The 144,179-nt window shown below is 47.6% G+C and overlaps 3 protein-coding genes, 1 long non-coding RNA gene and 2 pseudogenes across 11 annotated transcripts; 2 read left to right on the top strand and 4 right to left on the bottom strand.

Annotated features, from left to right (window-relative positions):
• Positions 1-34,874: 34,874 nt before the first annotated feature.
• Positions 34,875-38,511, top strand: LOC136505531 (mitogen-activated protein kinase kinase kinase NPK1-like). 8 transcript variants are annotated; one of them, XM_066500708.1, is made up of 10 exons: positions 34,875-35,307; positions 35,382-35,538; positions 35,709-35,792; positions 35,880-35,916; positions 36,098-36,505; positions 36,688-36,768; positions 37,198-37,323; positions 37,500-37,544; positions 37,732-37,917; positions 38,255-38,511. In XM_066500708.1, exons 5-10 carry the CDS (start codon positions 36,272-36,274, stop codon positions 38,264-38,266), a joined length of 684 nt encoding a protein of 227 aa, XP_066356805.1. In that variant the 5' UTR covers positions 34,875-35,307; positions 35,382-35,538; positions 35,709-35,792; positions 35,880-35,916; positions 36,098-36,271; the 3' UTR covers positions 38,267-38,511. The 8 variants fall into 8 exon arrangements, with proteins under 8 accessions (XP_066356805.1, XP_066356801.1, XP_066356804.1 ...); XM_066500704.1 differs by having other exon boundaries at positions 35,709-35,804; positions 35,880-36,505; XM_066500707.1 differs by having other exon boundaries at positions 35,382-35,540; positions 35,880-36,505.
• A 53,653-nt stretch (positions 38,512-92,164) lies between these two features.
• Positions 92,165-93,922, bottom strand: LOC136506026 (DNA-binding protein EMBP-1-like). Its single transcript, XM_066501154.1, has 4 exons — positions 93,521-93,922; positions 93,310-93,387; positions 93,063-93,128; positions 92,165-92,626 (listed from the first exon to the last, which is right to left on the bottom strand). The coding sequence occupies exons 1-4, from the start codon at positions 93,839-93,841 to the stop codon at positions 92,531-92,533; spliced, it is 561 nt and encodes a 186-aa protein (XP_066357251.1). The 5' UTR covers positions 93,842-93,922; the 3' UTR covers positions 92,165-92,530.
• A 7,074-nt stretch (positions 93,923-100,996) lies between these two features.
• On the bottom strand, positions 100,997-101,860 carry LOC136505980 (protein S40-7-like; annotated as a pseudogene).
• A 10,512-nt stretch (positions 101,861-112,372) lies between these two features.
• Positions 112,373-113,103, bottom strand: LOC136504144 (uncharacterized). Its single transcript, XR_010770786.1, has 3 exons — positions 113,021-113,103; positions 112,809-112,929; positions 112,373-112,677 (listed from the first exon to the last, which is right to left on the bottom strand). It is a non-coding gene; the product is annotated as an uncharacterized lncRNA (long non-coding RNA).
• A 2,132-nt stretch (positions 113,104-115,235) lies between these two features.
• On the top strand, positions 115,236-117,374 carry LOC136503117 (LRR receptor-like serine/threonine-protein kinase EFR). Its single transcript, XM_066498297.1, has 3 exons — positions 115,236-115,342; positions 116,590-117,121; positions 117,222-117,374. Exons 1-3 carry the CDS (start codon positions 115,236-115,238, stop codon positions 117,372-117,374), a joined length of 792 nt encoding a protein of 263 aa, XP_066354394.1.
• Positions 117,375-129,997: 12,623 nt separating this feature from the next.
• LOC136503116 (pre-mRNA-splicing factor cwc22-like) lies at positions 129,998-131,651 on the bottom strand (annotated as a pseudogene).
• Between the last annotated feature and the right edge of the window lie 12,528 nt (positions 131,652-144,179).

Below are 144,179 nucleotides of genomic sequence, written 5' to 3'. Positions count from 1 at the left end.
AGGGATTTTTGGAGTGCCGCCTCGGTGTCCGCCAGGGATTTCCAAAGCCTTGCCTCGGTCTCTGCTTAGCGGGCCTTCACCGCCTCAAGCCCCCGCTCGGCGGCGGTCGCCCGCTCCGCCGCACGCTGCTCCTCCGCCCGCACCGTGGTCACTTCGGCCACTTGGTCCTGGGACTCGCGGCAGGCGGACTCCAGCGGATGCTCAAGCTCGGCCATCCGGGCATGCTCCATCCGTAGGAAACAGGACTTGCAGGACGACATCTCCTTAAGACCCTATGAAAATGAAAAACAAGCATGCTGAGGCAACCAACAAGAGACTAAGAGATCAAGGACAAACACAGAAAACTCACCTCCATGGCGAGCTGCAGGTCAACCTTAACCAACTGCTGGGTGGACTTAACCCGCTCCTGGGCGTCCTCAAGCTTCACCGACAGCTTGGCGAGATCAGACTCCATGGCGAGTCTTTTCCCCCTAAGGATGTCCCAGAGCTGACACTCTTGGGAATCCCGAAGGACGAACCGCGCCTTTGACGGGTCCTCAAGGCCAGGTGAAAGGTCCTAATGGCTAGAGGGGGGTGAATAGCCTAATAAAAATTTCTATAACAACACTTAACAAACCAATTAGACAATTATGAGGCGAAGCAAGTGTTGCGCTAGCCTACTAAAATTACAAGCCACCTACCATAATTCTAGTTTATATAGTTTCTATCCACACAATAGCTATGACACTACACTAAGTTAGTGTGCTCTCAAAGACTAACTAAAGAGCTACACTAACCAAACTAGCAAGCTCTCACAACTAGCTACACTAAAGAGCTTGGTAACTAGTTTGCGATAATGTAAAGGGAGAGAGTAAGATAGTTATACCGCCGTGTCGAGGAGTGAACCAATCAATCACAAGAATCAATATCAATGAAGACCAATCACCTTGGAATCAAATGATGAACACAATGATTTTTTACCGAGGTTCACTTGCTTGCCGGCAAGCTAGTCCTCGTTGTGGTGATTCACTCACTTGGAGGTTCACGCGCTAATTGGCATCACACGCCAAACCTTCAATAGGGTGCCGCACAACCAACACAAGATGAGGATCACACAAGCCACGAGCAATTCACTAGAGTACCTTTTGATTCTCCGCCAGGGAAAGGTCAAGAACCCCTCACAATCACCACGATCGGAGCCGAAGACAATCACCAACCTCAGCTCGACGATCCTCGCTGCTCCAAGCCGTCTAGGTGGCAGCAACCACCAAGAGTTACAAATGAACCCTGCAGTGAAACATGAACACCAAGTGCCTCTAGAAGCAAACACTCAAGCAATGCACTTGTATTCTCTCCCAATCTCATAAAGATGATGAATCAATGATGGAGATGAGTGGGAGGGCTTTAGCTAAGCTCACAAGGTTGCTATGTCAATGCAAATGGCCAAGAGTGTGAGCTTGAGCCGGCCATGGGGCTTAAATAGAAGCCTCCATGAAATAGAGCCATTGTACCCCTTCACTAGGGCACAACACTGGGGTGACCAGACGCTCCTGGTCATATCGATCGGACGCTGGACCTCAGCAGTCCGGTCACGCGATGCATGCCACGTGTCCCCTCTCTACAAATACTGAAGCGCTCGATCTCAATGGTCATGTGATGACCGGACGCAGTAGCTCAAAGTGACCGAACGCTGAACCCCAGCATCCGATCATTTCCAGTAAGCATCCAGAAATGATTTTTTCATGACTAGACACGTCTGGTCATGCTCGACCGAACTCACCCAGCTGTCCGATCACTTGGCGTTTCCCCTATGCATGACCATGTCAGTGTGATTGGACGCAGCCTAGCCAGCATCCGGTCATTTCAGCGCCAGCAGTCCGGTCGATGACCGACGCTACGCTTCTTCTACTGCTATTGACTGGACACGTCCGGTCCTTCAGAGATCCAGCGTCCGGTCACTTACAGTGACCATGTTCACCTAAGTTTAGGGCGTCGGTGGCACCGTTGGACTGTTCGCACTCTACGGCGCGGACATTCCACTGGTGAAGTTCCTAACCCTTGCTCAACTGTGCCAACCACCAAGTGTATCACCTTGTGCACATATGTTAGCATATTTTTCACAAACATTTTCAAGGGTGTTAGCACTCCACTAGATCCTAAGTGCATATGCAATGAGTTAGGGCATCTAGTGGCACTTTGATAACCACATCTCAATACAAGTTTCATCCCTCTTAATAGTATGGCTATCGATTCTAAATGTGATCACACTCTCTAAGTGTCTTGATCACCAAAATAAAATAGCTCCTACCATTTATACCTTTGCCTTGAGCCTTGTTTTTCTCTTTCTTCTTTTCAAGTCCAAGCACTTGATCATCTCCATGGCATCACCATCATCATGTCATGATCTTTATTTGCTTCACCACTTGGAATGTGCTACCTATCTCATGATCACTTGATAAACTAGGCTAGCACTTAGGGTTTCATCAATTCACCAAAACCAAACTAGAGCTTTCACCGGGCCACTCCAGATCACCCTTTGACAGCCCACAGGAGGGCCCAGCCTCTGACTGAACCACCACCAGCTCCCGCGATGGCACCGACAGCTCCACCACATCATCCGCTTCATCGTCGAATGGGATCTCCACAACCTCAGTTGCGCGGGCCGCTGAAGGGTGTTCCGACTCTGTCCCGGCCGCGTCTCCCCCCGGCGCCTTTAGCTCTAACCGCGAGGGTGAGCCGTGCAGCCCTCCACCCGGTGAGGCAGGGGGCTCGGTCTCCTTCTCCTCTTCCACCACAGCTGGTGGAGGAGGGGCCATGAGGGACACCACTAGCGAAGCCTTTGCCATCACCACCAGGATTGCCACCAGCACCATCATCGCTGCTGCCGCCGTACTAGCAATCGACCCAGGGAGCACCACCCCTAGAAGGGAAGGACTCGCTGCCCCACCCTATTCCCCCGCCGCTCGCCGTGGCGTGCTGTAGGGTGGGCCTCCAAACCTCTAGCATGGGAGTTAGGGCGATGCTCAACCCCATCATCGTCTGGCCGTTAACAAAAAGTACAGGTCAGTCATACTCCAAAAAGACTCAACCGCAAAAGATCGAAAAGAAACAAAGAAGAACATACCAGGAGGTAAGTGGCATGACTCTGAAACCAAGACCCGGCATCGATGGGTCCGCAGGGCGAGGACCGCTCCTAAGCTACGACCTATGCCCCCCCTCAATTCAGCCAAGGGCGGAGTCATCCCAACCGGCTCCTGCTCGGCCTACGGGTCACCACGACCTTCAGCTCGGGACGTGCCGACCGTAGCAGCAGGCGGGACATCCTCCCACTATGGGTCACATGTTGGCATTGGTCCCGACGATGCATGGGTGCAAGCCCACTGCTCTAATTGCCTGGCCTGCTTGGCCACGCCTGCAGCAGGTGGGGATGAGACTAGCGATGCCACCGAGGGGCGCAGTGACCGCTTTCGCTTTGCCTCCTGTTCACCGACGGCGTCCATGCTCGCAGTACGCTTCCTCGGCACGGTGTTGACACCGTTTTTTGCACGTGTCAAAATGATCGGAGTGGACTAATCGGCAAGGGGAAAGTTACTATATATTCTGATAGCCGATGAAAGCCAGCTTGTAAAGATGGTTGCCGATAGCTGGTGGTGGTCGATGGAAAGGTTGATTTAGACTCGGGTGTTGCCGATGAGGTTGGAGGTGTTATTGTCGATGCCGATGAAGGGAGGCTTGAAGACTACTGCCGATGAAACAGAGAGTATGCCGATGAAGGAAGACTTGAAGACTACTGCCGATGAAACAGGGAGTATGCCGATGAAGGAAGACTTGAAGACTACTGCCGATGAAACAGGGAGTATGCCGATGAAGGAAGACTTGAAGACTATTGCCGATGAAATAGGGAGTATGCCGATGGGAAGGAGGACGGTGAGATTTCCATCGTAATTGAGGCGGACAGGGAAATAGATAGGAGTTGATTTCCTTTTCTATATTTGTTAGAGTATGATTCATGTAAGAGTCACGTGTTTCCTTAGATATGGGCTTGGTGTCCTAGTTGTGTTTGGTTGTGTCTCTTTAGATTAGGGTATAAATATGGAGTGAGGGGCAATGTAATGAAGATACCAATCAATATCAAAACCAAGTTTTACTCCTATTTACATCTACTTACTTTTCGGCGACTTCGTCAATTTGCATATTTTTTCTTTTTACGAGTTCTCATTGATTCGGCGAGTTGCATTGTCTCAGTGCGACCTTCGGTGACTCTCGAGTTCCGCGTGAGTACCTCTTGGCCGTGACTTCCGGGCGTATCGTTGTTGTCAGGACCAAAGTGCTCGTATCTTCATCCTTGTCGATTAACAGGTCAAATCGACTAGCATGCTTTGGATATCGATTCGGGTATTAGCCCTTTGTGTTTGCAGATCCACTTTTGCATCAACACATCTTTTGGCACGCTCGGTGGGACCAATCAATCCGATCAGTATGTTCAATTCCGAGATCGATGCGGGGAACATTATCGCGGTATCAGAAGAAGATCTTAAGGAAGAGCAGAGGCAGACTATGGAAAAGGTTGTAGAAGAATACAGGCAGCTTTGTCTGAAATCGTTTAGCCTGAACAAGAGTGGACAAGTCATCCAGAAGCAAGATTTGCCATTGCCTCGGCAGGTTACCTTTAACTCCAATCCTGGTAAACTTCAAGAGATGGTTAATTCTGCAGTAAATCATGCTTTGATTAATCATTCCAATGTGCTGTCCAATACTGTTCATAATGCTGTGGTTCGAACTCTCAAAGAAGGACAAGCGTCACCGCATTATGTTGGGCCTGCCTATCACCAACCAGAGCCGGCATCTGTCAATACTCCATCGGCTCCCTCGGCCGTTATGGGTACAGAAGTTACTTCTTCTCCAGTATCGGCAGGCTTACCTAATATTCAATCTACACCGATACGATCAGATCCGGTACTACCAGGAGGATGAATTCAGCTTAATATAGATCTATCGGCATCAGCTATGTTAGGTCCTGTGTCTCAAAATAGCCAGATTCCTGCTAATTGGTGGGGATATGGTATGCCTCCGGAGTCATCTGCTTTCAATCCTGGATTACCTCAAGTGTTTGATGCAGTAGGAAAAGCTCCTATACCATCGGCTGTTTCGCCGATGGCTCAAGTGCCTCAATATGCCACAGCAACTACTGTGCAACCAACTCCAGGGGGTTTCCAGATGCCTTTGGTTCAAACGCCCAGTTCAAATCCATCGGCAAGCTTACTGCCGATGCAGCAGAAAGCCCCTGTTATGAGTCAAACTAGGGTTCAGTTCATGCCTCAAGCTGGTTATAATTATCCAACAATGTCAGCAAATTACCAGCCATCGGTAAGTTTTGTACCGATGAGTTCTAATAATGGTTGGTCAGGACAGTTACCTGTTCAACATACAGTTCAGCAAAATCAGCAGGTTGCAAGGATTCAACAAGGTCATATGCAAACTGGTTTTCAGAATCAAGCATCGGTAGCACAGCCGATGAATCCTTTCCAATAGGTTAATGGACCACAAGTAACGGCGAATATGCCGATTGCTGGAGATCGTGGGCCACAAAGATATGTGGAGGGATATCAGCAGGCACTTCCTGTAGAAATTCAGCCAGTTCGTCATCAGGAGGCTGATGCTTTTTGGGCCGATAGGATAGCAGAAATTATGAAGGATCAGTTTGGGATAAAGCCCAAGGTCAATACTTATTCTTATAGGACTCCATATCCTCCTGCATATGATTTAATTCCTCTCCCAAATCGGTACAAGGTACCAGATTTCACTAAATTCTCCGGGCAAGATGACACATCAACAATGGAACACGTCAATCGCTTCATTATTCAATGTGGAGAGGCAGCTAGCAGAGATGAATTAAGAGTTCAATTATTTTCATCATCTTTGTCTGGATCGGCATTTACGTGGTTCATTTCATTACCACCAAATTCTATTATTACCTGGGCTGATCTAGAAAAATAATTTCATAAGTATTTCTTTGCTAGAATCCATGAAAAGAAGCTTACCGATTTAGTAAAATTGAGACAGCGCAATGATGAATCGGTAGAGAGCTTTGTGCAAAGGCTACGAGATGTAAAAAATAAGTGCTACAGTCTGGTGCTGGATGATCGGCAGCTTGCCGATCTAGCTTTCCAAGGGTTATTGCCACATCTTAAAGACAGATATGCTTCTCAGGAGTTTGAAAGTCTCAGTCATCTTGTGCAAAGGATCTCTGATCAAGATACTAGGGTTTTTGAACCTAAAAAGAATTGGAGTAAAAAGGTATCATTTGTTGAAGAAGTAGGAGATTCTGATTCTGATGAAGAACCAGTTATCGGCTTAGCTGAGTGGGTTAAGAATAAAAAGCCGATATCTTGTCCCTTTGGTCAAAAAGAGCCAGAAAAGTTTACCTTTGATATCACCAAGGCCGACAAAATATTTGATCTTCTGCTTCAAGAGGGCCAAATTAAGCTATCACCTAATCATGTGATCCCATCGGCAGAAGAGTTGAAGAAGATCTTGTACTGCAAATGGCACAATGCAACTTCACACAGTACAAATGAGTGCAAGGTGTTCAGGCAACAGTTACAATCGGCTATTGAATCTGGGAGAATTAAGTTTGGTACTTCCAAGGCCCAGAAGCCGATGAAAATTGATCAACACCCTTTTCCAGCAAATATGTTGGAGGCCAAAGGGAAGACTAAAGTATTGACATCAGAGGCTGCTGAGAAAAACACATCAGTAGATCCCCAACATCGGATAACTACCGATGATGCAAAAAGTAAGGGCTTGCTGGGAGAAAGCAGTAGTTCCAAAAATCCTCCTCGACCTGGCATTGTGATTACTCATCGAAGGCAGCAGGAGAGTTGGCGTCAGCGAAATGACCAATATCGACAACAGCAAGAAGAGAGACGTCGGGAAGAATGGCATCGGCATAAAGATCATTGGAGGTGCCCGTTTTTTATCCATTGCTGGGAAGAAGGTATTAAATTACCAACTATTGAAAATTGCCCTGAGTGCAATGGTTATTATGGGGTCAATCGGTCAGAAAGGAGGTTTCAACCTGGCAATCAGGGTTTATTTATCAATGAGCTGATTAGAGGCAGAGCATCAGTGCATGATCGGCTGGGGGGCAGACTTAGTGTACATGAAAGGCTTGGTAAACGCGCTGGATATTTTCCAAGGAATCAAGAGGAGCTTGAGGAAATGGCAAATGCAAGAGTTCCCGATGAGGAAATATTCTACAGGGACCCTAATATACGCCGTGTAGAGTCAACTAGGACCTGTTATCAGCCGGTTTGGAAAACCAAGTTTCCTCGATGGTGCCCGGAGGGTCTGACAAAGACGCAGAGAAGGAGGATGCAACGTGAGCGTCAGGAGGATTTATACCAAGAGGAAAATTCCTCCAATGAGAGGTCCGGTCATCAGCAGTGGCAGGTAAAACACAAAAATAAGGGTCCATTGGCAGATGTTAATATAGTATTCATGTTGCCGATGGAGTTTTTGGCACTATCTGATAATGAGGAAGAAGTTGTTCTCTCTGATCAAGTAGCTCAGTTGACACTAGATCCAATGATGGCTGTTTTTGAGAAACCTACCGATGACGAGAGACAAGCATCTTAAGGCTTTGTTTGTGAAGGGCAGAGTTGATGGGCAGCCTGTGTCTAAGGTACTTATTGATGGAGGGGCTGCGATTAATATTATGCCTTATGTGATGTATCGGAAACTTGGTAAGGGAGATCAAGACTTGACCAAAACCTGATATGATGCTGAAAGATTTTGAAGGCAATGTGTCACCGGCTAAAGGGGCAGTATGCGTTGAATTGACCATCGGCAGCAAAACCTTGCCGACGACGTTCTTTGTTATTAACGGCAAGGGTAGCATATAATCTGCTTCTAGGGAGGGATTGGATTCATGCTAATTGTTGTGTTCCTTCTACAATGCATCAATGCCTCATACAGTGGATTGGGGATAAGATTGAGGTTGTCCCTGGTGATTCTTCTTATATCATCGCATCGGCAGAATCAGATACTTATGAGCGAACTAAATGCATATCAGGAGAAGCTTGGGAAAAAGAGTTCCTTAGAGTTGCTGATTATGAAATTCCACCGATCCAAGCAGTCGGTTCTGAAGAAGAATTTTAATGGATAGGTTTGCCGATGATGGAAAATTAGGTCAAGGGTTCACATCGGCAGATGATTTAGTAGAAGTAGATATCGGTGATGGCGATAGGCCAAGACCTACTTTTATTAGTGCTAAGTTAGATTCCAAGTGTAAGCAGCAAATAATTGATGTGTTAAAAGAGTATAAAGATTGTTTTGCTTGGGATTATACTGAGATGCCTGGATTAGACCGATCGGTAGTTGAACATCGGTTACCTATCAAATCTGGATTTCGGCCACATCAGCAGCCAGCGCGCCGATGCAACCCTAATATACTTCCTGATATTAAGGCCAAAATAACTAAATTAATTGAGGCAAAGTTTATTCGGCAGTGTCGATATGCAGAGTGGATCTCTAATGTGGTTCCTGTTTATAAGAAAAATGGAAAACTTCGTGTTTGTATTGATTTCAGGAATCTCAACAAAGCCACACCGATGGATGGCTATCCAATGCCGATTGCTGATTTGTTGATTGATGCTGCAGCCGGACATCAAATTATCAGCTTCATGGATGGTAATGCAGGCTACAATCAAATATTCATGGCTGAAGAAGATATTCCCAAGACTGCTTTCAGATGTCCTAGGTCATGTGGGGTTGTTTGAGTGGATAGTTATGACGTTTAGGTTTGAAAAATGCCGGCGCTACTTATCAGAGAGCTATGAACTTTATTTTTCATGAATACATCGGCACATCAGTGGAGATTTACATTGATGATGTGGTGATTAAGTCTGGAGATATCACGAAAACATTTAGCCGATCTACGAAAGATACTGGAGTGCACAAGGAAGCATGGATTGAAGATGAATCCTAATAAATGTGCATTTGGTGTATCGGCAGGACAATTCTTGGGTTTTATGGTGCATCAGCGGGGCATCGAAATCAGTAGGAAGTCTATTGATGCGATTAACAAGGTGGTTGCTCCTGTCAATAAGACTGAATTGTAGTCTTTGATCGGTAAGATTAATTTCATTAGAAGATTCATATCTAATCTGTCGGGTAAGATCAAGGCTTTCAGTCCACTACTTAAATTGAAAGCCGATCAGGAATTTGTATGGGGAGCTGAGCAGCAGTTAGCCCTCGATGAAATTAAGAAATATTTAACAAATCCTCCAGTGCTAGTTCCACCTCAACACGGGAAGCCTTTCAGGTTATATTTGTCAACTGATGATACAGTTAGTCGGTTCAGCTCTTATTCAAGAATTTGAAGGGAAAGAACGTGTCATTTATTATTTGAGCAGAAGATTAGTGGATGCTGAGACGAGGTATTCGGCCATCGAAAAATTATGTCTGTGTTTATACTTTTCTTGTGTCAAATTAAGGCATTATTTGTTATCTGCCGAATGTACGGTCATATGCAAAGACGACGTAGTCAAGTACATGCTGTCAATGCCGATATTAAGTGGTAGAATCGGCAAGTGGATTTTAGCATTATCAGAATTTGAACTACGTTACGAATCGACCAAGGCAGTTAAGGGGCAAGTTATGGCTGATTTCGTCACTCAGCATTGTAATACAGTGGACTCTCTGGAGATTGCCCCTTGGACACTTTTCTTCGATGGGTCCACATGCGGTGAAGGAGCAGGTATCGGCATTGTGTTGATTTCACCTCAAGGAAGGAAGTATGAGTTTTCATTGCCGATTGTTGCTACATCGACAAACAATCAGGCTGAATACCAAGCCTTGATAAAAGGGTTAGAATTACTGAAGGAGATACGTGCCGATGCTGTTGAAATCTTTGGTGATTCTATGCTAGTTATAAATCAATTGGCTGGAATTTATGAATGCCGAAGTGAAGCTTTGATTTCGTATTATGAAAGATGTTTGCAATTGTTGAAAGGATTTAGAGATTTTCGTCTTGAACATATCTCTCGATTGCATAATGAGGAAGCTAATCGACTAGCTCAGCATGCTTCAGGGTATCAGCCTATTCAGGAAGTGCTAACATCGGCAGTTGATACCGATGACTGGAGGAAGGAGATTGTCGATTATTTAAAGGATCCATATAGAAAGGTTGAGAGACGTATAAGGTTCCAAGCTACCAAGTATGTGCTCCTCGATGATGAATTATATTATCGAACTATAGATGGAGTTTTACTTAGATGTGTTAGCAGTGATGAATCGAAAAGCTTGATGGGTGAAATTCATGAAGGAGTGTGTGGGGCGCATCAATCGGCTTTCAAGATGAAGTGGATGATCAGAAGGAATGGGTACTATTGGCCGACTATTCTTGAAGATTGTTTTAAATATTTTAAAGGATGTCAGGGGTGTCAAAAGTTTGGTAATATTCAAAGAGCGCCTGCATCGGCTATGAACCCTATAATCAAACCGTGGCCGTTCCGGGGATGGGCTATTGATCTCATTGGTCAGATTTATCCGCCATCGAGTAAAGGACATAAATTTATTCTGGTTGCTACCGATTATTTCACAAAATGGGTTGAGGCAATTCCTTTAAAAAAGGTGACATCGGTTAATATGATTGATTTTGTGAAAGAGCATATTGTTTACCGATTTGGTATTCCTCAGACTATCACTACCGATCAGGGCACTATGTTTACATCTAGGAGAATTTGATGAGTTTGCTGTAGGTATGGGAATTAAAGTTTTAAATTCTTCTCCATATTATGCTCAAGCTAATGGTCAAGCTGAGGCTTCTAACAAAGGGATCATCAAACTCATTAAGCGCAAAATTGAAGAAAATCCTAGGAGGTGGCATACAGTATTAAATGAAGCCTTGTGGTCATATCGGATGTCATGTCATGGTGCAACCAAAGTAACGCCTTATCAGTTAGTATATGGACACGATGCAGTATTGCCTTGGGAAATTAAAGTTGGCTCTAGGCGAATACGTTCTCAAAATCAGCTGACAGCCGATGATTATAATACTCTTATGAAGGATGAGTTGGAAGATGTGGCGGGTCATCGGTTAAGGGCTTTAGTTAGCATCGAAGAAAATAAGAAAAGAGTAGCCAGATGGTATGACAAGAAGGTGAAGGTAAAGGAGTTTGCCGATGGAGATCTGGTCTGGAAATTGATTTTACCGATTGGGACTAAAAGTTCAAAGTTTGGAAAGTGGTCTCCTAATTGGGAAGGTCCATATCGGATAAATCAGTCTGTTCCTGGTAACGCATATATTCTAGAAACCCTCGAAGGGGTTGTGTTTCCCAGAGCATTAAATGGAAAATATTTAAAGAAATATTACCCTAGCATCTGGATGGATGCATAAAAGTATAAGTGCCGATAACAGTCCTATCGGCTAGAATTATGCAAGGATGTCAATGTCTCATAAAGTGCCGATACAATAAACAAGATTACAAGTTCAAAAGGGATTGGATAGCTAATATCGCACGCAGGCGAATCTGGTCGGCTTCCTCCATTTCTTTGATATCGTCATCGGCAGCACCCTCCACAGGCTTGAGTTTTTTCTTCATGGCCAAAGCTTTGCGAGCCTGGATATCTCTTTCTTGCTGAAGGGCTTTGATGGCATTGGGTAGCTGGCTTTCTTCTTGTTGAGCATGAGTTAAGGCTGCATCGACTTCTTTCAATTCAGCCAATAGAGCCATCTTCCTTGCCGATAAATCCAAGATTTTCTGCTTAAGTTCAGCACCCGAAGTCTGCAAGTTGCCGATGCCCTTGTGCTTCTCATCGGCAATTTGTTTCAGTTGTAGCATCTCTTCTTTGAGTTGAGCCTGAGCTGCTCTATCGGCAATACGTTGAGCAGCCCGTTGATATTGTAGTTGGCGGCTTTCTAAATGGGCTGCTGGGAAGAGTACTTCTTCAACATCGGCAGGGACCTGGCCACGGATTGTTTTGAAAATTGCCTTTGCGGGGTCCGAGTCATCTACCAGTTGGGCGGTATCCTGCTGTAGCAAGTTCAGGAGAGCTTCCAACTTGGACTTAGTTTCTGCCGATATTGTTCCCAGTGCAAGGGAAGAACTTGTTTCCTCTCCATCATCGTCAGAGACGTCAATAGCAAAGGAGAATAGGCTGTTTGGGGAGTCTTGTTCCTGAGAAAAAAAAGGAGGTCAGTTAAGGATAAGTATGAGTATTGTAAATCAGCTAGGTTAATCGGTTTACCTGTTTCAAGGCAATTTCCTGTGCTTGACTGGAGGAAGCAACCTGGAGTATGCCGTGTGGGGGATCGGCTGAGCTTGCCGATGTGATATCCTCTGTGACTTCATCGGTGGTTGGCTCTTGAGGTATGATGATCGATGACATTGGGGCAGATGTAGGGATCGGCGTGGACCTTTGTCGTTTTGGCTGTGCCTCAGCATCTGTTAAAGCTTTGCGCTTTGCTTGGGCATCGGCAACGATTGGCTGGGGGGCATCGGCACTTGTTGGTTGTGAAGCTTGGATATCTGGTACGCTTGCCGATGTACCCAATTGTTGCTGCAAAACAAGTGTAAGGTATGATATTTAACAGATAAAATGAGAAGTCAAGAGGATACCTCTGAAGGTTTGTCAAAAGAAGTGGTGCTTGATATCGGAGGAATTGCCGATGACGATCCAGCAGCAGCTCTTACCCCCTGATGATTAATGTTAATACAGTTTGTGATCGGCATAAGTAGAAATAAACAAGGTTGTTACCTTGAATGCCTTGACCAAGGTTGTAGCAGCAGCCGATGGAGTGGCCCTAGCTGTAGCCAATTTGGACTTGGAGGTGATGGTCTTGGTACGGATCTTCTGGTGAGTCAAAGCAGTTAAGGTGGGGGCGTTGTAGCCGATCGGTGATATCGGGGAAACAGGCTGAAGATCGAAGGGTTTCCCACTTTTGCTCACAGATGGTGCTGGGTTGTTAACCTATCATAAGAGAGTCAGTTACTGATATATGAAGGGAAAAGCAGAAGGGAGTTAAAAGAAACTTACTGCGTCGTCAGGGATGGCATATTCAGGGTCGATCATGTGCCGATATGTGTGAGCAGAAGTTGCAAACAGTTGTTCCTTCCACTCTCGCCACCATTGCTTATATGACTCGGTGATGAAGGATACTGGCGTCTAGGTGGATATATCAACATCTGTAGTATCGGCATCGGGGGAGAGTTGTACTACCTTGTTCCAATCTGTTCCACAGGTGATTGTTTCCCTGGGTTTGATCACATCGGCAAAGCAAAGTTTGATTGGCAGTTGCCCAAAAGCCAATTGACGGGATACTGCCGATGGGTTGTAAAATTCATACGTAATGTTGGTGTTTTTCCCGCTACCAAATGTATTTACTGGAATTGCCCTGGGAGTAATGATGGCCATCATGAGTTCCTTATCCTGATTCAGGGTGTCATCGGCAAAGTTGAAAAGAAGGGGGAATCTGTTTTCCTCGTCAATATAAGGTACCCAGGCCCTATGATCACGAGAAAGACCATTGTAGAAGCTTTGGAAGAATCTGCCGATCTGGTCTTCATTGGCCTCTGTTCCAGGAAGGACAATTATGGCTTCACCAAAATTGAGGGGTGAGCGTGTTGCCGATTCATCGTCCCTGAGCACATGGTCTTCAGCAATTTCTCGTGGGAATTGTTGGGCAAAAAAGTCCCATTGCAAACGTTTGTGCATATGGGCATTCAGCCACATGTTGATAAACCACCACGGGCCTCCTAGGTTGCCGATGGGTTCGCCAAGCAAAAGTTTCTGAGACACTTGATGAAGAAGATGATAAGTGGAGCTCAGAAGGTATCGGCCAAGAGGAAACCTTACACCATTAGCCAAAAGTTCAGCTGCGGGGAGGAAGGCGTTGGTTGGTCCTACTGATCGACCACAGAAGATAAATTTTTCTAACCACATATTCAAGAATGTGGCATGTTCCCTCTGGTTAAGTGTCCCAGGTCTTCTGGTATTCTTGAATGTATCCCGTCCAACCGCCGATGTTGCGGGTATTCACCCTATATTCAGATTTTCTACCATAGATGGAGCCTTCATCGGCAGTTGAAATATCCAAGCCAGTGAGCATGTGGACATCGGCAAGTGTGGGAGTAGCTGGGCCATGTCCAAACATAAAAGTGTTTGTTGTGTCTGACCAGAAGTAAGCAGCTGCAATCATCATTGATTCATTCTTCTGCATATCGGCAATAGATAGCCTAATGCATTGGTCTAACTTCCGTTCTGCCCAGTATACTTGCATCGATCTATTAACCCTCAAGTACCAATCTTTCCACCCTTTGGTGGTTTTGGGCCAAGATCGGAATGTGTCTTTCCATAAATTCAGAGAGAAATTTTGGGCTCTAAAGGGGATTCTGTTAACCTCTGCATTAATCAGATCAGTTGGATCTGGGTTGCCCATTGGTCCTAGGCATTGGACATGCGGCTGATCGGTTGGAATAACTAATTTGTTGCGCAGTTCCTAAGTTTAAAGGATCCGGAGAACAAAAGAAAGGAAAAATCACCAACTGTATGGATTTGCAAAAACTAGAGGAATCAAAGTAAAAGGTAATGGAAGTGGAGCGAACCGCAGGGACGTCGAAGTTGATTGCCATTATCTTGAGGAAGATGGGGGCACGAGCCGGAGACTTGAGGTTAACGCTGGAGAAGAGTTCTTGTTGGTTGAGGTCGCTGCAGTTGTTCGTCGGAGTCGCCGCCGGAAAGAGAAAATGTCAAAGATTGGAGTCTGAGGGTAGAAGACGAGTGTTCCGGAGGAATCTATTTATAAGCCGCTTGGAGTAGGGGTATTTTGGACTTATCTCTATACCGCGCGCATGTAGGTCGAGGTGGTTCAGATGGATATGGTAACTGTTCGCACGATAATCAGGGGATTGTACAGATGAGTTGATGGCAAGTAATCATGACTTGGAAGAGATATCGGTACAGGATATTTTAATTCTGAAAATGACAGCATTATCATGTTAAGATCTTGCCGATGGGTTATTGTTTCGGTATCTTAACCATAATCAAGGCAAGAGTGGTTGGCGATTGTGCGATATTTACTGAAGTGCGTGAATCAGGATTAGATTTGATTGGATTTGATAACAGATCAAGTTTTGGCTTGGAGAATGAGTTACGGTAATCGGGCGAAGGCAAACGTTATCTGGAGTAAATTTCGGAGCATTAATGGTTTTATACTCCGAAATTGGGGGGCATGTGTTGACACCATTTTTTGCACGTGTCAAAATGATTGGAGTGGACTAATCGGTAAGGGGAAAGTTACTGTATATTCTGATAGCCGATGAAAGCCAGCTTGTAAAGATGGTTGCCGATAGCTGGTGGTGGTCGATGGAAAGGTTGATTTAGACTCGGGCGTTGCCGATGAGGTTGGAGGTGTTATTGTCGATGCCGATGAAGGGAGGCTTGAAGACTACTGCCGATGAAACAGGGAGTATGCCGATGAAGGAAGACTTGAAGACTATTGCCGATGAAACAGGGAGTATGCCGATGAAGGAAGACTTGAAGACTACTGCCGATGAAATAGGGAGTATGCCGATGAAGGAAGACTTGAAGACTATTGCCGATGAAACAGGGAGTATGCCGATGGGAAGGAGGACGGTGAGATTTCCATCGTAATTGAGGCGGACAGGGAAATAGATAGAAGTTGATTTCCTTTTCTATATTTGTTAGAGTATGATTCATGTAAGAGTCACGTGTTTCCTTAGATATGGGCTTGGTGTCCTAGTTGTGTTTGGTTGTGTCTCTTTAGATCAGGGTATAAATATGGAGTGAGGGGCAATGTAATGAAGATATCAATCAATATCAAAACCAAGTTTTACTCCTATTTACATCTACTTACTTTTCGGCGACTTCGTCAATTTGCATATTTTTTCTTTTTACGAGTTCTCATTGATTCGGCGAGTTGCATTGTCTCAGTGCGACCTTCGGCGACTCTCGAGTTCCGCGTGAGTACCTCTTGGCCGTGACTTTCGGGCGTATCGCTGTTGTCAGGACCAAAGTGCTCGTATCTTCATCCTTGTCGATTAACAGGTCAAATCGACTGGCACGCTTTGGATATCGATTCGGGTATTAGCCCTTTGTGTTTGCAGATCCACTTTTGCATCAACACACGGGAACCTTGGAATGCCTCTCTGCCTCCTGCTCATCGCCAGCAGACATCGCCGCAGGGTCGCGATGCTCCACCGAGGTCACAACGACCTTCTAACTTTCCTCCTCCTCAGAGAAAATCATGTCATCCACCTCTGTGGGATCCTCCGACTCGAGCTCTAACTCGACATCGCTCCTTCTTTCCCCGACCTTCACACGTCGGAACACCTCCTTCTCCTTCTCATACTTTCACCGACACTCCTCGGCTTTCTTCTTCTTCTTGGCATTCACCGCCTCCTTCTGGGTGGCCCACCGAGCCACGCCCTTCGGCCCCTTCGGAAGGTGTGGTCGGGACTTGTAAGCTTCAAGTCCCTACAAAATAGGCAACTCAAAATCAAAAAAGCAGTAAAACAAAGGGGAAAAGAACATAGAGTAAGGAGAGGGGAGCATACCTATTTGGACACCACCGAGGCGTTGAGAGGTCCAGGCTTTCCATCGACCCTCTCTTTGGGGTTTAGCTGTAGCACCGGGTCGAGGTGACTCTAGACCTCGTCATTCGGTAGGTCCTCGGGTGACACACGATTAGGGTCCGATAGGCCACCATACCTTCACATCGGCCACGCCCTCTCCACCAACGGAGCGACCTAGTGGCGATAGAGGGTGTGGAACACCCGTGCCCCATCAAGATCGCACTGCATGAGCTTCTGGAGCTCTGCCTCGATGATCTCCACCTTTATCTTCTCCCGACGGGAAGGGCCCCACGACCAACTATCCTGCCTCTAAGGCCTCCTGCTGGTGAACACCGAGAACGGCGCCTCCACTGGGTTCCTGATATAAAACCACTCCCTGTGCCACCCCCAGTTGGAATCGTAGGGGATGTACACGTGATACGAGCCCCCCACATTCGGTTTTCTCTGCAGGGCAAAGCTCCCCACCGGCGTGACCTCATGCGGATTCCCCACCAGCAAAGGTCGCCCAGAGAACAGCCGTCGGAAGAAGTCCTCGTAGACGGTGACAAAGCCAGCGATATGCAGTACCCCTGTCGGATTAAGGTGTTGTAGCTCCAGACCCCACTCATTGAGGAGCCCATGCAGGAACTAGTGCGTGGGGTATCCTAACCCATGCTCATGGAAGACAAGAAAGGAAACCACCTCACCGGGATGAGGTTGCGGGAACTCCTCTCCCCCGGGAGCCCTCCAGAGTGCCACCTCCTTCGGCGGCAGAAAACCCCTTCACGGCGAAGACCTTCAGCACCGACTCCCTCATAGTGGATGACCTCTAGTCCGACATTTCGCTCTGGGTTCGTGAAAGGATTTGTGAGTTTTTTCTTCTCCCTCGCTCTCTCCCTTTTCTTTCCTAGGAACCGCCATGACTCTCACAAACGCTCTCGGCAAGAAGGAAAATGAGAGGAGGTGGTAGATGAGGAATAGGCGAAGGAACAGGGCAAAAACCTTCTCTCTTCTCCTACTTAAGGAAAAGGGTGCAGCAGTTGGGGAAGGCGCGCCGATCAGGAAAATCAAAACAATGGAGGGAAAACCCCTCTCCCTTCCCCATTTAATGTAGGTGGGATACGACGGGACGCGTCCTGACCGATGAGACGTGCCCTGCCCGATGGAACAGCGCCTGGTCAGACAGGACGTGCCCTAGGTATGGCCCACCACTACCATACACTAGGCGCAAGAACAAAAGCACCACCGCACATAGGTGGCCCTCCGCTTCCCCAGGCGGGACTTGAAAAAACCCAAAACACAGGATCTTCGCCAGGAGAAACCATTGGGCGTCCTAAAGTCGATCGAACATCTCAGGAAAAATACCAAGAGACAGGTAAGGAGCAAAGGGACGCCCCATGTAGGCCATGCCGACTCCATCACGAATGACGAGCACGGGTCTCGGTCAGACATTTCTGACTGGAGCTCTTCAAACCCCGTCACTCGAGTCATCAAGGTAACACTACCGACCCCCCTATTTCTTTATAATCATTTCATACATCCATACAAGCATTCATTCCATACGCCCGTGCCCCCTTGACGATTCAAGCCCTGAACCGCCTAGGGGCTCGGAAACTAAGCCATCGCACATGCAGCGAAATGCATCACAACGCTCTGTGTTGCGTCACAAATCGGCAGTTGCCTCATTCAACATGAGCAACGACCGATAGGGGTTCGAAGGCCGACCCACGAAGGGCTCGAGTCCACCCCATGTCAAACAAAGTCAGGGGAGAAAACGCAGATGAGCCACGTGCGGCCCTCACCCAGTCTGCCCCGAAGCAGACAGGGTCATCTCAACCTTCTCATTCGATCCTAAACCTCTGCCAAGCCCATAGAATCTCCATCAAGGGGAGGCCAACAGGCCACCCAGGTCGGTCTTCGAAACAACCTAGGCATCTGCTGGGTTGCAGGTAAAGGAGCAGTGGAATGTCACAAGAGGGCTATGCTGACCCTGTCATGAATGACAGACCCGGATTCCACTTGATCATACCCGTTAGCGAGCTCACCGAGCGCGTCACTCAAGCTCGAGCGATCGAGGCAAGTGACAAAACTCAGCCCCTCTGGTTGTGAGAAACCGAGGACAGGGTAACGCACACAACTCAAAACTGACCCCTACCAAAGCCCAATGGGGCTCGAGGGCTTAAGACATCCAAACACCTAGGTCTGCGACCCCGAACTCACCCTATCCCTTGGCTATGCTTCAACTGCACACCAAACGCCTGGGTCTGTGACCCCGAACTCGCCCCACCATCTGCTATGCTTCGACTCCACACCAAACGCCTGGGTCTGTGACCCCAAACTCACCCCATCCCTCGGCTATGCTTCAACTGCACACCAAACGCCTAGGTCTGCGACCCTGAACTCGCCCCATCCATCGGCTACGCCTCGACTGCACACCAAAAACACCTGGGTCTGTGACCCCAAACTCGCCCCATTAGGATCCGCGAGCTCTGGCTTGCTCGATCCCTAAACTAACTAACTAACTACCTCGGCTACGCGGGCTGCACCGAGGCTAGGATCCATGACTTCGACTCGCCCGATCCCACAGCGCACACCGACGCTAGGACCCATGAGCTCCATCTCGTCCGATCCCTAAACTAACTACCTCGCCCGATCCCACGGCGCGCATCGACGCCAGGATCCATGAGCTCTACCTCGCCTGATCCCAAAACTGAATGCCTTGGCTACGCAACGATGCCTTGGTTGATGACTCCATCTCGACTAAAAAACATGCATGCACGCTCGCTAACAAAAACCCCCAGACGATTCTGCCCGAATCGCCCAGGGGCTCAGGGACTACACCCACGGGTGCGCTCGCACCTACCCGTTGACGAAACAAAACTTCCCCTGCTGGCAACATGAAAACCCCCCCAGACAATTCTACCCGAATCGCCCGGGGGCTCGAGGGCTACACCCGCGGGTGCGCTCGCGTGCACCCACCATGAAGACAAAAATACCCCAGTCGATTCTACCCGAATCGCCCGGGGGCTCGAGGGCTCCTGTCAGGTTCATAAACCCGAGTCTCTCATGGACCGACTTCCCAACAAAGGCTCAGCCTAGTAGGCAATGTTGCAAACAATGCACAACTCACAGGCCGGCCCAATTACCTATACGACAGGCTAGAAGGGCGATTCGATCACCGACCGGAAGGTCTGGCCGAGGAGGAACGGTGCCCGTATCTGACTCTGACCCACCTCTCCGATCAGAGCACTTGCTTGGGTCTCCAGCCTGCCTTCGGACGGCCTCTTTGACTGGAAGGCTTGGCCAAAAACACTACTTCTGACTCCGACCCGCGTCTCCGACTGGGGATGCACCAAACCCCTGCTCACTGCTCTTCTCTGACTGGCGCGATCAGAGTCGACTGGGACCAACCGACCGGGGACGCCCACTCGATAAGGACCAGGAAACAGATAGAGAAAGTAAGGTAGGATGCACAAGTCAAACCACAATACCGGGGACCGTACTCTATACACCTGCAGAAACAGTACTCTGCAACCTCCCTAGCACAATAGAGCCGAAGCGGTGTTGTAGGCGCCGACATTTTTCCTACAGTATTGTGGGCGCCATTGACTCCCATACAGTAAGGCCCCCTAAAAGCATCTAGGCCCCTAGTTGGATTTCGGTGATTAATGACAATACGTGATTACTATGACTAACGTGTGTTTTACAGAGGCAATTAAGTTAGACCATGGTAATGGAGATCGATTGGGCTATTATGGTGGTCATGCCCCTACGATGGAAATTGTTTCGGTTTTCAAAGGATAGATGACAAGGTCAAGGATGGACTAGTTCTAAGTGTCATTTGGTGTTGAAGAGACACTTAGAGTAGTTTAGGACTTTGTTTTTCCTTTGGCCGTACTATTAAGGGGGGTATGGACGGGTAGCTTGACCCGGGTGAGTCTAGTGGGTTAGGTGTGGTGCACACTTTGCTAAACCTAGCACTAGGTAGCTCCTAAAAAGCCCTTAGATCCTTTGGAGCAAACTTCATTCACGTACGTTAGAAAGTTGGAAGTGAATGGAGGGTCAAATACTGACTGGACGCTGGCTTTGGTGTGACCGGACGCTAGCGCAGAGTCCAGTCAGTTCATTTGATCAAGGTGAAGTCGTCTGGAAGTGACCAGACGCTGAGAGGTGAAGTGACCGAACGCTGAGGGTCAGCGTCCGGTCGATTCTAGTAAGGTTCTAGAGAGGGAAAATCACGACCGGACGCTGTCCAGTGTCCAGTCACTATTTGATCATTGGAATTCGGGGTGAACTGACCGGCGCGTCCGATCAACATGACCGGAGCGTCTGGTTACCCCGTAGAGGCAGATAACGGTTCGTTTTTCAGCCCATGTTATAAATACTTCCTCCATTCATGTGGGGATACTTTTGCTCATTTCAACAGCTGAGAAACACCTTTGAGTGTGCCAAGAAGAGCAAGATCCTAGTGTGGTGATTGAGATTTGAGAATCCCAAAGAGAGCCCTCATTAGTGAGATCAAGAGTAAGTGTGCATCCACCCTTCTCATTAGGCTTGTTGTGGTCAAGTGAGAGTTCGTGCTTGTTACTCTTGGTGATCGCCATCACCTAGACAGCTTGGTGGTGATTGGGAGCTTGGTGATCATCCGATGGAGCTTGTGGATGACCCAACTCAAGTTGTGAGCGGTTGTGGGTGATTCACTGCGACGGAGTATCAAAGAATCAACCCGTAGAGAGCACTTGATCCTTGCGCGGATCAAGGGGGAGCTACACCCTTGCGTGGGTGCTCCAACGAGGACTAGTGGGGAGTGGCGACTCTCCAATACCTCAGCAAAACATCACCGCGTTCCTCCTTCTCTCTTTGCTTTGAGCATTTACTTTGAGCAATTCAATACTTGTCTTTACATTCATAGAATTGCCATGCTAGAGTAGGATTGAAACTTAGGTTGCAAGACTTTTTGTGCGGTAGAACATTATAAACCCTTTCTAGGCACAAGGGGTTAATTGGGCTAACCGTTGGATTTAATTATTGCAAAGAAATTTAGAATTAGCCCAATTCACCCCCCCCCCTCTTGGGCATCTTGATCCTTTCAATTGGTATCAAAGCCTCATGCTCACGTATTTAAGCTTAATTGCCTAGAGAAAGATGTCTCACGAGGATAGACCTCCTCCTATCTTTGAGGGGGGCGATTTTCCATATTGGAAAATTCGCATGGAGGCGTACTTAGAAGCTCTAGATGTTGGAATACTTAGAGCCGCCTCACAAGGCTTCCCAAAACCTTGGGATGCTACTAATCTACAAGGCGATGAGGTGAATTACGAGAAATGGAATGCAAAGGCACGAAACACCATCTTTAGAGGCATTTGCAAAGATGTGTTTAACCGAGTGAGGAAGCACAAATACGCCCTGCACTATAGTCGGACGTTTGTGCGCTCCATGAGGGTACAAAGAGTGAGCATGAGGAACGCTATCATATTATCATGAAAAAGCTTAACTCCTTTGAGAAGCTTCCTAAAGAATGTGCTAATGAAATGTATTCACGCTTGAATGTTCTTGTAGAGGAAGTCAATGGGCTTAGACTCACTCAAATGCAACCATCCGATGTTGTAAGAAAGATCTTGAGTGTCCTCCCCATTAATAAATATGGGCATATGGTGACCGTGCTTCATCAAGGTGATCTTTCCACTGCTACACCGACACAAATCTTGGGAAAGATCAATGCTCATGAGATGTACATGCACATCACACCTCAAGATGGCTCATCCTCTACAAAGAAGAAAGAAAAGGACTTAGCATTCAAAGCTAGCCAAGAGAAGGGCAAAGCAAGACTTGAGTATGAGAGCTCAAGTGATGAAGAAGTTGATGAGGCAAGTCTTGCTCTCATGGTGAGAAAAACCGCCAAGATGCTAAAGAAGCTCAACAAGAATGGCATCAAGTTCGATAGCAAGAAGAAGAAGTTCTTCACTAGCTCTAGAAGGAAGCCAATCTACGAGATGGATTGCTACAATTGTGGAGAACTTGGTCATCTAGCACACCAATGCACCAAGCCCAAGAAAGACAAGTTCATGAACAAGTACAAGGGCAAGAAAGATGACTCAAGTAATGAAGAAGAAGATGAGAAGAAGAAAAACAAGCCATACAAGAAGAGAGATGGCAAGAAGAAAGACTTCCACAAGAAGAAGAAGAGTGGAAAGGCATACATCATCGGTGATTGGCTCACGGACATTGATTCATCTAGTGTCTCATCCGATGATGATAGTGACAATGAGAAGGTGGCCGCAATTGCCAAGGGTGAACGCAAGGTATCAAATGATGATGATAGTAGTGCTGATGAACATGCTAGTAATGATGATAGCGATAGTGATGATGATGAATATGAATCACCTTCTTATGATGATCTTGCTAGATTGATAAAACAATACACTAAGATCATTATAAAGACTAGAGCTAAGAATGAAAAGCTAGAAGCTAAGAATGATTCACTTTTAGCAAAATGTGATATGGTGGAAAAGGCTAGTATTGAGCTTAGAGAAGCAAATGATGCTATATTATCCAAACTCAAGGAGCTCAAATCTTCTAAGAAAGAGCTTAGAGATAAACATGATAAACTTGAGAGGATACACAATGACCTCATCACTAGCCATAACAAGCTAAAAGAAGAATATACAACTCTAAAGATCAATCATGATAATCTTGTTATTGCTCAAGAATTTTTATCCAATAAGCCACATGATGCTACTAACGATGTTGTTAAGATTGATATAGCTACATCATGTGATGATTTGATCATTGAGAGCATTGAGCAAAGTTCTAGTAGCAAGGGCAAGCAAGTGGTTGAGGCCGATGATTATGATGAGTTTGTCAAGCTCAAGAATGACAATCAAAAGCTCAAGAAAGTTGAAGAGATCAAAAGCCACAACACTATTGTGCAAGAAACTCTTGATCATGATGGTGACTTGATCCTTGAGAATGAGTAGCTCAAAGAAGAGAACAAGAAGCTCAAGGAAGAGAAAAATAATGATGCTCTCAAGGAAGAAAACAAGAAGCTCAAATTGGAGAAAGAGCATCTCAAGATTAGATTGACCAAGTTCACAAGAGGCAAGTATCTACAAAGTGAGCTACTTATGAACACCATCATGAAGATGGATAGAAGTGACATTGGGTATTTAGCAAACCAAGAGAAGAAGGCTCAAGCTCAACAACAATACAAGTCAAAGCCAAAGCCAAAGAGATGTTTTGAGTGTGGACAAGAAGGTCACTTTGCCCATGAGTGTCAAACTCCACCACCACAACCCTTGCCCAAGCATGCTAGACCTTTTGCCTTCAATGCTCACTACATGCTTAGAAAGGGTTCTAGTGGGAAAATGAAAGTCATATTCTTAGGACCTCCCAACAAGAATAGGCCTAAGAAAATTTGGGTTGCAAAGTCACTTGTTGAGAAGGTGAAGGGCCCTCAATAAGTTTAGGTTCCTAAAGCTTGATCTCTTGTGTGTAGGTGAACTACAAGACCGGTAGAAGTCATTGGGTTATTGATAGTGGTTGCACACAACATATGACCGGTGATCCTCGTATGTTCACCTCACTAGATGAAGAAGTAGATGAACAAGAAAGAATCACATTTGGAGATAATTCAAAGGGCAAGGTTAAAGGATTGGGCAAAGTGGCAATATCAAATGATCATTCTATCTCAAATGTGCTATATGTTGCTTCATTGAGCTTTAACTTGCTATCCGTTGGACAATTGTGTGATCTTGGCTTCCAATGCTTGTTCACCAAGAAGGAAGTTGTTGTATCTAAGAAGGATGATGATCAAGTGATATTCAAAGGATTTAGATACAACAACCTATATCTAGTGGATTTCACCTCCAAAGGTGCAAATTTGAAGACTTGCCTATTCACCAAAACAACACTTGGGTGGCTATGGCATAGAAGACTTGCTCATGTTGGGATGAGCTCACTCAAGAAGCTAATGAAGAATGATTTGGTGAGAGGGTTGAAGGATGTGAAGTTTGAGAAGGACAAGCTTTGTAGTGCATGTCAAGCCAGCAAGCAAGTTGCAAATACTCATCCAACCAAAGCTTTCATGTCAACCACAAGAGTGCTAGAACTCCTTCACATGGATTTATTTGGACCAACAACATACAAGAGTTTGAGAGGAAATCTTTATTGTCTTGTGATTGTTGATGACTATTCAAGATATACATGGGTATTCTTCCTTCATGACAAATCCGAAGTTGCATCTTGCTTCAAGAAGTTTGCCAAGAGAGCACAAAATAAATTTGAAGTGAAGCTCAAGAAGAGTAGAAGTGACAATGGAAAGAAATTTGACAACACAAACATAGAAGCCTATTGTGATGAAGTTGGGATCAAGCATGAGGTCTCCGCAACGTATACTCCTCAATAAAATAGTGTAGTTTAGAGAAAGAACCGGACATTGATCACTCTTGCAAGAACAATGCTAGATGAGTACAACACCCCCGAAGCTCTATGGGCGGAAGCTATCAACACCACATGCTATGCATCCAACCGTCTATTCCTTTAAAAGTTCCTTGGCAAGACACCTTATGAGTTGCTCAATGGAAAGAAGCCGGACGTCTCTTTCTTTAGGGTGTTTGGTTGCAAATGCTACATCTACAAGAAGCGGCAACACCTAGGGAAGTTTTAGAGATGTTGTGATATTGATTTTCTTATTGGTTACTCATCAAAGTCCAAAGTATATAGAGTATTTAATCATGCCATTGGCTTGGTTAAAGAAACATATGATGTGGAATTTAATGAATCTAACGGCTCCCAAGGAGCACATAAGAATCTTGATGATGTAGGTGATGAACCATTGAGGGAGGCTATGAAAAACATTCTGGTTGGAGACATCAAGCCTAAATATGATGAAGATGATGTACAAGTGATTGATCCACCTTCTTCATCATGTGTGCCACAAGATTGTGATAAAGATGGGAGAGTAGAAAATGAAGATACTCATGTCTCCCATGATCAAATGGTGGTACAAGCATAAGATGTTGATGCTCCACAACCTCCTCCTCAAGTGGTCAATAGAAGAAATACACCTCTACTACAAGATCATCCATAAGATCTTATCATAGGGAGTCCATCAAAGGGTGTAATGACTCTCTCATAAAAGCTTACTTCATTTATTGCTCATCACTCTTTTGTCGCTTGCTATGAGCCTACCAAGGTAGAAGAAGCTCCGGATTGGATTAATGCCATGCATGAAGAGTTGAACAATTTCACCCACAATGAAGTTTGGACTCTTGAAGAGCGGCCAAAAGGTGCAAGAGTCATTGGAACAAAGTGGTGTTCCGCAACAAGCAAGATGATCAAGGCGTAGTTGTGAGGAACAAGACAAGACTAGTTGCAAAGGGGTTCTCTCAAGTTGAAGGATTGGATTTTGGAGAGACCTTTGCACCGGTTGAAAGACTAGAAGCCATTCGTATCCTCCTTGCATATGCATCACATCATGAAATGAGATTATATCAAATGGATGTGAAAAGTGCATTTTAAATGGCTTTATTAATGAACTAGTCTATGTTGATCAACCTCCCGAGTTTGAAGACCCTAGATATCCTAATCATGTTTATAGGTTGTCCAAGACATTATATGGGCTTAAGCAAGCCCCAAGAGCTTGGTATGAGCACCTTCGGGACTTCCTCATTGAGAATGGCTTCACCATCGGGAAGGTCAACACCACACTATTCACCAAGAAGCTTGATGGGCACAACTTCATTTGTCAAGTGTATGTTGATGATATCATCTTTGGATCATCAAATGAAGATTCTTGCAAAGAGTTTGGTGAATTGATGTCAAAGGAGTTCGAGATATCAATGATTGGAGAGCTTACATTCTTTCTTGGTTTTCAAGTCAAGCAAATGAGAGAAGGGATTTTCATCTCTCAAGAGAAATATACAAAAGATCTTCTCAAGAGATTCAAGATGGATGAATGTAAGCCAATCAAGACACCAATACCAACTAATGGACATCTCGACCTAGATGAGGGAGGTAACACGGTTGATCAAACTATCTACCACTCTATGATAGGTAGCTTGTTATATTTAACCGCATCTAGGCCCGACATCATGTTTAGTGTGTATATGTGTGCAAGATTTTAAGCTAATCCTAAGGAAACTCACTTAATTACCATAAAAAGAATCCTTAGGTATCTTAAGCACACACCAAGCATTGGCCTTTGGTTTCCCAAAGGAGCTATATTTGAATTAGTTGGCTATTCCGATTCGGATTATGCCAGTTGTAAAGTTGATAGAAAAAGCACATCCGGAGGGTGCCATTTGCTTGGTAGATCACTTGTGTCTTGGTCCTCCAAGAAACAAAATAGTGTGGCCTTGTCCACCGCCGAAGCGGAATACATTGTCGTAGGTGCTTGTTGTGCACAAATACTTTACATGAAGCAAACTTTGCTAGACTATGGTGTAGTTCTAGAAAAAGTACCTCTTTTGTGCGACAATGAAAGTACGGTAAAACTTGCAAATAATCTGGTTCAACACTCTCGCACCAAGCACATAGATATCCGCCATCACTTTCTTAAAGATCATGTTGCTAAAAATGATATATCATTAGAAGGTGTAAGGACTGAGGATCAATTGGCGGATATCTTCACTAAACCGCTAGATGAGGGGACCTTTTGTCAATTGCGGAATGAGCTCAATGTTCTTGATTTTAGTAACTTCACTAAAAAAATGAGATTGTGTTGTCCCTTGCATTGCATTGTAATATACAACATGTTTAATTTTTTGTAATGCATATAGGGCTTGTCTAACATGGTTAAGATAACCGCCGTAAAGCGTGTGAAGAAGCTTAACCTTGGATCAAACTTGACAAACAACTAGATTTATTTTCAAGTATTGTATTGCATATGCATGAATGTTGCTTTGTCGTTTATCTTCAATTGCCCTCTTATTGCCTATTTTCTTAAAAAGAATTATAGCCTAAGGCAAAATATTTTTTGAAAAACTTGAGGGTTTGAGAGAGGTCACTCACATCAGTCTCAATTGGTGTTTATTTGGATCTTATTGGAGTTGGGACTTGATTCGGAACAGGCAGCACGAAGGACTTTGAAGATTTGCTGGAAAAAGGGTGATCGGACGCTGCACCGGACTCTGATGTCCAGCGTCCGGTCAGTTCACAGGAGGTGAACTGCTGCTGAGAAGGAGTGACTGGACACTGAAGCAATGTTCTTCGAGCGTCCGGTCAGATGGCGATCCAGCGTCCGGTCGATAGAAGATGATGAAGGTAGCTTGCACCGAACTCTGGCCGCGTCCGGTCGGTGTTCACCGGACACGTCTGGTCATGATTCTAGGGGATTTGGACCTCTCTGGAATCGACCGGACGTTGGGTGGCAGCGTCCGGTCGCTGCCACCGGAGCGTCCGATCAGTAGAAATCGTGCGGGAATCGAACTCTCTTCTTCGTTTCCTATTCTACTCCGTGGGGGCCACTATAAATCTTCACGTGCGGTTTTTGACCTATCTCTATTCCGTATCCTCGCCACCGTCGCTCCCGTCCTCTGCCCCGCCGCTAGCTCCGTGTTGTGCGCCACCACCGCTGCTGCCCATGCTCTGCCATGCACGCGCCTCCGCGCCGTGCGCCACCGCCGGCACTCCCCACGCCAGCGCCATGCGCCACCGCCGCCACCCCTGCCCATAGCCACGCCATCGTGCCCTGCCACCAAAGCCCCCACAGCAGCAGTGCCGCCTCACCAGCGCCGCCCACTTGCTCTAGTGCCCTGACACCGCCGTCGTGCCCTGCCAGAGCGCCAGCGCCGCTGAGCCCTTGTTCCAGCACCGTCGAGCTCTTGCCCTAGCCTGCGCTTGTGCCTCTACTTCATGTGCCCAAGCCACATTGCAGTGCCCTGCATCCTCTATCGCCGATCCATGCCACTACAAACCCTAATCACCAGTTGCCGACCCGGTGGTCCCCCGATCCGTTCCTCTTCTCATCGTTTTGCCGGATCATCTGGTAGCAAGCCCTCGGTTCTAATTTTGCATCTAATTGCTTGCTTTCCTAGGGTTTTGTATCTCTAGATGAATAATTAAAATTATTTGTATACCCTCTATTCTATCGTGCAGTGAGTCGGTGCCGTTGTGGTCCTATTTGCAGTTGTCAATCAACTCGGGGCCAAGCTCGCGAGTACGGATCGAGGCCAAGCCTCAGAAGTGACAGTTGGTAGGTGATCTTCGTCAGTGGTAGTTGTTCTTTTCAGATCCATCAGATGGTTCATGTCAAGAATGTTGGAGGAGGTCCCGGTGATGAGGATCTGAGGCCCCCGCCTCGCTTGCCTATAGATCCAAAAGGCAAGGCGATGAAGAAGCTTGCAACAAAGAAGCGGAAGTATCCAGATTCAGATACAGCTAGAGCAGCTGCAGTTGCAGTAGCAGCAGAGCATGTAGAGGTAGGAGGTGCTAGGAGTGGAGTCTAGATCATAGATCAGCTCTCTCCATCTACAAGAGCTACACTAGAGCAGGTTGATCGCCGTCATGGTGGTCCAGCTAGAACGGTCATGGTTACGGGACGGCGAGTTGCCTTGGATGAGAGTCAGCCTCAGGGGGAGTCACAGCAGGAGCCACAGCCAGCAGAGTAGACTCAGGAGGGAGAGCAGGCCATGGAGATAGAGCAGGCACCTCAGCCACAACTTCACCGCTTTGGTCGTACCCATGTGCCTGTAACTTCGAGGTTAGAGACCCAGCGGAGGGGTTCACGTCCACCGCCTAGACCACAGGGTCTGCCTCCAGTGACCCACTTGGATTTGAGGGCCGCCATGGCCAAGCAGGTTCAGCAGCTCAGATTTGTGGACTTTGAGCAGTGGTTTCCACCGAGGCAGGATGAGCGTGCTTCAGAGGGTTTCTACACACCTCTGCATGAAGATTTTTATAATGCATATCTTAACAGTGGTGTTGTATTCATATCACAGAGGGTGTGTAACATTGAGACCATTGTTGCAGCAGCTAGAGAGCACATTCGCCCCTACCTATCTTACCTGCCAGGGCTGACAGATTTACTTGGAGGACATGCTTATATGTTTTATCTTGGGTCCGTCAGTTCTATGCTTCTCTCTGGATTGACCCACAACATAGATTTATACACTTTGCATTCAGTGGCAAAGATTATAGGCTAACGAGCACTAGGGTCAGAGAGATACTCAGGCTTCAGGAGCAGCCTGTTCGGCTATATGAGGTTCGGCTATATGAGATACCCTAGATGCCCTCATGGCGGTATGGTGCCCCCTACAGATCTAGTCCGCCACTACTTCACAGAGCCATTCAGCAAGGGGTCTAGCAGGATACCCAGTGATCTCACTCCCACTGCTAGAGTGCTAGATGTCATTATGAGGAGGACACTGCTTTCAAGGATGGGGTATCGCAAGGGCTTGACTCGCATACGGTTGTGGTTACTGAACTCTCTGATGCAGCAGACAATGTTTGATATTTGGGATCTCCTTCTATCAGAGATGGAGGATACTATTGCAGAGGGGTTCAGGGGTCACAGGCAGCTACCATATGCTCACTGGATTACATTCTTGATCCACATGGCAGTTACTGTGAGGCCACCAGAGATGCTGGCAGAGTACAGTGGTGCTACTACAGAGTTCCCTGCATACAACATGACTTAGATGATCCGACATAGTGTAGTGAGGACATCCAGCCAGCCGAGCCGATGTCTAGAGGTGCCAGAGACTACAGCTCAGCAGGATGAGACTATTAGGGGCATAGCAGCTATAGAGGAGGAGGAGCTTGACGCTCAGTAGGAGGGGATGGTTGAGAGCGACCCTAGTGACAGCTCAGATGAGGACTACCAGGACATTCCTCAGATGCCTCCACATCGACATGACCATGAGGCCGGTAGCTCTAGTTCAGCTCCACCTACACCGCAAATAGACCCCGCTCTACTAGGCCCCTAGTTGGGTTTTGGTGATTAATGACAATATGTGATTACTGTGACTAACGTGTGTTTTGCAGAGACAATTAAGTTAGGCCATGGTAATGGAGATCGATTGGGCTATTATGGTGGTCATGCCCCTATGATGGAAATCATTTCAGTTTTCAAAGGATGGACAACAAGGCTAAGGATGGACTAGTTCTAAGTGTCATTTGGTGTTGAAGAGACACTTAGAGTAGTTTAGGACTTTGTTTTTCCTTTGGCCGTATGATTAAGGGGGGTATGGACGGGTAGCTTGACCCAGATTAGTCTAGTGGGTTAGGTGTGGTGCACACTTGCTAAACCTAGCACTAGGTAGCTCCTAAAAAGCCCTTAGATCCTTTGAAGCAAACTTCATTCACGCACGTTCGAAAGTTGAAAGTGAATGGAGGGTCAAATACTGACCGGACACTGGCTTCGGTGTGACCAGATGCTGGCGTAGAGTCCGGTCAGTTCATTTGAATAAGGTGAAGTCGTCTGGAAGTGACCGGATGCTGAGAGGTGAAGTGACCGAACGCTGAGGGCCAGCACCCGGTTGACTCCAGTAAGGTTCCAGAGAGGGAAAATCATGACTGGACGCGTTCGGTCAGTGCTGACCGGACGCTATCCAGCGTTCGGTCACTATTTGATCACTGGAATTTGGGGTGAACTGACCGGCGCGTCCGATCAACATGACCGGAGCATCTGGTCACCCCGTAGAGGCACATAACGGTTCGTTTTTCAGCCCATGTTATAAATACTTCCTCCCACTACAAGATTTTCGGTCTACTGCAACGCCGAAGAATTGCAACGTAGAAAATTTGGTTGCCAGAGATTGTTGTATTACAACCATTCTAAAAAATGGTAGCGATACATGCCTTTAATACAACGGTTTTCAAGATGTTGCAAAGCTCTGTTGCATTTGGTGGACGATATTGCAATGGTGAAAAATGGTTGCAGTAGACTTGATTTTGGTTGCAATTGTGTGGTAGTACTGCAACTACATTTACGTTAGTTGCATTTGGTTTTGACTATTGCTATGGTTTTTTTGTGTTGCATAAAATTTGACAAGCGTTGCAAATGCTAGATACTTAATGCAACGAGAACTCTTGGAGGCGAAGCAAAAGTGGGGGTCAATTGCAACCTTTTTTGGCAGTTGCAATATACTTTGATATTGTTGCAAGTGCTAAATTTTATTGCAACGAAATCTATGGGGTCGAAGTGAAAATTGTGTTCAAGTGCAACGCTTATTTTTGGTTGCAATATACTTTGATAATTGCAACGAATTTAAAACTTAAAAAAAAGTATGGAAAGAAAAGAATTGGGGACGCATATATTAAAATTAAAAAGTGCTCCCCACAGGATTCGAACCATGGAGCTCTAGTTCAGATAAAACCTTCTCCACCACTGCGCTATGTAGGTGTGTTCGTTGTAACTCAGGTTTTAATTTATTTGATATGATTGAAGACCTTATGAGTTATAAAACGCCCCAACCCTGGCCCCATCTCGGCATCTCCGTCCTTATGCCTGGTGTCTGAAACTTTCTGTTAAGTAGTAGTTGTTGTTAAGTACTTGATGTTAAGTATGCGTGGATGTTAATTAGTACTTGAAGTTGTACCGGGGTGGTTGGTCACTTTGTTAGCGATAGTAAATGCCTGATCGTGCACCATCGGTCACATGCACTACGCCAGATTCGTACAGTAGGAATGGGGGCGTTTTTACTGTAGGGGCGGCTGGGGTTGGGGGCGCCCTTACAGTGGGCGTCCTCGGGCCCCAGCAGCCCAGCCGCCCCTACAGATGGCACTGTAGGGGCGGCTGGTAACCTGAGCCGCCCCTACAGTTGGGGCTGATCTGTAGGGGCGGCTCAATCACCAGCCGCCCCTGCAGTGCCCAACTGTAGGGGCGGCTGAATCACCAGCCGCCCCTTCTGATGGCGTACGAATAAATAGCAGCCAAAATTTGAAAGGTTCAAATTTAGTCAAATAATAAGATGACCAAAATAAAAGTTGTAGATCTTGATGAGTTGAACAACTTTTGTATTCATCACTTTTACATCTGAAATCATTTAGGGTTTGAAATTTTGGTTTGAACTTATCAAATTTCAAATTTCAAATTTTAAAATGTGTAAAACATTGTCACATCCAAGTTTGATCAAACGTAAATGCTGAAGCATGATTTTAGAAATTTTTAGAAAAAAAAAACATCACATTTGGAGTTAGTATGAGGGAGAAAAACTAGTTACAAGTTTTACCCACAGATTAAAAAGAGAAATCACATTGTTCTATATGATCCTTACATGATCATAGTGAACAGTGTGATTTCTTTTTTTTAATCTATGGGTTAACTTTGTAACTAGTTTTTCTTCCTCATACTAACTCCAAATCTGATGATTTTTTTTCCTAAAATTTTCTAAAATCATTCTCTATCAATTTATTTTTTTGGTTTTGTCAATATATACATATGAAAAGTTTGAGCAATTTAAATTTTGAATTTCAAAAAAATGCAACTTCAGACAAGATTTTGGTACCCCAAATGATTTCAGCTGAAAAAGTGATAAATACCAAAGTTGAATAACTTATCAAGATATACAACTTTTGTATTGGTCATTTCTTCATATGACAAAGTGGTACTGACATTGTTCATAAATGTGACACATGTCTCGTAAGGTTTTATAAACTATATGAGACATGTGTAAGATTAGTAAATAATGTGTGCTAAAAAATTGTCAAATGAAGAAATGACCAAAATAAAAGTTGCAGATATTCATGAGTTGAACAACTTTGGTATTTATCACTTTTTATGTTGAAATCAATTTGGGTCTCAAATTTTGGTTCGAACTTGTCGTTTTTCAAAATTTTAAATTTAAAAGGTTCAAATTTTGTCAAATGACAAGATGACTAAAATAAAAGTTGTAGATATTAATGAGTTGAACAACTTTGGTATTCATCACTTTTTATGTTGAAATTATTTTGGGTCTCAAATTTTGGTTCGAATTTGTCATTTTTTAAAATTTCAAATTTGAAAGGTTCAAATTTAGTCAAATGACAAGATGACAAAAATAAAAGTTGTAGATCTTGATGAGTTGAACAACTTTTGTATTCATCAGTTTTACATCTGAAATCATTTAGGGTTTGAAAATTTGGTTTGAACTTGTTAAATTTCAAATTTCAAATTTTAAAATGTGTAAAACATTGTCACATCCAAGTTTGATCAAACGTAAATGCTGAAGCATGATTTTAGAAAATTTTAGGAAAAAAAACCATCACATTTGGAGTTAGTATGAGGGAGAAAAACTAGTTATAAAGTTTACCCACATATTAAAAAGAGAAATCACACTGTTCTAGATGATCCTTACATGATCATAGTGAACAGTGTGATTTCTTTTTTTAATCTGTGGGTCAACTTTGTAACTAGTTTTTCTTCCTCATACTAACTCCAAATCTGATGATTTTTGTTCCTAAAATTTTCTAAAATCATTCTCTATCAATTTATTTTGTTGGTTTTGTCAATATATACATATGAAAAGTTTGAGCAATTTAAATTTTGAATTTCAAAAAAATACAACTTCAGACAAGATTTGGTACCCCAAATGATTTCAGCTGAAAAAGTGATAAATACCAAAGTTGAATAACTTATCAAGATCTACAACTTTTGTATTGGTCATTTCTTCATATGACAAAGTGGTACTGACATTGTTCACAAATGTGACACATCTCTCATAAGGTTTTATAAACTATATGAGACATCTGTAAGATTAGTGAATAATGTGTGCTAAGAATTTGTTAAATGAAGAAATGACAAAAATAAAAGTTGCAGATATTCATGATTTGAACAACTTTGGTATTCATCACTTTTTATGTTGAAATCAATTTGGGTCTCAAATTTTGGTTCGAACTTGTAGTTTTTCAAAATTTTAAATTTAAAAGGTTCAAATTTTGTCAAATGACAAGATGACTAAAATAAAGTTGTAGATATTAATAAGTTGAACAACTTTGGTATTCATCACTTTTTATGTTGAAATCATTTTGGGTCTCAAATTTTGGTTCGAACTTGTCATTTTTTAAAATTTCAAATTTGAAAGGTTCAAATTTAGTCAAATGACAAGATGACCGAAATAAAAGTTGTAGATCTTAATGAATTAAACAACTTTGATGTTTATCAAATTTTCATTTGAGATCATTTGGTGTCTCAAAATTATTTTAATAGTTTTGATTTTAATTTTTTAAAATTTAAAATTTTTTCCCCATTTTTAAAAATTCAATTTTACAATTTTAAACTGTTATATCTCTACTATAATTAAAAACTTGAGACTCATCACGGAGGCTTCAACGCCCCGTCCATATTAAAAGGAAACAAACACCGTCCAAATCCGATGACCACGTGCTTCTCACCCCCGCGTCCTCCTCGCACGCCGCGCGCCGCGACCCCCTCGGCTGCCAGGGATCGAATCCCACACTCAATGCCTTTTTTCAGAAAAAATGAAATATCAATGCTCCTCTCGTGGGAGACCGCGCGCGTGCGCCCGGGATGCGCCCCAACCGCCGCTCGCGAGTCCAGGCGTGAGGCAGGCAGGCTGATCCGCGCGCGGTTGCCGGGATCTCAAGCGCCGCCACCTTCGCGTGCGGCTGCCGGGATCGCATGGGGCGCCACCTCCGTGCCGCTAACTCTGTGCTGATGGATGGGATGAGGCGGAGCGCCGCGGCGAAGTGCCCGGCGGCGGGGGACGAGGAGGAGAAGGGTGCGCTGGCGCCCGCGGAGGACGCGGAGGCGTGTCCGGGACCGGGAGCGGGTGACGATCTCGCATCCTATCAGCCTCCGAAGCGCGCCAAGGTGCTGATCTCCCTCTATCCCCCATGCATGTGGCTCATTGAAGTCTCTGGTTTTGATTTGATTTTTGATGTTAGCGCGGTCTCGCTCGAGATAGATTGGGTGCACGGAGGCGGATACCGCGAAGCCGTCGGTGGCGGCGGCGGCAGCCGGCGCCGTTGCGGGTCCACTGCCCAACACGGCTGCCCTGCAGGCGCTGACGGGCGCCATGGACAAGCTAGAGGCCCTCTTCAGGTGCAAGTAGGCTCAGTCCAATTGGGTTGATTTTTCACCAGTGCCTTCAATTTGGCTAGGAAGAAGAATCGATGGAGCTTGTTGCTGGGAATGAAATTTTATTTTATAGTATAATTGATTTGGTTGGCTGGACTCTGCAGTAAGGCCGGATCACTACTTTGTTTGTGCAGGTGGAAAGAGTAAGATCGATTTGTTATCAGCCAGGAGTGCTTGCTGTTTTCTTGGTTCCTAAAAGGGTGCTTCCTGTGTATCAGGTACCAACACATGTAGGTGAGCCTTCAGACATTCAAGATTTCAAGTTACAAATTTTGTCGATAACATTTTCTTGGTGGAAATTGCAGCAAGCTGGAGTGATACGTAAGAGGAGTGTCAAAACATGTAATTCTTTTTGTGGACGTACTTTTACTACCAAATTATTTTCAGATACAATGTCCCATGGCCAAGTTCTGAGCCAACCTGTGCTTAGGCCACTCGATTTAGGAAACTATAGTATTTTAAGTTTTCAGTTAACTGGTTGGTTACTGATATACTTGCATTACGTCTCATTATTTATTTGCAGATTATTTTTCTAAAGAAAATATCATGCTCTTGATGTAATTTGCTTCCTGCTATGTCATTGTCAAATATTAACAGTATGTTTCTTTAGAACAATTCCTTTATATGTTTGAGTAGATTAGTGCACTTGTTAGCTCATGTCGATGCTGGAAATGAGACGAAATGCAAAGTCAAGGGCATGAAGCAATCCGCAGAGGAGAACCCGCCGATCCGGTGGTGGAAGGGCAATCTTATAGGGAGTGGCGCGTTCGGCAAGCTCCTTGCCGTCAACCAGGTCGGTATGCATGTTTCCATCTCGAAGGTAGGACCTTTGAACGGAGAGAACTTTTTGAGCGATTTGATGGATCTGGGATTGTTTTCTTGGTGGCTGTTTATGATTGGAAGCAGCAATGCGACAAGACAGAAGGCCCAGGTGAGAAGTTTTGGTCTCAAACAATGCTTTGACTTTTATATTTTATCCAATTGTTCAAATTAAATCTATCTATCTATCTATCTATCTATCTATCTATTTATTCCACTCTAAAATGCTTGTACTGTTAATTTGACGAGTTAACCAGGGAGAGTATTTTTTTATTCACTTTATTTCTTTATCAGGTCATCTGGAAATATACTAAACAGCTTTTGCCTGGACTGAAATATTTGCAACACAATGGAATCATACACAGGGATATAAAGGCAAGAAAATTTCTCCTGTTATATGAATCCTGTCCGCAAATGCTTATAATGATGTGGCTTCTTGTTATTTTGTTATATTCCATGGCACAAATATACTTGTTGATAACAAAGGTTGCTTTGGATAGTTTGTTATCTATTGTGAGGTTGATGGCTTGCTTTGACCTCAGTAGTAAATGGCTGTCGAATTTTTCTTTAAAAGTGTTCGATCCTTTTCATTGCATCTTAGCTTAGACTAAAGTGAGCATGTGAACGTATAGAATCTGTTTTTTTACTGATCACTTATATGGACTTTCTGTTATGTGTAGGTAACTGTTCTCACCTGTTCTTTGTATTTCTTTTTGTTTAGCTGAGTGAGCACTAGTTCTCAAGTCAAAAATAAAACTACACACATAATTTGAGTTATGTGTCCTACCTTTTCTTTGCTTGCAGGTTTCAACAGTTCAGAGCAGCATGGGAGGTCCTTCCGTTACCAATTTCCAGCGGCAGCTTTCAGCTTCAGTTGTTGAACAAAAGCAGGTGGGCAGCAACACATCAGCAGCTTGGTTGTTATCTCAGGTAACCAGTAACAGTAGGTAAGCATTAGTTCACTTTTAACAGGGAGTCATGATCATGTTTGTGATGGTGTACTAATTTGGATTCAAACATTCAAGCCAATAGCTTGCACATTAATATACAATTGTTTCATTATACTCAGAGTGTAGACATTGATACGGAGATTATGGTTATTGCAGGGCTCCAAAATACAATTGTTTAACAGGTCCACCACAACAGCATTAGTAAGTGCCTCTCCAGGCTCCAGCTCAGTTCTTATTTATGTCATCTTTTATTTTGCGAGCCATATGTTTATTTCTCCTGCATATTTCCGGTGTGTGTAGATCAGAGAGTTTATGATTAAGTGGTGTAACATGCATGTCATATTCTTGTCAAGGGGTGTAATTTTTACCACCAACCATTTATTTTCAGGTTACCCAAGAAACCAGCCAGCCAGAACAACAACCCCCTTCTTCCGCAGCTGAAGAACGTCTCACTAGAGGGCGCATGACTAGAAGTAATTTGGCAGCGAATTCGGGTGCTGTTTATACTACAGCAAAGCAACTGAAGGAAACTGCGGCTAGGAAAAGATCTGCATTGTCCAAAAAGAATACACAGGTACTATGTGAAACCTTTTATCTCTCTTTGCATTAAAAAGGAACATATAGTCCTTTTGGAGAAGTACATAGCTATTCTTTTGTTCTGCTCCTAAATATGGTCCAGGCTTAGTTTCCTCTTGCTGATTAGAAATATATATGGATGTGTTTGTGCTCATAAAATGTCTTGGGAGGCAGCTGCATGTATGTTTATATTTGCTTTACGCTTCAAAGTTCATGGTTGATAGTACTGCAGCTCACAGAACTCTAGTACTGCAGCTCGTGTTTTGCTTCAGTGTTCAATTAGCTTTGCCACCACTAGTCTCAGTTTAACTAATGCATGTCAATGATTTTTTCAGGAGGAATCTTGAGTTTGAGAAGGAGCATGCGAATGGTGGGACGATGGCCAACATACATATCAAGGGAACCTTCGCTGCTACAGTAGACATTAGTCTTTTGATTCGAATGAGTTCAAACAGTTGTCTGTGCTTAACACATTATTATGTGTTAAGCTATCTACTTGTGTTCTCATTTAGTTTGACACTCGGTGTGTTTTGTTAAAGATTTTGTATGAACAAATTATATTTCGTTTTAATGGATGTCGATGCTTCCTTCATTATGTATTTGTCGTTTTGCGATTATTAATTTAAGCTACCAAACAAAGTGTCGCAACATGAATTATTAATATATTAATCTGGCGTTGCAATATATGATGGCACATATAACAACCACATTTAGTCGTGGCAATAGGTACGATAATCGTGGCAATAGAGAAACTATCTCTTGCAACTACAAAAAGATGACGGTGGCAATAGAGGAATCTACCTATAGCAACCAGATAGTTAGTAACGTGGCAATAGATGACCTGTCTGTAGCAACCAACCTAAGTAACGTGGCAATAGCCTATGCCATCTATAGCAACCATTCAGAAACGTGGCAATATACGACCTCTTTGTAGCAACCAACCTGAAGAGATGTTGCAATAACCTAAGCCACCTATAGCAACCATTTAGGCGACGTGGCAATAGAGAACCTCTATTGCAATGCTTTCTCTGCGTAGCAACAACCACGATTGCAACACCTGTGTTGCGTTGCGCTTGCATTGTGTTGCTACACGACCAGCGTGTCGCAATACGTATCGCTAGCAACGCCTAGTTCGTTGCAATTGATACTATTACCACACCCATAGTGGTTGCAATTGCTTTTGTTACAACACTCACCAGGTGTTGCAAAAGCGTCAAAAGTGTTGCAATAGAGGGGCTGTGTGTCGCAACTAAAATGTAACCCATTGCATTATGCTATTGCTACCCTTACAAGTGCAACGACATTTAACCAAAAAAAATTGGTAGCAAAATTACTATGGCTACCATTTTTGGGTCTTTTGCTACACTTTTTTGGCGTTGCAGTAGACCGAAAATCTTGTAGTGTCCATTCGTGTGTGGGGGTACTTTTGCTCATTTCAACAGCTGAGAAACACCTTTGAGAGTGCCAAGAAGAGCAAGATCCAAATGAGGTGATTGAGATTTGAGAATCCCAAAGAGAGCCCTCATTAGTGAGATCAAGAGTAGCAAAGTGTGCATCCACCCTTCTCATTAGGCTTGTTGTGGTCAAGTGAGAGTTCGTGATTATTACTCTTGGTGATCGCCATCACTTAGACGGCTTGGTGGTGATTGGGAGCTTGGTGATCATTCGGCGGAGCTTGTGGATGACCTAACTCAAGTTGTGAGCGGTTGTGGGTGATTCACCGCGACGGAGTATCAAAGAATCAACCCGTAGAGAGCACTTGATCCTTGTGCGGATCAAGGGGGAGCTACACCCTTACGCGGGTGCTTCAACGAGGACTAGTGGGGAGTGGCGACTCTCCGATACCTCGGCAAAACATCGCCGCGTTCCTCCTTCTCTCTTTACTTTGAGCATTTACTTTGAGCAATTCAATACTTGTCTTTACATTCATAGAATTGTCATGCTAGAGTAGGATTGGAACTTAGGTTGCAAGACTTTTTGTGCGGTAGAACATTAGAAACACTTTCTAGGTACAAGGGGTTAATTGGGCTAACCGTTGGATTTAATTATTGCAAAGAAATTTAGAATTAACCCAATTCACCCCCTCTCTTGGGCATGTTGATCCTTTCACCCCCCACGTGTCTCTGGGCATCGACAGTGTTGTGGGCGCCGGCTTTCACCGTACCGGATGAACATGGTAAAACCCCTTGCATGCCTCCAGGTATCAACGGTGTGGCAGGCGCCGACGTCTGTCATACCCAAAGAAGACAACATAACCTCCCACGTGCATCTGACATTCAACAGTATTGTTGGCGTCTACCATCATCCTGTATCCACCGGCGTGGGCAACAAGGCTTAGTAGCATACATACTCTCCCACTCTCACTTGTAAGGCCACCTCCTTCATCTATAAAAGGGGATGCGCTCTCTCCCAACAGATAGGTTGATTCAGATTCATTCAGATCGATCAAGTTCACTTGTTCACAACCACATAACCGCCAGGTTCGAACCACAAGCACACGCTTGAACACTTAGCTCATAGCGGGGCTCCCATCACTCTCGACCCTTCCGACCGGAGTCCGACCGGACCTCTTGTACCCCTTATCTTTCTCCTTCTCGTTTGTAACCCCACTACAAACTTAGAGCACCTAGACTCAGAAATAAAGTCACCGACCGACTCGAACTGGACATAGGGCATGTTGCCTGAACCAGTATAAACCCTATGTCATTGAGTGCTAGGCCACCTCCAATCACAACGTACGACAAAACTATAAATATTTACTTGTTGGTCACTTTCTGCACCGACAGATCTAGTTTAATAAAATCTAGATTTATAAAAAAATATCAACATTTATATCTGTATGCTATAAAAGTATTTATTCTATAATTAATCTACTAATACTTATTAGCATCATAAATATTGTTTTTAAATAAGCTTAGTCTAACTTAAAATTGGTTGCAAGCTATGGCTAATCTACTAATACTTATTTAGTATCACAAACACTATTTTTAAAAAGACATAATCAACAAACTTGAAATTGTTCATTTGAAATTGGCTACAAGCTAAAAAGATTAATACTTCCTAAGAATGCAACTATGGGATTCGTGTCCGTCAAACTAGTTTAAGTTTGACCAAGTTTATAGTAAATAGTATGAACGCTTATGTCTCCAAATAAATTTATTATGAAAATATATCATATAACGAATACAATAATACTTATTTTGTACCATGAATGTTAGTACTTTTTTATATAAATTGAGTCAAATTTTAGACTGTTTAACTTCTCGAAAAACGAGAATTGTATTCTTTTATGGATGAAAGGAGTATACTAATACTTATTTAGTACCATAAATATTATTTTTAAATAAACCTAATCAAATTGGTTAACTTGTAAAGAGTGAGTCGTGCACTCCTTTTAAGAAGATGAAGGAGCTGAGGAAATACGTCTTTGCCAATGCCCACACAACACAATCGCTCGTGTCGCGATATAGGTCATCATTACCGTTTGTTTGATGTATATGTATTTATTGAAAGTAAAACTTGATTTAATTTTCATCTTAATCCACACCGACGTATATGAATTGAGATGTATACACGTGCAATACCTTTTAGCCACGTACAAAACGCGGTGCTCACGGTGGACAAAAGGTAAGAGGATATATATACGGTACTCTCTATATATTTATAGAAACAGCCATGGTCATCCATACAGGTGTCAGAGGAAGGCACAGCCGAAACAGTTACCAACTTGGCTAGGTGTACGGCACTGACCCTACGATGTTACGACCCAGTGAAGGGCGGTCATGTGGCTAGCTTGCAAGTGAACAACTGGAGGATAGATAGATAACAACGGGAGGATAGATAGATAGACAGACAGATAGATAGATAGATAGAGGGTAAGTGCATGCTTTTTCTTTTGGAACATGCTAGGCCCCTGTTTTGTTTGTTTGGCCTAACAACGATACTATATTAAGCCGTGGGTGGGTTTACAATGAGGAAATCTGTCCATTATTCTATGCTTAGAATAGCGAAAGCGAGAGGTTGTGCCTGCGCTTTCAGCTGCTCGTTCGTCTCTTTCAGTGAACGATGCTCCTTCATCACCACGTCGTTCTCCTGCGTATATATTTATAAACACAAAATTTTACACATACGCCCATATATAACATGCCAATCCGTTGGTGCACGAAAGGTACTTAGTAGAGGTGGGGGTGTTTGATCCTGTAACTAAAATTTAGAAGATATCACATGAAGATGTCGCACACTACGTGTCGGGTACTATAAAAAGGGGTCCCCTAAGCAAAAGCCGAAAAAATCGCTTAGACCCTGTCAAAATCAAAGCCAAGAGACAACCACTAGTTAGCCCCCACCTTGTCCGAGGCTACCGATTCTCCGTCTCGCCCGAGGCCTCGCACGTAAGGCCTCGGACGAGTAACCGATTCTCCGCCTCGCTCGAGGCCTCGCACGAAAGGTCTCGGACGGGGGACCGATTCTCCGCCTCGCTCGAGGCCTCGCATGAAAGGCCTCGGACGGGGAACCGATTCTCCGTCTCGCTCGAGGCCGGCTCGGTGACAGCCCTGCCGCCTCCGCCTCGACCGATCTCCCTGACAGAACGTCGCGTCCAACCAAACGTGACCAACCACTCCCGCGACGTCGGCTGGACGACGGCTTGACACAACGGAGTGGCCGACGAGATGGGAAGTCGCATCAACACTAGGCCGTCTGGGACGGGACGGGGCAGGGGTTACCGGCCGCTGTACTCGGTACTGTGCCCACAACTGACGCCCGCACTGCACTGTGCTACCTAACCCCTGCTCCAGGAACAACGCGGCGTGGGGAGTTAAGTCCGGGTCACTGTAGCCTCGGAATCAGTGTGTAGGATCAACTGCTCCCTCTGGGCCACGACAATCCATTTCAGGGTCTCGGCAGCCTTGGGATTCGCGCCCGCCGAGCCCCCCACGATGGCTCGGCCTCGGCACCAACTGAGCCTCGGCTTTTTACACTATCAGCACACAGCGACCGGCACGTCGTCCGCCATGCCCTGCGTCAGGCTATCATTGGAGCTCCCACGTCGCACAGGATCGGGCGTGGCCGGCGCGTTGCTCCAGTGCATCAAGGACAGGACCGCTCCGTCGACCATGCCGCCATAGTGATAAGTTACAGGGCTCGGAAACGCCACCTCCGCTCACAGGACGCCACGTAGCAAACACATGTATCACCCCTGTCCCCTTCAACTATAAAAGGGAGAGACCGGGGCCGTTTCTAGAGGCAGGCGAACACAGACAGACTCACTCACTCATGCGCAAGCGACACTCTGTAGCACGCACGCTTCCCCGCTGCCTGAGATCAACATCTCAAGCAATCCACACCGCTCCACGTAGAGACCCGGGACTAGCTCCCTCTCTCGCCCTGCTTGTAAAGCCCTACTGCAAGCACTTCGGTGTAAGGAATACAAGATCGATCTCTCAGACTGGACGTAGGGCACCTATCGCCCGAACCAGTATAAACCTTGTGTCTCTTTGCATCACCATCCGGGATTAGGGGCACGCAGTACATTTTCACTAGTTGGTTGAGGGCCCGTCGGTCCAAAACACTGACAGTTGGCGCGCCAGGTAGGGGAGCTACTGCATGTCATCTTCGTCATCTCGACAAGTTCCGGATGGCAGACCCCGTGCGATCACTGCGTCTCGGCACGATAATCTGGTTCGGGAGCCTAGAGTTCATGTCTCTAGGACATGAGTACGATATGGTACTCCTCTCACCCCGAGCCCCACCAACCGTCGACGATGTCACGCCCCAGCAGCCTAGGCGTAGGTGGCGCCCAGGCCGCCGCTCTCATCACGCTCGCCAGGCACGGCACAGGCGGGACCACCTCGACCCCGTGCAAGCTCGGGGGTACGTGCCGCGCTCCGCCGGTATCCCATGCCTAGCTGTTAGCACAAGGTTCCTGGTTGGGGACCTGTCTAGCCTGAGCCTGGACAGGGGAAAGGCGCCGGTGGCGCACAGCGACGCCCCGTCATCAAGCTCTGCCCCGCCACCTCCTGAGGAGTCGACCTAGGCGGAGCAAAGCCCGGCGATGGCACCATCCCCGTACCCCTTCGGGTTAAGGAATGACGCCGCCACCTATGCTTCCGCCTACGCTTCCGCTCACACGGAGCCCTTAGGACGCCACCAACGCTTTGCCCTCGACCTCGACTCCACAACCTCGACCCACATCCGCACAGACTCCTCGGAGGAGGACGAGGCGTGAGCCAGAGCAGACTTTTCCAAGCTTCGTGACCCTGAAGCTATGCGCCGCTTCTTGGCCGCGAGCGGCTACTGCTTCGGTTACTCCGACTCCGACAACGAAGACACTTACGACCCCACTCGCGAGTGTTTCCACATCAGGCTCGGGATGCCGAGAGCGAGCGATGAGGACAAGGGGGCAGGCAACCATTCCCCGCTTCGCCAGCGGGCAGGTGATGCCACACCTCCATGCATCGTGCCACCGGTAGCGCGGAACGAGAACCCCAAGGAGCTTCGACGCCTTAACTTGGAGCAGCTCCGCGAGCTTCAGGCCAAGGTCGACCAAGACCGACTCCTGCTGCAGCAGCTCCGAGACACTCTCGAGCGAGAGCAGCAGGGTCGCGATGAGGGTGGAGCAGCCCGGCGAAGGGCCCGCGACGTCAATCGCCGCATCAACAATGACGAAGGGGGCGAGCAACCCCCTATCTTCAATCGCGTTAGCCAGAACGTCGCGGCGGCGGCAATGCTGCTCTGGATGATGCTCGAGCCCTCTACCATGGAGGGGCGACGGGCTCACGATGAGCTCCAGGACCTCCTTGAGACTGCCGCGGTGCAGCAGGCTGAAAGTTCCGCCTCTCGACGGCGCGGAGGCGCCTCGAAACTTCCCATGGCACCGCCTCGGTAGGACAGGGAGGCCTCAGTTTGTCCTGAGCCCGCTCGGGCACCGACGACCAATAGGGTCCCCTCGGTGCACGACCGCCTCGGCGACCGACGAGAAGCGCAAGGCAACCACGATGTGGTCAGCAGGCGACGGCGCCACGACAACGAGGGGCCTGCCTAAGGCTACCATCCGCACCGAGGTGGCTGCTACAATAGTGGGGAGGACCGCAGTCCTTCTCCTGAGCCGCCTGGCCCTCGAGTCTTTAGCAGAGCCATCCGCAACGCTCACTTCCCGGCCCAATTTCGGCAACCGGCCAACCTCACAAAGTACAGCGGCGAGACCAACCCCGAGCTCTAGCTGGCCGATTACCGCCTGGCTTGTCAGCTAGGCGATGCGGATGATGACCTGCTCATCATCCGCAACCTCCCGTTGTTCCTGTTAGACTCGGCGTGAGCCTGGCTCAAACACCTCCCTCCCTCGCAGGTCCACAATTGGCGCGACTTGGTAAGGGTCTTCGTCGGGAATTTTCAGGGCACATACGTGCGCCCTAGGAACTCCTGGGACCTCAAGAGTTGTCGCCAGGGGCCGAACGAGTCTCTCCGAGACTTCATCCGATGCTTCTCCAAGCAGTGCACCGAGTTGCCAAGTGTCAGCGACTCGGAAATTGTCTAGGCTTTCCTCTCCGGCACCACCTGCCGAGACCTAGTCCGAGAGTTAGGCCAGAACATGCCAACCTCGGCGACCGCGCTCCTCGACATCGCCACCAACTTCGCCTCGAGCGAAGAGGCCATCGGGGGGCATCTTCCCCGACGACGACGCCAAGGGGAAGCGGAAGGACGAGGCCCCCGGGGCCTCGGCTCCCCACCTCCCCAAGAAAAAGAAAAAGGGTCGCCAAGGGAAGCAAGAGGTCCTCGAGGCCGGCCTAGTCACGGCCGCAGAGCGCAAGAATCCCCAAGGCCCTAGAGGCCCCTAGCTCTTCGACGATATGATTAAGAAACCCTGCCCTTACCACCAGGGCCCGGTAAAGCACACCCTTGAAGAGTGCACCATGCTCCGGTGTTACTACGCCAAGCTCGGGCTCCCCAGCGACGAGGCCAAGAGGAGGGACGTCGGCGATCGGGACGATGACAAGGAAGACGGGTTCCCCAAGGTGCACAACGCCTTCATGATCTTTGGCGGGCCTTTAGCATGCCTCGCGACATGCCAACGAAAGAGAGAGCGTCGGGAGGTCTTCTCGGTGAAGGTGGCCGCTCCTCGGTACCTCGACTGGTCTCGGGAGGCGATCACCTTTGATCAGGACGACCACCCCGATTATGTTCTGAACCCATGGCAGTACCCACTCGTCGTCGACCCGATCATCGGCAACACTCGGCTCACCAAGGTGTTGATGGACGGAGGCAGCGGCCTCAACATCCTCTGCACCAACACCCTGGAACTCCTAGAGCTCGACCAGTCGCAGCTCTAGGGTGACGCCGTGCCTTTCCATGGCATCGTTCTAGGGAAATGCACGTGACCCCTCGGGCGCATCGACCTGCCCGTCTACTTCGGTACTCCCTCCAACTACCACAAGGAGGTCCTCACCTTCGAGGTGGTTGGGTTCAAGGGAACGTACCACGCCATCCTGGGGCGGCCGTGCTACGCCAAGTTCATGGCGGTCCCCAACTACACCTACCTAAAGCTCAAGATGCCGGGCCCCAACGGTGTCATCACTGTCGAGTCCACGTACGAGCATGCATACGACTGCGACGTCGAATGCATCGAGTACGCCGAGGCTCTCGTGGAGGCCAAGACCCTCATCGTCAACCTCGACCGACTTGGCAGCGAGGCGCCTGACTCCAAGCGTCGTGCTGGGACTTTCGAGCCCGCGGAGGCCGTCAAGCTCGTCCTGGTCGACACCAACGGCTCCGACGACTGGGCACTGAGGATCAGCGCCACTGAAAGGTCCTTGTTTGGTTTTGGTAATTGAGTGACAACTTTGGTGGACTAATTGTGTTTATGTGAGATACACAGGTGATTAGTCCACAGGTACATGTGTGTGAGCAACATATGCCATGGAGGTGAAAATGGCTTGGAGATGTTGCAAAGCTCATACATGTGATGATGAAGGAGCTTAAATGCACATGAGACATGACATTGAGTCATGTGATCAAGGTGGAGAAGATCAAGACAAGACTTGGCTTGATGGACCGGTTGCAAGCGTGAAGGGCAAGTCAAAGGCTTTGGAGTGATGGACCGCGTGGCGGTGAAGCTTGAGCAAGACTTGGTGCCGATGGACGATGGCAACGGTGAAGAGCAAGTAGAGTCAAGATCGATGAACCAATATGATCATGTGATGATATGAAGTGGATCATATCATTGTTGATCGTGTTGATGCATGTGTTGCATCGACATTGAAGGAGATGGAATGGAATGCGCAAGGCAAAGGTATAACCTAGGGCATTTCATTTCACCGGTCATAGGTGTGTAGAGAAGTTTATGACCGGGTTTAGGATAGATGGCCGTACTATCAAGAGGGGCAAACTTGTTTGCATATCGGTCATCTAGTGCCACTCGAGTGATCTAACTTTGCATTGTCACTAGGATCGAGTGGCGTGGCAAGTTGAGTGGCTAACATCCTTTGGGAAATGATTGTGAAAATGCTAACACACATACACATGGTGGTGTACACTTGGTGGTGTTGGCACATTTACAAAGGATTCGACGCTTTTGGGAAAATGGAATGCCTATTTTCTATTGCGCCGGATGCAAATTCTTGTGGTTAGCACACTTGAGCAAGGGTGAAGAGAATGGAGAAGATGCTGGCGTCGGTCAACTGACCGGACGCTGGATCTGAATGCACCGGACGCTGGCAGGCTACGTCCGGTCGCGCTAACGTGGAGTGTAGCAGTAGCTAGAGAGTGACCGGACGCTGGCTGCGTCCGATCGCGTTCGACCGGACGCGTCCGGTCATGCTCGGGAGCTTACTGGAAACGACCGGACGCTGAGGGTCCTGCGTCCGGTCAGTTGAGTGCTGCTGCGTCTGGTTAGGTCAAGTGACCGTTGGAACCGGGACACGTGGTCGTCTGTGGGCGACCGGACGCTGAGGTCCAGCGTCCGGTCAGCACGACCGGAGCGTCCGGTCGGCCCGACCGTTGCCCAGTGAAGGGGTAACGGCTAGTTTAGCCCTTGGGGCTATAAATAGAAGTGGCCCTCGGCCATGGCTAGTGCTGAGCACCTCAAGGGACTTAGTGTCCATGCTTGTGAGTGCTTGGGAGCCCTCCATCACACATATACTTGATAGTGATCATTCGATTGTGTGAGTGAGTGATTCTAGTGCGATTGCATCGTGAGGTTGCATCGAGTGGCACTAGGTGATCGAGTTGCAAGCCGGTGGTGCTTGTTACTCTTCGAGGTTGCCACCTCCTAGACGGCTTGGTGGTGGTCTCCGTCGAAGCGCGCAAGAAGCTTGTGTGGCGCTCCGGAGAAGTGCTTGTGAGGGGCATTGTGCTCGCCCCGCGGGAGTCGCGAAGAGCAACTTTAGTAAAGCGTGTCATTGAGCTACCCTCACTCAAGGGGTAGGTTCTTGCGGCGCCCGACGTGCGGGCTTAGCGGGTGATGCTAATTAGCCGCCGAACCACCAAGTGAGCGGTCGACACAACGGGGACTAGCGTGTTGGCAAACACGTGAACCTCAGGAGAAAAATCATTGTGTCAACCTTATTCTTCCCGTTGGTTTGCATCCCCATTACACAAGCTTGCAATTACTTTTATACATATTAAGCTTGTGTAGTTGCTTTTGTAATTAGATAGCTTGTGTAGCTTGCTAATTACCTTCTTACTTGTGTAGCATAGAAGTAGCTCCCTTGCGTGGCTAATTTGGTTTTAGTAACCTTGTTAGTCACATTGCTTAGTTTGTGTAGCTAAGTATTTGCGCTCTCTAATTAGGCATTGGTTGCCTTGTTATTGAGCATTGCTAGTGAGCTTAGTTAGCTTTGTGCTTTTGCTTACTAGCATGTGTAGGAGCTCCCTTGTCGCTTAAAGTACTAGTGGCATAGGTTTGTGTAACCTTGCTCCTAGAATTGTTTAGGAGAGCTCTAACTAGCCCGGCACCTTTGTTGCATAATTGTTATCTTTGCAAGGTGCTAGTGAACATATATAGTGGGGTATAGTCTTGGCTAGACCGATAGTTTTAATTCCGCATTTATATCGGTTAGCCGACGCGATTAAATTTTAGAAAAGACTATTCACCCCCCCTCTAGTCGCCATCTCGACCCTTCAGCCACCCTCGACATCAAATAGGAAGTCATGCTCATCGACTTTCTTCGCGTGAACACCGATGTATTCGCGTGGAGTCCCTCGGACATGCCGGGCATACCGAGGGAAGTCACCGAGCATGCCTTGGACATCCGGGCCGGCTCTAGATTGGTGAAGCAGTGTCTGCGCCGATTCAACAAAGAAAAGCGCAGGGCCATCGGTGAGGAGGTACAGAAGCTTTTGGCGGCCGGATTCATCAAGGAAGTGTCCCATCCAGAGTGGTTAGCTAATCCTGTATTGGTTAAGAAGAAAAATGGGAAGTGGAGAATGTGTGTAGACTACACCAGTCTGAATAAAGCATGTCCAAAGGTCCCTTTCCTATTACCTTGAATTGACCAAATCATCGACTCCACTACGGGATGTGAAACCCTATCCTTCCTTGATGTGTATTCCGGTTACCATCAAATCAAGATGAAAGAATCCGACCAGCTCGCGACTTCTTTCATCACACCATTCGACATGTACTGCTATGTGACTATGCCGTTCGGCCTTAGAAACACAGCTGCCACATACCAGCGGTGCATGACCCAGGTCTTTGGTGAGCACATCGGGCGAACCGTCGAGGCCTACGTGGATGACATCGTGGTCAAGTCTAGGAAGGCCAGTGATCTCATCAATGACTTGGAGATAGCCTTCAAATGCCTCAGAGAGAAGGGCATCAAGCTCAACCCTAAAAAGTGTGTCTTCGGGGTCCCTCGGGACATGCTCTTGGGATTCATAGTCTCGAAACGCGACATCGAGGCCAACCCAGAGAAGGTCTCGGCCGTGACCAACATGGGACCAATCCGAGACCTCAAGGGAGTATAGAGGGTTATGGGATGCCTTGCGGCCCTGAGCCACTTCATCTCGCGCCTTGGCAAAAAAGGCTTGCCTCTGTACCACCTCTTGAGGAAATCGGAATGCTTTTCTTGGACCCCCGAGGCCAAAGAAGCCCTCACCAAGCTCAAGGCATTGCTCACCAATCCTCCTGTCCTGGTACCGCCTGCTAAGGGCGAGGCCCTCTTACTCTACATCGCCGCAACGACCCAAGTGGCCAGCGTGGCTGTGGTGGTCGAGAGGCAGGAAGAGGGGCATGCCCTACCCATCCAACAGCATGTTTACTTCATCAGCGAAGTACTCTCCGAGATCAAGACACACTACCCCCACATCCAGAAGCTGATCTATGCCATAGTCTTGGCTTGACGCAAGCTGCGTCACTACTTCGAGTCCCACCCGGTGACCGTGGTGTCATCTTTCCCCCTGGGAGAGATAATCCATAACCGGGAGGCCTCGGGTAGCATAGCCAAGTGGGCCATCGAACTCATGGGGGAAACCCTGTCTTTTGCGCCTCAGAAAGCAATCAAATCTTAGGTCTTGGCCGATTTCGTGGCTAAGTGGACCGACACCCAACTGCCACCTGCTCAAGTCCAGGCAGAATGCTGGACCATATACTTCGACGGGTCCCTGATGAAGACTGGGGTAGGCGTGGGTCTACTCTTCATCTCACCCCTCGGAGTTCACATACGCTACATGATTCGGCTCCACTTCGCTGCCTCCAACAACGTAGCCGAATACGAGGCCCTCGTCAATGGCTTGATGATCGCCATCGAACTTGGAGTGCGACGCCTCGACATACGAGGCGATTCATAGCTTGTCGTCGATCAAGTAATGAAGGAGTCGAACTGCCATGACCCTAAAATGGAGGCGTACTGCAAGCTGGTACGTCGCCTTGAAGACAAGTTCGACGGTCTCGAACTTAACCACATCACGTGAAAATTTAACGAGGGCGCGAACGAACTAGCAAAGATGGCGTCAGCACAGGCCCCGGTCCCCCCGAACGTCTTCACCAGAGACCTCCACAAGCCATCCATCGACTATGCCTCGACGACGGAAGAGGGCCCACCAGCCGAGCCCACCGTAGGACTTGAGGCCCCCTCTATCGCCGAGACCCCTTCGGCCGAGCCCGAGGTCATGAAAGTCAATGCGGAGCCTCCTAAGGCCAACCAAGGCACGGACTGGCGAGAACTGTTCCTTGATTGCCTCGTTCGAGGAGAGCTTCCTGCGGATAGGACCAAAGCCCGATGGCTTGCGCGACGAGCCAAAACCTATGTCCTCAGCAATGGTGAGCTGTACAGGCAAAGCCCATCTGGCGTCCTCCAACGATGCATCACCACCGAGGCGGGCCAAGCCCTGCTTTGGGACTTGCACGTAGGAGCCTGTGGACACCATGCAGCGCCCTAGATGCTCGTCAGAAATGCCTTCCGCCAAGGGTTCTACTAGCCAACGGCAGTTGCTGACGCCACCAAGCTCGTATGCTCCTGCGAGGGATGCCGGTACTATGCGTGGCAAACGCGCCTCCCGGCCCAAGCCCTCCAGACCATCCCCATTACATGGCCATTCGCCGTGTGGGGGCTCGACATGGTTGGGCCTCTGCAGAAGGCCCCCGGGGGCTACACCCATCTGCTGGTAGCAATCGATAAGTTCTCCAAGTGGATCGAGGCTCGTCCGATCAGTCGAATCAAGTCCGAGCAAGCGGTGCTGTTCTTCACTGATATCATCCACAGGTTCAGGGTTCTGAACACCATCATCACCGATAATGGGACGCAGTTCACCGGCCACAAATTCCTGATGTTCTATGATGACCACCACATCCGTGTGGCCTGGTCGGCCGTGGAACATCCAAGGACAAATGACCAAGTAGAGCGTGCCAACGACATGATCCTACAGGGCCTCAAGCCAAGAATATACAACCGGTTAAAGAAATTTGGCACGAAATGGCTTGCCGAACTCCCGTCGGTTATCTGGAGCCTAAGGAACACCCCGAGCCAAGCCACAGGGTTCACACCATTCTTCTTGGTCTATGGAGCCGAGGCTGTCCTCCCCACTGACTTGGAGTACGGTTCCCCGAGGCTTCAGGCCTACAACGAGCAGAGCGACCGCACTACCCGCGAGGACGCCCTCGACCAACCGGAGGAAGCCCGAGACGTTGCGCTACTACATTCGGCGAAGTACCAGCAAGCCCTACGATGCTACCAAGCTCGGCGCATTCGAAGCCAAGACCTAAAGGTGGGCGACCTGGTGCTGAGACTAAGATAGAGCAATAAGGACCGCCACAAGCTGACCCCGCCATGGGAAGGATCGTACATCGTCGCCCAAGTGCTGAAGCCCGAGACCTACAAGCTAGCCAACGAGAAGGGCGAAATCCTCACCAACGCTTGGAACATAGAACAGCTACGTCGCTTTTACCCTTAAATTTCCAAGCATTGTATACATTGTTTCTCGAAATATAATAAAGAAGCGTTCTTTAATTGTTCTAATTTTTGAGAAACCCCCTGAGCCCATCGTGGGCCTCAGCGTTATGATAATACCATAAGGGAGACTCGGCTCTGCCTCTGCAGAACCGAGCCTCCCTCGGGGGCTAGAAGGGGGGACTTCCCCCCTAAGTCCCATGCACCATTTTTAGTCATTTTTCAAAAAAAATTCTACACCAAACTCTCTAGCGTGCTCTGACAAATCGATCATAAAAAACCTAAGGTCCGAAAGAATGTCTCAAGGTCAAAAGGTTGGCCGAGTCGCGAGACGGCCTACGCCTCCGAGCTATGGCACTCCCTCACCACCTTTTGCCCGAGGGGCAGCTTAGGCTCCGAGGAAGTTTTTTGCAAGAGATATGTTTAGAGACGAGACAGAGGGCAGAGGCTCAGAAATACAATAAAAATGATTAAGGAGCGTAGATGCAAGTACTTTAGAAAAGGCCTCGATAGCCACAAGCATTACGGTACAATAATAATCCTAATTTATTTACACGGCCCCTTTGGCCTAGGTCAAGGCTCAGGGTCTCCGGCGTCGGTAGACGGAGTGGGAGGAACCACCTCCTCTTCGAACAGCTTCGCCAGCGCCGTGCCGGGGCCCTCAGCTGCCTCCATCAGCTTCGTGACCTCCTCATCGGCCTCCTCATCATCCTCAGCCAAGACATAGCCATCACTGATGGCCTCAAGGTCGACGCTGGCGTAGTGAGAGGCGACGACGGCCAGGGCGCGCTTGATGCCCGTGTGCAACGCCCCCCGGAGTCGCTCGCGCGCTTGGCCGCTCAACGCGGTCAAGCGGCTCCTAAGGGAGCTGCCCGACTCGACCCCCTCAACCTCCAGGGCCTCGCAGACGGTACGGGCGGCACTCTGCAGCGCGTTGTGCTCCCCGATCTCGGCCTTGAGCACCGCCTGCACTACGACAGTGGCCTCAGCTGCTCGGGAGACCTCCTTCTCCAACCCTGCGCCAAAACAAGCAGGATAGGGTTAAGCACAAAAGAAAATATGCCAAACAGGGGTGATTGGATGACGCGAGCTGGGCCAGGATGTAAAGCTCCTGCCGGTCTTGGCGCACTTGGAGAGTGCAGCCGCCGACCCTCATCACCTTCCTCGTGCCCGTCGTGCCTATCGGCTTGGTGGTATGCCCCGCCCGAAAGAGGTGGAGCATAGCTCCCAATGGGGGGCAATGCCTAGGTACCCCTCGCAGATGGTGACGAAGATGGCCGCCTGCACGATGGAGTTGGGGTTGAAGTTGTGAAGCTCCACGCCATAGTAGTACGGGAGCGCCCGCATGAACCGGTCCGCTGGCAGGCCGAGACCGCGCTCGTGGAAGGACACGAAGCTCACGATGTAGCCATCGCGTGGCCTCGGCTCTGGCTCACCCCCTGGAGCAATCCACTCCGGTCTGTTGGGGTTAGTAACTGGGCGGAGGAGGCCGTCATCGACAAGCGACTGCAGCGTCTCCACAGTCATGTCGGACGGACCCCAAGGATCCGCCTTGAGGATAACAGGGCCACCGGCCATTGCACGGTGGAGAATGCGGCTACGGCGGTAAACCTCGCTCTGCCTCTCCCACTCCCTTCTCCCTTCTTCTCCCCAGCGCTCTCTGTTCCTAGCAATGGCTCGAGGGCAGCAAAGGCGAATGCAGGCAAGGTAAGGAGGAGAGGGGCGAGGCTCGTTGCGTATTTATGCAGGAAGGGGGCGAAATGGACGGGCAACGAAATCGGGGAAGTTTCCCTCAAATCTGGCATAGTTAATACAGATCCGATTTAACCGCCCACGCACCCACCTTTTCCTTATTAATCGCATGCACAGTTATGTCCCATCCGCTGACACTGCGTCGCATCCAACTGTAGCAGCGGCAGGCGCCGTTTCGCCTCCCCAAGAAAACCACCTCAAAAGGTGCACCTGCCGTTGTCAGCCGATGGGATGAGAATATCCCCCACCCGATTCCTTTCAGACGAAGGAACTGGGCACCGAGCCCATTACGATCTAGGGGTTCGAAGGCTAGGCCCCGAGAGTCTCGATAGCCGCCCCAGGACAACGGAGTCAGGGACAACTATGGGCGAGCCCGTACATGGCCAAGGCCTGAGCAAGCGATCGCTCAGGATGCCCTAAGTTGCGTCTGAGACCGGCAGGGAGGTCTCCGAATGGGATCCCACCGTAGGGAGGCATCAAGCCCCCGGGGCCAATCGAATGGCCCTAGGACCCACTAGAGAAGCCCTCTGGTACTTTTGGAGTGCGTCTCTAGACCGCTAGCCGACCCCTATCGAATGGGGCACGGGCCTCCACTCGAACTTACCCGATAACAGCTCACCGGAAGTGTCATCGCTCGCGCCCACCGAGGGTAGCCTGGCATATTCCATCCCTCCTTCCGAACGAAAAGGATGTGCGAGGGTCGCACAAAAAGCCAGGGGAACTCCTGATCGCCCTCTCGCTCCGTGCAGAGGCTCGGGGGCTCTTCCTGCAACCATGCCGAGACCCAGCGACCCAGGCTTGCACTCGAGGGCTCGGCAAACAACCCCTCCTTCTGAACAAAAAGGATGCACGAGGGTCACACAAAAAGCCAGGGGAACTCCTGATCGCCCTCTTGCTCCGTGCAGAGGCTCGGGGGCTCTACCTACAACCATGCCGAGACCCAGTGACCCAGGCTCGCACTCGAGGGCTCGGCAAACAACCCCTCCTTCCAAATGAAAAGGATGCGCGAGGGTCGCACAAAAAGCTAGGGAAACTCCTGATCGCCCTCTCGCTCCATGCAGAGGCTCGGGAGCTCTTCCTGCAACCAGGTCAAAAACAAGCAACCCGGACTCACACACGGGGGCTCGACAAAACATGACAAATGGCACCGAGCCCGTTATGGTCCAGGAGTTTGAAGGCTGGGCCCCCAAAGGTTTCGACAGCTGCCCTAGGACAAACAGGGTCAGGGATGACTATGGGCGAGCCCGAACATGGCCGAGGCCCAAGCAAGCAATTGCCTAGGATGCCCTAAGTCATGTCCGAGACCGACAGGGAGGTCTTTGAATGGGATCCCACCGCAGGGAGGCACGTAGCCCCCGGGGCCAATCGAACGGCCCCGGGACCCACTAGAGAAGCCCTCTGGTACTTTTTGGAGTGCGTCTCTGGACCGCTAGCCGACCCCTATCGAATGGGGCACGGGCCTCCACTCGGACTTACCCGATAACAGCTCACCGGAGGTGTCACTACTCGCGCCCATCGAGGGTAGCCTGGCATACTCCACCCCTCCTTCCGAATGAAAAGGATGCGTGAGGGCCGCAAAAAAAAGACAGGGAAACTCCTAATCGCCCTCTTGCTCCACGCAGAGGCTCAGGGGCTCTTCCTGCAACCAAGTTGAGACCCAGCGACCCGAACTCGCCCTCATGGGCTCGGCAAACGCAATAAAACCCCTCGCACGACATGAGAAAAGTCCCTGGAGGAATAAATCCACTCCTCTAGGGCCTCGGGGGCTACACCCAGCAGGTGCGCTCGCGCGCACCCACCGAGGCCTCGAGTATGAAACACCATCCCGCCAGGAGCTGTCGCGAGCCAAGTCTCATCAAAACCTCAGGGAGAGCGCTCACACTCTCCCCGAGGCTCGGGGGCTACTGTCGTGTACCATAAAAAGGGGTCCCTAAGCAAAAGCCGAAAAAATCGCTTAGACCCTATCAAAATCAAAGCCAAGAGGCAACCACTAGCTAGCCCCCACCTTGTCCGAGGTTACCGATTCTCTATCTCGCCCGAGGCCTCGCACGTAAGGCCTCGAACGAGTAACCGATTCTCTGCCTCGCTCAAGGCCTCGCACGAAAGGTCTCGGACGGGGGACCAATTCTTCGCCTCGCACGAAAGGCCTCGGATGAGGAACCGATTCTCCGTCTCGCTCGAGGCCGGCTCAGCGACAGCCCTGCCGCCTCCGCCTCGACCGATCTCCCTAATAGAACGTCACGTCCAACCAAACGTGACCAACCACTCCCGCGATGTCGGCCGGACGACGGCATGACACAACAGAGTGGCCGACAAGATAGGAAGTCGCATCAACACCAGGTCATCTAGGACGGGACGGGGCAGGGGTTACCGGCCACTATACTTGGTACAGTGCCCACGACTGACGCCCGCACTGCACTATGCTACCTAACCCCTGCTCCAAGAACAACGCGGCGTGGGGAGTTAAGTCTGGGTCACTGTAGCCTCAGAATCAGTGTGTAGGACCAATTGCTCCCTCTGGGCCACGGCAATCCACTTCAGGGTCTCGGCAGCCTCAGGATTCGCGCCCGCCGAGCCCCCCCACGATGGTTCGGCCTCGGCACCAACTGAGCCTTGGCTTTTTACACTATCAGCACATAGCGACCGGCATGTCGTCCGCCATGCCCTGCGTCAGGCTATCACTGGAGCTCCCACGTCGCACAAGATCGGGTGTGGCCGGCGCGTTGCTCCAGTGCATCAAGGACAGGACCGCTCCGTCGACCATGCCACCATAGTGATAAGCTACAGGGCTCGGAAACGCCACCTCCGCTCATAGGACGCCGCGTAGCAAACACATGTATCACCCCTGTCCCCCCTTCAACTATAAAAGGGAGAGATCGGGGCCGTTTCTAGAGGCAGGCAAACACAGACAGACTCACTCACTCACTCACGCGCAAGCGACACTCTGTAGCACGCATGCTTCCTCGCTGCCTGAGATCAACATCTCAAGCAATCCACACCGCTCCACGCAGAGACCTGGGACTAGCTCCCTCTCTCGCCCTGCTTGTAAACCCCTACTGCAAGCACTTCGGTGCAAGGAATACAAGATCGATCTCTCAGACTGGACGTAGGGCACCTATCGCCTGAACCAGTATAAACCTTGTGTCTCTTTGCATCACCATCCGGGATTAGGGGCACACAGTATATTTTCACTAGTTGGTTGAGGCCCCGCCGGTCCAAAACACCAACACTACATAAAAAATGTTTTTAGCAACGGAATGAATGTTTTGTAGGGGCGGCTGATGATAGAGCCGCCCCTACAAATGGTTGCCAAATGAGCCGCCCTTACAAATGAATTTGTAGGGACGGTCGGGGTTATCAGCCGCCCCTACAAATTACCCGATTTGTAGGGGCGGCTCAATATCCAGCCGCCCCTATAAATTGATTTATAGGGGCGGCTCAACAATGAAGTGCCTCTACAAATGAACGCCGAATATTAAAAAGTAAGCACTAAAATTCAAATTTTGTAAACGACCTCGGATGAAGAAACAATCAAAATGAAAGTTGTAGATCTCAAAAAGTTATGAAACTTTGTGGTTGACAACTTTTTCAGTTGAGATCATTTACTATTTGAAAATGCTGTTTGAAATTATTATTCCCGTTTTATCCTCTAATTCGGAGCCAATTCTTAAAACTGGTCTAGTTTTCGCATACGAACTCTGATTTCAACGTTCCATATATCAAAATTGATCAGAAAAAAATTTCGGATCCATCCATCCCCGGCAACGCCGGGGTTCGAAAAATTTAGATTGGTCAAAAAGTGGTCACAAGATGCTCTTTTCGTGGTCACAAGGTTTTTGTCGATTTTGAGCAAGTTTTCTGAAAATTCCACAGGCCACGTCTTTCACTTGTTTCAGCTCATATTTTCTGTGGTTACTTCTTTTGTACTCCTAAGTAAAAGAAAAATATCAAAAAAATAAAATAAAAAAGTTGAAATTTCCCAAAAAAACAATTACGGCCAAAAAAAATAGAAAAAAAGAGAGGGGTAAAAGAGGAACAATATTTAGAGGAGCACATAGAGAAGGTCAAACGTTATTTTGGAACACTAATTGATTTCAAGATCTATAAGTTTTATTTTGATCATTTCTTCATCCGATAAAGTGGCAATAATATTGTTCACAAAATTTACATCTCTCTTATAGTTTCATAAACAATAAGAGGGATATGTAACATTTGTGAACAATGTTACTACTACTATGTCGGATGAATAAATGATCAAAATAGAAGTTGTAGATCTCGGAAAGTTATGAAACTCTATAGTTGACAACTTTATAATTTGAAATCATCTTGTGAAGGAAAATTACGTTTGAAATTCTAAATTTGAAATTTAAATTTTGTAAACGACCTCGGATGGAGAAACAACCAAAATAAAAGTTATAGATCTCGATAAGTTATGAAACTTTGTAGTTGACAACTTTTTGAATTGAAATCATCTTGTCAAGAAAAACTACGTTTGAATTTCCAAAAATTTGAAATTTAAAATTTTTAAACGACCTCGGATGGACAAATAGTAAAAATAAAAGTTGTAGATCTTGAAAAGTTATGAAACTTTGTACTTGATAACTTTCTCATTTGAAACCATCTTGTCATGGAAAACTACGTTCGAATTTCTATTATTTAAAATTCAAATTTTATAAGTGACCTCGGATGGAGAAACTACCAAAATAAAAGTTGTAGATCTTGAAAAGTTATAAAACTTTGTAGTTGACAACTTTTTCATTTGAATTAGTTTAGGGCCTCAAACAATCAATTTATGCTCAGTTTTTTTATAATACATGGGGAATCAAAATGGATTGTGGACACAAGTGAATATGAGGTATAGTGGTAGAGGAGATGGCGCGTGAGAGAGAGGTCGCCGGTTCGAATCCCAGCCGACGCAGAGTGTGCAAAAATCATGAAAAAATGCTGCAACCATAGAGTGAGGGTGTGTGTGGCTGCCGGTGGGGACGTCCTGGGTTAAAAAAATTTGCTATTTTTTTACACCTTTTTTCGTGGTTTCTGGAAATTGATTTGTAGGGGCGGCTCAATATCCAGCCGCCCCTACAAAATCGGATTTGTAGGGGCGCTGATAACACTAGCCGCTCCTACAAATCGATTTGTAGGGGCGGCCTGAGAACCGCCCCTATAAATCAGTGATTTTTAGCCACCCTTTCATAGGGGCGGCTAGCAAAACCGCCCCTACAGAGGGTTACCAGCCGCCCCTAAAAACCTTTTTCTACGTAGTGGCATGGGGTGTTTAAATACTAATAAAAAACAAATTACAAAATCCGTTAGTACTCCACGAGATGAATTTATTAAGCCTAATTAACACGTTATTAGCACATATTTACTATAGCACCATATTGTCAAATCATGGACCAATTAGGTTTAAAAGATTCATCTCGTAAATTAGTCGCAAACTATACAATTAGTTTCGTAATTAGTCTATATTTAATACTGCATGTGCTGATGGGACCACAAAGCATGAATCAAACCAGTGGCGGAGCCAGGATTTATACTCACGGGGGCCGGCCGTCAGAAATTATACTTAGGGGGGCCGGCTCGGTCTTTTTCATTGCGATAATTTTATTATCTAGTTGTGTTTTGTATGATTATATTATCTAGAAGATATTAATAGGTATATATGACAAGAATTTTATATAATCTCCCTCTTAATGAGAGAAGGGATTTTCATCTCTCAAGAGAAATATACAAATGATCTTCTCAAGAGATTCAAGATGGATGAATATAAGCCAATCAAGACACCAATACCAACTAATGGACATCTCGACCTAGATGAGGGAGATAACACGGTTGATCAAACTATCTACCGCTCTATGATAGGTAGCTTGTTATATTTAACCGCATCTAGGCCCGACATCATGTTTAGTGTGTGTATATGTGCAAGATTTTAAGCTAATCCTAAGGAAACTCAATTAATTGCCGTAAAAAGAATCCTTAGGTATCTTAAGCACACACCAAGCATTGGCCTTTAGTTTCCCAAAGGAGCTATATTTGAATTAGTTGGCTATTCCGATTCGGATTATGCCGGTTGCAAAGTTGATAGAAAAAACACATCCGGAGGGTGCCATTTGCTTGGTAGATCACTTGTGTCTTGGTCCTCCAAGAAATAAAATAGTGTGGCCTTGTCCACCACCGAAGCGGAATACATTGCTGCGGGTGCTTGTTGTGCACAAATACTTTACATGAAGCAAACTTTGCTAGACTATGGTATAGTTCTAGAAAAAGTACCTCTTTTGTGCGACAATGAAAGTGCGGTAAAACTTGTAAATAATCTGGTTCAACACTCTCGCACCAAGCACATAGATATCCGCCATCCCTTTCTTAAAGATCATGTTACTAAAAATGATATATCATTAGAAGGTGTAAGGACCGAGTATCAATTGACGGATATCTTCACTAAACCGCTAGATGAGGCGACCTTTTATCAATTGCGGAATGAGCTCAATGTTCTTGATTTTAGTAACTTCACTAAAAAAATGAGATTGTGTTGTCCCTTGCATTGCATTGTAATATACAACATGTTTAATTTTTTGTAATGCATATAGGGCTTGTCTAACATGGTTAAGATAACCACCGTAAAGCGTGCGAAGAAGCTTAACCTTAGATCAAACTTGACAAGCAACTAGATTTATTTTCAAGTATTGTATTGCATATGCATGAATGTTGCTTTGTCGTTTATCTTCAATTGCCCTCTTATTACCTATTTTCTTAAAAAGAATTATAGCCTAAGGCAAAATATTTTTAAAAAACTTGAGGGTTTGAGAGAGGTCACTCACATAAGTCACAATTGGTGTTTATTTTGATCTTATTGGAGTTTGGACTTGATTAATAACAGGCAGCACGAAGGACTTTGAAGATTTGCTGGAAAAAGGGTGACCGGACGCTGCACCGGACTCTGATGTCCAGCGTCCGGTTAGTTCACAGGAGGTGAACTGCTGCTGAGAAGGAGTGACTGGACGCTGAAACAGTGTTCTCCGAGCGTCTGGTCAGATGGCGGTCCAGCGTCCGGTCGATCGAAGACGATGAAGGCCACTTGCACCGGACTCTGGCTGTGTCCAGTCGGTGTTCACCGGACGCGTTCGGTCGCGATTCTAGGGGATTTGGACCTCTCTGGAGTCGACCGGACGCTGGGTGGCAGCGTCCGGTCGCTGCCACCGGAGCGTCCGATCAGTAGAAATCGTGCGGGAATCGAACTCTCTTCTTCGTTTCCTATTCTACTCCGTGGGGGCCACTATAAATCTCCGCGTGTGGTTTTTGACCTATCTCTATTCCGTATCCTCGCCACCACCGCGCCCGTCCTCTGCGCCGCCGCTAGCTCCGTGCCGTGTGCCACCGCCGCCGCTGCCCGTGCTACGCCGTGCATGCGCCTCCACACCATGCGCCACCGCCAGCACTGCCCGCGCTGCGCCATGCCCGCGCCGCTGCTCGCGCCTCCACGCCATGCGCCACCACCGCTACCTCTGCCCGCAGCCACACCGCCGTGGCCTGCCACCGAAGCCCCCACAACAGCAGCGCCGCCCACTTGCTCTAGTGCCCTGACACCGCCGCCGTGCCCTGCCCGAGCGCCAGCGCTGCCGAGCCCTTGTTCCAACGCCGTTGAGGTCTTGCCCTAGCCTGCGCTCGTGCCTCTACTTCACGTGCCCAAGCCACATTATAGTGCCCTGCATCCTCTATCGCGGATCCACGCCACTGCAAACCCTAATCACCAGTTGTCGACCCGGTGGTCCCTCGATCCGTTCATCTTCTTGTCGTTTCACCGGTTCGTCTGGTAGCAAGCCATCGGTTCTAATTTCGCATCTAATTGCTTGCTTTCCTAGGGTTTCGTATCTCCAGATGAATAATTAAAATTATTTGTATACCCTCTATTCTATCGTGTAGTGAGTTAGTGCCGTTGTGGTCCTATTTGCAGTTGTCAATCAACTCGGGGTCAAGCTCACGAGTACGGATCGAGGCCAAGCCTCGGAAGTGACAGTTGGCAGGTGATCTTCATCAGTGGCAGTTGTTCTTTTCAGATCCATCAGATGGTTCATGTCAAGAATGTTGGAGGAGGTCCCGGTGATGAGGATCCGAGGCCCCCGCCTCGCTTGCCTGTAGATCCAAAAGGCAAGGCGACAAAGAAGCTTGCAACAAAGAAATGGAAGTATCCAGATTCAGATATAGCTAGAGCAGCCGTAGTTGTAGCAGCAGCAGAGCATGCAGAGGTAGGAGGTGCTAGGAGTGGAGTCCAGATCGTAGATCAGCTCTCTCCGTCTATGAGAGCTGCACTAGAGCAGGTTGAGCGCCGTCATGGTGGTCCAGCTAGAACGGTCATGGTTGCGGGATGGCGGGTTGTCTTGGATGAGAGTCAGCCTCAGGGGGGTCACAGTAGGAGCCACAGCCAGCAGATCAGACTCAGGAGGGAGAGCAGGCCGTGGAGATAGAGCAGGCACCTTAGCCACAGCTTCACCGCTCTGGTCGTACCCATGTGCCTATCACTCCGAGGTCAGAGACCTAGCGGAGGGGTTCACGTCCACCGCCTAGACCACAGGGTCCGCCTCTAGTGACCCACTTGGATTTGAGGGCTGCCACGGCCAAGCAGGTTCAGCAGCTCATATTTGTGGACTTTGAGCAGTGGTTTACACCGAGGCGAGATGAGCGTGCTTCAGTGGGTTTCTACACACCTCTGTAGGAAGATTTTTATAATGCATATCTTAACAGTGGGGCTGTATTCAGATCTCAAAGGGTGTATAACATTGAGACCATTGTTGCAGCAGCTGGAGAGCACATTCACCCCTACCTATCTTACCTGCCAGGGCTGACAGATTTACTTGGACGGACATGGTTATATGTTTTATCTTGGGTCCATCAGTTCTATGCTTCTCTCTAGATTGACCCACAGCATAGATTTATACACTTTGCATTCAGTGACAGAGATTATAGGCTGACGAGCACTAGGGTTAGAGAGATACTCAGGCTTCAGGAGCAGTCTATCCGGCTATTTGAGGTTTGCTATGGACAGGCAGCGCCCCCCAGATGCCCTCATGACGGTATGGTGCCCCCTACAGATCTAGTCCGCCACTGCTTCATAGAGCCATTCGACGAGGGGTCTAGCAGGACACCCAGTGATCTCACTCCCATTGCTAGAGTGCTAGATGCCATTATGAGGATGACACTGCTTCTGAGGATGGGGTATCGCGAGGGCTTAACTCGCTTACGGTTGTGGTTACTGAAATCACTAATGCAGCAGACAGTGTTTGATATTTGGGATCTTCTTCTATCAGAGATGGAGGATACTATTGCAGAGGGTTTCAGGGGTCATAGGCAGCTGCCGTATGCTCACTGGATTACATTCTTGATCCACAGGGCAGTTACTGTGAGGCCACCAGAGATGCTGGCAGAGTATAGTGGTGCTACTATAGAGTTCCCTGCATACAACATGACTCAGATGATCCGACATAGTGTAGTGAGGACACCCAGCCAGTCGAGCCGATGTCCAGAGGTGCCAGAGACTGCAGCTCAGCAGGATGAGACTATTAGGGGCATAGCAGCTATAGAGGAGGAGGAGCTTGACGCTCAGCAGGAGGGGATGGTCGAGAGTGACCCCAGTGACAGCTCAGATGAGGACTACCAGGACATTCCTCAGATGCCTCCACGTCGACATGACCATGAGGCCGGTAGCTCTAGTTCAGCTCCACCTACACCGCAGACAGACCCCGCTCTACTTACCATACTTGAGCGGATGAGGCAGGATCAGGCTCGCCAGGCTTAGGAGACCGCCACCACTTTTGCACAGTTTCAGACTCAACAGGATGAGTTTCAGCGGCAGCAGCAGGCCATGCATCAGCAGTAGCTCCCCATGCTAGAGTCTTGGAGTCTTGGACAGGCTTCACACCGGCTCAGACTTCCTCGCTATTAGTGTCAGATACCTCAGTCTCTAGGAGTCTTGGAGCGACTTTCAATGAGTTGACAGGGTAGCCTACTCCGCCATATTTGCATGTCCCAGGTCCTTAGATAGTTGCACCTATTACCGGGACTACAGAGACGCTCCCTTCCTTAGTGGCATCATCAGAGCCGGCTACTCCAGTCATACCTGCACAGTCTACAGCAGCTCCAGTTGTTGATCCGACCCAGACCGTTTCAGCGTCGCTTCCAGCTACAGAGGGGCAGACTGCTTAGAGCTCTAGTTCAGATGATGATGGCACTCAGTTCCAGCTTGCTCCTCGTACCTCAGCGCTCGACTCGTCCGCTGCAGCCCCACCGACTGACCCTTAGGTTTTGGTGTTTGACGCCAAAGGGGGAGAGGGATCGAGTATGTTAGTCTTAGGGGGAGCGACATATCTAGTGGGAGCTTAGTTTATCTATTAGATTATCTATTACATTTGAAGTTTTATGTGTGATACACTATTATGCATTCGTGTGTTTACTTTTATGCATCAAACTATATTTATGTGATAGTGATATCCACGTGATCATGATATATGACATGTGTGCTCTCTAATTTGAATTATTTATATGTCATATCACTTGTGCTATGCTCATTTGCTTTACTTCCGTGTTTTACTCCGATGCAAATGAGCTTTATTACTTGTACTCATGCTTATTTTTATATCTTTTGAGTACATCATGTTGGCTTGGATCATATAAGCTAGCCTAACTCTTTTGTTCTTATTATCAAAAGCTTATATGAACCAAGCATGTTAAAAACCTCAACTCTTTCACATACTCGAGGTGGTATTGTCATCAATCACTAAAAATGGGGAGATTGAAAGCATCTAGGCCCCTAGTTGGGTTTCGGTGATTAATGACAATATGTGATTACTATGACTAATGTGTGTTTTATAGAGGCAATTAAGTTAGGCCATGGTAATGGAGATCGATTGGGCTATTATGGTGGTAATGCCCCTACAATGGAAATCATTTCGGTTTTCAAAGGATGGACGACAAGGCTAAGGATGGACTAGTTCTAAGTGTCGTTTGGTGTTGAAGAGACACTTAGAGTAGTTTAGGACTTTGTTTTCCTTTGGCCGTACTATTAAGGGGGTATAGACGGGTAGCTTAACCCAGGTGAGTCAAGTGGGTTAGGTGTGGTGCACACTTGCTAAACCTAGCACTAGGTAGCTCCTAAAAAGCCCTTAGATCATTTGGAGCAAACTTCATTCACGTACGTTCGAAAGTTAAAAGTGAATGGAGGGTCAAATACTGACCAGACGCTGGCTTCGGTGTGACCGGACGCTGGCGCAGAGTCCGGTTAGTTCATTTGATCAAGGTGAAGTCGTCTGGAAGTGACCGGATGTTGAGAGGTGAAGTGATCGAACGCTGAGGGCCAGTGTCTGGTCGACTCCAGTAAGGTTCCAGAGAGGGAAAATCACGACCGGACGCGTTCGGTCAGTGCTGACCGGACGCTATCCAGTGTTTGGTCACTATTTGATCACTGGAATTTGGGGTGAACTGACCGGCGCGTCCGATCAACATGACCGGAGCATCCAGTCACCCCGCAGAGGCACATAACGGTTCATTTTTTAGCCCATGTTATAAATACTTCCTCCATTCATGTGTGGGGGTACTTTTGCTCATTTCAACAGCTGAGAAACACCTTTGAGAGTGCCAAGAAGAGCAAGATCCTAGTGAGGTGATTGAGATTTGAGAATCTCAAAGAGAGCCCTCATTAGTGAGATCAAGAGTAGCAAAGTGTGCATCCACCCTTCTCATTAGACTTGTTGTGGTCAAGTGAGAGTACGTGCTTATTACTCTTGGTGATCGCCATCACCTAGACGGCTTGGTGGTGATTGGGAGCTTGGTGATCATCCGGCGGAGCTTGTGGATGACCCAACTCAAGTTGTGAGCGGTTGTGGGTGATTCACCGCGACGGAGTATCAAAGAATCAACCCGTAGAGAGCACTTAATCCTTGCGCGGATCAAGGGGGAGCTACACCCTTGCGCGGGTGCTCCAACGAGGACTAGTGGGGAGTGGCGACTCTCCGATACCTCGACAAAACATCACCGCGTTCCTCATTCTCTCTTTACTTTGAGCATTTACTTTGAACATTTACTTTGAGCAATTCAATACTTGTCTTTATATTCATAGAATTGTCATGCTAGAGTAGGATTGGAACTTAGGTTGCGAGACTTTTTGTGCGGTAGAACATTAGAAACACTTTCTAGGCACAAGGGGTTAATTGGGCTAACCGTTGGATTTAATTATTGCAAAGAAATTTAGAATTAGCCTAATTCACCTCCTTTCTTGGGCATCTTGATCCTTTCACCCCCCACATGCCTCTGGACATCGACAGTGTTGTGGGCGCCGGCTTTCACCATACCGGATGAACATGGTAAAACCCCTTGCATGCCTCTAGGTATCAACGGTGTGGCAGGCGCCGACGTCTGCCATACCCAAAGAAGACAATACAACCTCCCAAGTGCATCTGACATTCAACAGTATTGTGGGCGTCTACCATCATCCTATATCCACCGGCGTGTGCAACAAGACTTAGTAGCATACATACTCTCTCACTCTCACTTGTAAGGCCACCCCCTTCATCTATAAAAGGGGGTGCGCTCTCTCCCAACAAATAGGTTGATTCAGATTCATTCAGATCGATCAAGTTAACTTGTTCACAACCACAGAACCGCCAGGTTCGAACTACAAGCACACGCTTGAACACTTAGCTCATAGCGGGGCTCCCGTCACTCTCGACCCTTCCGACCGAAGTCCGACCGGACCTCTTGTACCTCCTATCTTTCTCCTTCTCGTTTGTAACCCCACTACAAACTTAGAGCACCTAGACTCAGGAATAAAGTCATCAACCGACTCGAACTGGACGTAGGGCACGTTGCCTGAACCAGTATAAACCCTATGTCATTGAGTGCTAGGCCACATCCAATCACAACGTACGACAAAACTATAAATATTTACTTGTTGGTCACTTTCTGCACCGACAGATCTAGTTTAATAAAATCTAGATTTATAAAAAAAATATCAATATTTATTTTTGTGTGCTATAAAAGTATTTATTCTGTAATTAATCTACTAATACTTATTAGCATCATAAATATTGTTTTTAAATAAGCTTAGTCTAACTTAAAATTGGTTGCAAGCTATGGCTAATCTACTAATACTTATTTAGTATCACAAACACTATTTTTAAATAGACATAATCAACAAACTTGAAATTGTTCATTTGAAATTGGCTACAAGCTAAAAAGATTAATACTTCCTCCATCCAGAAAAGAATACAACTATGGGATTCATGTCAGTCAAACTAGTTCAAGTTTGATCAAGTTTATAGTAAATAGTATTAACGCTTATGTCTCCAAATAAATTTATTATGAAAATATATCCTATAACGAATACAATGATACTTATTTTGTACCATGAATGTTAGTACTTTTTTATATAAATTTAGTCAAACTTTAAACTGTTTAACTTCTCGAAAAACGAGAATTATATTCTTTTATGGATGAAGGGAGTATACTAATACTTATTTAGTACCATAAATATTATTTTTAAATAAACCTAACCAAATTGGTTAACTTAAAGAGTGAGTCGTGCACTCCTTTTAAGAAGATGAAGGAGCTGAGGAAATACGTCTTTGCCAATGGCCATACAACACAATCGCTCGCGTCGCGATATAGGTCATCCTTACTGTTTGTTTGGATGTATATGTATTTACCGAAAGTAAAACTTGATTTAATTTTCATCTCAATCCACACCGACGTATATGAATTGAGATGTATACATATACACCGATACCTTTTAGGCCACGTACAAAACGCGGTGCTCACAGTGGACAAAAGGTAAGAGGATATATATACGGTACTCTCTCTATATATTTATAGAAACAGCCATGGTCATCCATACAGATGTCAGAGGAAGGCACAGCCGAAACACAGTTACCAACTTGGCTAGGTGTACGGCACTGACCCTACGATGTTACGACCCAGTGAAGGGCGGTCATGTGGCTAGCTTGCAAGTGAACAACTGGAGGATAGATAGATAACAACTGGAGGATAGATAGATAGACATTGAGTAAGTGCATGCTTCTTCTTTTGGAACATGCTAGGCCCCTGTTTTGTTTGTTTGGCCTAACAACGATACTATATTAAGCCGTGGGTGGGTTTACAATGAGGAAATCTGTCCATTATTCTATGCTTAGAATAGCGAAAGCGAGAGGTGGTGTGCCTGCGCTTTCAGCTGCTCGTTCGTCTCTTTCAGTGAACGATGCTCCTTCATCACCACGTCCTTCTCCTGCGTATATATTTATAAACACAAAATTTTACACATACGCCCATATATAACAAGCCGATCCGTTGGTACACGAAAGGTACTTACTAGAGGTGGGGGTGTTTGATCCTGCACTAAAATTTAGAAGATATCACATGAAGATGTCGCACACTACGTGTCGGGTACCATAAAAAGGGGTCCCCTAAGCAAAAGCCGAAAAAATCGCTTAGACCCTGTCAAAATCAAGCCAAGAGACAACCACTAGTTAGCCCCCACCTTGTCCGAGGCTACCGATTCTCCGTCTCGCCCGAGGCCTCGCACGTAAGGCCTCGGACGAGTAACCGATTCTCCGCCTCGCTCGAGGCCTCGCACGAAAGGTCTCGGACGGGGGACCGATTCTCCGCCTCGCTCGAGGCCTCGCATGAAAGGCCTCGGACGGGGAACCGATTCTCCGTCTCGCTCGAGGCCGGCTCGGTGACAGCCCTGCCGCCTCCGCCTCGACCGATCTCCCTGACAGAACGTCGCGTCCAACCAAACGTGACCAACCACTCCCGCGACGTCGGCCGGACGACGGCTTGACACAACGGAGTGGCCGACGAGATGGGAAGTCGCATCAACACTAGGCCGTCTGGGACGGGACGGGGCAGGGGTTACCGGCCGCTGTACTCGGTACTGTGCCCACGACTGATGCCCGCACTGCACTGTGCTACCTAACCCCTGCTCCAGGAACAACGCGGCGTGGGGAGTTAAGTCCGGGTCACTGTAGCCTCGGAATCAGTGTGTAGGACCAACTGCTCCCTCTGGGCCACGACAATCCATTTCAGGGTCTCGGCAGCTTCGGGATTCGCGCCCGCCGAGCCCCCCACGATGGCTCGGCCTCGGCACCAACTGAGCCTCGGCTTTTTACACTATCAGCACACAGCGACCGGCACGTCGTCCGCCATGCCCTGCGTCAGGCTATCATTGGAGCTCCCACGTCGCACAGGATCGTGCGTGGCCGGCGCGTTGCTCCAGTGCATCAAGGACAGGACCGCTCCATCGACCATGCCGCCATAGTGATAAGCTACAGGGCTCGGAAACGCCACCTCCGCTCACAGGACGCCACGTAGCAAACACATGTATCACCCCTGTCCCCTTCAACTATAAAAGGGAGAGACCAGGGCCGTTTCTAGAGGCAGGCGAACACAGACAGACTCACTCACTCATGCGCAAGCGACACTCTGTAGCACGCACGCTTCTCCGCTGCCTGAGATCAACATCTCAAGCAATCCACACCGCTCCACGCAGAGACCCGGGACTAGCTCCCTCTCTCGCCCTGCTTGTAAAGCCCTACTGCAAGCACTTCGGTGTAAGGAATACAAGATCGATCTCTCAGACTGGACGTAGGGCACCTATCGCCCGAACCAGTATAAACCTTGTGTCTCTTTGCATCACCATCCGGGATTAGGGGCACGCAGTACATTTTCACTAGTTGGTTGAGGGCCCGCCGGTCCAAAACACTGACAGTTGGCGCGCCAGGTAGGGGAGCTACTGCGTGTCATCTTCATCATCTCGACAAGTTCCGGATGGCAGACCCCGTGCGACCACTGCGTCTCGGCACGATAATCTGGTTCGGGAGCCTAGAGTTCATGTCTCTAGGACATGAGTACGATATGGTACTCCTCTCACCCCGAGCCCCACCAACCGTCGACGATGTCACGCCCCAGCAGCCTAGGCGCAGGCGGCGCCCAGGCCGCCGCTCTCATCACGCTCGCCAGGCATGGCACGGGCGGGACCACCTCGACCCCGTGCAAGCTCAGGGGTACGTGCCGCGCTCCGCCGGTATCCCATGCCTAGCTGTTAGCACAAGGTTCCTGGTTGGGGACCTGTCTAGCCTGAGCCTGGACAGGGGAAAGGCGCCGGTGGCGCACAGCGATGCCCCGTCATCAAGCTCTGCCCCGCCACCTCCTGAGGAGTCGACCCAGGCGAAGCAAAGCCCGGCGATGGCACCATCCCCGTACCCCTTTGGGTTAAGGAATGCCGCCGCCACCTATGCTTCCGCCTACGCTTCCGCTCAAACGGAGCCCTTAGGACGCCACCAACGCTTCGCCCTCGACCTCGACTCCACAACCTCGACCCACATCCGCGCAGACTCCTCGGAGGAGGACGAGGCGTGAGCCAGAGCAGACTTTTCCGAGCTTCGTGACCCTGAAGCTATGCGCCGCTTCTTGGCCGCGAGCGGCTACTGCTTCGGTTACTCCGACTCTGACAACGAAGACACTTACGACCCCACTCGCGAGTGTTTCCACATCAGGCTCGGGATGCCGAGAGCGAGCGATGAGGACAAGGGGGCAGGCAACCATTCCCCGCTTCGCCAGCGGGCAGGTGATGCCACACCTCCATGCATTGTGCCACTGGTAGCGTGGAACGAGAACCCCGAGGAGCTTCGATGCCTTGACTTGGAGCAGCTCCGCGAGCTTTAGGCCAAGGTCGACCAAGACCGACTCCTGCTGCAGCAGCTCCGTGACACTCTCGAGCGAGAGCAGCAGGGTCGCGGTGAGGGTGGAGCAGCCCGGCGAAGGGCTCGCGACGTCAATCGCCGCATCAACAATGACGAAGGGGGTGAGCAACCCCCTATCTTCAATTACGTTAGCCAGAACGTCGCGGCGGCGGCAATGCTGCTCTAGACGATGCTCGAGCCCTCTACCATGGAGGGGCGATGGGCTCACGATGAGCTCCAGGACCTCCTTGAGATTGCCGCGGTGCAGCAGGCCGAAAGTTCTGCCTCTCGATGGCGCGGAGGCCCCTCGAAACTTCCCATGGCACCGCCTCGGTAGGACAGGGAGGCCTCGGTTTGTCCTGAGCCCGCTCGAGCACCGACGACCAATAGGGTCCCCTCGGTGCACGACCGCCTCGGCGACCGATGAGAAGCGCAAGGCAACCACGATGTGGTCAGCAGGCGACGGCGCCACGACAACGAGGGGCCTGCCTAAGGCTACCATCCGCACCGAGGTGGCCGCTACAACAGTGGGGAGGACCACAGTCCTTCTCCTGAGTCGCCTGGCCCTCGAGTCTTTAGCAGAGCCATCCACAACGCTCACTTCCTGGCCCGGTTTCGGCAACCGGCCAACCTCACAAAGTACAGCGGCGAGACCAACCTCGAGCTCTGGCTGGCCGATTACCGCCTGGCTTGTCAGCTAGGCGATGCGGATGATGACCTGCTCATCATCCGCAACCTCCCGTTGTTCCTGTCAGACTCGGCGCGAGCCTGGCTCGAACACCTCCCTCCCTCGCAGGTCCACAACTTGCGCGACTTGGTAAGGGTCTTCGTCAGGAATTTTCAGGGCACATACGTGCGCCCTGGGAACTCCTGGGACCTCAAGAGTTGTCGCCAGGGGCCGGACGAGTCTCTCCGAGACTTCATCCGACGCTTCTCCAAGCAGTGCACCGAGTTGCCAAGTGTCAGCGACTCAGAAATTGTCTAGGCTTTCCTCTCTGGCACCACCTGCCGAGACCTAGTCCGAGAGTTAGGCCAGAACATGCCAACCTCGACGACCGCGCTCCTCGACATCGCCACCAACTTCGCCTCGAGCGAAGAGGCCATCGGGGGGCATCTTCCCCGACGACGACGCCAAGGGGAAGTGGAAGGACGAGGCCCCAGGGGCCTCGGCTCCCCACCTCCCTAAGAAAAAGAAAAAGGGTCGCCAAGGGAAGCAAGAGGTCCTCAAGGCCGGCCTAGTCACGGCCACAGAGCGCAAGAATCCCCAAGGCCCTAGAGGCCCCTAGCTCTTCGACGATATGATTAAGAAACCCTGCCCTTACCACCAGGGCCCGGTAAAGCACACCCTTGAAGAGTGCACCATGCTCCGGCGTTACTACACCAAGCTCAGGCTCCCCAGTGACGAGGCCAAGAGGAGGGACGTCGGTGATCGGGACGACGACAAGGAAGACGGGTTCCCTGAGGTGCACAACGCCTTCATGATCTTTGGCGGGCCTTCAGCATGCCTCACGACATGCCAATGAAAGAGAGAGCGTCGGGAGGTCTTCTCGGTGAAGGTGGCCGCTCCTCGGTACCTTGACTGGTCTCGGGAGGCGATCACCTTTGATCGGGACGACCACCCTGATTATGTTCTGAACCCATGGCAGTACCCACTCGTCGTCGACCCGATCATCGGCAACACTCGGCTCACCAAGGTGTTGATGGACGAAGGCAGCGGCCTCAACATCCTCTGCACCAACACCCTAGAACTCCTAGAGCTCGACCAGTCGCAGCTCTAGGGTGACGCCACGCCTTTCCATGGCATCGTTCTGGGGAAATGCACGCGACCCCTCGGGTGCATCGACCTGCCCGTCTACTTCGGTACTCCCTCCAACTACCGCAAGGAGGTCCTCACCTTCGAGGTGGTTGGGTTCAAGGGAACATACCACGCCATCCTGGGGCGGCCGTGCTACACCAAGTTCATGGCGGTCCCCAACTACACCTACCTAAAGCTCAAGATGCCAGGCCCCAACGGCGTCATCACTGTCGAGTCCACGTACGAGCATGCATACGACTGCGACGTCGAATGCATCGAGTACGCCGAGGCTCTCGTGGAGGCCAAGACCCTCATCGTCAACCTCGACTGACTTGGCAGCGAGGCGCCTGACTCCAAGCGTTGTGCTGGGACTTTCAAGCCCGCGGAGGCCATCAAGCTCGTCCCGGTCAACACCAACGGCTCCGACGACCGGGCACTGAGGATCAGCGCCACCCTCGACATGAAATAGGAAGTCATGCTCATCGACTTTCTTCGCGTGAACGCCGATGTATTCGTGTGGAGTCCCTCGGACATGCCGGGCATACCAAGGGAAGTCACCGAGCATGCCTTGGACATCCGGGCCAGCTCTAGACTAGTGAAGTAGCGTCTGCGCCGATTCGACAAAGAAAAGCGCAGGGCCATCGGTGAGGAGGTGCAGAAGCTTTTGGCGGCCGGATTCATCAAGGAAGTGTCCCATCCAGAGTGGTTAGCTAATCCTGTATTGGTTAAGAAGAAAAATGGGAAGTGGAGAATGTGTGTAGACTACACCAGTCTGAATAAAGCATGTCCAAAGGTCCCTTTCCTATTACCTTGAATCGACCAAATCATCGACTCCACTGCGGGATGTGAAACCCTATCCTTCCTTGATGCGTATTCTGGTTACCATAAAATCAAGATGAAAGAATCCGACCAGCTCGCAACTTCTTTCATCACACCATTCTACATGTACTGCTATGTGACTATGCCGTTCGGCCTCAGAAACACAGGGGCCACATACCAGCGGTGCATGACCCAGGTCTTTGGCGAGCACATCGGGCGAACCATCGAGGCCTACATGGACGACATCGTGGTCAAGTCTAGGAAGGCCAGTGATCTCGTCAATGACTTGGAGATAGCCTTCAAATGCCTCAGAGAGAAGGGCATCAAGCTCAACCCTAAAAAGTGTGTCTTCGGGGTCCCTCGAGACATGCTCTTGGGATTCATAGTCTCGGAACGCGGCATCGAGGCCAACCCAGAGAAGGTCTCGGCCGTGACCAACATGGGACCAATCCGAGACCTCAAGGGAGTACAGAGGGTTATGGGATGCCTTGCGGCCCTGAGCCGCTTCATCTCGCGCCTTGGCAAAAAAGGCTTGCCTCTGTACCGCCTCTTGAGGAAATTGGAATGCTTTTCTTGGACCCCCGAGGCCGAAGAAGCCCTCACCAAGCTCAAGGCATTGCTCACCAATCCTCCTGTCCTGGTACCGCCTGCCAAGGGCGAGGCCCTCTTACTCTACATCGCCGCAACGACCCAAGTGGCCAGCGTGGCTGTGGTGGTCGAGAGGCAGGAAGAGGGGCATGCCCTACCCATCCAACGGCCTGTTTACTTCATCAGCGAAGTACTCTCCGAGATCAAGACACGCTACCCCCACATCTAGAAGCTGATCTATGCCATAGTCTTGGCTTGACGCAAGCTGCGTCACTACTTCGAGTCCCACCCGGTGACCGTGGTGTCATCTTTCCCTCTGGGAGAGATAATCCATAACTGGGAGGCCTCGGGTAGCATAGCCAAGTGGGCCATCAAACTCATGGGGGAAACCCTGTCTTTTGCGCCTCAGAAAGTAATCAAATCTTAGGTCTTGGCCGATTTCGTGGCTAAGTGGACCGACACCCAACTGCCACCTGCTCAAGTCCAGGCGGAATGCTGGACCATATACTTCGACGGGTCCCTGATGAAGACTGGGGTAGGCGTGGGTCTACTCTTCATCTCACCCCTCGGAGTTCACATACGCTATATGATTCGGCTCCACTTCGCCGCCTCGAACAATGTAGCCGAATACGAGGCCCTCGTCAATGGCTTGATGATCGCCATCGAACTTGGAGTGCGACGTCTCGACATATGAGGCGATTCATAGCTTGTCGTCGATCAAGTAATGAAGGAGTCGAACTGCCATGACCCTAAAATGGAGGCGTACTGCAAGCTGGTACGTCGCCTTGAAGACAAGTTCGACGGTCTCGAACTTAACCACATCACGTGAAAATTTAACGAGGGCGCGGACGAATTGGCAAAGATGGCGTCGGCACAGGCCCCGGTCCCCCCGAACGTCTTCACCAGAGACCTCCACAAGCCTTCCATCGACTACGCCTCGACGACGGAAGAGGGCCCACCGGCCGAGCCCACCGTAGGACTTGAGGCCCCCTCTATCGCCGAGCCCCCTTCGGCTGAGCCCGAGGTCATGAAAGTCAATGCAGAGCCTCCTGAGGCCAACCAAGGCACGGACTGGCGAGTACTGTTCCTTGATTGCCTCGTTCGAGGAGAGCTTCCTGCGGATAGGACCAAAGCCCGATGGCTTGCGCGACGAGCCAAAACCTACGTCCTCAGCAATGGTGAGCTGTATAGGCGAAGCCCATCTGGCGTCCTCCAACGATGCATCACCACCGTGGCGGGCCAAGCCCTGCTTTGGGACTTGCACATAGGAGCCTGCGGACACCATGCAGTGCCCTAGATGCTCGTCAGAAACGCCTTCCGCCAAGGGTTCTACTGGCCAACGGCAGTTGCTGACGCCACCAAGCTCGTACGCTCCTGCGAGGGATGCCAGTACTATGCGTGGCAAACGCGCCTCCTGGCCCAAGCCCTCCAGACCATCCCCATTACATGGCCATTCGCCGTGTGGGGGCTCGACATGGTTGGGCCTCTGCAGAAGGCCCCCGGGGGCTACACCCATCTGCTGGTAGCAATCGATAAGTTCTCCAAGTGGATCAAGGCTCGTCCAATCAGTCGAATCAAGTCCGAGCAAGCGGTGCTGTTCTTCACTGATATCATCCACAGGTTCAGGGTTCTGAACACCATCATCACCGATAATGGGACGCAGTTCACCGGCCACAAATTCCTGATGTTCTGTGATGACCACCACATCCGTGTGGCCTGGTCGGCCGTGGAACATCCAAGGACAAACGACCAAGTAGAGCGTGCCAACGGCATGATCCTACAGGGCCTCAAGCCAAGAATATACAACCGGTTAAAGAAATTTGGCAAGAAATGGCTTGCCGAACTCCCGTCGGTTATCTAGAGCCTAAGGAACACCCCGAGCCGAGCCACGGGGTTCACACCATTCTTCTTGGTCTATGGAGCCGAGGCCGTCCTCCCCACTGACTTGGAGTACGGTTCCCCAAGGCTTCAGGCCTACAACGAGCAGAGCGACCGCACTGCCCGCGAGGACGCCCTCGACCAACTGGAAGAAGCCCGAGACATTGCGCTACTACATTCGGCCAAGTACTAGCAAGCCCTACGATGCTACCAAGCCCGGCGCATTCGAAGCCAAGACCTAAAGGTGGGCGACCTGGTGCTGAGACTGAGACAGAGCAATAAGGACCGCCACAAGCTGACCCCGCCATGGGAAGGATCGTACATCGTCGCCCAAGTGCTGAAGCCCGAGACCTACAAGCTAGCCAACGAGAAGGGCGAAATCCTCACCAACGCTTGGAACATAGAACAGCTACGTCGCTTTTACCCTTAAATTTCCAAGCATTGTATACATTGTTTCTCGAAATACAATAAAGAAGCGTTCTTTAATTGTTCTAATTTTTGAGAAACCCCCTGAGCCCATCGTGGGCCTCAGCGTTACGATAACACCATAAGGGAGACTCGGCTCTGCCTCTGCAGAACCGAGCCTCCCTCGGGGGCTAGAAGGGGGGACTTCCCCCCTAAGTCCCATGCACCATTTTTAGTCGTTTTTCAAAAAAAAATTCTACACCAAACTCTCTAGTGTGCTCTGACAAATCGATCGTAAAAAACCTAAGGACCAAAAGAATGTCTCAAGGTCAAAAGGTTGGCCGAGTCGCGAGACGGCCTACGCCTCCGGGCTATGGCACTCCCTCACCACCTTTTGCCCGAGGGGCAGCTTAGGCTCCGAGGAAGTTTTTTGCAAGAGATATGTTTAGAGACGAGACAGAGGGCAGAGGCTCAGAAATACAATAAAAATGATTAAGGAGCGTAGATGCAAGTACTTTAGAAAAGGCCTCGATAGCCACAAGCATTACGGTACAATAATAATCCTAATTTATTTACACGGCCCCTTTGGCCTAGGTCAAGGCTTAGGGTCTCTGGCGTCGGTAGACGGAGTGGGAGGAACCACCTCCTCTTCGAACAGCTTCGCCAGCGCCGTGCCGGGGCCCTCAGCTGCCTCCATCAGCTTCGTGACCTCCTCATCGGCCTCCTCATCATCCTCAGCCAAGACATAGCCACCACTGACGGCCTCAAGGTCGACGCCGGCGTAGTGAGAGGCGACGACGGCCAGGGCGCGCTTGACGCCCGTGTGCAACACCCCCCGGAGTCGCTCGCGCGCTTGGCCGCTCAACGCGGTCAAGCGGCTCCTAAGGGAGCTGCCCGACTCGACCCCCTCAACCTCCAGGGCCTCGCAGACGGTACGGGCGGCACTCTGCAGCGCGTTGTGCTCCCCGATCTCAGCCTTGAGCACCGCCTGCACTGCGACAGTGGCCTCAGCTGCTCGGGAGACCTCCTTCTCCAACCCTGCGCCAAAACAAGCAGGATAGGGTTAAGCACAAAAGAAAATATGCCAAACAGGGCGATTGGATGACGCGAGCTAGGCCAGGATGTAAAGCTGCTGCCGGTCTTGGCGCACTTGGAGAGTGCAGCCGCTGGCCCTCATCACCTTCCTTGTGCCCGTCGTGCCTGTCGGCTTGGTGGTATGCCCCGCCCGAAAGAGGTGGAGCACAGCTCCCAATGGGGGGCAATGCCTAGGTACCCCTCGCAGACGGTGACGAAGATGGCCGCCTGCGCGATGGAGTTGGGGTTGAAGTTGTGAAGCTCCATGCCATAGTAGTACGGGAGCGCCCGCATGAACCGGTCTACCGGTAGGCCGAGACCACGCTCGTGGAAGGACACGAAGCTCACGATGTAGCCATCGCGTGGCCTCGGCTCCGACTCGCCCCCTGGAGCAATCCACTCCGGTCTGTTGGGGTCAGTAACTGGGCGGAGGAGGCCGTCATCGACAAGCGACTACAGCGTCTCCACGGTCACGTCGGACGGACCCCAAGGATCTGCCTTGAGGATAACAGGGCCGCCGACCATTGCATGGTGGAGAATGCGGCTACGGCGGTAACCCTCGCTCTGCCTCTCCCACTCCCTTCTTCCTTCTTCTCCCCGGCGCTCTCTGTTCCTAGCAACGGCTCGAGGGCAGCAAAGGCGAATGCAGGCAAGGTAAGGAGGAGAGGGGCGAGGCTCGTTGCGTATTTATGCAGGAAGGGGGCGAAATGGACGGGCAACGAAATCGGGGAAGTTTCCCTCAAATCTGGCATAGTTAATACAGATCCAATTTAACCGCCCACGCGCCCACCTTTTCCTTATTAATCGCACGCACAGTTATGTCCCATCCGCTGACACTGCGTCGCATCCAACTGTAGTAGCGACAGGCGCCGTTCCGCCTCCCCAAGAAAACCACCTCAAAAGGTGCACCTGCCGTTGTTAGCCGATGGGATGAGAATATCCCCCACCCGATTCCTTTCAGATGAAGGAACTGGGCACCGAGCCCGTTACGATCTAGGGGTTCAAAGGCTAGGCCCCGAGAGTCTCGACCGCCGCCCCAGGACAACGGAGTCAGGGACAACTATGGGCGAGCCCGTACATGGCCGAGGCCTGAGCAAGCGATCGCTCGGGATGCCCTAAGTTGTGTCCGAGACCGGCAGGGAGGTCTCCGAATGGGATCCCACCGTAGGGAGGCATCGAGCCCCCGGGGCCAATCGAATGGCCCTAGGACCCACTAGAGAAGCCCTCTAGTACTTTTGGAGTGCGTCTCTAGACCGCTAGCCGACCCCTATCAAATGGGGCACGGGCCTCCACTCAGACTTACCCGATAACAGCTCACCGGAAGTGTCATCACTCGCGCCCACCGAGGGTAGCCTGGCATATTCCATCCCTCCTTCCGAACGAAAAGGATGTGCGAGGGTCGCACAAAAAGCCAGAGGAACTCCTGATCGCCCTCTCGCTCCATGCAGAGGCTCGGGGGCTCTTCCTGCAACCATGCCAAGACCCAGCGACCCAGGCTTGCACTCGAGGGCTCGGCAAACAACCCCTCCTTCTGAACAAAAAGGATGCGCGAGAGTCACACAAAAAGCTAGGGGAACTCCTAATCGCCCTCTTGCTCCGTGCAGAGGCTCAGGGGCTCTACCTACAACCATGTCGAGACCCAGTGACCCAGGCTCACACTCGAGGGCTCAGCAAACAACCCCTCCTTCCAAACGAAAAGGATGCACGAGGGTCGCACAAAAAGCTAGGGAAACTCCTGATCGCCCTCTCGCTCCGTGTAGAGGCTCGGGAGCTCTTCCTGCAACCAGGTCAAAAACAAGCAACCCGGACTCACACACGGGGGCTCGACAAAAAGTGACAAATGGCACCGAGCCCGTTACGGTCCAGGGGTTTGAAGGCTGGGCCCCCAAAGGTTTCGACAGCTGCCCTAGGACAAATAGAGTCAGGGATGACTATGGGCGAGCCCGTACATGGCCGAGGCCCAAGCAAGCAATTGCCTAGGATGCCCTAAGTCGTGTCCGAGACCGACAGGGAGGTCTTTGAATGGGATCCCACCACAAGGAGGCACGTAGCCCCCGGGGCCAATCGAACGGCCCTGGGACCCACTAGAGAAGCCCTCTGGTACTTTTTGGAGTGCGTCTCTAGACCGCTAGCCGACCCCTATCGAATGGGGCACGGGCCTCCACTCGGACTTACCTGATAACAGCTCACTGGAGGTGTCACTACTCGCGCCCATCGAGGGTAGCCTGGCATACTCCACCCCTCCTTCCGAATGAAAAGGATGTGTGAGGGCCGCAAAAAAAAGACAGGGAAACTCCTGATCGCCCTCTTGCTCCACGCAGAGGCTCAGGGGCTCTTCCTGCAACCAAGCTGAGACCCAGTGACCCGAACTCGCCCTCATGGGCTCGGCAAACGCAATAAAACCCCTCGCACGACATGAGAAAAGTCCCTGGAGGAATAAATCCACTCCTCTAGGGCCTCGGGGGCTACACCTAGCAGGTGCGCTCGCGCGCACCCACCGAGGCCTCGAGTACGAAACACCATCCCGCCAGGAGCTGCCGCGAGCCAAGTCTCATCAAAACCTCAGGGAGAGCGCTCACACTCTCCCCGAGGCTCGGGGGCTACTGTCGTGTACCATAAAAAGGGGTCCCTAAGCAAAAGCCGAAAAAATCGCTTAGACCCTGTCAAAATCAAAGCCAAGAGGCAACCACTAGCTAGCCCCCACCTTGTCCGAGGTTACCGATTCTCCGTCTCGCCCGAGGCCTCACACGTAAGGCCTCGGACGAGTAACCGATTTTCTGCCTCGCTCGAGGCCTCGCACGAAAGGTCTCGGACGGGGGACCGATTCTTCGCCTCGCTCGAGGCCTCGCACGAAAGGCCTCGGACGAGCAACCGATTCTCCATCTCGCTCGAGGCCGGCTCGGCGACAGCCCTGCCGCCTCCGCCTCGACCGATCTCCCTAACAGAACGTCACGTCCAACCAAACGTGACCAACCACTCCCACGACGTCGGCCGGACGATGGCTTGACACAACAGAGTGGCCGACGAGATAGGAAGTCGCATCAACACCAGGTCGTCTGGGACGGGACGGGGCAGGGGTTACCGGCCACTGTACTCGGTATTGTGCCCACGACTGATGCCCGCACTGCACTGTGCTACCTAACCCCTGCTCCAAGAACAACGCAGCGTGGGGAGTTAAGTCTGGGTCACTATAGCCTCGGAATCAGTGTGTAGGACCAACTGCTCCCTCTGGGCCACGGCAATCCACTTCAGGGTCTCGGCAGCCTCGGGATTTGCGCCCGCCGAGCCCCCCACGATGGCTCGGCCTCGGCACCAACTGAGCCTTGGCTTTTTACACTATCAGCACACAGCGACCGGCACGTCGTCCGCCATGCCCTGTGTCAGGCTATCACTGGAGCTCCCACATCGCACAAGATCGGGCGTGGCCGGCGCGTTGCTCCAGTGCATCAAGGATAGGACCGCTCCGTCGACCATGCCACCACAGTGATAAGCTATAGGGCTCGGAAACGCCACCTCCGCTCACAGGACACCGCGTAGCAAACACATGTATCACCCCTGTCCCCCCTTCAACTATAAAAGGGAGAGACCGGGGCCATTTCTAGAGGCAGGCGAACACAGACAGACTCACTCACTCACTCACGCGCAAGCGACACTCTGTAGCACGCACGCTTCTCCGCTGCCTGAGATCAACATCTCAAGCAATCCACACCGCTCCACGCAGAGACCTGGGACTAGCTCCCTCTCTCGCCCTGCTTGTAAACACCTACTGCAAGCACTTCGGTGCAAGGAATACAAGATCGATCTCTCAGACCGGACGTAGGGCACCTATCGCCTGAACCAGTATAAACCTTGTGTCTCTTTGCATCACCATTCGGGATTAGGGGCACGCAGTATATTTTCACTAGTTGGTTGAGGGTCCGCCGGTTCAAAACACCAACACTACATAAAAAACGTTTTTAGCAACGGGACGAATGTTTTATAGGGGCGGCTGATGATAGAGCCGCCCCTACAAATGGTTGCCAAATGAGCCGCCCTTACAAATGAATTTGTAGGGACGGTCGGGGTTATCAGCCGCCCCCTATAAATGGCCCGATTTGTAAGGGCGGCTGGATATCCAGCCGCCCCTACAAAGGCGGCTCAATATCCAGCCGCCCCTATAAATTGATTTGTATGGGCGGCTCAACAATGAAGTGCCTCTACAAATGGACGCCGAATATTAAAAAGTAAGCACTAAAATTCAAATTTTGTAAACGACCTCGGATGAAGAAACAATCAAAATGAAAGTTGTAGATCTCAAAAAGTTACGAAACTTTGTAGTTGACAACTTTTTCAGTTGAGATCATTTACTACTTGAAAATACTGTTTGAAATTATTATTCCCGTTTATCCTCTAATTCGGAGCCAATTCTTAAAACTGGTCTAGTTTTCGCATACGAACTCCGATTTCAACGTTTCATATATCAAAATTGATCAGAAAAAAAAATTCGGATCCATCCATCCCCGACAACGCGGGGTTCGAAAAATTTAGATTGGTCAAAAAGTGGTCACAAGATGCTCTTTTCGTGGTCACAAGGTTTTTGTCGATTTTGAGCAAGTTTTCTGAAAATTCCACAGGCCACGTCTTTCACTTGTTTCAGCTCATATTTTCTGTGGTTACTTCTTTTGTACTCCTAAGTAAAAGAAAAATATCAAAAAAATAAAATAAAAAAGTTGAAATTTCGCAAAAAAACAATGACGGCCAAAAAAATAGAAAAAAAGAGAGGGGCAAAAGAGGAACAATATTTAGAGGAGCACATAGAGAAGGTCAAACGTTATTTTGGAACACTAATTGATTTCAGATGAAAAAATCATGAACATAGAAGTTGCAGAACTTATCAAGATCTATAAGTTTTATTTTGATCATTTCTTCATCCGATAAAGTGGCAATAATATTGTTCACAAAATTTACATCTCTCTCTTATAGTTTCATAAACAATAAGAGGGATATGTAACATTTGTGAACAATGTTACTACCACTATGTCGGATGAATAAATGATCAAAATAGAAGTTGTAGATCTCGGAAAGTTATGAAACTCTATAGTTGACAACTTTATAATTTGAAATCATCTTGTGAAGGAAAATTACGTTTGAAATTCTAAATTTGAAATTTAAATTTTGTAAACGACCTTGGATGGAGAAACAACCAAAATAAAAGTTGTAGATCTCGATAAGTTATGAAACTTTGTAGTTGACAACTTTTTGAATTGAAATCATCTTGTCAAGAAAAACTACGTTTGAATTTCCAAAAATTTGAAATTTAAAATTTTTAAACGACCTCGGATGGACAAATTGTAAAAATAAAAGTTGTAGATCTTGAAAAGTTATGAAACTTTGTACTTGATAACTTTCTCATTTGAAACCATCTTGTCATAGAAAACTACGTTCGAATTTCTATTATTTGAAATTCAAATTTTATAAGTGACCTCGGATGGAGAAACTACCAAAATAAAAGTTGTAGATCTTGAAAAGTTATAAAACTTTATAGTTGACAACTTTTTCATTTGAATTAGTTTAGGGCCTCAAACAATCAATTTATGCTCAGTTTTTTATAATACATGGGGAATCAAAATGGATTGTGGACACAAGTGAATGTGAGGTATAGTGGTAGAGGAGATGGCGCGTGAGAGAGAGGTCGCCGGTTCGAATCCCAGCCGACGAAGTGTGCAAAAATCATGAAAAAATGCTGCAACCATAGAGTGGGGGTGTGTGTGGCTGCCGGTGGGGACGTCCTGGGTTAAAAAAAATTGCTATTTTTTTGCACCTTTTTCGTGGTTTCTGGAAATTGATTTGTAGGGGCGGCTCAATATCCAGCCGCCCCTACAAATCGGATTTGTAGGGGTGCTGATAACACTAGCCGCTCCTACAAATCGATTTGTAGGGGCGGCCTGAGAACCGCCCCTATAAATCAGTGATTTTTAGCCACCCTTTCATAGGAGCGGCTAGCAAAACCGCCCCTACAGAGGGTTACCAGCCGCCCCTAAAAACCTTTTTCTACGTAGTGGCATGGGGTGTTTAAATACTAATAAAAAACAAATTACAAAATCCGTTAGTACTCCACGAGACGAATTTATTAAGCCTAATTAACACGTTATTAGCACATATTTACTATAACACCATATTGACAAATTATGGACCAATTAGGTTTAAAAGATTCGTCTCGTAAATTAGTCGCAAACTATACAATTAGTTTCGTAATTAGTCTATATTTAATACTGCATGTGCTGATGGGACCACAAAGCATGAATCAAACCAGTGGCGGAGCCAGGATTTATACTCAGGGGGGCCGGCCGTCAGGAATTATACTTAGGGGGGGCCGGCTCGGTCTTTTTCATTGCGATAATTTTATTATCTAGTTGTGTTTTGTATGATTATATTATCTAGAAGATATTAATAGGTATATATGACAAGAATTTTATATAATCTCCCTCTTAATGAGAGAAGGGATTTTCATCTCTCAAGAGAAATATACAAATGATCTTCTCAAGAGATTCAAGATGGATGAATATAAGCCAATCAAGACACCAATACTAACTAATAGACATCTCGACCTAGATGAGGGAGATAACACGGTTGATCAAACTATCTACTGCTCTATGATAGGTAGCTTGTTATATTTAACCGTATCTAGGCCCGACATCATGTTTAGTGTGTGTATATGTGCAAGATTTTAAGCTAATCCTAAGGAAACTCACTTAATTGCCGTAAAAAGAATCCTTAGGTATCTTAAGCACACACCAAGCATTGGCCTTTAGTTTCCCAAAGGAGCTATATTTGAATTAGTTGGCTATTCCGATTCGGATTATGCCGGTTGCAAAGTTGATAGAAAAAACACATCCGGAGGGTGCCATTTGCTTGGTAGATCACTTGTGTCTTGGTCCTCCAAGAAACAAAATAGTGTGTCCTTGTCCACCACCGAAGCGGAATACATTGCTGCGGGTGCTTGTTGTGCACAAATACTTTACATGAAGCAAACTTTGCTAGACTATGGTGTAGTTCTAGAAAAAGTACCTCTTTTGTGCGATAATGAAAGTGCGGTAAAACTTGTAAATAATCTGGTTCAATACTCTCGCACCAAGCACATAGATATCCGCCATCCCTTTCTTAAAGATCATGTTACTAAAAATAATATATCATTAGAAGGTGTAAGGACCGAGGATCAATTGACGGATATCTTCACTAAACCGCTAGATGAGGCGACCTTTTATCAATTGCGGAATGAGCTCAATGTTCTTGATTTTAGTAACTTCACTAAAAAAATGAGATTGTGTTGTCCCTTGCATTGCATTGTAATATACAACATGTTTAATTTTTGGTAATGCATATAGGGCTTGTCTAACATGGTTAAGATAACCGCCGTAAAGCGTGCGAAGAAGCTTAACCTTAGATCAAACTTGACAAGCAACTAGATTTATTTTCAAGTATTGTATTGCATATGCATGAATGTTGCTTTGTCGTTTATCTTCAATTGCCCTCTTATTACCTATTTTCTTAAAACGAATTATAGCCTAAGGCAAAATATTTTTAAAAAACTTGAGGGTTTGAGAGAGGTCACTCACATCAGTCCCAATTGGTGTTTATTTTGATCTTATTGGAGTTTGGACTTGATTAAGAACAGACAGCACGAAGGACTTTGAAGATTTGCTGGAAAAAGGGTGACCGGACGCTGCACCGGACTCTGATGTCCAGCGTCCGGTCAGTTCACAGGAGGTGAACTGCTGCTGAGAAGGAGTGACTGGACGCTGAAACAGTGTTCTCCGAGCGTCTGGTCAGATGGCGATCCAGCGTCCGGTCGATCGAAGACGATGAAGGCCACTTGCACCGGACTCTGGCTGTGTCCGGTCGGTGTTCACCGGACGCGTTCGGTCACGATTCTAGGGGATTTGGACCTCTCTGGAATCGACCGGACGCTGGGTGGCAGCGTCCGGTCGCTGCCACCGGAGCGTCCGATCAGTAGAAATCATGCGGGAATCGAACTCTCTTCTTCGTTTCCTATTCTACTCCGTGGGGGCCACTATAAATCTCCGCGTGTGGTTTTTTGACCTATCTCTATTCCGTATCCTCGCCACTGCCGCGCCTGTCCTCTACGCCGCCGCTAGCTCCGTGCCATGTGCCACCACCGCCGCTACCCGCGCTACGCCGCGCATGCGCCTCCACGCCATGCGCCGCCGCCGGCACTGCCCGCGCTTGCACCATGCCCGTGCCGCTGCTCGTGCCTCCGCGCCATGCGCCACCGCCACTACCTCTGCCCGCAGCCACACCGCCGTGCCCTGCCACCGAAGCCCCCACAACAGCAGCGCCACCCACTTGCTCTAGTGCCCTGACACCGCCGCCGTGCCCTGCCCGAGCGCCAGCGCCGCTGAGCCCTTGTTCCAGCGCCGTTGAGGTCTTGCCCTAGCCTGCGCTCGTGCCTCTACTTCACATGCCCAAGCCACATTGCAGTGCCCTGCATCCTCTATCGCCGATCCACGCCACTGCAAACCCTAATCACCAGTTGTCGACCTGGTGGTCCCTCGATCCGTTCATCTTCTTGTCGTTTCACCGGTTCGTCTGGTAGCAAGCCATTGGTTCTAATTTCGCATCTAATTGCTTGCTTTCCTAGGGTTTCGTATCTGTAGATGAATAATTAAAATTATTTGTATACCCTCTATTCTATCGTGCAGTGAGTTAGTGCCGTTGTGGTCCTATTTGCAGTTGTCAATCAACTCGGGGTCAAGCTCACGAGTACGGATCGAGGCCAAGCCTCGGAAGTGATAGTTGGCAGGTGATCTTCGTCAGTGGCAGTTGTTCTTTTCAGATCCATCACATGGTTCATGTTAAGAATGTTGGAGGAGGTCCCGGTGATGAGGATCCGAGGCCCCCGCCTCGCTTGCCTGCAGATCCAAAAGGCAAGGCGACGAAGAAGCTTGCAACAAAGAAATGGAAGTATCCAGATTCAGATATAGCTAGAGCACCAGATTCAGATATAGCTAGAGCAGCCGTAGTTGTAGCAGCAGCAGAGCGTGTAGAGGTAGGAGGTGCTAGGAGTGGAGTCCAGATCGTAGATCAGCTCTCTCCATCTACGAGAGCTGCACTAGAGCAGGTTGAGCGCCGTCATGGTGGTCCAGCTAGAACGGTCATGGTTGCGGGATGGCGGGTTGTCTTGGATGAGAGTCAGCCTCAGGGGGTCATAGCAGGAGCCACAGCCAGCAGAGCAGACTCAGGAGGGAGAGCAGGCCATGGAGATAGAGTAGGCACCTTAGCCATAGCTTCACCGCTCTGGTCGTACCCATGTGCCTATCACTCCGAGGTCAGAGACCCAACGGAGGGGTTCACGTCTACCGCCTAGACCACAGGGTCCGCCTCCAGTGACCCACTTGGATTTGAGGGCTGCCACGGCCAAGCAGGTTCAGCAGCTCAGATTTGTGGACTTTGAGCAGTGGTTTCCATCGAGGCGGGATGAGCGTGCTTCAGTGGGTTTCTACACACCTCTGTAGGAAGATTTTTATAATGCATATCTTAACAGTGGGGCTGTATTTAGATCTCAAAGGGTGTATAACATTGAGACCATTGTTGCAGCAGCTAGAGAGCACATTCACCCCTACCTATCTTACCTGCCAGGGCTGACAGATTTACTTGGACGGACATGGTTATATGTTTTATCTTGGGTCCATCAGTTCTATGCTTCTCTCTGGATTGACCCGCAGCATAGATTTATACACTTTGCATTCAGTGACAGAGATTATAGGCTGATGAGCACTAGGGTTAGAGAGATACTCAGGCTTTAGGAGCAGTCTGTCCGGCTATTTGAGGTTTGCTATGGACAGGCAGCGCCCCCCAGATGCCCTCATGACGGTATGGTGCCCCCTACAGATCTAGTCCGCCACTGCTTCATAGAGCCATTCGGCGAGGGGTCTAGCAGGACACCCAGTGATCTCACTCCCATTGCTAGAGTGCTAGATGCCATTATGAGGATGACACTGCTTCTGAGGATGGGGTATCGCGAGGGCTTGACTCGCATATGGTTGTGGTTACTGAAATCTCTAATGCAGCAGACAGTGTTTGATATTTGGGATCTTCTTCTATCAGAGATGGAGGATACTATTGCAGAGGGTTTCAGGGGTCATAGGCAGCTGCCGTATGCTCACTAGATTACATTCTTGATCCACAGGGCAGTTACTGTGAGGCCACCAGAGATGCTGGCAGAGTACAGTGGTGCTACTATAGAGTTCCCTGCATACAATATGACTCAGATGATCCGATATAGTGCAGTGAGGACACCCAGCCAGCCGAGCCGATGTCCAGAGGTGCCAGAGACTGCAGCTCAGCAGGATGAGACTATTAGGGGCATAGCAGCTATAGAGGAGGAGGAGCTTGACGCCAGCAGGAGGGGATGGTCGAGAGCGACCCCAGTGACAGCTCAGATGAGGACTACCAGGACATTCCTCAGATGCCTCCACGTCGACATGACCATGAGGCCGGTAGCTCTAGTTCAGCTCCACCTACACCGCAGACAGACCCCGCTCTACTTACCATACTTGAGCGGATGAGGCAGGATCAGGCTCGCCAGGCTTAGGAGACCGCCGCCACTTTTGCACAGTTTCAGACTCAACAGGACGAGTTTCAGCGGCAGCAGCAGGCCATGCAGCAGCAGGCCATGCATCAGCAGTAGCTCCCCATGCTACAACAGCTCCTTGGATTTATGTAGCATGTAGTGATAGCTATTAGGGTCCCACTGCCACAGCCTTCACCCTAGCTTGATCAACCTGCCACCACTTTTATGACTCTAGCTTTACAGCCTAGTGGGCTTTAGAGTCAGGGACAGCCACCAGCACAGTTTGCTTCACCTATCGAGCAGGTGTCCCAGTGGTTTGCTTCGTCAGTGTTAGCCCCGCAGTTCACACCTCTTCAAACGGGCTTCACACCGGCTCAGACTTCCTCACTATTAGTGTCAGATACCTCAGTCTCTAGGAGTCTTGGAGCGACTTTCAATGAGTTGACAGGGTAGCCTACTCCGCCATATTTGCATATCCCAGGTCCTTAGATAGTTGCACCTATTACCGGGACTACAGAGACGCTCCCTTCCTTAGTGGCATCATCAGAGCCGGCTACTCCAATCATACCTGCACAGTCTACAGCAGCTCCAGTTGTTGTTCTGACCCAGACCGCTTCAGCGTCGCTTCCAGCTACAGAGGGGCAGACTGCTTAGAGCTATAGTTCAGATGACGATGGCACTCAGTTCCAGCTTGCTCCTCGTACCTCAGCGCTCGACTCGTCCGCTGCAGCCCCGCCGACTGACCCTTAGGTTTTGGTGTTTGACGCCAAAGGGGGAGAGGGATCGAGTATGTTAGTCTTAGGGGGAGCGACATATCTAGTGGGAGCTTAGTTTATCTATTAGATTATCTATTACATTTGAAGTTTTATGTGTGATACACTATTATGCATTTGTGTGTTTACTTTTATGCATCAAACTATATTTATGTGATAGTGATATCTACGTGATCATGATATATGACATGTGTGCTCTCTAATTTGAATTATTTATATGTCATATCACTTGTGCTATGCTCATTTGCTTTACTTCCGTGTTTTACTCCGATGCAAATGAGCTTTATTACTTGTACTCATGCTTATTTTTATATCTTTTGAGTACATCATGTTGGCTTGGATCATATAAGCTAGCCTAACTCTTTTGTTCTTATTATCAAAAGCTTATATGAACCAAGCATGTTAAAAACCTCAACTCTTTCACATACTCGAGGTGGTATTGTCATCAATCACTAAAAATGGGGAGATTGAAAGCATCTACGCCCCTAGTTGGGTTTCGGTGATTAATGACAATATGTGATTACTATGACTAACGTGTGTTTTGCAGAGGCAATTAAGTTAGGCCATGGTAATAGAGATCGATTGGGCTATTATGGTGGTAATGCCCCTACGATGGAAATCATTTCGGTTTTCAAAGGATGGACGACAAGGCTAAGGATGGACTAGTTCTAAGTGTCGTTTGGTGTTGAAGAGACACTTAGAGTAGTTTAGGACTTTGTTTTCCTTTGGCCGTACTATTAAGGGGGTATGGACGGGTAGCTTAACCCAGGTGAGTCAAGTGGGTTAGGTGTGGTGCACACTTGCTAAACCTAGCACTAGGTAGCTCCTAAAACGCCCTTAGATCATTTGGAGCAAACTTCATTCACGTACGTTCGAAAGTTAAAAGTGAATGGAGGGTCAAATACTGACCAGACGCTGGCTTCGGTGTGACCGGACGCTGGCGTAGAGTCCGATTAGTTCATTTGATCAAGGTGAAGTCGTCTGGAAGTGACCGGATGTTGAGAGGTGAAGTGATCGAACGCTGAGGGCCAGTGTCTGGTCGACTCCAGTAAGGTTCCAGAGAGGGAAAATCACGACCGGACGCGTTCGGTCAGTGCTGATCGGACGCTATCCAGTGTTTGGTCACTATTTGATCACTGGAATTTGGGGTGAACTGACCGGTGCGTCCGATCAACATGACCGGAGCATCCAGTCACCCCGCAGAGGCACATAACGGTTCGTTTTTCAGCCCATGTTATAAATACTTCCTCCATTCATGTGTGGGGGTACTTTTGCTCATTTCAACAGCTGAGAAACACCTTTGAGAGTGCCAAGAAGAGCAAGATCCTAGTGAGGTGATTGAGATTTGAGAATCCCAAAGAGAGCCCTCATTAGTGAGATCAAGAGTAGCAAAGTGTGCATCCACCCTTCTCATTAGGCTTGTTGTGGTCAAGTGAGAGTACGTGCTTATTACTCTTGGTGATCGCCATCACCTAGACGGCTTGGTGGTGATTAGGAGCTTGGTGATCATCCGGCGGAGCTTGTGGATGACCCAACTCAAGTTGTGAGCGGTTGTGGGTGATTCACCGCGATGGAGTGTCAAAGAATCAACCCGTAGAGAGCACTTGATCCTTGCGCAGATCAAGGGGGAGCTACACCCTTGCGCGGGTGCTCCAACGAGGACTAGTGGGGAGTGGTGACTCTTCGATACCTCGACAAAACATCGCCGCGTTCCTCATTCTCTCTTTACTTTGAGCATTTACTTTGAACATTTACTTTGAGCAATTCAATACTTGTCTTTATATTCATAGAATTGTCATGCTAGAGTAGGATTGGAACTTAGGTTGCAAGACTTTTTGTGCGGTAGAACATTCGAAACACTTTCTAGGCACAAGGGGTTAATTGGGCTAACCGTTGGATTTAATTATTGCAAAGAAATTTAGAATTAGCCCAATTCACCTTCTCTCTTGGGCATCTTGATCCTTTCACCCCCCCACATGCCTCTGGGCATCGACAGTGTTGTGGGCGCCGGCTTTCACCGTACCGGATGAACATGGTAAAACCCCTTGCATGCCTCCAGGTATCAACGGTGTGGCAGGCGTCGACGTCTGCCATACCCAAAGAAGACAATACAACCTCCCAAGTGCATCTGACATTCAACAGTATTGTGGGCGCCTACCATCATCCTGTACCCACCGGCGTGTGCAACAAGACTTAGTAGCATACATGCTCTCTCACTCTCACTTGTAAGGCCACCCCCTTTATCTATAAAAGGGGGTGCGCTCTCTCCCAACAGATAGGTTGATTCAGATTCATTCAGATCGATCAAGTTCACTGGTTCACAACCACAGAACCGCCAGGTTCGAACCACAAGCACACGCTTGAACACTTAGCTCATAGCGGGGCTCCCGTCACTCTCGACCCTTCCGACCGAAGTCCGACCGGACCTCTTGTACCTCTTATCTTTCTCCTTCTCGTTTGTAACCCCACTACAAACTTAGAGCACCTAGACTCAGGAATAAAGTCACCGACCGACTTGAACTGGACGTAGGGCACGTTGCCTGAACCAGTATAAACCCTATGTCATTAAGTGCTAGGCCACCTCCAATCACAACGTACGACAAAACTACAAATATTTACTTGTTGGTCACTTTCTGCACCGACAGATCTAGTTTAATAAAATCTAGATTTATAAAAAAAATATCAATATTTATTTCTGTGTGCTATAAAAGTATTTATTCTGTAATTAATCTACTAATACTTATTAGCATCATAAATATTGTTTTTAAATAAGCTTAGTCTAACTTAAAATTGGTTGCAAGCTATGGCTAATCTACTAATACTTATTTAATATCACAAACACTATTTTTAAATAGACATAATCAACAAACTTGAAATTGTTCATTTGAAATTGGCTACAAGCTAAAAAGATTAATACTTCCTCCGTCCAGGAAAGAATACAACTATGGGATTCATGTCAGTCAAACTAGTTCAAGTTTAATCAAGTTTATAGTAAATAGTATTAACGCTTATGTCTCCAAATAAATTTATTATGAAAATATATCCTATAACGAATACAATGATACTTATTTTGTACCATGAATGTTAGTACTTTTTTATATAAATTTAGTCAAACTTTAAACTGTTTAACTTCTCGAAAAACGAGAATTATATTCTTTTATGGATGAAGGGAGTATACTAATACTTATTTAGTACCATAAATATTATTTTTAAATAAACCTAACCAAATTGGTTAACTTAAAGAGTGAGTCGTGCACTCCTTTTAAGAAGATGAAGGAGCTGAGGAAATACGTCTTTGCCAATGGCCACACAACACAATCGCTCGCGTCGCGATATAGGTCATCCTTACTGTTTGTTTGGATGTATATGTATTTACTGAAAGTAAAACTTGATTTAATTTTCATCTCAATCCACACCGACGTATATGAATTGAGACGTATACATATACACCGATACCTTTTAGGCCACGTACAAAACGCGGTGCTCACAGTGGACAAAAGGTAAGAGGATATATATACGGTACTCTCTCTATATATTTATAGAAACAGCCATGGTCATCCATACAGATGTCAGAGGAAGGCACAGCCGAAACACAGTTACCAACTTGGCTAGGTGTACGGCACTGACCCTACGATGTTACGACCCAGTGAAGGGCGGTCATGTGGCTAGCTTGCAAGTGAACAACTGGAGGATAGATAGATAACAACTGGAGGATAGATAGATAGACATTGAGTAAGTGCATGCTTCTTCTTTTGGAACATGCTAGGCCCCTGTTTTGTTTGTTTGGCCTAACAACGATACTATATTAAGACGTGGGTGGGTTTACAATGAGGAAATCTGTCCATTATTCTATGCTTAGAATAGCGAAAGCGAGAGGTGGTGTGCCTGCGCTTTCAGCTGCTCGTTCGTCTCTTTCAGTGAACGATGCTCCTTCATCACCACGTCCTTCTCCTGCGTATATATTTATAAACACAAAATTTTACACATACACCCATATATAACATGCCAATCCGTTGGTACACGAAAGGTACTTACTAGAGGTGGTGGGGGTGTTTGATCCTGTGACTAAAATTTAGAAGATATTACATAAAGATATTGTATAGGGGGTTTAGATACTAATAAAAAACAAATTACAAAATCCGTCAGTACTCTATGAGACGAATTTATTAAGTCTAATTAATCCGTTATTAGTACATATTTACTGTAGCAACATGTTGTCAAATCATGGGCTAATTAGGCTTAAAAGATACGTCGCGTAAATTAGTCGCAAACTGTATAATTAGTTTCGTAATTAATATATATTTAATACTCCATGTGTCAATATCTGATGGGACCACGAAGCATGAATCAAACACCAACGTAGCTAGCGTCAGATCTGAGCGCTCACCTTTTTCATGGTCTCGTTCTGTGACGACAAGTCTGCAACTTTCCTTGCCAGTTCATCTCGAATCGCCTAGAAACAAATAGCAAACCAAATTAAACCAGCGAGCTTGAATTTTAGCAAGGGAGTTGCTTTTTTGTTCTTGCATGCATGCACACTACTGGCGTGTAGCAGCTAGACTGAATTGTGAATTCTGCAGAGCTAGCTAGCACCGGATCATGGCGCGCGAAGATGGAGATGGGCATCACATCACCTGACGGCGGAGGATGGTCTGCCGCGCCGATTCCCGGTTGGCGAGCACACGCTGCAGCCGCTTCTCCTCCTTCTCCGCCTGAAATTGAAATCAATTGTTGCACCCAGATGATCGACGACCCATCAGATCGACAGCCGGCCGGCACAACCAATCGCACAACTAAAACTAACGGCAAGGACTAGTACGTCGCCGGCGGCTAGCTAGTTATTACCTCGGTGAGCATGTGCCGTGGCCTGGGCCCGTGATGAGCAGCACCGGGCGCCGGCGCCGGCGCCGACGGCGGGCGGCCGGCGCTGGAGCAGGACGGCGACTGCTTGACCCCGACCCTGCCGAGCTGGAGGCTCAGCCTCGTGCTCGACATCTCCTCGTCGTCGGTCATCTCCTGGGGCGTGTGCAGCCGCGCCGTCGCCTGCGCCTGCACGGCATTACTGCCTGCAGCCATGTCGGCCAGCGCCAGCGCCGTGCCGAGCTCGACGTCGGGCGTGATGCCCCGCCGGCATTGCCGCTGCCCGTCGCCGCCGCCGTCGGACATGGGATCCTACTAGCACCCGAAGAAGGGCAGCGTCGGTGGGTGGGATGGTGCCAGTCGTGTACGGGGCGGGAGGGGTCGCGGTCGCGCTCATCTGATATACGAGTACTCCTACTCCTCCCTCCGGGGCGCGCGGCGTCTGGCTGGCCCGTGCCGCGCCGCCACGTCGCGGGCGCCACAGGACGTGCCCGGGGCGGGTACGCGTGGACGGAGAGGATCAGAGGACACGTGGGGTGCCTAGCTCTGCCTCCTCGTGCGCGCATGCAGGGAGCGGGGGGATAGAAATTACACGATCTACCGTATATACTGATATTTAAAGATAAATAGCAAGCCTTAAAACATGGGCTAATAAGGAATTTAGAGATAGAAGGAGAGATATTCGGAGATACAAACCGTCGGGTTTGAAGGGAGAGAAGGAAGACATGCCGTCAGTGCAGTGTCCGGGCGGCGGTGTCGAACGGCGTGGTGGAGGCGCTGTCACAGAGGTGGCGGTGAAGCTGGTGGCGGTACTTCTCGTCGCTGGCAGCGCCCCCTCTCTAGATCGGCTGGGGTTAGGAGTGTAGGTGGGGTTTCTGGCGGCGCAGGTGAACCTCGTGCCTTGTGCCCCGGCCCCTAACTCCCTTTTTATGGCGCTGTACGACGGAGGCCCACCAACCATAGTTAAGGTTGGACGTCCCCGATCAGGGCGCGGATCAAGGCCCAATTGGCCATTAGGCCAACTAGTGGGATGAATCTAACATTCTCCCCCTTGATCTCACCTTATGACTTAAACTTAACTTACTTATTTTATCTTGTTTCTATTCCACCATAGATCAGTACATAGAGCGTGCCTCATCATCATGGTCAGTTGTCATTAGATTAAACAGCTATAATGCATCTCTCTGTTTTGAAATAGATTCTCAACTAGACCCTTATTGTCCAGGAATCATAGGCTTTCCTTTAAATTCATGTCGGCTAAGTATTCTCTGAACACGTTGGGTGGTAAGCCTTTTGTAAGCGGATCCACGAGCATCTTTTCTGTTCTTATATGATCAAGACTAATTATATGATTCTGGACTTTATCTTTCACAACATAATACTTTATGTCAACGTATTTGGCAGCACCACTTGATTTATTGTTGTGAGCATAACATACTGCTGGATTATTATCGCAGTATAACTTGAGTGGCTTATGTATGTCGTCTACCACTTTCAACCCGGGCATGAATTTCTTCAGCCAATTCACCTGCCATGTGGCCTCATAACATGCTACAAACTCGGTATACATTGTGGACGATGTAGTGACGGTGTGCTTTGAGCTTTTCCACGATATAGCTCCTCCTGCGAGAGTGAATATGTATCCTGACGTGGACTTTCTGTCATCTCCCGCATAATACGAATCTGTGTCCCCTTCTATGTGCAGGGAATCAAATCTTCCATCTTCTGTACGTTAGCATGAGACCCTTCGTGCCTTGCAGGTAACGTAAAATTTTCTTTACTAATTTCCAGTGTTCTGTTCCTAAATTACTCTGATATCTGCCAAGTAACCCAATAACAAATGCTAAGTCAGGGCGAGTACATACTTGAGCCTACTGTAAACTTTCAACAGCTGAACTATATGGAACCGCTTTCATTTGATCAATCTCATATTGATTCCTAGGATATTGAAATTCCCCATATCTATCGCCCTTGACTAAGGGAGCAGGTGAAGACTTATAATTTTGCATACTGTATTTCTTTAAAACTTTTTCTAAGTATGCCTTTTGTGATAATCCTAAAATCCCTTTTTCTCTATCTCGGTGAATCTCTATTTCTAGGACGAAGGAAGCTTCACCGAGATCCTTCATATCAAACTTCGAGGACAAGAACTTCTTTGTTTCTAGTAGATTAATAACATCACTGCTAGTGAGCAAGATGTCATCCACATACAAGACTAGAAAAATGTATTTTCCATTCTTGAACTTTGCATAAACGTAACTGTCCTCTATATTTTCTTGAAATCTAAACTTTCTTATTGTACTATCAAACTTCAAATACCATTGTCTTGAAGCTTGTTTTAATCCGTAAATGGATTTCTTTAGGAGATATCCCATACGTTCTTTTCCTTCCATAACAAAATCTTTCGGTTGTGCCATGTAAACATTTTCCTTCAGATCCCCGTTTAGGAACATCGTCTTTACATCCATCTGATGTAATTCTAAATCGTAATGTGCTACAAGCGTCATTATGATTCTAGAAGAATTCTTACATGAGACTGGAGAAAATATCCTATTATAATCTATACCTTCTCTTTGCGTGAAGCCTTTCGTCACAAGTCACGCTTTGAATCTTTCTATATTCCCTTTGGAGTCATGTTTAGTTTTGTAGACCAATTTACAGCCTACTATCTTGGCTCCTTTAGGAATTATTTCTAAGTCCTAAACACCGTTGGTTTTCATTGATTTCATTTCATCTTACATGACTTCAAGCCACTTGGATGAGTGAGTGCTTCTCATGGCTTCTTCAAATGAGGTGGGATCATCCTCTATTTAAACTTCCTCATATTCATAAACTTCGTAGTCATCAGGAATGACTGATCTCCTGACTCTTTGAGACCTTCTAGGGGCCTCGTTAGATGACGCTTGTTCTATATGAGGCTGTTGTTGCTCTCCCTCATGTGTAACAACGGGTTCTTGGGGATCCTAAAAGACAGGTTCCTCATGTTTATTCATTGTTGCCATAGGAGAACTAACAACAGGTGTTGTTACTATAGTGTCTTGCACTGTTGGTACAGCAACAACAGGTAGCGTGAAGAATAGCTCCTGAACCATAGGAGTGGGCACGTATATCCGCTTCTCTTCAAAACTAATTTCTCGCGCTACCATGCTCCCCCCGATCATATCATCCTCGAAGAAGACAACATGTCTTGTTTCTACAAACTTTGTTTGTCTATTAGGACAATAGAAGCGATAACCTTTTGACTTTTCTGGATAGCCAATAAAATGGCAACTGATTGTCTTGGAGTCTAGCTTCCCTATATTTAGGTTAAAGACTTTAGCCTCAGCTGGACAACCCCACACACTTAAATAGTTAAGTGAATTCCTTTCCTGTCCATAACTCATACGGTGTTTTGAGCACTGACTTGTTTGGCACTCGATTAAGAATATGAATGGCAGTTTTTAACGCCTCCATCCATAAATTTATCGGTAGAGTAGAGTAACTTATCATGCTTCTCACCATATCCATTAAGATACGGTTGCGTCTTTCAGCTACTCTGTTTTGCTGAGGCTCGCCCGGTGTAGAATACTGGACAACTATGCCATTTTCCTGTAAGAACCTTGCAAAAGGTCTAGGAACTTGGCCATATGAGGTGTGTCGACCATAGTACTCTCCCCCACGGTCGGATCTTACTACCTTAATCTTTAAGTTGTGCTGATTTTCTACTTCAGCCTTAAATATCTTAAATTTATCCAACGCTTCCGATCTTTCCTTAATTGAATAAATATAGCCAAAACGAGAATAATCATCTGTGAATGTTATAAATGAATCATAACCATCCACACTTTTCACAGGAAAAGGACCACAGATGTCTGTGTGAACTATTTCTAAAATTCTTGCGCTTCGTTTGACATCTTTCTTTATTTTCTTAACGTACTTTCCTTTTATGCAATCAATGCATTGCTCTAAATCTAAAAATTCTAAAGGCGGAAGAATTGATTTCTTAATCAATCCCTCTATTCTTTCCCTCGAAATATGGCCTAAATGACAATGCCATAATTTCGAAGATACATCATGCACTCTCTTTCGCTTATTTGTTGCACTCATAGACGAGGAAGCATTCTCAAGTTACTGCCCAAGTTCTTCTAAAGTTTGAATTGTCCCCTTTGGAATGCAGAACTGCAGACATTTTTTTTGTTTTCTGCTTTTTCTATAAAAGAATAAACTAATTTCTGTAAAATTGCCATACGATTTCATCAAAATTCATGGATTCCAAGAGAGCCCTAGACCAGAATTGAAAAAAAAAAGGATGTGCTTGATAACACATTCTCTTCTTTGAGCTAACTTATGCTGTGGGTTCACATGCTCTCCGGTAAACATTACGACCAACGAGCATTACAAGCTTCTCATCCAACAACCAAATTCGTCCCTTGTAAAAGTTTGATACCTACAAACTGTGCATGAATTTGTAAGGAAGTCACATGATATGTAGATGAGCAATACTCCTATCTTCCTACCAGGAAATATCCTTGCGGCAACACAAGATGCCAAGACGTTTCTAACACCTCAGCAGAGGACCACAGTCAATAGCAACAACACCGGCAAACAGAAAGATTCCATGACAGACACACAGATCACAGATCTCACATGAAAGTCATGGCCAACAAGAAGTGCATAAGACTGTCTCCAACAACCTCGACCCAAAATAAAAAAACTCATTCGTTCTTTGAATAGCGCTAAAGCAAATGGTTCAATATCTATTTTTGGTTTTCTCCAACAACAAGAATTAAAAGACAAACCTTTCTACAAATTGGTCTCCAGGAGAGAGAATATTCAGATTTAGGTTATGCCTCTCCTGACAAAAAAAAATAGGTCTTCCATATAGGTACTCTGTTGGAGGTTATAGATATTGTGTTGGAGACTCATTTTAGATTTGGGTTCTACAATAGGATTTCCTGCTGCAGACAGTGAATTCCCAGATGGGCCTCCATTCTTCCCTTTCAAAAGCATTCATTCCGAAATTGATACACGTGTACAATCTTAAAAATTAACCGTCATGTTCATAATGCCTGATCGCCATCACTAGATTATACACTTTACAGCAACAGTGATCATTTTGGGTATGATTGTCGCAATCATACAGTACAACAAAAGCTCAGTAAATGGAGCTTAACTACAAATACAAAATACATGGGGAAAAAACTAGAAAGCTGAGCAGTTGTGTGCACACGTAGCACATGAGCCATACAAGGCTCAGAATTGCAACCACCAAGGTATGGGCGTGTATGGTCATGAAGCAGCATATCTCATGCAGATATTCCCACACATGAAGATGAGATCATCACATTGGCCATGTTCGGCTTACCCATATTCGGCTTCTTTTTTCAGCCGGAACAGTGTTTTTCTCTCACAACAATTCAACAAAAACAGTGTTTTTCAGCCAGTTTCAGACCAGCGAATGGGGCCAACCCCCCCCCCCCCACCCCAAAAAAAAAAAAAACAAATCTGAAACACACTAGGAAGTTGGAGATCTATGAGATTGCATGGGCAAACCATTTCATTGGGCCTGGGCCGTGGTCCCCCCCAAAGTTCCATACAGAGCCTTTTAAATTCTGATGATAACAGGATGAAAGCATCCAAGGCTATTATTCTGTACCAAAGGATGAGCTGGACCAATTCAAATTGAAACTATGAGCTGGACACCCCATATGCTCATCAAATAATTTGAGGTAGTCATCCCAGTACAGAATGGATGATACATTGCATATTCAGAACAGTTGGGTTCATAATGTAAAGCCAACAGGGCAAAGAAATTGATAAGCATAGTTGCACGACGGGCTCGAATAAAGGGAGATTAGCAGTGGACCAAATCTTGCAAAGCTATTATGAATGGTTAAACATAAAGGCAGTATCACTTTCAGGTCGGCGTCAATTCCATGAACCACCAAATCATGAGCAATACTGTTCTCGTGATCATGATATCTGAGAACTGAAATGCCCAGTCAAGTATATTCATAAAAGAACATGCAATTGAACCCACTCCAAATAGATTATACATTTCGCAATACATCCATCAAAGCGGCAAGTGCAAAACAGCCAAACAAGTAAAGCTGTTGATTTTAATCTTCAATACTGTTGTTGATTGTTATGCTTATTTCTGTATTCACTAAAGATGCCCATTTTATTTCACTAAATTTCAATAGCGTGACTTTGTCATCATGTTGGAATAGTCTTCTGTCATTGTGTTAGAATAATCTTCTGCTACAGCATTACCCAATAAAATAAGATATTATTCAGGAGCCTCGGCACAAGTGAATCATGCAAACACTCAATAATTTGTTGGTGGCAACATGTCATTTTCAGGAATCTAACAAACTCTATTGTACTCACTAGTAAGAATTGTCTTAACACAAGCAACTTTTTGTTAATGTACTATCACCATTGATTGGCATAAGGTTTTGAAATGTACCAAGCAAACAACTTTATCACACAGGACACAACAGCAAATGCATGTTAGCTGTATCTTGATTGAGATAATCCAAGGACATTGCACACTTTGAATCTCTGAACAATCCATCACTGCGTTTAAACTATGGGACCATTTCATAAGTAGCACCATAGTTGCTGAGTTGCACAATGGTGGTCCTTGCACCTGAATTAGAGGGTAATGGATGCTGGGAATAAAATTAGGGTATGAACCCTTCTCAATCAACAAACGTTGTTCCACTACCAACTTAATCTTTTTGACCTTGCACCAACTATTGCTGAAAAGGACTACCAACTATTCTTATTTTATTTTATGCATTTTTAAGATACAGATTTTTTTTAAAGAGATAAATATATCTCTATCAATTCATCACATTTCACCATGAAGTTATTTATCTATAACCTATATATGAACACGATCAATGCTTAACAAATGAAGTCTGAAACAAAGCTAGCAACCAAGTTCACATTCATTTTCAGCTTTTAGTGTGACTATGCTCGACATGAATAAAACTGAATGGAACTAGCTGACATACGACATAGCACTGCATGACCAATTTTTATATGCTCTAAAACAGGGCAAGAAAAAAGTTTGCATCTCAAAGGTACATATTACCATTATTCAGCTGAATTTTCAACATCAAAAGCTAGGAATGGAAACAGGCAATAGAAACAGACCTACTTTAATTACAAGGTTATTGTCAGAAAAAGGGAACTAAACAAAATCCAAGTATAGATTAACAAAGCAAATAATGGTATCCTTCCAGATTCAACAATTTCAGATATTAATGGTCAGTTAAGAATTACAGATATGAATCTACTAGCGTTTTTGACATCCATTCTGTGCATAAATCACTCCAAGAAGCTCCCAATGCAGGCATTATTAGCAAGTAACAAGACACGACAAGCATAGAACTGGGCATGATTTATGAGAAACCACCTCTCTTAGCCCTCTTGTAAACACACAGCATACGGATTGGAACAAATATAAGGGCCAAAATTTCCATATATATGTGATGGATCAACACGGTAATCATGTCCTCGTTCGTTCACCTCAACTCACCTCATGTTTTCCATCCCCTCTCTCGTCAGGGGAAGGAAGGAAACAAAGTAGCCGGACCACAAACACATCGGGAAACAAAATCGCGAGAAAAACAAAATGGTCAAAACTTTATCACGAAAGCGACGTGACGACTCGCCTACGCCTCAGTCGAGGAAGCCAGTGCGGCGCAGGACGGCGTTGCGGACGCGGCGGAGGTCGCGGCCCTTAAGCGTCCTCCCGGCGCCCTCAAGCACCGAGCTGTGCGCCGCGGCGGCGCGGCGCGCGACGATCTCGTGCGGGTGGACCACGGCGTCCTCCGCGCTGCCGCCCGCCCCCGCGACGGCGTGGGCCCACCTCCCCCTCCGCGCGGGCTCCGACTGTATCCGCACCGGCGCCGACCTCGCCGCCTCGGCGATCTCCGGGACGGGGCGCGCGGCGGATCGGGCGGACCCCCCCCGACCCCGACCCCGCCCGCGCCGACCACGGTCGCGGCGCGCTTCTTCTTCTTGCCCTCGTCCTCCGGGAGCGCCGCGAGGAGGCCGAGCCCTACCGCGGACGGGGTGGCCGTCCAGAGCACGTCGAGCTCGAGGAGGTCGCCGTCGGCGCCCGCCGCGGCCGCGGCGTGGGTCGGGACGGGGAGCGGTGGGCGGGACGACAGCAGGAGGCGGTCCATCGCGTCTGCTTCTGCTCCGGGGATCACCAGTGCGGCGGATCTCCGGCGACGCGGCGTCGCTCCGGCATGGGAGGTGGAGGCGGGCTGGGAGTGCGCGAACGAGGGACACGCGACACCGGCGAGGAGGGGAGGGGAGGGGAGGCGGGCGCCGTGGCGGACCGGGTGCTTTGGGCTTACAGGGAGGAGGGCAAGTAGTTTTCCGCTGTTTTGCACCTTGGCCCTTTAGCTTCTGCTGAATCAAATTCTCGTACCGCGGCCGCTTTTGCCTTTTTGACCAAAACTGTATCGTGGGCTGTTGTGCATGGGCTGAAAACGGTTTGGCCCACGTGTTGTCGCCAAGAGAGGCCCATTTAAAGATTTACGCTACGTGACTGCCCAGTCAAACAACGGACCGAAGGAAAGTAGGAGCCCTAACGAATTCAGCGAGTCGGGCGCAGGCAAAACAGGAAGAAATCATGAATAATAAAAAACAAAGGAAGAAATCAGTTTAAATTCCTGCAAGTTTGTTTCATTTATCCTAGGGTAATCGCGTGATGGGCATCTGCTTCAGCAGCAGGCGACGCGCCACGCCGCCGCCGTCGATGAAGTCATGGTCGTCGGACCTCCCTCTGGAGCTGGCCGGCGTCGTGCTCCGATGGCTGCCGTCGCACGCCGACCGCGTCCGCTTCGACGCCGTCTGCCGGCACTGGCGCGTCGCCGCGCAGCAGCAGCGCCCGCTGGTCCCGCCGCCGCTGCCGTGGATCAGCTTCAACAACGACCGGTTCCAGAGCCTCTGCGACGGTGAGCAGCACGCCCTCAGGCGGTGGGGCCCCGGCTATGTGCTCCGCTGCTACAGCAGCTTCAGCGGGTGGATCCTACTCGAGATGGATGACCCGACGCGCTCGTGCTTCCTACGGAACCCATTCTCCGGCGAGTCGATGATGTTAGGTCGTGGGTGTACCTCTCTGTAACCGTAGATCCGGGAAGGTTCCTCACCTTTCTCTGTTGAGGCGCATCGACAAGCGTGGACGCCGGTGCCGCGGTGTAGTAGACGTCGTAGTGGCGAGGAGGTGAAGTCCAGTGGCCCGGTGTAGACCTGCAGGGGCAACGGCGGTGCGGTAGGACATCCCGTCGCTGGCAGCACTTCTTTAGGATCGGATTAGGGTTTTCTGTAGGTGAGATGGCGGCTCCAGTGAACCTCGTCCCCCGAGTCTAGATCCCCACCTTACCTTTTATACGTGCTGTGCGACAGGGGCCCACCAACCGTATTAGGGTTGGGCGCCCCCGATCAGGGCGCAGAGGCAAGGGCCCAATAGGCCGTTGGGCCTATTGGTGGAGATCAACTAACATTCTCCCCCTTGATCTCAATCCATCTTTCAATTTCATATCATTTACTTTTGTTCATTCCATTACAGATTAGCGCATAGAGCATGTCTCATCGTCACGGTCCATTGCCGATAGACTTAATAGCTACAACACACTACTCTGTTCTGAAATAGATACTTATCTTTGGGCCTTCTTTTGTTCAGGAATTTTAGGTTTTCCCTTAAACCCATGCTAGCTACATGTTCTCTGAACACCATGTTCTCTGAACATGTTGGGTGGTAAGCCTTTTGTAAGCGGATCCGCGAGCATCCTTTCTATACTTATATGCTCAAGATTTATGACTTGATCCCGGACTTTATCTTTCACAACATAATACTCTATGTCAATGTGTTTGGCAGCACCACTTGACTTATGTTGTGAGTATACTGTACTGTCTGATTATTATCGTAGTATCACTTAAGTGGTCTATAGATGTCATCAACCACCTTCAAACCGGGTATGAACTTCTTTAGCCAGTTCACCTGCCCGTTGCCTCATAACACGCTACAAACTGTCATACATTGTGGACGATGTAGTCACAATTTGCTTTGAGCTTTTCCATGAAATAGCTCCCCTTTGCGAGATGATAGAAAATCCACGTCTGGATATGTATTCACTCTCGCATAATCAGAATCTGAATATCCCACTATGTGGAGTCAATCAGATCTTCTATACGTCATCATGAGGCCTTTCAGTTCCTTGCAAATAACGCAAGACTTTCTTTATCAATTTTAGTATTCTGTTCTAGAATTGCTCTAGAATCTGCCAAGTAAAAACCCGGTAACAAATGCCAAGTCAGGGCGCGTACATACTTGAGCATGTTGCAAGCTTCCGACAGCTGAAGCATATGGAACCCCTTTCACTTTATCGATTTCATATTGGTTCCTGGGGCATTGAAAATCCCCATATCTGTCGCCCTTGACTATAGGAGCAGGTGAGGGACTATATTTGTGCATACTGAATTTCTTTAAGATCTTTTCTATGTATGCCTTTTGTGACAGTCCTAATACCCCTTTTCTTCTATCTCGGTGAATCTCGATCTCCTAGAACGAACTGAGACTTCACCAAGATCTTTCATATCAAGTTTTGAGGACAAAACTTCTTTGTCTCCTGTAGTAGACTGACATCACTACCAGCAAGTAAGATATCATCCACATACAAGACAAGGAAGATAAACTTCCCATTCTTAAACTTTATATAGACACAATTGTCCTCTACATTCTCTTTAAACCCAAAATTCTTTATTGTCTGATCAAACTTCAAGCACCACTGTCTTGAAGCTTATTTTAATCTATAAATGGATTTCTTTATGCGGTATCCCATACGTTCTTTTCCTTCCATGACAAAACATTTTGGTTGTGCCATGTAAACATTTTCCTCCAAGTCCCTATTGAGGAATGTCGTCTTTACATCCATATGATGTAATTCTAAAACGTAATGTGCCACTAATGCCATTATGATTCTGAAGGAAACTTTACATGAGACTAGAGAAAATGTCTCATTGTAATCAATTCCTTCTCTTTGCATAAAGCCTTTTGCCACAAGTCATGCTTTATATCTCTCAAGTCACGTTTTATATCTTTCTATATTCCCTTGAGAGTCAAGTTTTGTTCTGTAGACCCATTTACAGCCTACTGTTTTGGCTCCTTTAGGAATTTTTTTCAAGTCCTAAACTTTATTGGCATTCATTGATTTTATTTCATCTTCCATGGCCTCAAGCCACTTTGATGAATGATCACTTCTCATGGCTTCTTCAAATGAGGTGGGATCATCCTCCATTTGAAATTCCTTAGTGTTGTACACTTCATAATCAGCAGGAATAACTGATTTACTAACTCTTTGAGACCTTCTAGGGGCCTCCACATTTGGCACATCTTCTGTTTGAGGCTGTTGTTGCTCCCCTTCATGTGTGGCAATAGGTTCTATAGGATCCTGAAGAATAGGTTCCTCATTTTCATTCATTGTTGCCACAGGCGGAATAACAACAGGTGACACCATAGTATATTGCACTTTCGGTGCAGCGACAACATGTAGTGAGAAAATTGGCTCATGAATCATTGGAGTGGGCGCATACACCTGCTTCACTTCAAGGTTAATTTCTCGAGCTACCATGCTCTCCCTCATCTTTTCATCCTCTAGGAAAACAGCGTGTCTTGTTTCTACAAACTTTGTATGTCTCTCTGGACAGTAGAAAACGAAAAACTTTTGACTTTTTTTTGGTAGCCAAACAAATAGCAACTTACTATTTTGGGATCTAACTTCCCAATATTTGGGTTAAATACTTTAGCCTCAGCAGGGCTCCCCCACACACTTAAGTGTTTAGTGAGGGTACTCTTCTTGTCCACAACTCATACGGTGTTTTGGGCATCGACTTACTTTGTACTCTATTGAGAATATGAATGTCGGTTTTTAACGCCTCAATTCACAGGCTCAACTGTAAGGTGGAGTAACTTATCATACTGCCCACCATATCCATCAGGGTACGATTGATTCTTTTAGCTACTCTATTCTGCTGAGGTTCGCCCGGTGTAGAATACTAGGCTACTATGCCATTCATTTAGGGTATGTCGACCATAGTACTCCCCCACGGTTAGACCTGACTATCTTAATATTTAATATCTTAAAATTATCCAATGCTTCTGTTCTTTCTTTGATTGGATAAATGTAGCCATAATGGGAGTAATCATTTGTGAATGTTATGAACGAATCATAACCATCCACACTCTTTACAGAAAAATGACCACAGATGTCTATGTGAATAATCTATAAAATTCCTACGCTTCGTTTGTCATCTTTCTTTATTTTCTTTACATACTTTCCTTTTATGCATTCTCTGCATTGTTCTAAATCTGAGAGCTCTAATGGAGGAAGAATATCACTCTTAACTAGTCTTTCTATTCTCCCCCTCCAAATATGGCCTGAACGATAGTGCCATAATTTCGACAACGCATCGTGAGCTCTCTTATGCCACCATTTCCAGAGTAACACTCTATCACCAGCTGCTTTATTAGTTGGGTAGCACATGTCTTTAAAGAGCTAGTGAGCCGACTCTTTATTCTATCGAGGTACTCGGTGACCGTGTCACACTCTGGGATTAAGCCCACAATTGTAGGTTCAATCATGTTCTTTATCACAACCAAACATTTCTTATTGACAGTGACACACTTCCTATGCTCAAAAGTCATAGGACTTCTTTTAGGATTCAAAATCCCTCTATTTAGTTGTCCAAGCGGCATTATTCTCTTTTGTCTCCCTCACCGGTGCCATAAACTCAGTGGAACACGGTGAGGTGACTACCCAGTCCACCTTAGATAAGATGAAAACTAGGTCAAAACTTTTCTTAACATAAAAATAACACCATTTGCATGCCTTGATTCCAACGTTGGTCAAAATCAAAACATACAATTATTCTTATACACTAATTCTACATCACCGTTGGGCAAAAATAGAATTAATGTATAACTCATTAACTTTCACAACTGTTCTTATACACTAATTCTACATCACCGTTGGGTAAGAAATAGAATTAATGCATAAATCATTAACTTTGACAACTGTTCTTACACACTAATTCTACATCATCGTTGGGCAAAAGTAGAATTAATGCATAAATCATTAAAATTTACAACTTTTCTTATACACTAATTCTACATCACCGTTGGGCAGAAGTAGAATTAATGCATAAATCATTAAAATTATGATATTGTTATTAACAACGTTGGTCAGAAAATAACAACATCATAATCATGTTAAATCTCCTTTTCTCCAATTAAATACCACATTGGTTCAAAATAACTGGAGTATAAACAACTTTTCTTTAGGCTGTGGAAAAACTCTCTTTTTCTTGAATTTTACCCACATGAAAATTGCTTTTCTATCTCCTTTAATCCATTAATCAATTTCTAGGAAATAAACCTTTACTGGAAAACCTTTCTTTTTCTCCAGTTAAATATCACGTCGGTTCAAAATCACTGGAGAATATACTTTTTCTTTAGCAGCGGAAAACGTATACTCAATTTCTTGAATTTTATCCCACAGGGAAAAATTACTTTTCTATTTTTCTTTTGAGCCAATTTGCATTTTCAATTTTCCAGGAAAAGAAAAAACAAAACTGGACTCTTGTTCTTCCTGTGTCGGCCCAAACCGGTCAAAACCGGCTCGGCCCATCTGTCCGCACGCGCACAGGCCGCAACCTGGGCCTAGGCCGGCAAAGTGCCGCGGCGCGCTCGCGCCCGCCTGGGCCGGCGACGGCCCGATCAATCTCGGTCGTCCGCGCCGATCCAACGGTCGAGCGTCAATTTCGGGCGGTATAAAAACCCGCCGACGCCGGGTTCCTTAGAAACCCTAGTTCATTTTTCCCTTCCCACTCTCTCTCTTCGCTCTCTCAGCCGCAACGGCTCCCCTCTTCACTTCTCCTCAGTGCAAGGACAGGAGCCACCAAGAGCGAGACGACGAGCGAGCGGACGGTGGAGCGAGGCAGCCATGGCGCCGTCGCCGGCCCCCTCGCCGGCGCGAGTGCTCCCCGACGGGTGAGCACGCCACCGTCGAGCGGCCTGGCTGCGGCACCCCCTTGGCCGAGCCCGGCGAACAGCCCGCCCCCGGCTCGGCCCTTCTTCTCCGGCGCCGACGAAGGGCCATCCCGACGCACGGCGAGGTTTATCCCGTCCCCTTTCCCCTTCTCTTTCTCCGATTTGGATTGATCTCTGTTTTCCGAACCGGAGGTGGGGATTAGGGTTAGGGTTTCTTTGATTCCTTTTCTTTCTTTTGATTCGACCGATTCGGTTTTCCTCTTTGGAGTTCATCCGAATCAGGATCTAGGGTTAGGGTTTGTGTGCCGACCCCTGTTCTTTTTCTCTTCTTTGGATTTTTCTTTTCTTTGATTTCTTTTCTTTTCGGATTTGATTCCGATTGGGATGGGGATGAAATTGGGGTTAGGTCTTAGGGTTCGGCCAAATCCGAACCCACTCTTCTTCTTCTCCGAGCTTTCTGCGCGGGTTAGGGTTAGGGTTCTTGAGATCCTTTTCCCCTTTCTCTTCTCTGATCCGAACACAGGATCTTTTCTGTTCTTGTCGTGCGCCGGTGAGAATGGCGGTGCGACATCTCTTCCCCGCGCGGTGGCGGTGGTGACCGGGGTTCCAGTGACGTCCACCACCCCCGGTCCCTTTTTGCTTTGCTTTTACCCGGTTAGGGTTAGGGTTACACAGAGGCAACCTGGCTCTGGTACCATTGTTAGTATCGATGGTGTACCTCTTTGTAACCGTAGATCCGGGAAGGTTCCTCGCCTTTCTCTGTTGAGGCGCATCAGCAAGCGTGGACGCTGATGCCGCGGTGTAGTAGACGTCGTAGTGGCGAGGAGGTGAAGTCCAGTGGCCCGGTGTAGACCTGCAGGGGCGACGGTGGTGCGGTAGGACATCCCGTCGCTAGCAGCACTTCTTTAGGATAGGATTAGGGTTTTCTGTAGGTGGGATGGCGGCTCCAGTGAACCTCGTCCCCCGAGCCTAGATCCCCACCTTACCTTTTATACGTGCTGTGCGACAGGGGCCCACCAACCGTATTAGGGTTGGGCGCCCCCGATCAGGGCGCAGAGGCAAGGGCCCAATAGGCCGTTGGGCCTATTGGTGGAGATCAACTAACAGATGAAGCTGCCATCGCTGTCGTTCTAGCAGGAGGAGCAACGGTTCGGCGACCCGTACGCCCGGTACAGGAACCGCTCTACGTTCCGCAAAGTCGTCTCGGCAGGCACGCGCAGCGGGCTCATCGTGCCGCGCTGTTCAAACCCAGCATGCGAGAGAACCCCAAGACCATCGGGATCTTCCTGCCGGTCACCGGCGCGTCGTGGGCGCTGCACACCCGCCACAACGACGGGCCCGACGGCGGCATGCGGTACGAGGGCGTCGCCTTCTTCCACGGGAAGCTCTACGCCCTCGACAACCGAGGGAGCCTCTACGTGTTCGAACTCGCAACCGATGACGACGACAGCAGCGACGACGGGAGCAGCATGCCGAATAAAAGTGGCCCAGCAGGCGCCGTGGATGGAGGAGCCAGAGCCAGCCCTCGCGGCGGGGAAGATGGTCCGCTGGAGCATTCTATAGGAAGACAACGCCGTCGGCGGAGCACTCGAACAACGACAACGGCGACACGTGAGCATGGTTGAAGGTGATGTCGACCGGCGCGTTGGAGGACCAGACGCTGTTCGTGAGCCGGAGCTGCTCGGTCGCCCTCTCCGTGTCTGGTTATAGGTACGCCTGCGCGGACGTGCGAGGGGGCCGCGTGTTCTACCTAGAGGATGAAGGGTCCTCCGGCAACGCCAGGTACCTCACGTACATGGGGTTCGGGCGGAAGTGGAGCCTTCGCGTCTGCGGCATGTACGACCTACAGCCGTGGGACCGGACAGCGGGCTGGACCCGACTCTCGGACGGTGGGCGGAGGATGATGGTGAACGGATGGAGTTCGTGCCGTTTGAGGTGTGGTTTTTGCCGCATGCGTGCAGCTAGTGCGATCGAGGTGACTCGTTCGGAAATTTTCGTGAAAAAATGTGATGCGCACTGCTGCGTTTGGGAAGCGGGATGTATCCGTGGAACTTTTTGGCTAGTTGCTCGATGGTTGAAACAAATATACTCCCTCCGTCTCAAATTATAAGTTATTTCAAGAATTTTAGAGAGTCAAAACATCTCAAGTTTAACCAAATTTATACGATAAGATAATAACATTTATAAGTCCAACTAAGGGCGTGTTTGGCATGGCTCTGGAGCTGAACTCCAGCGACTCCAGTCAATTTTCCAGCCAAACACCCCAGCTCTAAAACTCCACGAAGTTGCCAACTCCATGGAGCTATAGTGCAAATGGGGGTGGAGTTTTGGAGCACCTCTTTTGCAGCTCCAAAACCATCCAATATGAACCTCCTCGTGGAGTTGATGGGTAATTACCCACCAATGCCACTGGTTACATAGAAAACGGTTCGTTCTTTCTATTCTCCGTCTCCTTCCCGACGCAACCCCCTGGCAGGAGCACATAAAACGGTACCGCACGGACGCGCCTGGCCCTGGCAGGAGCACGCCATCCCGCACCCGACCTCCTTCCACCCGTCCTCGCTGCAGCGCCTCCGGTCCTAGATCGCCCACGCGTACCGCTCCCGTCGCGCTGCGCTCATGCTCTACGCCGGCGGCGTCTCTAGGCTGTCCAGGCCCAACATCCGGGAGGAGCGGCTTGGCCCAACGCCCACGACGGCCAAGCACTGGCCTCGAGACCCAGCCGTGCGCCGCCGCTTGGTCGCCTGCAGCCGCTGGGAGCGAGGTGCGGCCCGTGCCGGCCGCTGGCCCGCGCCGCCACAACCCCGTCCTGCTCTCATCCCAGTCGCCGCTGACTCGCGTAGCCACAGCCCCGTCCTGCTCTCAACCGGCCAGCACCGCCACGTCTCGTGCGAAGCTCCACCAGATTCAAGCGCAACCGGCATTCTGACGAAGAAGAAGATAGGGTGGAGAGGCTGACATGTGGGGACGTGAGTTGGGGGTAACAATGGCAATTCATCCTAAAAGTTGTCTTTTTGGAGCTGAAGGTACCCTCCCAGCCAAACACCCCCATCAGACAGTTCCAACTCCACCCAGAGCTGGCTCCACCTGGAGTTCTGGAGTGGAGCAGCTCTACCCAGAGTTGGAGCCATGCCAAACACCCCCTAAGTATCATTAAATTGTTCATCAATTATATTTTTATAGTATACCTGTTTGATGTCATAAATCTTTATAACTCTCTCTATAATTTTAGTCAAATTTGAGATACTTTGACTCTCCAAGATTCTTGGAATACCTTATAATTTGGAACGAAGGGAGTACATATCTATCATAAGTTGGCCATTAACTGTTTATTTATATACGTGCGTGGTCAGGCCGTGAAGGTGAACGGGAAAAAGGGGTAAAAGATTGCAAACAAAAAGAAATCGTGGTAGGAAGAGGCAACGTGAAGGTGAATGGAAAAAAAGGGTAAAGGTGATTTAAAAAGAAAAGAAATTGTGGAAGGAGGAGGGCAACGTTAAGGTGAATGGAAAAAAAAAGGGTAAAGGTGATTTAAAAAGAAAAGAATTTGTGGAAGGAGGTGGGGTAAAGGTTGAATGAAAAAAAGAAAAGAAAATCGTGCAAGGAAGAGGCAAAAAACAACATGAAGGTGAATGAAAAAAAAGGTGATTTAAAAAGAAAAGAAATTGTGGAAGGAGGAGGGCAACGTGAAGGTGAATGGAAAAAACAGGGTAAAGGTTGAATGAAAAAAAATCGTGCAAGGAAGAGGCAAAAGTATTTCCATTGCCGGGATTTGAACCCATAGGGTAAAGGTTGAATGAAAAAAAAATCGTGCAAAAGTATTTCAACCGCCTGGGTGAAAGCCAGGTACCCTATCCGGACTAGACGACAATGGAACTATTGTACATAGCGTACAAAATATCTTATTTGAAGTAAAGAATAAGCCATCTCATCCTCACTTCGTGTCTCGCCGTTTCACTCGTGAAGTCTCCAAGATAACACATCACACAGAAAAGCGTTCAGTGGAAAGGAATTTGTCGGATCGCCTTGATAGATATAAAGATGAAAAAAATAAATGGAGGGTACCCTCGTTCCCTCGAGCAGTCAAGCGTCTTGATGACATGTTCTCTAGATTCAATCAGCTCAGCCATCTCTGCACTATAACCAGTGGCGGATCCAAAGGGGGGGCTGGGGGGGCTCCAGCCCCCCCTAATGTCTTGATTTCAAGCTTAATCACTGTAGCAAAAGCTTGATTTCACCATTAAATCTTCATGCAAATCAACATCTCCATTGTTTTAGCCCCCCCTTATCCCGCATCGTGCATCCGCCACTGACTATAACCTACACAATGCACAAACACGAACTCGCCGTCTTCCAAGTTCCAATGAGGGTCTCCAGGTCTGTATATGTTTAGATCAACAAACGTACAGGGTCGCAGCCTCGCAATAACTAGAATCTGGGAGGAAAATTACACAGAATCTTTTGGTAACATTCCTGACATATACCAATCGTTATCTGATTTCTGGCATTGCAAAATCCTGGTGTTCTTTCTGCATTTGGCTTCCAAATCAACGAGTGTGGTCATCAGGTGATGATTGCAGCCAGTTAACACCGCAAGGCAAGCCTCTTGAACTGTTTCCTTGCACACAGAACACGTGTGCTGGAGTTTCCACACTTTGACCTGAATAAACACCCGTCAATGTTGCAACAAAACAGCAAAGCATTTTTTTGCAAATAAACTTGCAAAGCATCCAGTAACTACTGCAGAGCGTAGGAAATGGCAGAGGTAGCAATGGGGGGAAAACCATCATCTTCCATTCCAATCTCAACAACCAATTTCTACCAGTTTCAAATCAGATATCAAATCAGGCTCCGTAACCGTACACTCTAGTTTCTACTACACATATAGTACTACCAAATTAGCAGACATCACTGGAACTTCCTGACCAACTCAAGTTTGCGAGCCTGGAAGAATTTGCAATGGCCTTTTCCGCTTGATTCGATCTCCTCAGTCTTCCTTTTGAAACCAGTAAAGCCTAGGCTCGAAAGCTTGACTTGTCGCTTGGTGCTTCCATTGTCAGTCCCATCTTCATCAACTTCATCAGACTCCCTTCGTATCATTAGTTCATTACCATGTGGCAAAATTATAATAGCAATCAGAATCATGTTTTGCAGTTCACAAAACACACTAACGAATTTTGTTCACAAATGGGCACATAAAGGTTGCAAATTTGAACACACCATGTAACCTCAACTGCATCCTTGAAGAAGGGCTTACAAGTTCCCCAACTAAAACGAACCAAAGTTGGGAAGCCAAATACTGGATGCTTGTGATCTTCTAACCATTGCTTAGTATCAGGGTCTGCACCATTAATTTGGATGTTCTTTAATGCGACAAGACAAGTCACATGATTACAGTTTGATAAAATCATTTACAATGAGGAATCAGTTACCTCCTGGATATCCTGATCCAGTTTTCATGTGCAGACTCAGAGCTGTTTCATCAAACACCCAGTTTCGCAAGGCTCTGTCCCTAGTCCTGCAGTTGCACATCACAACTTTGCTGCTGCCTCTCTAGCCATTGCTGTTTTTGTCCTCGGTGTTCCTTGGTCTGTTGGTGGCTGGTCCTTCTTGGCCTTCTTTCTGCCTGGTCTAGGTGATGTCTTCTTGGTCCTCTTCCTGTAAATAAACACCACAGTTGTTGCTTAGTTGTTGCTTATTTGTTGAAATAAGATAACAATTCAGTATTTACCTTTTCTTTGTCCCTATCAGTGCACACCTCCAGCTACCACTTCTGTGGCCATACTCACCATAGCCAGTATATTTTACCTGCCTAGTTCTTTTTCCGGTTCTTTCAGTTGGAGATAGGTACCTGCTCTTCTTCAATCTGCCTGGTTGTTTTTTCTTCTTTGACCGTGGTGGCAACAACTTGAAACCCTTGTCAACCTCAGGCCATTGGTCCCTGTCAGTGATGTTTGGGATAATACCATGATAGGCAGCCTAAAACTTCTTAACAGAGTAGTATTTGTCCACATATAGGTCCATTTGGGGCTGCCTTATAGTGGTGATGACAGCCAGTGCATGTGGGCATGGCTTCCCAGTTACCTGCCATTCTCTATAGGTGCAAATATGCTTTGTAAGATACACAACATGCCTCCTCACTTTTTCATCTTTGTATATCTCTGTGACTTCTGCTTCTTCTGGATGCCCCTTGGTCACTTTGAGGTGGCCTAGACCCTTGGAAGCTGCATTGAGCTGGTGTATGACAGCAGGTAAGGTTTCTCCAGTCAAGGCAGTGGAGATTTTCCTTCTCTTAGCAAACAGGACCATTGTTTTCTCTCTGATAGTATCAGCCAAACAATGCACAGGCAGATCCTTGTGTTCTTTGATCCATGCATTCCAAGACTCAGCTAAATTATTGTTGATGTAGTCACATTTGATGTCACTGTTGAATTTGCTCTTGGCCCAGATAGGTTATGGTGCTCTTTCAACCAAGTAAGCACACCAGGGCTAGCTGCCACAACCTTGTCAAAGAAATACTTGAATTTATGAGGAGTATAGGCCCTAGCTGCAGGCCACATGTTTTTGGCATAGACATCTCCACTGTAATATTTCTTCATATTCTCCATCAAATGTCTGAAGCACTCTCTCTTCTCACACTGAGGCCACACTTGAGCCACTACTGCCTCAAGACCCTTGCAAGCATCAGTGCATACTGCTAACTTGTCCATATGTCCAATTGCTTTGCTAAGCTGCTCCATGAACCAGATCTAGTTTTTCTTGGTTTCTGAGTCAAACAAACCAAATGCTAAAGGATACATCCAGTTATGACTATCTAATGCTTGGGCTGAGGGCAAGTGGCCATTCCACATCCCATTAAGGGTTGTGGAGTCTATACTAATGTATGGTCTACATCCATGTCTAAAACCATCTATGGCTGCCTTGAAACAACAAAAAAATATGTTGAAATGAATCTTCCCATCAACTTCTTCAGTAGCTATCTCAACTATGGTACCAGGTGATCTCATCTCTACCTCTGCCTTAAATCTATACAACCAATCAAAGGAGTCATCCCACTTACCAAAAAGCTTATTGGCTGCTCTCTGTCTGTCATACACTACAGTTTGGTAGGGGATCTCAATCTTGTATTTGGTCTGCAGCTCCTCCTGCACTTCCTTTGGACCCATGCTTGGCTTCTTCTTGAGTAGTGGAATAGCCCTCTCTGCCACCCAAGCTTGTGAGGCCATCCTGCCAACCACTCTGCTTCCAGCCATAGTTCATGCTCCTGCGGTGACATTTCTACTTGCTCGTACTCACCATCAGCAACATACTTAGAAACCTTAACAACTAATCTAAACGTGTTGCCAGGATCAATCCTGACACAATAACGAACAGAAACACAAATAAAACTGTTAGACACTATCCTACTACACACCATCTTCCAATCCGGAATCAAAGCGAGGACGAAGTGCACTGAAGTTTAACTTACCAAATAGGGCAACCACTCCAATCCATTGCGTCTCCTTCAATCTCCACCGCAACAGAAGCCACTACATCAACGGCCTACGAAGCAAGGAAGGCAGACAATTTCACCATCACTAGTAGGAACCCTAACCTAACCTACAATCCCATCAAAACCAGTGTAATAAAACGAGCGGGATGGCGACAATGGCAGTCCACACGTACCTTCAATCCATCGAGAAAGCTGGGAGAGGAAGGAGGGAGAGGAAGGCGGTGGCGTCGTCGGATGGCGGCGGCGGCGGCGGAGGGCTACGGCGAGACCGGGAAGACGAAGAACGAGCGGGGAAATGGGCCGGGCGAGGCGACTGAGTGCGGCCCGCCTGGGTGGCTGGGTTAGCAGCAGAGGGCAGGGGCAGCCGCGGTCATTTGCCACCCCTTGCTGCCTCGGATCCGACGTGGACCCACGCGCTGTCGTGCCACGAGTGCAAATGTGGCATTTTTGTATCTCTTCTCTCGATTGCGTGCTATAATCGTATTGCCATCCGTTGAAGTGAGATCTCAGGAGGGGGCGTCCGCTCCAAAAACTTGCAGTTGCAGCGCTGCCTCGCAGTCGGACCGGGCCAACCAGGCTGGCAACAATGGGAGGTGTTAGCCCAGCAAAGGCCGAGGACCATCTACCGGTAAGAATTGATCCGTGAATACCACGGCCCACAGAGAGGAGAGAGAGGATCCCGGTTCTAGTAGCTGTCGCCAGGTTAGTTATGCAGCGCTAATTCAGCATAGTGTTTTTCTCTTTTAACAAATCAACGTAAGCATCAGCATAAGCCAAATCTCAGCGAAACAAACGTGGCTGTACGCGGGCCACGCGAGCATCACTCGTGTTGCCCTCGAAATCCTGGCCCCCCATATCAATAGGATTTACCCTTGCCAGTCTTGATGGTTGCATTCACATGTCACAGAGCTCAATTCTGTTCTCCAATGATTTGCATATAAATGCATGCATAGGCGTTGACGCGCCATTTTTCTAGTCTCACTCGAAAGCTACCGCTCCAACAGCCGAGAGGGACGGCACCGAGTGCCCAACGACGAATTGAAGCGATCTCTATAAGCGGTCAAGCTACGGCAAGGCAATTTAACCACCGCCTGGAGCCTTGGTCAGAGGAACTAGCTAGTCGCAACATCGACCGGCCCAGGGGAAGATCTTGCTGTGATTTCGCAGATTAGCTCCAAACACCAAGCAGAGGTTTCCCTACTGATTCTTCTCTTCATTAGTATTTTTCTGTACACTCCATAGTTCATTCGTGATCATATTTCTTGCTCTCAAATGTTAATCATGAATTATAAGATAATAAAACTAATTATGTTAATAATGAATTATGCATTTATTACGAAAAAAAGAAATGTTGGGTTAGTTACCTAGGGATGATTTCTCGATTGAATGCTGGCCATGTCTTAACATCTGCAGGTATTATATAACAATAAAGGGAATGGATTTCGTCCAACTAGACAGTCGGACTATGTTTGCACTATTACTATTACTGCTAATCTTTTATGGATCTAGCAACACCCATTGCTCAGCTAGTGTCCCTGAAAACAGCAAGGACATGGCTTCATTGGTTGATTTCAAGCAAGCCATCACCAAGGATCCAAGTGGAGTTCTGAACAGCTGGAACACCAGCATGCCCTTTTGCCAGTGGATGGGCGTCGCATGCAGCCGTAGGCACCCTGGTCGTGTCGCCGCACTACAACTCGGCGGCCAAAGTTTGACGGGCATACTAACCCCATCGCTTGGGAACTTGACGTTCCTCAGGGCACTCAACCTCTCCTCTAATTACTTTTCTGGCCATTTACCACATCTTCAACATCTCTACAGGCTGGAGGTCCTTGATCCGAGCAGCAACCTATTACAAGGGGTTATTCCAGATACCCTCACCAACTGTTCAAATCTTAGATCAATATACCTAGCCTACAACTTCCTAGAAGGTGAAATTCCCCTAAACGTTGGCCTCCTCCCAGAGTTATCAACTCTATATCTTTCTGAGAATAATCTGACCGGAACCATTCCACCAACTCTGAATAACACTAGGTTGAGAGTAATTGCCCTTGCAAATAATAAGCTTACAGGAGGCATTCCCCATGAGCTTGGATCTTTGGATTTGTGGATTTTATATCTCGGTGGAAATATGTTATCAGGTGGATTCCCATTCCCCCCTGTTTAACCTGTCCTACCTCGGAGGGCTTGACTTGGGTATGAACATGTTGGGCGGGGAGTTGCCATCCTACATTGGCGACGTCCTCCCTAATCTGCAAGTGCTTGTGCTGGGTGGTAACATGTTTGCAGATTAGGGAGGCAATTGCTAAATATGTCATCTAACAATTTTGTCGGTCAAGTCCCGACTTCTCTTGGTAAGCTTCCTGGGCTATATTACCTAAACCTTGAGGACAACAATCTTGAAGCATCTACTGCACAGGGATGGGAATTCTTAGCAGCCTTGGCGAACTGCAGTTTTCTCAATAAGCTCTCACTAGCTAAGAATCAGCTAAGCGGAGATATTCCTAGTTATATCGGCCATCTGTCCACTCAGATGGAAGAACTATATTTGGACGACAACTACGGAACTACCTAACAGGAACAGTGCCCCCAAGCATAGCGAACTTGACTGGCTTGACTAAGCTGAGGCTAAATAACAACTGTCTTCGAGGTACACTTGGATGAGTTCTCAGAGTGAAAACTATGATCTACAAGCAACTTCAGTAGATCAGCTTCAATGGCCCCATGTTAGGGCCTTTTTGTTTTATAATATTGTGATTATGGTTTCTGGACCGAAAAATATGAGCAAAATGTTTGCTTGTTTTCAGTCCCATCGATCCACGTAACTCGTGTTTTTCAATAAACAGTTTGCGGGGCTCTCCGTCGGGCGTCGGCGGCGTCCGCTCCGGGGCTCGCTCCAAAAAACTCCGACCGGGTGGAACGCGATTCATCGGGCCGGCCCAACTGGGCTGGTAAGAATAGGAAGCGTTAGCCCAAAAGAAAAGGCCCATCTAATGGTAAGAATTGATCGGTGGATGCCAAAGAGGAAGGAGATCCGACTTCTAGTCAGTACGTGTCGCCAAAGAAACGCCGGCAGTGACGAAGCTCCTGGCTCCGAGTCGGGTTCAGTGATGTGACGGCATGTTCTGACTTAGCACAGGCACGTTTGAACTTTTTGTCTCAGACTAAATCAGCGAAGAGTATTTTTTAGCCTAGTTTTTTAGCAAAACGAACAGTTATTTTACTTCATAGATTTTTACCACTCTCTCTATCCCAAATTATAGATCATTCCAACATTCTTGGAGAGTCAAAGCTTGTTAAGTTTAACCAAACTTGTATAATAAAATAATAACATTTTATGATAGCATGTAAGTATCATTTAGATTTTTTATTAATTATATTTTTATAGTATACCTATTTGATATCATAAATTTTCGTACTTCACTCTATAGTTTTGATCAAATTTGATGAAGCTTTGGCTCTCCAAGAAAATTAGAATAACTTATAATTTAGAATAAAGCAATACATACGAACAATTATGCAATGAATTTATTATATTTATTATTCTTAGTTTCCGCCTCCGGAGTGGAGAAAACGGAAACTTATCATGATGCAAAAGGGATTCGATGGATTACCATTATCGAATTGGGTCCACCTGCTAAAATGCCATTGTGCTGATTTCTTTGAAAATTTAATTACTTTTTTATTCCATCCATTTTTTTCATTCCCATTTACCCCTATATAGAACCTTATCTCTTTCATCCGTTTCCTAGGAGAGGTAACCACGCATGAAAAAGGAAAAAAAAAATCATTTTGCCTCCGTCAACTATTGTGAAAGTCAGTTTTTTCTCCCTCAACTCTAAAACTAGAAATAGTTCTTTTCTCATCTCTCAAAAGTTAAAACCAGTTACTTGATCTCTATGGTTGTTTTCCTCAGGTGTTTTTTTTCTTTTTTCTTTTATGTGTTATTTCGGCTGTATTTTTGAAAAATCATAGTCAATAAAAAAATTATAAAATAGAAAATCCAATTGTATTGGACTTCACATAAGTATCTCTAGACAGTGAACAAATGATATACTATGATTTAGCACAAAGTTTTTGTTCTAACTTTAGATCTATTATTTTCTATAATTAATTCATAGCTGTATTTTCTCTGGTCTAGTTGTGGTGAAGTTTTTATGGTGGATTAATCATTGTATGCTTGAGCAGTAGAAAAAATTTCATGCTCACATATATGATTGACTTATAGATTTATCGATGTTTATCTAGATAAAACTACAACTCGATCATACATGATCTAATGAGCATGAAATTTTTACTTCAGCTCAAGCAGGTAATGATTAGCCCAACATACAAATTTTATCATAATTGGACTAGAGCAACTTTAACTATGAATTAATTACAGAAAAACATAGATCTAAAGTTATAGTAAAAACTTTGTGCTAAAGCATAATATACGATATGTTCATTGTGTAGATCTATTCAGGTAGAGTCGAACACAATTGGATTTTTCATTTTATGATTTTTTGTGATTTACTAGATTTTTTAAAGATTTAGCCACAATAAACATAAAAGAAAAAAAAGAAAAAACCATAGAAGGAAATAGCCATGGAGGTCGAGTGACCGATTTTGAGAGACAAGGGAGGACCTATTTCTGATTTTAGAGTTGAGGAAGGAAAGACTGACTTTTGCGACAGATGAGGACGTGAAATGGGGCTTCTTCCTAAAAAACATATGCACGCATACCAAGACGCTACCGCCAGGAATATTCCTCGCCCAGCAGGCTTACTGTCGAACTTAAAAAAAGAAGATATAGAGGGTGTTTGGTTCTTTAGTCGCTCCTAAAATTCATGTCACATCGAATGTTTAGATACTAATAAAGAGCATTAAATATAGATTAATTACAAAACCAATTACATAGATGATGCTAAATTGCGAGACGATTTTTTAAGTCCTAATTAATCTATCATTAGCACATGTTACTATAGCACCAGCGTTGTCAAATCATTGGACTAATTAGGCTTAAAAGATTCGTCTCGCAAATTAGTCGCAAGTTGTGTAATTAGTTCATATTAGTCTATATTTAATACTCCATGCATGTGTCTAAACATTCGATGTGACAGAAAATTTAGGAGCGCCTGTAGAAACCAAATACCCCCATAGTTGGGCGACGGCGCCGCACTTTCAAGCATTGGGGGGCGGGCGGCGGGCGGCGAGGGTGTTTGGTTACGAGAGCTAAATTTTAGTCTCTGTCAAATTGGATGTTTTGGCACTCACCGAGAGTATTAAACATAGATTAATTATAAAACTAATTACATAGATTGAGTCTAATTTACGAGACAAATCTATTAAGTCTAATTATTCTATGATTTGATAATATGGTGCTACAGTAAACATGTGCTAATCATAAATTAATTATGCTTAATAGAATCATCTCGTTAATTAGTCTACTACTCCGCAATTAGTTTTATAATTAGCTCATATTTAGTCCTCCTAGTTAAACCACCAAACATCTAATATGACATGGACTAAACTTTAATAAGGTTTTGAGTTTGGGTTTAGGGGATAAAATAGGAATGAAACTTTGGTCCGAATAAAAATAATAATTAAATTGGAGAGAAATCAGCACAATAACATTTAGGCCTTGTTTAGTTTTTCGATGTCACATCGGGTGTTATACAGGGGTGTTGTATAGGGTGTTCGGATACTAATATAAAAAACAAGTTACAGAATCCGTCTGTAAATCGCGAGATGAATTTATTAAGCCTAATTAATCTGTTATTAGTACATGCATTATTGTAGCACTTTATTGTCAAATCATGGATTAATTAGGCTTAAAAGATTCGTCTAGTAAATTACTCATAAATGTGCAATTAGTTATTTTTTAGTCTATATTTAATACTTTATGTAGGTGTTGATGTGACATGGTGTAAAGTTTTTGAATAGGAACTAAATAAGACCTTAAGCAAGTATTGATAATGGTAATCTCACGGATCCATTTTGCAGGATGGTAAACAACCTAAATTTTATTTTATGATGGCAAAATTCAATTTTCTCTTCTGAGCGCGCAGACACCGAACTCGCTGTCCTGGACTCCTGGGCGAGCTCCTCGTTATCCTGTCCACCAGCAAGAATCAAATGTGCCTCCAGCCCGAATCGATTCAACCATTTCTACATTCGGTTGTATAGTCCCGTACTCCATTTCTCTTTCCGAACTTACCAGAATCACAGAGATCCCCAACAAACTCTCCCCCATCGTCCACCCCCCTCTCCCATTCCCATCGACGCAGCCCCACGTCCATGGCGACGCCGACGCGCTCGGGCGCCAGCGCTGCCTCCACCTGCATCCCGGACGAGCTCGTTGTTGCGCTTGACCGGGTATCCATTGGGAACCCCACCCGTCGCGTCACCCCCGACTTCATCAGCGACGGCGCCCTGGTGGCGTTTCGCAGCGTCTCCACTGGGAGCCGTAGCCGTAGGGGCACCCCGGCCTCCGGCAATGGCGCCGCCTCCGCCCGGATCCCCGACGACCTCCTCGCGCTCGGCCGCTTCTCTGCTACGAGCCGTACCGGTGGGGGCACCCCCTCGTCCGGCGACATCCCTGACGAGGTCGTCGTGGAGCTTGACCGCGCCTCCACGGGGAGCCGTAGCCGTAGGGGCACCCCGCCCTCCGGCGGCGGATGGCGCCTCCTCCGCCCGGATCCCCGACGACCTCCTCGCGCTCAGCCGCCTCTCCGCTACGAGCCGTACCGGTGGGGGCACCCCCTCGTCCGGCGACATCCCTGACGAGCTGGTCGTGGAGCTTGACCGCGCCTCCACTGGGAACCGTACCCGTGGGGCCACCCCCGTGTCCAGCACCCTCAACACCGCCGCAGTCGCCGCCTCGACGACTTATCGCGGACCTCCCCGACCATCTCCTGCAGGACATCTTGAGGCTGCTGCCTGATTGGTCTTCAATCTTCAGCGCGTCGTTCGTTTGCCATTCTTGGCGCAGGATTATCACTTCGCCTGCCAGCCGGAGCTTCCTGGATGATTTTTTGGGCTCCCATCCGCCACCCCTCATCGGGTTCTACTTCGAGCTCGGACCGCCACACCACCTGAGCTTCGCTCCCGTCGCACCTCTTGATCCCATCCTCTCAGGCATCCTCGAACTGGGGCGACTTCCTTCTCGACCATGTTCCGAGACTACAGGAGGGGGAGGGACCCAACCCTGCAGAGGTGGGAGGTCAAGGATAGCCAAGAGGGTTACCTGCTGTTGTCGTGGTCCGAGACTGGGGAGCTGGCCGTCTATGAGCCCTTGAAGCATGTCTGTTGCTCTTATTGAGACACCACAGTTCGTACATCATCATGCTCCTTATGACCTGCATTTGGCTGTTCCGATGGAAGATCCAGTCCGTGTTGTTTGTGTCTGTCATATGGATGGGTCGACAGTGGAGATCTCCGTGTGTGATGTTTCTGACATGCTCGGTTGGAGAAGAGTTGGAAGGGTCGAGACTGCAGTGCCCTGGAGCAGGATGGATACTCGTGCAGTTCAAGCGGGAGGAAAACTTTTCTGGCCTTATCTTGATCGGGATAAGATGTGCCAATTCGATGTGTTTACATGTGGTATCATCTGGGTTGATGTACCTCCACATTCTTTTGACTTCACAGTGGGATTTACTGAATGTCAGCAGATGCTTTTGGTATCAGTGCTTAGGTCCACCGTAAGTATCTGGGAGGAAAATGTCAACAATGATGATGGTGGGAACATCGGTTGGAATCTGAAGACATTTGTGCTCAGCTCGGTCTTTGCTAGTCTCTTCGGATCTCCATTGGAGACTCACTCCGATTTGGTGGTTATCTCAGCACACCATGACTTTGCTTACCTCTGTGCTCTGCAATATTTGGAATCACCTGATGCTCCTTGGGTCCTTTTCTCACTGTGCATGAGGACGGGAGAAATTCAAATGATTATCCAGTCAGATCTGTTTGCGGAGAGGGTCCACCCTATTCACTTCCTGGCCTGAATTTGATGTGTGTGCTGTGTTGCAACAATCAATTCGCTGTGTTTCTGTGTTTCAGATATGTGCACAGTATTGTCCTGATCAAGTTGTTTCGAGTTTCTACCCATCGTACAGCTTGATGACTGAGATTTGTAAATGTGTGGAGTACAGGGAATCAATTGTGGTCATCATTTACGATTTACGGCATGTCTCTTTTCTTCGTTAAACACTAGGTCATGGGTAACCATACTTTGCAAGTTTACTCCTGAAATCTGTAATACATGTTACCTTCGTTGAATATCATTGTTGTATGTGCAATATACTGTTCTCTTTGTTCCTCTCTGTTTCCTATTTCAGTTCTATTATACATTTATGCATTGTCCTGTTTCATGCTGCATGAACTACCAAATACGTTCTGTGATTTCGTTTCGAAGTATAAATTAATGATTCAGCTTCACCAATGCTTATCTTTTTCAAATTTATCAAATTCCATGGGTCCAAAGAATTAAGTACGTTATGAGCATCTTTGTGGATCCACAATACTGGTTGCATTGTAAATTTGCTTTGAAACTGATCGTACTAAAGTAGGCTATGAATAATTTTAGTATGATGTTGGAGTTACGGTAAAGGAACTCGTATTGCAGTTATGTCCTTTATGGAGTAAAGGAAATTGATTGGAAGATTGGATGAGAGAACACTTTCATATGACATGCTGCATATATCTTATCTTGGGCTGTTCAGATGTGCCAAGGATTTGTAATTGCATTATATCATAGGTATGGCTATGTTTAAGCAAATTCCATCACACTCAGTATTGAAAATACTACCTTTGAAGGACTAGAGAAAATTCCTTTGCAGTTCCTTTTTCTTTTGTGGAGGTATGATAAATGTCATGCATAATATATGGTTGCAGACCCATGATTTATGCACTTGTATTATTCCCCTTTTTGACCTAAGTTGTCATCATAATCGGCGCAGTACTCCAGCTGTTCCCTGACACTCTCCAGTCTACGCTTTGCTGTGATTATTTTAGATCTAAGCGGCATAGCGATTGGGGAGGAGAGGACATGAAGAACTTATGCTGGGACTTGTGTGGAATCGGGCATTGCTCGATCTTTTTTTATTATTGAACTTATGCTGGGACTTGTGTGGAATCGGGCATTGGTCGATCTTTTTATTATTATTATTATTATTGTTGGCCTGATCGGTTATCAAGACATGGGAATTATGAACAGTTGGATGCTTGAGAGATTAGATCTTTGAACTGAGCTAGTCACTCTTACGCTTACCATTTGATATGATTTTCATGATACTATCAATTTTTTTTAAAAAAAAAAGTATAGCAGGAATTCTGCCTATGATATAATAATATTTTTCCTCAAACTTTCGGGCATTTAAGAAATGCCTTGAACGGAACTACAGAAGGGTGCTGCACTTGGATGAACTGAAAACTATACAGTTCTGGTGTTTGAATTCATACAGTGATTTGTGCGCCCCTTAGCATCTTCCATATTGGCAGAAAAATATGAGCATTCAGAATTTCAGATTTAGGCTCCCATGTTACACAGGTAAGGACAGTAGGCTCAACTTATTCCATTTACTTAACACGTGGAGTACCACTTTACGTTCGGTTCGCTGAAAAGCCATGGCTGAGAGTAGCGGATTCCATACCATCGAGTGACGCGCCTGTGCATGTCTGGTGGGTTTCGAGATTCATTCATAGAATGTAGGATCACTGGCATCTGTGTGTATCTGATATTTGTTTCATCTCTGCTCCTACTCCGTAGCATCTTTCATACCGTAGAGCGACGAGCCTGTATGTCTGGTGGGCCTTTTCAGTCTAAATTATAAATCAAGTTAAACCCACTTCATCTAGTTTATATGACCGATTGCTCCTCTGTTGACCGGCATGCTGATCCTGGTCAAAGACGATCCTCCGCATCCATTGACGATCCGACAGCTGGGCTCGCTTCTTCTTCTTCTTCTAGTATTCGGCCTCGCGGGCACTCGGTGGCGGCGCACCGTCGGGAACCACCGTTTCTCACTTTCCAGCCCGGGTCAAGATCGTCCTCTGCGGCTGGGAAGGGAAACAGAGGCGCTGACCTGTGGGCCCGGAAACAGAGGCGCCGACTCGAAGGATGGAAAATTTTCCCCGAATGAAGGGAGGGCGGAGGCGGCTTCTGCCAACCAGGCGCGCGGCTTCGCACGGCCGAGCTTTTGCTGCAGCTATTGGGCTGCCTACGACTGGAGATCATGGGCCACGGTCCTTTCCGAGAAACAACAGGAGGCGCAAGCCCAAGAACTCAGGGTCGCGGCCCGAAAAGCTAGACTGAACAGAAGCTGAAATAAAAAAAAACATTTTTTTAAAAAAAAACAAAAAGTTACAGAAACTCATTAAAATGCTTTCCTAACGCAAAGATAAATCAAACAATCTATTCTAAGAAACGAAAATAAAGCATTTCAAGCATCTATCTAACATATGGTTCTCTTGTTTCATGACTTGTTTGATTCCCTTCTCTAAACTTTAGAGCTCTAAAAACTTTAGAGCACTATAGCTCAGTTTTGACTTTTGAGATCTAAAACTCTAATATAATGTGAGCTAAAGTTTACAGCTAAATTTATACCACCTATTTGGAGATTTTAGCTCTGAAGTTTAGAGGAGGGGATCCAAATAGGCCCTTAATCTACCACACTTTGTCCTGAATTATAGATCGTTTTAGCTTTTTTAATACTTAACTTTTGTTACACACCTAGATATACAATATGTCTAGATACATAATAAAAGTTACATATCTAGAAAGCCAAACTAACGAATAATTTAGAATGGAGGAAGTATAAAATAATTATTCTCTTCAACAAAAGGTTACAATATTTAGCTAATTGTTGATATAAACTTTTAAAACTTAGAAAAACGTTTCTTTTATCTGTGTTTCCCAATCACATCCCAACAAAATCTAAATTTTTTGGAGTGTTGAAAGCTCTAGTTTGGTTGTGGTGAATTGATGAAACGCTAAGTGCTAACCTAGTTTATCAAAGTAATTATGAGATAGGTAGCACATTCCAAGTGGTGAAGCAAATGAAGACCATGACATGATGATGGTGATGCCATGGTGATGATCAAGTGCTTGGACTTAAAAAGAAGAAAGAGAAAAATAAAAGGCTCAAGGCAAAGGTATAAATGGTAGGAGCCATTCTGTTTTGGTAATTGAGACACTTAGTGAGTGTAATCACATTTAGGATCGATAGCCGTACTATTAAGAGGGGTGAAACTCGTATCGAAATGCGGTTATCAAAGTGCCACTAGATGCTCTAACTCATTGCATATGCATTTAGGATCTAGTGAAGTGCTAACACCCTTGAAAACATTTATGAAAATATGCTAACACATGTGCACAAGGTGATACACTTGGTAGTTGGCATATTTGAGTAAGGGTTAGGAACTTCACCGGCGGAGTGTCCGTCCGTAGAGTGCGGACAGTCCGACGGTGCCACCGACGACCTATACAGAAGAGACGGAGGTCACTGTAAGTGACCGGACGCTGGTCTCTGTAGGACCGGCACGTCCGGTCAGAGGAAACAGCGAAGACGCTGGCATCGGTCTCTGACCGGACGCTGGCGTCGCTTAGTGACTGGACGCTAGAGGGTTGCGTCCGGTCCTGCTGACGTGGTAGCGCACAGGGGAGTCGCCGTATGACCGGACGCTGGGTGTGTCCGATCGATCATGACCGGACGCGTCCGGTCGTGGTTTCTCGTTTCTGAATGCTTACTGGAAACGACCGGACGCTGAGATCCAGCGTCTGATCACTTTGTAGCAGTGCGTCCGATCATCACTTGACCGTTGGGATCGGGACGTTCAATATTTAAAGAAAGGAGACATGCGGTGTGCATTGCACGATCGGACGCTGGGGTCCAGCGTCCGGTCAATCTGACCGGTGCGTCCTAGTCGACCCGTGTTCAGTGTAGTGAGGAGCCCAACGGCTCTATTTCATGGAGGCTTCTATTTAAACCCCTATGACTAGGCTCAATCTCACTCTCTTGGCCATTTGCATTGACATAGCAACCTTGTGAGCTTAGCCAAAGCCCTTCCACTCATCTCCATCATTGATTCATCATCTTTGTGAGATTGGGAGAGAATCCAAGTGCATTTCTTGAGTGTTTGCATCTAGAGGCACTTGGTGTTCGTGTTTTGCTGCGGGATTCGCTTGTTACTCTTGGTGTTTGCCGCCACCTAGATGGCTTGGAGCAGCGAGGATCATCGAGCAGAGGTTGGTGATTGTCTCTAGCTCCGATCGTGGTGATTGTGAGGGGTTCTTGACCTTTCCCTAGTGGAGAGCCAAAAGGTACTCTAGTGGATTGCTCGTGGCTTGTGTGATCCTCATCTTGTGTTGGTTGTGTGGCACCCTATTGAGGGTTTGACGTGTGATACCAATTAGCGCGTGAACCTCCAAGTGAGTGAATCGCCACAACGAGGAGTAGCTTGCCGGCAAGCAAGTGAACCTCGGTAAAAAAATCATTGTGTTTATCATTTGATTCCGAGGTGATTGGTCTTCATTGATATTGATTCTTGTGATTGATTGATTCACTCCTCGATACAGAGGTATAACTATCTTGCTCTCTCTTTATATTACCGCAAACTAGTTGTCTAGCTCTTTAGTGTAGATAGTTATGAGAGCTTGTTAGTTTGGTTAGTGTGGCTCTTTAGTTAGCTTTTGAGATCACACTAACTTAGTGTAGTGACATAGCTATTGTGTGGATAGAAACTATATAAACTAGAATTATGATAGGTGGCTTGCATTTTTAGTAGGCTAGCGCAACACTTGCTTCGCCTCATAATTGTCTAACCGGTTTGCTAAGTGTTGTTGTAGAATTTTTTATTAGGCTATTCACCCCTCCCCCTCTAGCCATTAGGACCTTACAAGTGTGAACGAACGAATTACAACCGTACTCCTACTGTACATTATTGCTTCGGGAGACCCTGAGAGCATCTCCAAGAGTATCATATTTTTTACTCCTAAAAACAAGTAGTTTTGCAACTTCTAAAAAGATATTGGAAGAAAAAGAGAAGGTCGTCTCAAGAGTTTCTAATAATCCACTTCTAAAATATAAAAGACAATTTTACATCAGGAATCCTATAATATTTCTAAATTATCGTAACCACTTTTATATATTCTTTGTCTCTCGTACATTTACATTAGGAATCCTTTTCTACTCCTTATTCTTTCTCACATCCTTCCACTTTTAGATTGACCGACCGATACGCACGGAAAGCAGTATCTGCGTGACGGAGGAGCCGCGCAAAGTTACGCGGAACGGGGGTGGATTTTTCAAGTGTGTAAATTTTAGGAGGAAGTATTAGGAGTTATTGGAGAGGGATTTCTTTCTTATCTTTCTCAAAATCAAGGATTAGGAAAGGATTTAGGAAACTCTTGGATCTCATAATCCTTGTTTTTTAGCAAGATGAGAAAAAACCCCTCTCCAATAACTCCTAGTCTACCCTCCTAATCTTCTAAAACTTAGGAAAAGTCAACATGTTCCGTGTAAAGTTACGCGCTTCCGAGTCTGCGCATATCTTCTCTCTCGCGCGTGTTTATCGGCCAATCTAGAGGTGGAAGGTCGTGGAAAGAATAAAGAGTAGGAAATGGTTCCTGATACAAATGTACAAGAGAGAAAAAATATATAAAAGTGGTTAGGATAATTTAGAAATAGTATATGATCTTTATGTAAAATTATCTTCTATATTTTAGGAGTGGATTATTACAAACTCTTGAAGATGGCCTTCTTTATGCCTCCCGGTACTTTTTTAAGAGTTGTAAAACTTCATGTTTTTAGGAAGAAAATATTGAGTACTCTTGGAGATGCTCTTACGCCCTATTTGGATGCTAAGAATTTGAAGAACCAGATTTTTTTTCCATTTCTATATCACGGAGTAATAAAAATAGGAGAAATTGGATTCTCATTTTCTATATGGATTCACATTACATGATGGTTGCCGACTATAGCGCAACGGTCGGTAAGGGACAGAAGAGGAAAGATGGAAGACCTCATAGCTCGAGGAGAGCAACATGGGCCGTTTGGAAGGTCGAAACGTTTCAGATTCTATCTAGAAATACTTAGAATCACTTCCAAACGGTAAAAAGAGCAAAACGGTTTCTGTCCATAAACAATTGAAACGTTTCTCTGTTTTTTTACCTACACATGGGAAATGGCCGGAGTGGTTTTGCATGATTCTGTTTCTGACTTCTCCTGTATACTAGCAATCGTATATTTTTTAGGCAATTCATTTTTAGTGCAAGAAGCTTAAAGGGATTGTATTTAAGTTGGTCTTTGCCCACAAAAAGTTCTTATTTTTTTTTTGAAAAAACAGTTTTTCGTTAATCAAATTCCCAACCTACTAGCCAAACGATTCTATGAAATGATTTTAGTTCACCGTTATAAACGTTTCCCTGCAAGAATCTAGATCCAAAATGTTTTTATGAAAATCTATATCTCTACCAAGACTTGACAAGGGTCGATAGCGTTGGAGTGGGCTCCACTTCCAGAAAAATGACATAGTACAAAGATGAATATAGGCTAAGAGAGACTAGCTCACACCTAGATTCAGGATGGAATCTCCTATTTCAGTATCTAGAGGGTGGCAAGCCAAACATGATTGTGGAATCAATTCCAGTTCTATGGTTTCTGCTCCAAATGAATGATGCAAACGGGACCTAAGAGAAATCTTACTACAGCAGGACAAAACAAATGATATCACTTGCAAATGATCGAGATATGAAAATTACTCAAGAGACTCACTACTGGATGCAATTCGATAGTGCATGCAAAGGCTTAATCTTATTCATCAATTTGGAAAAGCGTGTCAATTCTTGGCGTAATCTTTGATCCACCAGAATATTCTACACAACGAATTTGGAATTAGACAGTGACCACAAGTAGTAAAAAGGTGCTCCACTAGACCACTACACAATGAGCTTCCTGGCGTCTTCGGTGACCCCTCCCAGGCCGATTGCGGTGAAGAAATTAATGGCAAAGCGCGTGTTCTTGGCGCAGTCTCTGGGGAAGAGGGCGTCTCGCACCGCGGTGTCCTCGCCGTTCATCTTGTTGCTAAGCGCCCGTATCCCGAGCTGCTCCGCGAGGTCCTGGAACAGCATCTTGATGAAGATGCGTGACGACGACGTGGTGTCGTCCTCCGTGACCCATGACGCGCCCAAGAATGGCGTGCCACGGAAGCGCGTCGGCCGCCAGCAGGTGCGCGTAGAGCCTGGCGGAGGCGCGCAGCTCGTCGGTCGCCATGCGGTGCGCTGCCGAGTATTGCCCGGCGAAGCAGGCCTCGAAGCCGGCCTGGTACGCGCGGTCGATGGCGCACAGCCGCTGGGCGAGGCGGCCGTAGTAGCTCGTGTACGACTTCTCCTTCTTGCAGCACTCGACGAGCATGGTGCAGAGCTCCAGCTCCTGGCCGGGTCGCACGACGGACAGGAGCTTGTGCCCGGCTTCCTCGGACCCGACGCTCGACATGAGTGTGAGGTATATGGTCCGCCGGAGGTTGATTAGATCGGTGTCGGTGTCATCGCGGATGGTCAGCTCGGTTTCGGCGGACTCGTCACCTGATGCTTCGTCGTCGTCGTCGCTGCACTGATCCTGATCCTGATCCTGATCCAGATTTTCGTCTCCGGCTGATCCGAGTATGGTTCTCTTGAGGTCCTCGTACGCTGCCTCGTCTTGCGCGAAGGAAGGGCTGGGCTCAAACACGTCAAGATGGACCTCCGGATCGAGCTCATCACCATGCTCGAGCGACGAGGAGAGCTCCACCTGATGAGTCACCTGGTCGTCTGCCTCGATGAGATCCAGCTCTGCCCGGACGGGAGGGTGACCCCGGAACCGCGCTTTCCGGATGGCAAAGAGATCCTCGATCATGAACTGGACGCGTTTGTCGATGTCGCCGTCGTGTAGGATGCCGCGCAGGTTGTCGAACACGGCGTCGAGCCCTCGCGGGCACGACTCGCCGAGCGCGGCGCCGCACTCCCTGGCGAAGCCCACGGCGACCTCCACGGTGCCGTCCGTCGGCCGGTCGAGAAGCAGCGCGAGGAGCTCGAGCGCCAGCAGGTCGTGCGCCACGCCCTGGTTCACCAGGTGCGCCACGAACGCGGCCGCGGCCGCCAGCTGGTGCCTGTTGCCGCTGGCGTGGGCGCGCCTGACGCGGAGCACGAGGCGGACGAGGAGCAGCCGGCCGACGCAGGGGAGCCTGGCGTTCACGACCGCCGCGAGCGCGGCGAAGACGTCCGTGAAGTCCGGGCAGGCCGCCTGGGACCTGAGGAGGGCGCGGCAGAGGAGGCCGCGCCCGCGCACGAGGTTCTCGGCAAGCAGCTCCGGCGCCACGTGCCGGACGTTGGCAGCGGTGGCCTTGTTGACGAGGCCGGTGATGCTCTTCCTCAGCGCATTCCAGCTGCGGCGCTGGTATTCGGCGCTGCCAAACTCGCCGGCGTCGTCGTCTTCAGCGATGGCCCGGTACGGAGGGACGTAGATGCCGCCGCGGCGCTTGCTTGACGGGCGCGCGATCTGTTCCTCGTCGCCCGTGCTCGGACGCTTGCGGCTCGCGTCGCCTCTGCGCTCCATGTGCCGCTCCTCCTGTTGGTGTTTACCAAGATGAGATTGCTACGACTTGCTCCAAGCCTCCATCCGATATATATAGGAATAGGAAGGGAAATCTGCCGTGTTTGTGAGAGGGGTGTCCTACTCGGTCACGGTGCAGAGTCCGACCCGGCCCTGGGGCAGGGCGAGCGGGGCGGCCGCTCGAGGCCCTCCATGGTTCCACGCCAAAGGACCCCACCAGGTATGTATGTATGTATGTATGTATGTATGGCTTTTGGTTTAGATTTGTCGCTAGTGTAGATAGGTTGCACATACAGTACATTGGCGGGAGAGAGGAAGACATGCTGGGTGGCAGATGATATGATTATGTCAAGTTTCTTGGTGGAATAGGTTTCCGAGACATTGAGCTATTCAATCTTGCTTTGCTTGCGAAGCAGGCTTGACGGATCCTTGTGGCATCTCTGAGCGTCCAGATTTTAAAGACAGTTTATCTTTCACAAGGTGATTTTTTGGAGGACAATCTTGGATCCGCCCCCTCTAAAATCTGGTGATCAATTTTGGATGGCAGGGAAGTGCTTCAACTCGGCCTGATGAGGAGAATATGGACTGGCTACCGACTGATAGTATGTGACGGCTAGTACCCAACGCTCGCCCACACCCACCAAAGCTTGTGAGCGAGCTAATTAACAGCACACCGGTGGCTTAGGATCGAATAAAGCTTCAGGAATTGTTCACACAAGGTGATATTGATGTGATTCTTAATATCCCTCTATGTCATCGGAGTCAACCGGATTTCCGGGCATGTCATCATGACAAGACGGGAGTTTTTGTAGTGAGATTCGCATGTAGAATGCTTATTATGCGGTGTGCTTTGTCGGAGAATGCAGCAAGGTCTAATAGGACCGAGGAAGAGAAGGAGTGGTCATCCTTGTGGCAGGTCATGGTGCCTTCAAAGGTACAAATTTTTTATTTGGCGGCTCGCAAAGCACTCATTGCCATTGGCATATGTTCTTCACCGTAGAAATATGGTTGATCATGGCCAATGTGCTTTATGTGGAGCCCCTGATTCTTGGAAACATTCCTTGCTTGAATGTAATATGGCGAGATGTGTATGGGCATTGGAGAGTGAGGAAATCGTCGAACACCTTAGCGAGATGCAGGAGAAAAACTCAAGAGGTTGGTTGGTGAACCTGTTTGAAACAATGCCTCATGCCGATCTTATTCGGGTGTTGGTAACTATGTGGGAAATTTGGTATGCAAGAAGGAAGGTGAAGGCCTCGAAAATAAAGGTCTGCGCATCGAGAAGGTCCTAGAGATGAAGACTTGCACGCCAAGCGAAGCTGATGAACCATGTTACAGACACATGAGAAGGAGCTAAAGCCCAAAGATGAAGATGTCCAAAAGATTGAGGCACTTGGAGCCAGAATCGAAGCCTCAAAACGAAATTGGAACATGTATAGGTTAGAGTCGTGCGCGTGCTCTTTTCTCCATGTCCTTTTTCCCACAGGGTTTTTGGGATGGAGTTTTTAGTGAGCCGTGCACGTGCAAGTTGTGAAGGGCGATCCTTGCAATCAAGGTTTGAGTTGTATTGTGCCTCTTCTTATATGAGCATCTACTAATTAAGTCATATAGTACCGGCTATAACCTAGTAGCTAAGGGGGCTACTATTGGGGGAGCCCATATTCATGTGGGCCAACTCCCCCTTAACAGGCCCAATAGGGGTTGGTGTAGTGTCTTATGAATTCCATCCCCATCAAGAGGCCGATTGTAAAATGTCACTACCAGTATATAATGCCAAGAGTATGATGGCAAGGAACTCTCCCCTCTCACTCATTTGCAAATCCTAATCACCAACTCTCCTCTCTCTTCCCGCTTAACATGTTCGGAACGCAAGTTTCCAACAAATATTAACGTGTTTCAACTATGTTAGATTCAGTTAATAATTGTTTAGTTCCTCGTGTAATCAAGAAATTTGTCTCAAGAGAAATTAAATGTTTGACAACTTTATGCATTGAGGAGCAACTTTTTCAATCTAATATGCATAATAAATTAGTTTATAAAAATGCTTTTGTATATATTTCATGTATTTATTGGTAACATTATTATATAAATATGAGTATTATTGATATGGTACTTATAATAAGGGTCTCGATTTTAGAGTGTAGCTCTAGGTCTTAGAAAACTCAGGACCGGTACTGGGTGCAGTGCCCGGCCGCGCCGGTGTCGGACTAGAACGTTATACAGGAATTCGTTTGCGATTACTCCTAGTCTCCTAAGTCTTTTCATCTCAATCAAGTAGGTAAGAGTATGTTGCTAGTCATACATATAGCAAGATCCATGCTAACATATTCAATGAGCAAATTTAACTCGATTGCATATATTTTCATGTTTGGAAAAAGTACATGTCTGGGGTATTTATAGTGGGGGACTCTTCGATTCTTTATACAATTCTCTTTTTACCCTCAACTTTGCTTTATTAGATTCATCACAAACTTATGTTACAGTCAATGACAACTTGGCCAGATCAATCCATTTCATTATATATAAACCAAACAAAATGATAATGAGTAAGAAGATGTGTAATAACAATCCATCGTTCATTCTGTTGGTTTATGCATATCATTATGCACATTAGCATGTCAAAAATCCTGATTGCAAAAGGTTATGTTAAGTACAAGTAAACTTGACACTTTTGTTGATTGCTGGATGGTCCAGCTATGGGCATTAGATGGTTCGGCCTTGCCATGTCAGTAGAGTCAGCAAAGCTAGCTAGTCAGTCAAAGTCATGACTGTTGGATGATTTGATATGAAACAAACTCTACGTATAATGACACCTCAGTCCATGCAAATAGAAAGTTGTGCACCCCAAACCAACCAAGCTACAAATGTCAACACAAACTTACTTTCCATGGACCCACAACCACCCCTCACTCTCCCGCCTCTCTCATACCACATGACCTCTCTATTCACAAGAACCAAAATAGAGCAAGGAAGGAGGAGGAGAGGGAGGAATAAGCCGAGAAGGACCACAAGTTGTTGCTGCAAGGAGTGCCAAGGCCTTCCCCATTGTTAGGATTGGAGATTGGAGGAGCTTTCATCCTCAAGCTTACTAGGGAAGAAGAGGAAGGAGGAAGGATGAAAGGTCCTAATTGGTTAGAGGGAGGTGAATAGCCTAATTTAAAAACTACAAACCACTAAACAAACTTGTTAGATAAATAATTGGCTATAAAGCTTTTTGCACCAACTCTAACAAGTGTTGCAAGCCTCCTATCCAACAATGCTAGTTGCTATAATCTCTAATCCAAACAAATGCTAAGTCACTAAGAGCTCAACTAGATGAGTAGCTAAACTAACAAATGTAACACAAGCTTTCACAACTAATTACACTAAAGAGCTTATTGCAACTAGTGTGCGGAAATGTAAATAAGGAAGAGAGTTATACCGCCACGTAGAGGGGATGAACCAATCAATCAATCAATATGAATACCAGAAGAATATCAATGGCAAGAGACAAGTCAATTTTCTCCTGAGGTTCACGTGCTTGCCGGCACGCTAGTCCCTGTTGTGTCGACCAACACTTGGTGGTTTGGTGGCTAAGAGGTGTTGCATGAACCTCGTCCACACGTTGGACACCGCAAGAACCGACCCACAAGTGAGGTAACTCAATGACACGAGAAATTTACTAGACCTACCTTGCGGCTCTTCGCCGGAGAAAGTGCAAAACCCCTCACAAGATCACTGGAGCTGGCCATGAACAATCACCAACACATGCCGGACCTCCACCGCTGCTCCAAGCTGTCTAGGTGGCAGCAACCACCAAAAGAAACAAGAAATCTATAGCCACACCGATCCCCAAGTGCCACTAGATGCAAACACTCAAGCAAATGCACTTTGAATCACTCAATCTCACTTTGAATTAGCAATCAACCAAGACAGATGAGTGGGAGAGAGTATGCTCAGCTCACAAGGATGTTAGCAATGTCAAAATTTCAAGAGAGTTGCCTTGGAGCAGACCCACAACTATTTATAAGAGTCCCCAAATAAATAGAGCCATTATACCCCTTCACTAGGTTCTCTACGTGATGACCGGACGTCCGGTCGCTGGATCTCTGCCACGTGTCCCCATTCAAACTACAGCCGCTAGATCTCAACGGTAACTACAACTTCACCCGTGCAGTCAAGTTGTGACTAGACGCATTCAAGGAATTGACCAGACTCTGAGTCCTGGCGTCCGATCGACTCTAGTAAGGCACCAGAGAGGTTTTTCATCAACCGGACGTGTCTGGTCCTTGCTGACCAGATGCACCCCAGCATTCGGTGTTCTCTGGGTGTCTACAGGTCATATGGACTGGACACTGAACAGTAACCGACCAGCGTCCGATCACTATGAATTCAGCGTCTGGTCACTGAAACTCAGTGACCTTCACCTCTATCACTTCACTAACTTCTCCACCCTTGCTCTAATGTGCTAACCACCATGTGTATCACCTTGTGCATGTATGTTAGCATGTTTTCACAAACATTTCCAAGGGTGTTAGCAATTCACTAGGTTCCTAAATGCATATGCTCATATGAATTCACCTAGTGGCACTTGATAACCATTTTATCCGAGAATTTTCTCTCTTTATAGTACGGCTATCTATCCTAAACACACTCACACCATCTATGGTGTCTTGAGTGCCAAAACAAAAACCTATTTGATACCTTTGCCTTGATCAACCTTGTTTTTGTTTTTCTCTTTCTTCTTTTCAAGTTGGAGCCTTTTATCTTCACTTTTGGTCACCTCCATCACCATGACCAACATCTAGCTCCACCACTTGACATGGGACTTATCATTTCATGTCTACACACTTAGCACAATGATTAGTCCCTAGATTTCATCAATTATCCAAAACCAAACTAGGGCTTTCAATCTCCCCCTTTTGGTAATTAATGACAACCTATTTACAAAGATTTTCAATAAAATTCTTTTGGATTCATGTTGCTTGCCCAAGCATTTTACCATGTGTAAAGGATATGAACAAGTTTCATAAACCCGATTTTGGTAATAATTGCTCCCCCTACATATGTGCTAAGAGTTTGGATTTGAAAGCTTGCACATATGATTAGATAGGAAATTTAGGAGTCAATTTCTACCAAATGATGCTAAGGTGTAAAGAGTGGACCTTTGAATCATGATACCAATCGGAGTTGCCATTTGAACACCATCCTTAGCACCATGATTTTTTTGAAGGCAAAAACTATGGGGGATATCCCCATAGCACTTCATTTTATAAATTTTATAAAGTTGCAAAGGAGGGGATTTGCTAGATACCACTTGAAAACAAAAGCAAACTAGATACCTCATGAGATCAACATTAGAAGCAAGGTTCTAGTATCACTTATAAAAGTATTTCAAGTATCTAGCTAACCTATACATGCTAGTTTTCATTTCATCATTCAAACATATAACTAGCATACACCACACAAGCATGTATCAGACAGAAAGGACTTATGCCATGCAAGCAAACATATGTAATGCACATTAGAATGCAACATACAAGTTTATGAGCTTGCTCCCTCTACTTGTGTGCTCAAAATTTTAATTGATGATCCATTTCCTTTATCATTCTTTTACTCTATCTTTGTCAACTTCTCCCCCTAGCATACTATCTTTGTGAATTTCTCTCCCCCTTTGTCATGAATGACCACAAAAGGTGAGCTCAAATTGGATTGGGAATAACTATGTGTAGTGAGGATCATTTTCCCAAATTGGTTCAATCTAGATTACTTGCAAAAGATATTTAACTTGGTTTGATCCAAGGGCAAGCTTCTTCACGCCTCCAATTGAGGGTTATCATGCACCATGTTGAGTTAAACACTTATAGCTCATTTCCTAGATCAAACACTAGATTCACAAGCCCACAAACATGTCATATGCTACCACTAGATCATTTCAAGCATACAAGCAATAGTGGTGCCATATAATCATCAAATTCATTTGATTTTCATGAATGATCTTATTTAACATGAGGGATGACTAAATGCACTAAGAAAGTCCTTAGCAAAGGATGAATGGCATGTCAATCAATTTTACCTTGCTTTTGCTCGAAGGAGAGGCAAGTCATATAATTAGGGTGCATCAACACATATTTGAGAAGTCAAGTATATTCAATTCATTCCTTAGCTTGCAAAACCTCTTCTCATCAAGTGGCTTGGTGAAGATATCGGCAAGTTGATCATCGATGCCCACACTCTCAATGTATATGTTCCCTTTTTGTTGGTGATCTCTTATGAAGAGATGACGAACATCAATATGATTTGTTATTGAATGTTGAACCGGATTGTTGGTGAGCTTCACGGCACTCTCATTGTCACATAGCAATGGCACTTGTTTGAACTTGATTCTAAAATCACTCAAAGCCGCCTTCATCTAAAGTAATTGAGCACAACAACTACCGGCCGAAATATACTCCGCTTCGGTGGTTGAAAGTGCTACACTATTTTGCTTCTTTGATGACCAAGACACAAGTGATCTTCTCAATTGTTGACATGTGCTCAATGTGCTCTTTCTTTCAACTTTGCATCCTGCATAATCTGAATCTGAATATCCAATAAGCTCAAACCTTGCACCTTTGGGATACCACAAAACAACATTTTGTGTATGCTTTAAGTACCTCAATATTCCCTTTGTTGCCTTCAAGGGACTTTCCCTTGGCGAGGCTTGAAATCTAGCACACATGCATACACTAAACATCACATCCAACCTTGATGCGGTCACATAGAGTAGGCTTCCTATCATAGATCGATACATCTTTTGATCCACCATATTACCACTAGCATCACTATCCAAGCTTCCATTTGTCCCCATTGGTATACTGATAGCTTTGCTTTCATCCATGCCAAACTTTTTGAGCATGTCTTTGATGTACTTGTCTTGACTCACAAATGTGCCATTCTTCATTTACTTGATTTGAAGACCAAGGAAGTAAATAAGTTCACCAATCATTGACATCTCAAACTCACTTGCCATCATCTTTTCAAACTCCTCATAAAAATCTTGGTTGGTTGAGCCAAATATGATATCATTAATATAGATTTGTAACACAAACAAGTTGTCGGGTTCATAAACCCGGGGTCCCTCGGGGACTGGCTTCCATGCCAGGGCTCGGCCTAGGAGGACGGCCTTTTTTTCTTCTGGACCGGCCTGAGAGTCTAAATTCAATAGACTGAAGCACTTGCTTCAGGCCCTGGCCGCCTTCGGCCCATCTTTCCGACCGGAGCCCTAGCTCAGGCTTAGGCCAACTCCGAACGGCCTCTCCGATCGCAGCGCTAGCGTCAGGCTCTGGCCACCTTCGCACAGCCTCCACTCGGAAAGCCTGACTCGAGGACTGCCTCTGACTCTGACCCCATGTCTCTGACCGGGGTTCATAGAAAACCCTACCCATCGCTATTCTCCGACTGGCGCGCCAGAACCGACTGGGGCCATCCGACCGGGAATGCCCGCTCGGAAAGAACCAGAAGGCGTACGAAGGAAGGCAAGACAGGGCTCGCAAGTCAAACCACGGCACCAAGGACCATACCCTGTAGAACAGTACTTTACAACCGCCCTGCCACAAATAGTATTGTAGGCGCCAACAATTACCTCTATAGTATTGTAGGCGCCGATCAAAACACCCGTACGGTAAGACCCCCCATGTGCCTCTGGGCATCAACAGTATTGTGGGTGCCGGAATTCACCGTACCAGGTGAATGTGGTAAAGCCATGCCTCTAGTCGGCGAGACAACATTTTTGCAGGTACCGACGTCCTCCAGTCTTGAAGAAAGCAGCTCAACCTCCCACATGTACCTGACATTCTACAATGACATCAATAGTATTGTGGGTGCCCACCATTATCCCGTCCCCATCGGCGTGGGCAACAAGGCTTAGAAACATCCGTACTCTCTCTCCCTTTCACTTGTAAAGCCATCCCCTTCTTCTATAAAAGGGGATGTGCTCCCTCCAAACACAGGCAGTTAACCCAAGTCGACTTCTTCAAGTTCAGGTTCATTAGATCGATAACTTGCAACCCCTCAAACACACGCTTGGACACTTCGTTCATAGCATAGCTCCTATCGATCTCGGCCCTTCCGACCGGACCGACCGAACACCCCATCTCTCTCTCCTGTTCGTAACCCCACTACAGACTTCGAGCACCTAGGCTCAGGAATAAAGTCACCGACCGACCCACACTGGACGTAGGGCACGTTGCCTGAACCAGTATAAATCCTGTGTCATTGAGTGCTAGGCCACCTCTGATCACAACGTGCAGCAAAACTACAAATATTTACTAGTTGGTCACTTTCTGTACCGACAGTTGGCGCCGTCCGTGGGGAGGACGCTGTATGTTCAACACTTTTTTGGTAATTGGATGGCCCATTTTTCTGCCACCCCCACCATGGCGGGCTCGAGTGATACGATTTGCTTTGGCTCGATGGAATTTCCCACACTCTCGCCCATCGGGATGCGGGTTCCACCCGTCTTCGAGCCTTCCCAGGCCTTCTGCTTCGGAAGGCTGGAATTCATCGCCGACCGGCTCGGCGTACTCCACCTTCGCAAGGAGGCGCACGTTCCGGCACCCGTCGAAGGAGCGCCCTCCATCGACTCCGGGACGCGCGACATCGACGGTGCGGCATCTGCGCTTCTATCCAAGCAAACTCTACTCAAACCCTGCTGTAAGTAATACGCGTACTATTACTTACTCTTCATTTACTATCCCCAATCGCGCACTCGGAGAGACTGTGTCATCCACGCCGCAAACACCGCACGATCGGTTCCCCTACGGCCTCGCGTCCTCTGCGGATACGTATGCCTAGGGACTCCAAAGGGTGCTGGTGCCTTTCCCCTCACATCCGAATTCGTGGGAATGGCAGGTTGTGCTCCTGCTGCTTCCCACGAACCCTTAGATGGTGAGGGCGTGAGCGACGATTCCAGCGTCGGTGACGTGGCACCATGCCACCATCTGTCCCGGGAGTGTGCCATGGCGGACGCTCTAGGACAGCTGCCGGTGGTTGTAGAATCTGCACAGACTCACACCCCTCCGGACCCGTGTGCGGAGGCCCTCGCGTCTGCGCAAGCGCACGCCGAGGAATTGTGACAACGGCGACGGAACCAGCCGCTGCCTGCGCCGGCTCGGTCGGCCCAGCATGACACGCCCCATGCACATGGCCTGGTGGGTGGCACCTGGGGCCACGCCCATCAGGTCCAACACGACATCATGAATGAGAGAAATGATGTCCCACAATTCGCCCGGGCTGGCCAGAATATCGTTGCTGCAGCGATGCTTCTACGTGGTGTTCCCGAGCCCGTCGACCCTCAGGAGCGCGTAGTCTACCGGAACCTCCGGGTTTTAGTAGAAGCCGCCACCATCCAATAGGTGGAAAGCTCCGTATGATGACTCCGATGCGCGCCCTCTCTCCCCACCAGGGGAACGGGGACGCGCCAGATGGATCACTCTGTTCGCTCGCCGCTACAGTCGCTAGGACCGGCTCGGAGTGCGGTAGTCACGCCACGGTCCAACCGGGTGCCTGCTCCGCACCTACCATCGGTACACGAGTGGCCCGATCCGCACCAGGACGCCCGTAGCTCCATTGGCGATCAGCATCGGTCCCAACATAATAACGCTATCCACCATACGACGGCAGGTGCCACAAATCCCGGCCAAACCATCGAGGGAACCGACGAAACACGCCCCAGGCGCAGTCACCGGCCGGACGACCGGAGCCCTAGCCTTGAGGGCCCAGGGCCTTGGGCCTTCATCTGGCGCATCCGGAAAGCACTGTTCCCGCAGCATTTTTGGCCGCCCACCAACATCACCAAATACACCGGGGAGACAAACCCAGGCATTTGGCTCGAAGACTTTAGGCTCACCTATCGGGCCGGAGGTGTGGATGATGACTTCTTCATCATTCAATATCTTCCCATTTGCGTGGGGGAACATGTTCGGGCGTGGCTCGAATTCCTTCCGCACGACAGCATCCGCGACTGGGCAGACCTCAAGAGAGTCTCCGTCGGGAATTTCTAGGGGACGTACGTCCGACCGGGGAACTCCTAGGATCTCAAGAGCTATCAGCAAGAGCCCAGTGAGTCCCTGCGGGATTACATCCATAGGTTCTCCCAATGATGCAACTCCCTCCCTGACGTCATCGACGCAGACGTCATCAGCGCGTTCCTCTCCGGGACGAACTATGAGTCCCTTATCCACAAGCTTGGCTGCTTGAAACCCCGTACCACCTGTGACCTACTTGACGTAGCCACCAACCACGCCTCCGATGAGGAGGCGGTTGGAGCGGTCTTGAGCGGAGGCCGAGACAAGGTCAAAGCCAAATGCACGGACCCGGACAAGGGCCCCTCCACGCAGAGGGGCAAGAAAAATAAAAAGAATCGACATCGATCGGATAGCGCCCCGCTGGTCGCCACGACCGATCGCGTAGTCAAGCAGCCCCATCAGGGACTGCCTGACCACTTCAACAAACTCATGGACGGTTCATGCCCCAACCATGCCTACCCTGTCAAACACCTCTACAAGGAGTGTGAGCTCCTCAAACGTTTCCTCCGACATGCCGGCGGGCCAAAGGAGGGAGACAGCAAAGAGGCATCACCCAAGAAGGGAGGTACGATAGGCAAAGACATGGATGACTTCCCCAACGCTGACGAATGTATCATGATCTTTGGTGGATCTGACGCCATCTAGACCAAGTGACAGCATAAGGTTCGCTATCGAGAGGCATGCACCGCCGAGTCAGCCATCCCCTCCTTCCTCAGCTAGTCGGAGTCTCTGATCACCTATGATCAGAGGGACCATCCCTCCCACGTCGCAAGACTAGGACTCTATCCGCTCGTCGTCAACCCCATCGTCCGCAAGAAGCGACTTACAAAGGTGCTAATGGATGGCGGCAGCGGCCTCAACATCCTGTACATCGACACCCTCGATGCCATGCGCATCCCCCGATCAGAACTCTGCCCGGCGGGCTCCCCCTTCCATGGGGTAATCCTAGGAGCGCAGGCATACCCGCTTGGGCATATCGATCTGCCCGTCATGTTCAGCAGCCGAGCCAACTTCCGCTCAGAGGTCCTCACCTTCGAGGTGGTGGACTTTCTAGGGTCCTACCATGCCATCTTGGGCAGCCATGCTACGTGAGATTCATGGCAATCCCCAACTACACCTACCTCAAGCTGAAGATGCCGGGACCAAACGGCATCATCATTGTGAGCAGCGCGTTCTCGCACGCCTTCACGTGCGACCGCGAACACTACGAGCTCGCCACTGCGGTCGTCAACTCATCCGAACTCCCGCGGCTTGGGGAGTCGTTGGTCCCGGCAGCCTCGGACTATAACCAACCAACTTCCTCGTCGGCTTTCCACCCGCTCAAAGAAACCAAGAAGGTGGGAATCGACCCCACCAACCCAACCAATACAGCTCGGATCGGGACCTAGCTCCCGGCCAAATAGGAATGCGAGCTCGTCGACTTCCTGCGTGACAATCGTGATGTCTTCGCATGGTAGCCGTCTGACATGCCGGGGATACCTCGGGAGGTCGCCGAGCATGCACTATGCCTTACCCTAGGCTCTAAGCCTGCCAAACAATGCTTGCATTGCTTCGACAACGAAAGGCGTAGGGCCATAGGTGAGGAAATCACCAAACTCCTGGCAGCCAGGTTCATCAGGGAGGTCTTCCATTCTGACTGGCTCGCCAATCCCGTCCTGGTCAGAAAGAAGACCAGGAAGTGGAGAATGTACGTCGATTATACCAGACTTAACAAAGCGTGCCCGAAGGATCATTTCCCATTACCACGCATAGACCAGATAGTTGACTCCACCTCGGGTTGTGAAATCCTCTCCTTTCTGGATGCCTACTCAGGCTATCACCAGATCGCGATGAAAGAGTCCGATCAGCTCGCAACCTTGTTCATCACCCCGTATGGTTCGTACTGCTACGTGACCATGCCTTTCGGCCTGAAGAACGCTAGCGCCACCTACCAAAGGTGCATGCAGCAATGCTTCGCTGACCAAATTGACCCACACGACTAGCCCGATCAGGCCAAGCGGCTGAAACCAACAATCGCCGTCTATATTGATGACATAGTGGTCAAAATGGCTTAAGCTTGCGACCTGATCACAGACTTGGCCGCGATGTTCGCAAACCTCCAAAGGTTTAACATCAAGCTAAATCTCGAAAAGTGTGTTTTTGGGGTTCCAAAGGGGAAACTGCTTGGACACATCGTATCCGAGCACGGCATCGAAGCCAACCCTGAAAAGATCATGGCCATCTCCAACATGGGCCCCATACGTAACGTCAAGGGTGTGCAGAGACTCACTGGTTGCCTAGCTGCCTTAAGCCGCTTCATCTCCCGGCTCGGCGAATGGGGGATGTCGCTCTACAAGCTCCTCAAAAGGATGGACGCCTTCGTCTGGACTGAGGAAGCCCAGTAGGCTCTCAAAAGCCTCAAAATGTCCCTAACGTCGGCCCCAATCCTCGTCGCTCCCAAGCGGGGAGAACCCCTCCTCCTTTATGTCGCGGCAAGTAACCATGT

The sequence above is a fragment of the Miscanthus floridulus genome, chromosome 14 (genome assembly GCF_019320115.1).
Source record: "Miscanthus floridulus cultivar M001 chromosome 14, ASM1932011v1, whole genome shotgun sequence".
Lineage (NCBI taxonomy): Eukaryota > Viridiplantae > Streptophyta > Magnoliopsida > Poales > Poaceae > Miscanthus > Miscanthus floridulus.
The sequence above is the reverse complement of the archived record's forward strand: the minus strand, read 5'-3'. Positions and strand labels throughout refer to the sequence as shown.

Coding starts and splice junctions, on each gene's coding strand:
- LOC136503117 (XM_066498297.1), top strand. CDS start 115,236: ATGGCAGTCCACACGTACCTTCAATCCATCGAGAAAGCTGGGAGAGGA. Junction 115,343..116,589: donor GGCGGCGGCGGAGGGCTACG/GCGAGACCGGGA, acceptor TTATGGATCTAG/CAACACCCATTGCTCAGCTA. Junction 117,122..117,221: donor TGAATAACACTAGGTTGAGA/GTAATTGCCCTT, acceptor ATATGTTATCAG/GTGGATTCCCATTCCCCCCT.
- LOC136505531 (XM_066500705.1), top strand. CDS start 36,272: ATGAAGCAATCCGCAGAGGAGAACCCGCCGATCCGGTGGTGGAAGGGC. Junction 36,769..37,197: donor TCATACACAGGGATATAAAG/GCAAGAAAATTT, acceptor CTTTGCTTGCAG/GTTTCAACAGTTCAGAGCAG. Junction 37,324..37,499: donor CAGCTTGGTTGTTATCTCAG/GTAACCAGTAAC, acceptor TGGTTATTGCAG/GGCTCCAAAATACAATTGTT.
- LOC136506026 (XM_066501154.1), bottom strand. CDS start 93,841: ATGTCCGACGGCGGCGGCGACGGGCAGCGGCAATGCCGGCGGGGCATC. Junction 93,129..93,309: donor AGACCATCCTCCGCCGTCAG/GTGATGTGATGC, acceptor ATTTGTTTCTAG/GCGATTCGAGATGAACTGGC. Junction 92,627..93,062: donor AGAACGAGACCATGAAAAAG/GTGAGCGCTCAG, acceptor ATATATACGCAG/GAGAAGGACGTGGTGATGAA.